This window comes from Mobula hypostoma, chromosome 20 (assembly GCF_963921235.1).
Source record: "Mobula hypostoma chromosome 20, sMobHyp1.1, whole genome shotgun sequence".
NCBI lineage: Eukaryota > Metazoa > Chordata > Chondrichthyes > Myliobatiformes > Myliobatidae > Mobula > Mobula hypostoma.
This window is the reverse complement of record NC_086116.1, coordinates 21162931-21304922: the sequence shown is the minus strand read 5'-3', so window position 1 is coordinate 21304922 and position 141992 is coordinate 21162931. Positions and strand designations below refer to the sequence as shown.

The following is a 141992-nucleotide window of genomic DNA, read 5'->3' as shown; positions in this document are numbered from 1 at the left end:
AGGAAGCAACTAAGGGACCCTTCTCTGAACTTTCTGCAAAGCAAGTATATGTCTTTAAATGGGACCAAAGGAATGCGCAGTATTCCAAGCAATGGTGTGTACAGTTCCAGGCCCATTATATACTCCGGAGCATGGGCACCACGATAGTATAGCGGCCAGTGCAAAGCTATTACAACTCAGAGCGTTCAGGAGTTTGGAGTTCAATTCCAGTGTCATTCTGTAAGGAGTTGGTGTTCCGGTTTCCCCACATAGTCCAAAGATCCACTGGACAGGTTAATTGGTCTTTGTAAATTGTCCCGTGATTAGGTGAGGGGTTAATCAGGGCTGTAGAGTTGCTGGGGCCGCATGGCTCAAAAGGCCATAAGGGCCTACTGTGCACTGTATTGCCAAATAAAATAAAATAGAATAAATAGTTCAACGGTTCCGCTTAATATCCGAGAAATGCATTAAATATTCAACCTGAAATTCGTGTTCTTCACAGACATCCACGAAAACAGAGGAGTGCCCCAAAGAATGAGTGACAGTAAAAAAGTTGGAAACCCCATGCCCCCCTGTTCCCCTCCCGCACATAAGCAGCAGTGAAGCATCAACCCTCCCCCTCCCCTACTTGCTTCAGCAAAAAGCATCAGCATCCTCCACCCAACAAGCTCTCCAAGAATCCATCTCTCTCTCTCTCTCTCTCTCTCTCTCCCTCCCTCTCTAATAAAGGTGCAGAGAGGTCTGTTTCACCCATGAGAAGACCCAAATCCTTTTGTACAGCACCACTCTGGTTATCGCTCTTTGAAAGCATTTTGTTTTCCTGTTTCTATAGCCAGAGTGAATGGTTCATATCTCTCTCCATGATACACAGCACACCAACATTTTTCTTAATTTAGCTAAATCTATTTGCTATCTTAGTGTCCACCTTGCCACTTGCTTTTCCAGCTGAAATGAAGTACAGATGGTCAGATGCTCAAACCTGAAACAAAATCTCAATCTGTAGTGTGGTCTGTGGAATGAAAAGCCAAGTTAGGTTTTAAGCTCAATGACCATAACTGAGGTTGGAGAAGCTAGAAATGAGACAAGTTGTAGCGAAAGGGAGAACAAAGGGAAATCAGTGATTAGACAAGATTGATTGACAAATAGTAACAATGGCGCTGGAATTAGTTTTTTTAAAATCGGAGTGGGTTAATGAAATAAGAAATTCGAAGGGAAAAATGCTTAAAATTTGACATCACAAACAAAATGCCGTTGGAACTCAGAAGGTCAGGCAGCATCTATGAAGGGGAATAAACAGTCTGTGATTCAGGACTTTAAAACGTCAGGCTCTTGAACAAGAGAGGATAACTACACTCACTTGCCCATTCATTGAGATGTTCCCACAACCAATTATCTCAGTTTAAGGACTTTCTTTATCTTGTTATCTCATGGTCTCGTTATTTATTGCTATTTATTCATATATTTGCGTTTGCACAGTTTGTTGACTTCTGCACGCCGAGTGACCTTTTATTGATCCTGTTATAGTTACTATTCAATAGATTTGCTGAGTACGCCCGCAGGAAATTGAATCTCAGGGTTGTCTATGATGACCTATATGTACTTTGATAATCAAATTTACTTTGAACTTTGAAGTATCTCCGTGAAGAAGAGATGCTGGTCCTTGACCCTACATTTATCACGTCAAAGCTGCTCGTTTGTCTTCGCTCCAGCTTGTTTGACAGAACTTCCATCCCACCCCGTGATAGCGCTTCGGCTTTTTTGAGGGGAGGGGCGTGGCGTAGGGAGAACGTGCTCCGCGGCACACAGCTGGGAGTCAGGTGATTGGTCTGTGTCAGCTTTTCGTCACAGAGTACAGGGCGCTGATTGGGTAGGGTAGGGAGGCGAATGAGGACTGGGCGGGGGAGGGTGGTGGTTCTGCCGACGTGAAGAGCGACAGGGGACCGTTGTCAGTCGTTCCTCTTCCGCCGGGTCAGTAGCGATCATGGGCAGCTTGTGCATCTGAACTGACCCAGCTAAGGGTCTGGACACAGACTATTACAGGTGTTGTTACCTTCGGTGGGACTTTGCTGCGGCTGAGATTTGTGCGTGTATTTGTACAGTGCTTCAAATGAAAAACTTAAGTGCTCGAAATGTACCGCTTTACCGAAGCAGATGTTAGACGATCCAGACCAGGCTGCTAATATCCTCACCAGGGCTGCCAGTTATGCTATCCATTCTTGGGAAAGCGAGAACTGGCGTGCTCCCTGAAATATGCTTGGCGAGTTGTCTTCGTGCCTCTATGAAGAATAAAACGGGGAAATTGGTGATGTGACATGAAGCATAGACTGGTACAGGAATGTTTTTTGTTTGGACCGAAGGGGAGTGGACCGAAAAAAAACCCCACGGATTGAGATGAGGATCACTGCTTTTCTTAATATTTTGATGATTTTGGAGTGGGTGTCCAGGGACACAGTTTCTAATTTTGTGGATGACACAGTCGGAGGTGGAGTGGACTGCGAGGAAGATAGGCATAGACTTCAAGGAGACACAAATAAATTGATGGGATGTGTGGATATTTTGCAGATGCAATTTATTTCTGTGAAATGTACAGTTGTATAAGATTGGGGACACATTCTGAAAGTGATACAAGAACAGAAGGTTAACAGTGTAGATGTGCAGTTTTGTTTAAAGTGACTTGGTACTTTGAGAATGTATCAAAAGAAGCATAAGGGATCGTGAGGTCTATAAGAAGTGAAGTTAGAAACCTCGCATGTGGGACATCATTTGGCTAAGGTGTCTCAGCTTAGAGCAATGAATGTTGTATATTAAGAATTGGATTTTGCATCTTTCCACTTTTTTAAGGGTTGCATTTAACCAAAGTACTTATGACAATTGCTTAAAAGAATTGCTGTTTGGTATTGGGGGTTCATTATTACTGATTAATTAATAAACTTGTGTCTGTTTACATTAACAGAATATTCTGAAGAATTGAATCAATCTTGGATTGGATTTGATCATGGTGGAACATGGCAATGGTATCTGGCTAACACTGATCAAAGCAATTACTGCCGGACAGAGACTGAATTTCAAAGTAGTCAAGTTATATATTTTTGGCACGCTATTGACACTTCTGACAATCTTCTTGGGACTAATAGAGATGTTATTTTTGACTAAACGACCCACTAATGAGAATGGTGATTTGGAAGCAAAGAAAATGTTTGTCAAACCATCAAGATTCACAAGAAATCCCCTTTTAACTGCAAAGAAAAACCTATGTAGTTTGCGTGCTTCTTAAAGAGTTTCCTTGCTTCAACTCAAGTGTATATCATAATTTGGATTTGTATTTTTTAGCCACTATGGTGAAAACACTATGGTTTTAAATGAATCATGGCTAATGCCAGTGTTTATTTTTGAGTCAGCCACAAGTTATTCAAAATACTGAGATTAAATGAGTGCTTTGTACTTGTGTCTAAAGTCTTACTTTGCTTTACAAAGGAAAAGCATTATAGAGATTGTTTATTATATGTTATGGCTTACTTAATAATTCTTACAAATTTGATTTTCATATGAAGAATTGATGCTTTACAATTATTATTCACTAAAAATAAGTGAAATCAATCTTGGTATTCTCATTTTGATAAATTGTTTATTCCTGGTGTTGAAAGAATCTTGTTCAGTTCCATGATTGTAACAAGAGTGAATTATAGCACCTGGGTGCAATAAAAGATGCTGTTTCAATTTTGAAGTTAATTTTTGCTTCAGGTTGCTGCAACCAAGCTTTTTGTATGCTTGCCAAATATTTATTTATTTTGTTTTATTTACTCAGAGATACAGCATGGAATGGGCCCTTCTGGCACTTTGCACCACACTGCCCAGTGATCCCTGACCACTCCGCTTTAACCCTAACCCAATCATGGGACAAGTTACAATGACCGATTAACCTAGCAGATTCTAGGAAGATTGAAAAATAGCTGATAGAATAGCTAAAAGTAACATAAGACCTTAAGATATAGGAGCAGAATTAGTCCATATTCCATATTATTGTGAAACTTTGGACCAAAATGAGGTATGAATTGACCTCGCCTACCAATGTTAAATGGAAAACTGGCAGAAATATTCCCTGAAATATTTATGACAGCAAACCTTTGAGCATCATTTATCAATTGACTGTTCCCTAACCAAGATGGTCATCTTTGGTTAATTCAGTAACTTTTTCATTTCTTTTATTAACTTTAACTTTTGTGTGACATCGCATTTCACCACAGTCCAGTTCCAGTCAAATCTTCCAGAAAAATTGCCCCCATGTAGTTTCTCAGTAGCCTTCCCCAATTGTAAATACAGATGGGTGCCAAATCAGTTTACCCATCAACTTGTATTTTAATTTAAAAGGCAGCACTAGGAGAGGAGGGCGTAAATGGAAAATTAATTGTAACGTTCAGGTTCACAGGTCATGAAAATGAGGAAAATGGTACATGAGAGTCCACTTTCAATGAATGTACTTAACAATTTCAGATATAGACCATAAGACCAAAAGACAAGGGAGCAGAAGTCGGCCATTTGGCCCATCGAGTCTGCTCTGCCATTTTATCATGAGCTGATCCATTCTCCCATTTAGTCCCACTCCCCCGCCTTCTCACCATAACCTTTGATGCCCTGGCTACTCAGATACCTATCAATCTCTTCCTTAAATACACCCAGTGACTTGGCCTCCACTGCTGCCCATGGCAACAAATTCCATAGATTCACCACCCTCTGACTAAAAAAATTTCTTTGCATTTCTGTTCTGAATGGGCGCCCTTCAATCCTTAAGTTATGCCCTCTCGTACTAGACTTCCCCATCATGGGAATCAACTTTGCCACATCCACTCTGTCCATGCCTTTCAACATTCAAAATGTTTCTATGAGGTCTCCCCTCATTCTTCTAAACCCCAAGGAATACAGTCCAAGAGCAGAGAAACGTCCCTCATATGTTAACCCTCTCATTCCGGGAATCATTCTAGTGAATCTTCTCTGTACCCTCTCCAACATCAGCACATCCTTTCTTAAATAAGGAGACCAAAACTGCCCACAGTACTCCAAGTGAGGTCTCACCAGCGCCTTATAGAGCCTCAACATCACATCCCTGCTGCTATCCTCTATTCCTGTAGAAATGAATGCCAACATTGCATTCGCCTTCTTCACTACCGACTCAACCTGGAGGTTAACCTTAAGGGTATCCTGTACGAGGACTCCCAAGTCCTGTTGCATCTCAGAATTTTGAATTCTTTCCCCATTTAAATAATAGTCTGCCTGTTTATTTCTTCTGCCAAAGTGCATAGCCATACAGTTTCCAACATTGTATTTCATTTGCCACTTCTCTGCCTATTCTTCCAATCTATCCAAGTCTCTCTGCAGACTCTCCGTTTCCTCAGCACTACTGGCCCCTCCACCTATCTTCGTATCGTCAGCAAACTTAGCCACAAAGCCACCTATTCCATAATCCAAATCGTTGATGTACAATGTAAAAAGAAGTGGCCCCAACACGGGCCCCTGTGGAACATCACTGGTAACCGGCAGCCAACCAGAATAGGATCCCTTTATTCCCACTCTCTGTTTCCTGCCAATCAGCCAATGCTTTATCCACGTATGTAACTTTCCCATAATTTCATAGGCTCTTATCTTGTTAAGTAGCCTCATGTGTGGCACCTTGTCAAAGGCCTTCTGAAAATCCAAATATACAGCATCTACTGCATCTCCCTTGTCTAGCCTACTGGTAATTTCCTCAAAAAATTGTAATAGATTTGTCAGGCAGGATTTTCCTTTAAGGAATCCATGCTGAGTTCTGCCTATCTTGTCATAAGCCTCCAGGTACTCTATAACTTCATCCTTGACAATCGACTCCAACAAATTCCCAACCACGGATGTCAAGCTAACAGGTCTATAATTTCCTTTTTGCTTCCTTGCCCCCTTCTTAAATAGCGGAGTGACATTTGCAATCTTCCAGTCCTCCGGAACCATGCCAGAATCTATCAACTTTTGAAAGATCATCGCTAATGCCTCCGCAATCTCCACAGCTACTTCCTTCAGAACACGAGGGTGCATTCCATCTGGTCCAGGAGGATTATCGACCTTTAGTCTATTCAGCTTCCTGAGTACTTTCTCTGTTGTAATTGTGACTGCGCACACTTCTCTTCCCTGCCACCCTTGAGTGTCCGGTATACTGCTGATGTCTTCCTCAGTGAAGACTGATGCAAAGTACTCGTTCAGTTCCTCTGCAATCTCCTTATCTCCCATTACAATTTCTCCAGCATCATTTTCTATTGGTCCTATATCTACTCTCACCTGTCCGTTACTCTTTATATACTTGAAAAAGCTTTTAGTATCCTCTTTGATATTATTTGCTGGCTTCCTTTCATAGTTAATCTTTTCCCTCTTAATGACCTTCTTAGTTTCCTTTTGTAAGGTTTTAAAAACTTCCCAATCCTCTGTCTTCCCACTAATTTTTGCTTCCTTGTATGCCCTCTCCTTTGCTTTAACTTTAACTTTGGCTTTGGCTTCTCTTGTCAACCACGGTTGCATCCTTTTTCCATTTGAAAATTTAATCTTTTTTGGAATATACCTGTCTTGCACCTTCCTCACTTCTCGCATAAACTCCAGCCACTGCTGCTCTGCCGTCTTTCCCGCCAGTGTCCCTTTCTCAGTCAACTTTGGCCAGTTCCTCTCTCATGCCACTGTAATTTCCTTTACTCCACTGAAATACTGACACATCAGATTTCGGCTTCTCTTTTTCAAATTTCACAGTGAACTCAATCATGTTATGATCACTGCCTCCTAAGTGTTCCTTCACCTCAATCTCTCTAATCACCTCCGGTTCATTACACAATACCCAATCCAGTACAGCCGATCCCCTAGTGGGCTCAACAAGCTGTTCTAAAAAGCCATCTCGCAGACATTCTACAAATTCTCTCCCTTGAGATCCGGTGCCGACCTGATTTTCCCAATCCACTCGCATGTTAAAATCCCCCACAATTATAACACTGCCCTTCTGACAAGCTTTTTCTATTTCCTGTTGTAATTTGTAGTCCACATCACTGCAGCTGTTTGGAGGCCTATAAATAACTGCCATCAGGGTCCTTTTACTCCTGCGATTTCTTAGCTCAACACATAAAGATTCTGCACCTTCCGATCCTATATCACCTCTTTCTAATGATTTAATATCATTTCTTACCAATAAAGCCACGCCTCCCCCTCTGTCTACCTTCCTTTCCTTCTGATACACCATGTATCCTTGGACGTTCAGCTCCCAGAGACATGTATCCTTTAGCCACGTCTCAGTGATGGCCACAATATCATACCTGCCAATCTGTAGCTGTATGACAAGATCATCCACCTTATTCCTTATGCTGCGTGCATTTAAGTATAACACCTTAAGACCAGTATTTGGTACTTTTCGCTTTGATTTCACTGCAACTCATCCCAATGGCTACAAATTTGCCCCATCACCTGCCTGTCTTTCCTGACATCTTTACTGCTCACTATCTTAGATTTATTTCTGTTTTCCCCTTCCTCCGCTCTGTCATTCCAGTTCCCATCCCCCTGCCAAATTAGTTTAAACCCTCCCTAACAGCTCTATTAAACTTTCCCGCCAGGATATTGGTCCCCTTCGGGTTCAGGCGTAACCTGTCCTTTTTGAACAGGTCATACTTCCCCCAAAAGAGATCCAAATTATCCAAGAATCTGAAGCCCTACCCCCTGCACCAGTCTCTCAGCCAGGCATTCATCTGCCTGATCCGACTATTCTTGCCCTCACTAGCACGTGGCACAGGTAGCAATCCCGAGGTTACTACCCTGGAGGTCCTGCTTCTCAGCTTCCTTCCTAACTCCTGGAAATCTCTCTTCAGGACCTCCTCCTTTGTCCTATCTATGTCATTGGAACCAACATGTACCAAGACAACTGGCTGCTCACCCTCCCCCTTCAGAATATTCAGGACCCGATCCGAGACATCCCGTACCCTGGCACCGGGGAGGCAACATACTATCAGGCTCACAGAATCTCCTGTCCATTCCCCTGACTATGGAATCCTCTGTGACTACCGCATTCCTCTATATAGGGAAGCAAACCAAGATAGTTCTACTTTGGAGATAAAATGAATGATATTGAGCCTGTTACTTTCCAAGAGGGTCCTTCATTCATTCACTCTCTTTGCAGGTTGCCTAATCCTAAAAGAAAATAGGCCCCCTTTATTCATGATGAGGCTCAAGGACAAAATGATGTGATACAGATTTTATCATGGTCATGTTTGCTTAAAAAAAACTCGCTGTTGAATGAGTTTTTTTTTGTATCGTTTGCAAAATTAAAGTGTCTTTCTTTTCTTACCTGCCCATCATTTCATTGTTATGATTCCTCTGCTGTAATCTAGATTTTGGTATGTATCATTTTAAAATAAAATGTGAGCCAAGTGGAGCAATATAATTTCTACAACCTCAATCTCTTCCTGAATGTTATATACTTAAATATCATTGAAGGGAGAGAAGTGTTCACAATTATCATAAAGATAATTTTAATTTTGCTTTAAGACAGCCGACGATGTAGTGTAGTGGTCACAAACCTCTTTAGGCCCAAGATCCCCTACCTCGACCTCAGTGAGAGGCAAGATCTACCTACTAAATCGTTTAGAGAAAAAACATCTCAGATTGTACTTCCAATGTGAGGCCTTTTATTTGGGCGAATTGTATTTGAATTACACAAAATACTTTTGTCAAACTTTCAAATTAATTCAAACAAGAAAACACTGTAACTAGCATATCAAGCAGGCTATAGCTGTCTTTCTTTAAGAATATTACAATACTTCACACCTTTAATTCTAAGTTTCACTATTTAATTTTATTTCAACACGAAAAATAAATGGATAAAAATTGACTGTTGCACAGTGTGATGACTGGGGCTGAATACTTTCTGCTAGTTCCCTGAAATTTGGCTCATAACTACAGACAGCCAGTCTGAGACAATCTGTGAGGTGTAGGGTTGCCAACTGTCCCATATTCCCCCTGCTAAGGTAAAGCGTTCCTATGAAACCTTTCGTGCCGAAATTCTTTATGCCGAAGAAGCGATTACCATTAATTTATATGAAAAAAAAATTTTGAGCGTTCCCAGACCCAAAAAAATAACCTACCAAATCATACCAAATAACACATAAACCTAAAATAACACTAACGTATAGTAAAAGCAGGAATGAGATGATAAATACACAGCCTATATAAAGTAGAAATAATGAAGATTAAGCCAAAACCGATTCGTAGGTAAAAAAAGTCGACACGTATGCGCATGCGCATACAGGTGCCCGCACAAGGATTAATGGTCCTGGCAGACTTTCTCGGGGTAAACACAAATGTCCTGGGATTTGACTGCTACTTTTGTCCCTTATTTGGGAGTGAGAAAGTTGGCAAACCTAGTGAGGTGTCTGTCAGTAAGTCAGCTCCTGTACTTAGATTTAATAATTTTCATCTGTGAAAATGCAATTTCTCATAGTTAAGTTGACCTGAAGTAGGCACTGACCTTTAGTGCTATAAAACCAGAGCTTACACTGCGCATTGCTCGACCCCATCAGTAGTAATTGCCACCAGTTTATGAATGGGGATGTCATTTTCACGGTCATATTTTTTTAAACTCATTGTAAGTATCCTCACCGCTCGTTCTTTCCTTTAATTGCAAAAGAGTGAGGGAGTCCTCCTTTGTTGTAAAATCCCGGAAAGCCATTCTGACAAATACAACATGCTGAGCTGTTTGCATTACATCCAGGGATTCAGCGAACTGTAGTGAAAAATATTCACGTCCTCTGACGGTGACTCTACCCTCCTTGTCACTGTTGCAGGGCCAAGAGGTATATTATGTATGGCGGTTGTGATGCTATTTTTGTTTTTAAAGTCATTAAAAACAGTCTCTGCGGTAATGACCATTGCTTCCTTGAATAAATCACCATCTGTAAAAGGCTTCTTGTGTTTAGCCAAACGGTGACTTGCACGAAATGATACTTCAACAGCAGCCTTATTTTGAGCAGCATGTTTTGTGGAAAACGATTGCTGGGCCTTCAACCCCATTGTAGTGTAACCATTGCCACAGGACCATGGAAGAGTAACAGCACAGAACAGTGACATTCAGCCTATGCAGTCTATTTGAAGTCAATGGAAGAGCAATCCAGCTAGTCCCTCTCCCCATAGCCCTGTACATTCTTCGGTTTTAGGTACTTATCTAACTTCTTTGTTAAGTTCTACAAATGGTCCTGTATTCACTACTACCATTCTGCAGAATTTTAACAAAATCTCTTGTTGTTTTTATTTTGCCAATCACCTTCATTCAGTTGGCTGGTTTTTAACCCTTTGTCAATGGGAATAGTTTCTTCTTACTTTTCTCTTGCCCTTCATGATTTCAGAGACGTCTGTGAGATCTCCTTGCCACCTGCTCTGAAGAACAATGCTAGCTTCTTCAATCCGCCCTGATAACTAAAGTCCCTTCTTCCCAGAATCACCTTGGCAATTATCTCCACTAAAGCTTCCACATCCTTTGTGGCATTCAGAACTCCAGCTGTGCCCAAATGAGTGTTTTAACATCATCACTGATTTACTCTTGTATTATGAATCGATTTTTAAAGGCAAGGATCCTGTAAGTTGTATTTCCCACTTTTACCCCCAGTTCTCATTATTCCTGCCCCTCTTCAGAATTGTGCCCTCAATATTGTCTTATGCTCGGCGTTAAACTTAATCTATTACCCAGTCCTGCAGCCTTTTGACACTGTCTATTCCCCTCAATTAGCTATTCCTCATAATGTTATCAATTTGTACATTTTGCCCTGTAAATTCACTTCAAATCATTAAAATGTTTAACAAAGTGGTAGCCATACTGCCAACCCCCAGGGAACTGTACCTAGTAGCACAGTAGTTAATGCTGCAGTTGAACAGCTTTAGAGTGTTGTGTTCAGTCCTGATCTTGGGTGTTGCCTATGTGGCATTGGTACATTTTCCCTATGACCATGTAGGGGTTCCTGTTTCTATCCTTATCACAAATTTGTACTGGTTGCAAGGTTAGTTGGCAACAATAATCCCATTTTCTTTTCATGCACCCTCATCAACTATCCTATAATTCTACAGGCACCCCCCTATTCTTTGGCCAGTTAACCTGCCATCCAACACATCATTGTGATGAAGAAAGAAACCAGAATGATCACATTATTGGAAAGTGTATTTGCAACTACAATATGATCCTTTCTTCCAGTCCTAAAAACATCACCAGTTTCTTGTTAGGGGGCCAGTTTTCCAGTTGTTTTTCTTATTTTGTGAACTTCACCTTTGATGAAATTCCTGTTGGAGTCATAAAGTTATACCATATGGACACATGCCATTTAGCCCAACTTGTCCACACTAGCCAAGGTGCTTGCCTGAGCTAGTCCCATTTGGTCCATATCCTTCTAAACTTTTCCTATCCATGTCCAAAAGTCTCTTGAACATTGTAATTGTATTTGCCCCTACCACTTCCTCCTGTGGCTCCTTCTATATTGCCATTGCACTCTCAATGATAAAATTTGTCCCTCACGTCATCAGTAAATCTTTTCCCTCTTACCATAAACTTCTACCTTCTAGCTTTATACTCCCCACCCAGGAAAAAAGACAGTGAACATTCATCTTGTCTATTCCCCTCATGATTTTATCTACATCTAAGGTCACTACTCAGCCTCCTACACTGCAGTTAAAGCAGCCCCAGCCCCAGTGTTTTGTTATAACTTAAGCTGTCCAATCCTGGCAACATCCTTGTGAATCTTTTCTGCACCTCCCCAGCAGCAAGGACACCTTCAAAAGATGATATCTCAAAAAGGCGGTATCCATTATCAAGGATCTCTATCATCTAGGACATGCCCTCTTCTCATTGCTACCGTCAAGGAAAGGGTACAGGAGCTTAAAGAAATACTCACCATTTCAGAAACGGCTTCTTCCCCTCTGCCATCAGATTTCTGAATGGACAATGAACTCATGTACACTAAGCAACACACACAAAAAGGTGGAGGAATTCAGCAGGCCAGGCAGTGTCTACGAAAAAGTGTACAGTCGATGTTTTGGGCCGAGACCCTTCAGCAGCACTGAACACTACCTCGTTTTCTTTTTGCTCTCTTTTTGCACTACTTATTTACTTTAATTTGTAAGTTTTTTATCATTATGTTCGCAATTTACTGCTTACACCAAACAACAAATTTCACGACATATAGCAGTAATAATAAATCTGATTTTGATTCTGATTCTGATCGTGCCCCTAGGTTTTGTTTTACCACACTGCCCAGGGCTCTGCCATTTACAGTGTGATTCCTGCCCTGGTTATCTTCCTAAATGTAATATTTGCATTTGTCCAAGTTAAGTTCCATCTTCCAATTTCTAGACACGTTCCCAGTTGAACTAGATCATATTGTGATGTCAGACTACCTTCTTCATTGCCCACTCTACCTTCAAATTTGTTGCCACTCATGAACTTATTAACAACACAACCGACATTCTCATCCAAGTTGTTTATATTGATGACAAACAATAAGGGACCCTGAACAGATTTCTGCCACAAACCACAGGCTTCCAATCTGAAAAGCAATCATCCACTGTCACCCTCTAAATTCTTTAAAAAAAAATGTTTTGTGTCTAATTGGCTAGCTTGCCCTGGATCTCATGGATGTAGTGTAATCTTTCAGACCAGCCTGCCATGTGGGATCTTAAGAAAGATTTTGCTGAAGTCCATGTAGACAACATCTACTACTATGCCTCATCAATCCTCTTGATCACCTTTTAAACAAAACTCCATCAGATTTGTGATTCACAATTTCCCATTGACAAAACCAAGTTGACTACTTATGTAGTGTAAACCCTGCAAGTAACATCTACGCTCTGTCCGCCGGAGAAAGCGGGATCTCCCAGTGGCCACACATTTTAATTCCACATCCCATTCCCATTCTGACGTGTCTATCCACGGCCTCCTCTACTGTAAAGATGAAGCCACACTCAGGTTGGAGGAACAACACCTTATATTCCGTCTGGGTAGCCTCCAACCTGATGGCATGAACATCGACTTCTCTAACTTCCGCTAAGGCCCCACCTCCCCCTCGCACCCCATCTGTTACTCATTTTTATGCACACATTCTTTCTCTCACTCTCCTTTTTCTCCCTCTGTCCCTCTGAATATACCTCTTGCCCATCCTCTGGGTCACCCCCCCCCCTTGTCTTTCTTCCCGGACCTCCTGTCCCATGATCCTCTCGTATCCCCTTTTGCCTATCACCTGTCCAGCTCTCAGCTCTATCCCTCCCCCTCCTGTCTTCTCCTATCATTTTGCATCTCCCCCTCCCCCTCCAGCTTTCAAATCCCTTACTAACTCTTCCTTCAGTTAGTCCTGACGAAGGGTCTCGGCCTGAAACGTCGACTGCGCCTCTTCCTATAGATGCTGCTTGGCCTGCTGCGTTCACCAGCAACTTTGATGTATGTTGCTTGAATTTCCAGCATCTGCAGAATTCCTGTTGTTTGCAAGTAAATAGAATGACGTGGTTTGTATTGACTCTCGAAATGCAGGTTGATCCTGTCGCTCATAAAATAAAATCTTGTATAGTACACTACAGGCCCTTCGGCTCACAATGTTGTGCTGACCTTTAAATCTCCTCTAAGATCATTCTAACCCTTCCCTTCCATATAGCCCTCCTTTTTCTTTCATCCATGTGCCTATCTAAGAGTCTCTTAAATGTCCCTAATGTATCAGCCTCTACCATCACCCCTTGACAGAGCATTCCATACAACCATAACACTCCCAGTGTAAAAAAAACTACCTTTGATATTCCCCCCATATTTTTCTCCAATCATAGAATACGTCCTATGTTCATATATTTTTCTCAATACAAACCACCTCATTCTATTTACTTACAAGGTTTACATTATATCAGCATGGTTGAGTCTAGAATATTGGCTTTAGACATTCCTGCTGTAGTGTTTTGGGTTTGGGATGATTGATTGCAACAACTAGAACTAATTTTGTGCTCTGTGATTCTAGTAAACCTTGGATTTTTATTACTATTTAATTCCAGTTCTATAAGGTCTTCTTGCTGCATGGATATAAAGACCAGTTCCCTTCTCCTTCCCAACTGTTAAATATGCATGCCTTCTACAAAATACAGTATGTGTTTGTTTCCCATCATACTGCAGTTGCTCATTTGCAGTTCAGGTGTCAAAAACTGAGCAATACAAATAACTGATGTTCTGTAAAGGAGTAAATTCATATGCCTAATGGGAAATGCATTTAAAACTCTAGCACCAAATTTGCTGAGTTTACCACCCATGCAACAGACGTGTATAGTAGACATTATGAGCTCTGGGCATTTTTTTTGGAAGAATCACACACCTATAATTTCTTTTGCAATAAAATAATACATTTTTAAAGCCTCTCTGGTAAATAAGTGCACTCATGAGTGCAGTGTTGTAGATAATTCATGATATCAGCACACCTGGATTGGAAAGAATATAGTAACACAAAATTTATTGCTGCTTTTAGTGTGGTGAAGAGCTTTAAAACCTTAACATACCCAAACTTGATCACTATAGTTATTTGTTAAAAGTTAGGCCTTGCTGTTTACAATTTTACAAGCTAGTGATCTAACATAAAAACAAGGATATTATTGGGGAAAAATATTTTCAGACGGATAGGATTTTACGCACACAGAAATGCAGGGACCCATCAGGGTTGGTCTGGTGTGGCAATTCAAAAATGCAGGAATGCAATAAGCAGCAGTGAGTAGTGTCGGCTGCCTAATACATCACAGACACATCCTTCCCCACCATTGGTAGGTTCTACAAGAGGCAGTACCTCAAGAAAGCAACATCTCTTAACAAAGATCCCCATCATTCAGGCCATGGCATTTTCTCGCTAGTTTCCACTAGGGAGGGGGTGCAGAAACCTGAAGACTCACACTAGGTTCAGCAATGGTTACTTACTTTCAATCCTTCTGTTCTTGAACCATTCGGTGACACCCCAATCACTACTGTTTAGCACAATGATAAAACTTTGATCACTTTACACTAAAACAAATTTCTCTTCGTTCTAATCGTAGTTTCTTGGAAAAAAGTATAATTTTATGCTTTTTCTTGTGAATGCTGCTTGTATGATGCTATGTGTCTGTGATATGGCTACAAGTAAGTTTTTTATTGCACGTGTGCATCCACGAACTTGTGCATATGACAATAAATTTGACTTTTACATTGATTTTGAGATAGTCTGCATGGATTGTAAAGGGGATGTTCAGCACATGAGCGATTTGAAGCTTTCAAAGGTATGTTGCTGGGAGAAGTCAAAAGAGAAAAAAACAGTGGAATTCAGACCAATTTGGTAAAATAGGTCTGAAATTTACTTAGTGAAAGGAGGCAGGGAGTGATAATTAAGAGCAACACACACACCATGTGGAGGAACTCAGCAATTCTAAGAAGAGTCTCAGCCTGAAACATCAATTATCTATGCATTTCCATAGATGCTGCCTGACCTGCTGAGTTCCGTCAGCATTTTATATTTTGGCTTTGGATTTCCAGCACCTGCAGACTTTCTCATATTTGTGATAAGAGTGGTTCTTGTTATCACAAGCTCTTGAACAGTTGTGTGCAACAATGTTCAATGTGTGGGCATTTCCTTCTGTTTTTTGCATTAACAATCAAGATGGAAATTTAGGAGATATAAGTTGGTTCACAGATGACAGAAAGATTGGTGGTATCGCTGATAGTGAGAATGGTAGTTGTTGCTGATGAGCCATTTTGTTGGGTTGTTAAGATTGTGACGGGGTCCTGAATTACCCCTATGAACTGTGCTTTTGAAAAGAGAGAGAGTTATTTAACACCAACAACTTGTTTTTAAAAGAGAGAGAGAGAGAGATGAAGACTGCTGACAGGTTGTTTATACTTTCTTCAAGGACATTGCCTGCTTGCATTTCTTACACAGAAAGAGGAAAGAGGAGTTATTAGAATGACAGCTGGTGTCCAGTATGGTGAGATAAATAGGAGGTCAGATGATAGACCTCAGGCACAGGTTTTGGACACTGAATAAGCTTTGTTGTGCCCGCAGAAAAAGTGGGTTTCTGGATGATCGATCAGGCAGATTGATCAGTGGCTCTTGCAGTGAAAAGGAAAGGGGTTGACTGGTGGGGAGTTGTTCATGTGTCCACCCTTGCCTGGGTGATAGCTCCACCACAGAAAACCGGTCCCCTTCTATTGTGGTCACAGTCGGTGACTTTTAAAGGATTTCGAAGGACAACGAGAAGATCGATGGCGTCAGCTCAACTGAAGACTCAAATCTCTCCCTCTCACTCTCTCCATCACTACTCAACTCAATACCACGAACTGAAATGAACTTTATTCATCATCGTAAGACTATATCTTTTTACCCCCAGACTTGAAGAAGCTTGATTTTCATATATATTCCACACTTACTTTTATATAATCATTGCTAACCTGTTTGATTTATCTACATTTATATTACTGTATTGCATAGTTACTAATAAATATTATTAGTTAATAGCAATACTGGACTCCAAAGTGTTGTCTATTTCTGCTGGTTCTTTATTCCCATCACAGGATATGTGACATGATGAACAGAGAAATAGCAGATGATAAATCTGATGTATTTTAGGAGAACCAATGAGGCTAGGATACACACATTGGATGGTGGATCACTTGAGAAAACAGAGAAATAGGGGGATCTCGCAGAATACATCCAAGGAAGACAGCAGTGCAGGAGGTTAAAGTGATTAGGAAGGCAAATGGAATTCTTGCCCTCATTAGCCAGGACACGGAATATATGTGTTGGGAGGTTAAGGTATAACTATATTCATTGTTGGATCTTAGGTGGAATACTGTGTGCAAACCCAGTTGCCATACTAGAGGAAACATGTGATAGCTGTGGAGAGAGAACAGAAGAGATTGACTGGAATGGAATATTTCATCTGTTGGAGAAATTGGATAAACTATGTTGGTTTTCATTGGAGCAAAGAAAGCAGAGGGGTGACGTCATTGAGAAGATAATGAAAAGCTTGTCCATTAAGACCATAAGACCACTAAGGCATAGAGGAAGAATTAGGCCATTTGGCCAGTCAAGCCTGCTCTACTATTCGATCATAGCTGACTTAAGAATAGGTATTTATGACCAAAAGTCATTGGTTTAGAGAAAGAGGTAGGAGATATAAACTTCACCTTGGATCATCCCAAGCCTGGCTGTGAAAGGAGAAGGGTGTGTCATGGGTCTAGTAAGCCTATTCCTTAAAAACACAGAGCTACAAAGACACCAACAGAAGTTCCAAAGACCTCATCCCTGGGAGAGGAAGGACCTTTGCTTTGAAGTTGTGTGGTGAAAGTGGAGCCACAGGTCAAGGGCAGAAGACTTTGGTGAGCCGCTTTCAGCAGCCTACATCCCAGTAGGGATGATGGGCTTAAGAAGAAGAATAATTAAGAGATTTAGCAGAGATCTGAGGAACAGAGGGTGTTTAAGATACAGAATTCATTGCGTCAGGGCATGGATTAGGGAGTTGCTCTCCCAATATTTAACTGTTCAGAAGAGTATTTGAAATACTCTGTCATAGGAGGTCGTGACTCACTGCTATGGAATGTAATTAGCTTTTACTTGATTGTCTGTATGGACACAGTGGAATACCGTGCCTGCTTCCATGCTGTAAGACCACGACTAATTGTCCATGGTACAATTACTTGATTGAAGTTTGAACCACTTCTTCCCCTGGGGTGTGACTTTAGTACTCAATGTGTTGCCTAATGAGTACAGAGAAATGAAACAAAGGAATACTTCAGAAAACTAATTACAATCTAGCACATTATCTCATCGCTGATTCTAATATCAGCTCATTATATACTTATCGTTTTTTTACACCCTGCCAGGATTTCAGTTTTCATTGTCGTAAAAAATGGATACTATACTTAACATTAAAAGTATCAAGAGCTGCCTTGATATTTCTCCTGCTCCATGTGGAAGGATTTGCTGTTTTACAAGGAAATGGGGCATTGCATTGGGCAACATGCAGATCTATTTCCTGCTGATGGAGATAATCGTATGTATCTAATAGTTGTAAGCATTTTTGCGTCCATCCCAAAATTAAGCGGCTTTTTGTTATTTGTTGATTTGCACCTAAAATCAGTGCTGATGCTCAAGGCCAAAGACTACGCTGGGACTGATCAGCTTCCTTCTTAGAAAAGTTTAGAATTTGAATCAAAAACACAAGAAATTCTGCAGATGCTGGAAATCCAGAGTAACACGCACAAAAGGACAGTAGGACAGGTAGTATCTACGGAAGTGAATAAACAGTTGATGTTTCGGGCTGAGACCCTTATTACCTGTAATGTTGATGACACAAGCATATTTTCTGATGTTGTCTTGTCAAGAAAATGCATTGCATGATTGCTTGGTAAATGGCACCTTTCAAACTTTCTCCAATTTTCTCTGTGTTTGGGTCTATCTTTGCAAGAACATATTGGCTTACAGTTCTCAGGTTTATTATATCTGAGGTTTGAGACTAGATTGGCTTTTACTCCTGACGTTGGCTGGAAAAGTCAAACTTTGGTTTGGGACATAAAGCAAAGAGAATGGGGACAACACAGATGAGGGAATTGGGGCATCGATGGTCGTGATGCTGGCGGGGCAGCAGCACTTTTGGAGAAAGTAACTGTTTCATCAAATGGTAACTGAAAGGGCTCACAGAATTTACCTGTTGACACGATTCCAGAAACTCTGACATGTACGATGTATACTGTGGATCAACAATCACATGACAAGCAGGTACTGCTATCATTAGTCTGTTTAGAAGAATGCAGTGCAAAAGCTTTTTTTTAAAGCCTGAGTATAACATATCCCCAGCCCAGAATACATTTGAGCAGAAACCGGAAATAATATAAACATCTACATGAAAATATACACTCAGTGGCCACTTTATTAGGTACACCGGTACACCTGCTTGTTAATAAAAATATCTAATTAGCCAATTATGTGGCAGCAACTTAATGCACAAAAGGATGCAAACATAGTCAAGCATTTCAATTGTTCTTCAAACCAGACATGATTGTTGGTGCCAGACAGGCTGGTTTGAGTATCATAGAAACTGTTGTTCTCCTGGGGTCCTCACACACAACAATCTCTAGAGCAGGAGTTCTTAACATTTTTTATACCGTGGACCAATACCATTAAGCAAGGGGTCTGTGGACTTCACGTGGTGAACCCCTGCTCTGGAGTTCACTGAGAATCGTGTGAAAAACAAAAAAGTAACCTCTAGTGAGTGGCAGTTCAATGGGTGCAAATGACTTGTTAATGAGAGAGATCAGAGGAGAACAGCCAGACTGCTTCAGGCTAACATGAGGGGGTGTGAGGAACACCGACTCAGACCTTGAGAGGCCTGGGTCGGGCATTTTCAATCCTTACAAGGCTCAGATTGGAAGTCTGTGCAGGGCTGTACTCCTCGCACAGACACTAGAGCAATGTGTGGTTAAGTGCCTTGCTCAAGGACACAAACACGCTGCCACAGCTGAGGCTCGAACTCGCGATCTTCAGATCACTAGACAAACACCTTAACCACTTGGCCACGTGCCCAACACAAAGGCTAACATAAAGGCAACAGTAACTCAAGTACCCACAGTGGTGTGAAGCAGAGCACCTCTGCGTGCACAACATGTTGAACCCTGAAGTGGATGGGCTACAGTAGCAGAAGACCACGAACGTACTTCCTCCAGGTGATCCAGTTTTCTCCCACAACCAAGAGACGTGCGAGAAGGTAGGCTAATTAGCCACGGTAAATTTACCTCAAGTGAGTGGTAGAATCTGGGAGGAGTCGAATGCAGGATTAGTGTGAATGAGGGTTGATGATTATCATGGATTCAGGAGACTGAAGGGGCTGTTTCCAACTTGTGTCTCCCTATGACTCAGAGTTTCATCAATTGCAGCAGAAGCGTGCCTCATTCTTGGCGCTTGACTGGCCAAATTATTACAAATAATTCCTTGACAGATTAATGATAAATAAATTTAAGCAGCAATAAAATCAACTGATGATGTTATCTACATTAGATTGCCTACTAATTGTCAGTAAACAGCAGATGACAAAACACAATTTCCTTCTATTTATTTCTCTAAACTGCTATTAAATATTGATTCTTCCTCTCTTGAGTCAACATTGTCACTGAGATCAAATATTGCTTGTCAAAGTCTCGGAGGTCATAATTCCAGACAGACTATTGCAGAAAGGTAAATAGTCATATTTTCCCTTGTCTACTATCTTGGGTTCAGTAAAAGTGCGAGCAACTTTGCCATTTTGAACTGTGCTTCATGCATATCATTTTAATCCTGATCTAGGCTGTTTTTCTGCTTTTTTTTTCCATTCTATGTAGCTCTGCCCAGCCCCCATTGCCATTATCATGTTTGTTCAATGTTTTTTCTATTAATCCTCCATTCTCCATATGGTGCACACTTCAACTTGTCCATTGCTGAGATATAAAGTTCACGTAATGCTGTTTACCATTGCAACCTATTGAAATGTGACTTGTGGCACTGTCCCACCCAATGTTTAACAAGTGACAGCAGGATCTCAACCAAAACATCACCCAACCTTTATCCTTCACTGATCCCTCTCAATTCCTCCAACAGTTTGTTTTTTATCAGCAGAAAGTTTTTACTGGATTGCTGCTGAAAGTAACTCAAATAACTCATTATTAATTAATAAAGAGAGCATCTGTGCATAAAGAAACAATATTGATGTTTTATGTTGGCTTCTTTTCCCACAGCAGCTGCCTGACCCACTAAGTGCTTCCAGTTTTCCCAATAAGCTGAAAGTCTGAAAGAACAACATACATCAGATAAAATTTCTTTCTGTGCATTTATTAATTTTAGTAACTGTCAGTAATGTATCATCTTATTAAAATAATTGCATAGATCCCACAATTCTTTATAAAATCAGGTGAAAGTACCTTATTCTTTAAAGAGCCAAAGCCAAAGCTATATCAAGAAAATCATCAAAAGTTAACTGCAAATTGGTTGCAATTTTATATTTCAGGATCAACAGATGGTAGGAATTGAGCTCAATTAAGCTAGTGTATTTTTATCACAGTTGTTACTGTCGCACTTGCAAGCTGCTATGTACGTATAGTTGTAAGGCATGATGACTCCATTTCCACAATCGAGATTCACTGTCCTGTTCTCAGTCCTGGTAGCTTGGCAACAACTACACTCTTTTATCATGCTTTTTGTATCAGTGTCAAATCTGGAAAATAAGAGGGTGGCAAATTGTTTATCAGTTCAAATAAAATCAATCAATAGGAACCACAAGAATTTTAGCATAGGTTGGATGTCAGCTGAAAATTAAATACCTTAAAATACAACCAGCACAGCAGAATAATTAAAGTATGAGACTAAAGAACTGTGATTTGTAGCAGCTCCTTTCTTGTCTCAACCTGCATATCAGAAATCTGATACAGATTTCACATGACCTTTTGCAGTGATTTCATTTTTGGCGTATATAATTTCAAATTTTGCATTGAACAGCAAGAAGTTTTGATAGTTCAATAAAAGGGAATTATCTTTCCTGTGTTTGGAATGAGGAATCTAACTCAACAGAGTCACCTTGCCCCTCTGGATAGTGAATGAAGGCTAAGATAAATCATTGTGATTTATGAGGAACAAAAAGGAAAGTGCAGCAGAAATTAACATCAAATCAGAGGCAGAGCAAACTCAATGACCTACATGGTCTACTTCTCCTTCTTATGCTCTTTCCTTTGGCTGGAGAGGGCTCTAAAAATGTCAGAAAGGTAACTGGCAAACTAAGTTGAAATACTGCTCTAATCCTGGAAGTTCTATTTGACATCCTTGGCTTGTGTGAAGTTTGATCTTCACTATGACCCCTAGCCTCTGATTATGGTTGCCCATTCAGTTTCACATTACATTATACCCTCTACCCAGACTTTTATATTGTGTGATTTGCCCCTCTTTCTATGCCTGTTCCATGTTGAACAATTTTGTGCTATGCCATCTTCTGCAACTCCACTTGACATCTTCCCAAGCAGTTTTCTCTTTGCAATATCTATCCTCCTACAATTATTCTAAAAAGTACTTACTCAACCTTTCCAGGGCAGCTACCTTGACATTTTGCCAACTGAATTTCTGCTGTGCAGCTTGAATTTGCCTGTGCGACACTTTTGGAATAAACCAACATCTGACAAGCATCTATGAAAAGATAATTAAAATCAAGTCAACATTAAAAATAGGGAACACACAAACAAAATGTTTCTACTTGCAGCAAAACAACTGCTATTATAGACAAACAACAGGAATTCTGCAGATGCTGGAAATTCAAGCAACATACATCAAAGTTGCTGGTGAACGCAGCAGGCCAAGCAGCATCTATAGGAAGCTTTAGGAAGACTAGTCCTGACGAAGGGTCTCGGCCTGAAACGTCGACTGCGCCTCTTCCTATAGATGCTGCTTGGCCTGCTGCGTTCACCAGCAACTTTGATGTATGTTGCTATTATAGAACTTATATAAATATCATCCCTAGCAGAACATATCTAGTAGAAGGTGGAAGTGAAAGGAAATTAATTTGGTTAGGTAGATTCCCAAGGAGCAACGAACTAAAACATAAAATACAATATTATCCTTCAACAAATGTTATGGATGACAACCATGATGGAGGATAATGACGAATAGAATTGGAAGACTAATATGAAGCCTTATAATTCTTGCAGACATTTCAAAGTGGGGAGAAGGGAAAATCAAATTAAAAGGGATTTGGTAAATTGGTTTATTATCACTACATGTATAAGATAAAGTGAAAAAGTTTGATTTGTGTTGTACTATCATACAGGTTATTTTATCAGATCAGTGCATTGAGATATCACCAGGGAAATGCAATGACAGAATGTAAAATAAAGTGTTCATTTAAAGAGAAAGTTCAATACAGGCAGATAATAAGGTGTAAGGCCATAACAAGGTAGATTGTGAGGTCAAGAGTCTATCTTTTCATTCTAGGATAACATTCAATAGTTTTTTAAGCTGTCCTTAAGCATGATTGTACATGCATTCACGCTTTTTTATCCTCTGCCCAGTGGCGGGGAGGGGTGCGGGGAGAAAGAAAATGTCCGAGGTTGAAGGGAACTTTGATTATGCTGATTGCTTTAGAGTCAGTGAGGTGCAAACAGAGTCTATGGAGGAGAGGGTGGTTTCCGTGATGTGCTGAGCTGTGTCCACAACTCTCTGCAGTTTCTGCTGGTCTTGGGCAGAGCACTTGCCATACCAAGCCACGATAATTTAGAGAGTAGGCTTTCTATGGTGCATCTATAAAAATTTGTGATGATCAAAGGGTATTATGCCAAATTCCTTCAGCCTCTTCATGAAATAGAGGTACTGGTATGTTGTTTTAATTGTGGTGGATCAGGACAAGCTTTTGGGTGATATTCACTTCTAGGAATCTTTCAACCCTTTTGACCTCTGTGGCATTGATGTAAACAAGAAAATGCGCACTGCCCTTTCCTGAAGTCAATGACCAGCTCTTTATTTTGCTGAACTGAGGGTAAGGTTGTTGGTATGACACAATGTCACTGGGCTTTCTTTCACTTTTCTTTACTCTGATTCATGACTATTTGAGATTTGGCCCTCTATGGCATTCACCAGCAAACTTGTAGATGGAATTGGAGAAGAATCTGGCCACACAGACATGAGGGTATGGGGAGTAAGTAGAAGACTAAGGACACAGATTTGTGAGGTACCAGTGTTAAGGAGAATCATGGCAGAGGGGTTGTTGTCTATTCCTACAGACGACGGTGAGTTGGTCAGGAAGTCAAGGATCCAGTTGCAAAAGGAGGTTTTGAATCTTAGGTCTAGCAGTTCGGAGATGAGTTTACTTGGAATTATAGTTTTAAAGTTATGTCATTTTTTTAAACCCACTTACACCCTCAGATGAATAAATGAACCTTGCTCAATACGGTACTGTCCTTTACAGAACAGAAAGACCCCAGGTGGGGATTACCAATTCAGCTTAGTGGCACTACAGGTAAGTATATGGGTACTGAGAGGAAAATTTTAGCTGGATGTTCAAATTATAAACATTAAGTAAATCAAACAGGATATATTGTACTGAACTTTTACTTGTTTATATCAAAGTACTATTTGAATCAACTGGATACATTTGGTTACTGTTTTCATGATTAACCTAATCAGATATATTTGACATGTGTGTACACTAAAATTCCAGTCTGACACTGAAAGACCCAGAGCATTGTTGGCTCATTTCAGTGACAGCTAATTTTCATTTTATATTTCATACTTTTCTCTATTTCTCACATGTAAAAGGAAGCCTTTTGGCCCATTGCTACCCTGGCTTTCAGAGCATTCTCAGCAGACTCATTCCATTCCACCAAGGTATTTCTGGACATTTGTGTCCCATCTCTATCAAGGGGATGAGTGGGGGAGCTCCCGCAGGTGCCCAAATTATTAGAATGAGAGTATAATTGAAAACAACTCAACATTTAAACAAAGGACCAACACCTACATCATATATCTACTTGCAACTGTTGTAAAATTTGTATAATTTGTCATCCCCGGCAGGATTTATTGAGGGTGGAGAAGGAAGAAGAAGGAATTAGGTCGACTTGGCCTTGGGCATGTTCACCAGATAACAATTGCTGTATAGCTAGCCAGATCATTTTACATAGGCTGGAGGGAAAGTAATCTGTGATTAGTTAAGATTTGCATTGAGTATTTTAGCTGGGTTTTCAGGATTTCCTTTCTGTCACTAGAGAGGTATCACAGAGGTTGCTAAGTGGTTCAATTGAAATGTTTTTAATTAGCTTGCATGCTGTACCCACTTACTTTAAGTGACTTGTGATTGGGGTGCCGATGAGTTGTTTCCTCGAGTGAAATTGAGGAACTCCCCTCCCTAAATACAAAAAAGGAATTCCTTGGCTTTAAAGTGTGAATTTGGGTTAATAGTTCCAAAAGCCAGATGTTGAAATCTGCAGTGTGTGTGAAAAATAGTGTCAGAAGAAATGGGAACAAATGCAATCAGATGTACAAGGATTCATATCTGAGAGATTACTAATGATCGTTGTACTGGATGTAATTTTGTTAGTGATTTTGTTTGCCACAATGACGGAACCTTTTGAGACACTCCTCTGCCTCACACAAGAATCCAGCTGAAACACACAAGCCTGTCAAAGTTTGCAATTCCTTTAAACCGTAACTGGGAATAAAGATGGCACATGAATACCTTCTTTCAATAAACATGAGTTGCAACAGCGACCTTTATCCCAAATTGTTCTTGTCTAAACACAGAGAAAATTTATAATTAGTAAACACTATAAGTATTATCAGAATATGAATAGCACTGGAATCAGAGAAATCTTAAGAATACTTGCAAATTAAGTAGTTTGTCATTTTCCATTAAAATATGATTTCATAGTCATAATCTTTGTCCTTGAAAACTTCAAGCGGGCTTATCATTCACAGCTTCACCACACCCCCAACTCCAACAAACAAAACCTCATAACCTTGATAATCTTAATCAAATCCCCCTGTCACTTTGTCTCAGTCTAAAAATGTAAGCTTCAATATATCTGGGTGCATGATATTCTTGTTTTACTACCTGACAATCATGTAGTCCTGTACTGCAGCTTCACTTGGGATGGCACTTCATTTTAGATATACTGCTGCTGCCGGCAGCATGCCCTTCTGAACCCGAGTTGATTCCATGGTTTTATAGTTACGATACAGTGAGGGATATGCCTGGCCATAAGTTTACTAATTCTGGCCATATACGTCGCTACTGATAGTCCACCGCACCCAATGTGTAGGAGCCACGTATCTATTGACTGTCTGTCTGTATTGTATTTGTGTTGTGCATCCTCATGTGGGTTTGGGCAGCAATCAGTGGGCGGCACACGCTGTTATGTGGCGGTAGAAATAAATGAAGTTAGTCATCTGTTCACCTGCATGGCGGCATAGACAGGAGGTGAGTAGGGAGTGCAGTTTTTTTGTTGACTACTCATCTTTGCTTGAATTTGATTCAATTATGCTTGTCTCACTCAGTTTTGTTTTACATGAATTAAGGAAGAGTCAAATGATTTTCATGTCGGTTTGTAATAAAGGATTAAACGTATTTATTTGACTTGGAATTCAGTTAGTTGGAAGCACGTCATACAGTGTGATACTCTCTCACTTAGCCTTTCCATGACTTTTCGTTTGTTTTCAAGTAGTCCCAACATTATTTTTGGCCAGTTCTGAGCTGCTCCTGAATCTACCCCATTTAGCGATGCTGGGCATCTTCTGTGTGAGAAAGGACTGCATGCTGCTCACTTCTACCGTGCTGTAATGAACAGACACATTTTCCCACAGGCAGATGGTGGGGCTGATTTCTCCCTCCTCTTTGCTCGGTAACTGCCACAGAACCAGTCTGGTATGTTGTTCTGTACTTTGCCAGTTTGGTCTGTGATCAGGCTACGAGGCGACTGTTGATGATGGACATTGAAATGCATGACATCTTGACATTCATTTTCTTGCAGGCATTCACAATAGAACAAATAAATACAATAGAATCGATGTTGGAGTGGACCAGTGTTCGAGAGGTCAGGCTTTGGTGAGTAAAGGTGAAGAGAGCGCAAAACTCAAAGGTTTCAAGGAAAATACACAATAAAGAACAGGTAAGCTCTCTTTATGCCTATAAATCCTTAAACCTTAGTTCAGTGTAAGCCGGATGGTTAATGTGGTGGAATGCCCCTCCTGTGAGATGTCGGATTTCAGCGTACCTGACAGGCTCCCTGATGATTACATCTGCTGGAAGTGCACCCAATTTCAGCTCCTGAGCACCTTACACATAAGGTGCTGTAGGTCAAGGACTAGAGCTGGATGTACTAAGGGCCATCTGGGAGGATGAAAAACTAACAGATGTAACTGTGGTGTACTCTGATGGGATTGTACTACAGACTCCCCAGTAGCCACTGGGACATTGAGGAACAGAAATGCAGGCAGATTAAGGAAAGTTGCAAAAACAATAGGGTTGTTTTAACCCTAATGAAGGTCCTGACGAAGGGTCTCGGCCTGAAACGTCGACTGTACCTCTTCCTAGAGATGCTGCCAGGCCTGCTGCGTTCACCAACAACTTTGATGAGGGTTGTTTTAAGGTTCTTCCAGTTCCCTCATATAAATTGGGACCTTCGTAGTGCAACTGGTTTAGATGGAACAGATGTGCATTCAGGAGGGTTTCTTAAATCAATATGTAGGTAGTCCAAGATGAGGAGGGGTTGTACTGGATCTGGTGTTGAGTAATGAGTCTGGACAGGTGACCAACATTTCAGTGAGTAAGTAGTTAGGGAACGGTGACTACAGCTCCTTTAGTTTTAAGATAGCTATAGGTAAGGATAAGTGTGGACCTTGTGGGAGAGCATTAAATTGAGGCAGGGCAAATTATGAGAGCATGAGGCAGGAACTAGGAAGAGTTCATTGCGAACAGCTGTTTTTGGGCAAGTCCACGTCTGGCATGTGAAGAGTGTTTAAAGACCAACTGTACAGAGTACAGGACAAGTATGTTCCAGTCAGAACCTTGGATGCAGAAGGAGGTGAAGAAACAGGAAAAGTACATAAATCTTAGGAAGCTAGAATCAAACAGAGCTCTTGAGCATTATAAAGAAGCCAGGAAAGAACTCAAGAAGGGAATTAGGAAAGCCAGGAGGGGTCATGAAAATCCTTGACCAGTAGGACTAAAGAGAAATACATCAGGAGCAAGAGGATAACTATGGAGATGATAGGATCACTCAAAGATAAAGGAGGAACCATTTGCTTGGTTGCAAAAGATGTGGGTGAAGTTGCCAATGAGTACTTTACATCAGTATTTACCAAGGAGAAGAGTGTAGGGAGGCAGGGTGATCAGTGCTGAGAGAATTAACAGGTAAATGAAGAGATTTCTGGGGTCTTGAGCAATATCTCTGTGCTCTCTCTAGCTGCAGGCAAAGTCCAGGAGGACTGGTGAGTAGCCAATGTTGTTCCATTATTCAAGAAGAAAAGCAGGGATAATCCTGGAAACTATAAAGTGGTGACTCTCATGTCAGTGGTAGGGAGGTTACTGGGGAGAATTCTTATGGATAGGATTTATGAATAATTGGAAAACCATGGCCTAATTAGGGGTGTCAGCATGGCTTTGTGCAGGGCAAGTCATATCTTACTAACTTGAACAAATTTTATGACATATGCCAGTGATATTACACCTGATTCTGATTCCGATTAAGTTATTTTTGATGAGGTGACGAGCGTGATTGATTGATGAAGGCAGAGTTGTGGATGTTGTCTACGTGGATTTTAATAAGGGGTATGACAAGGTTTTGCATGGGAGTCTCATCCATTGCATGTGATCAATGGTGAAATAGCTGGTTTGGATTCAGAACTGGCTTGTCCATGGAAGACAGAGGGTAGTGGTTGAAGAGACTTATTCTACCTGGAGGTCCGTAATTAGTGGTGTTCGGCAGGGATCTATACTGGGATCTCTGCTGTTTGTGATGTATATAAGTAACCTGGATGAAAATGTAGATGGATGAGTTAGTAATTTTGCAGATGATAGGAAGATCGATGGCGTATTCTTTGCATAGATGACTGGCAAAGAATACAGCAGGATATAGATCAGTTGGTATGGGTGGAGAAATGACAGATAGAGTTTAACCTGGCCAAATGTGAAGTGTTGCCCCTTGGTAGGTCAAATTCAAAGAGAGAGTACAGAGGTAAGACCCTTAACAGTGTTGAGGAGCAGAGGGATCTTGGGGTCCATGTTGTTAGCTCTATGAAATTGGCTACACAGGTCAATAGGTGGTTAAGAAGGTGAATGGCATACTTGCCTTTATTAGTTGAGGCACTGAATTTAAAAGTCAGCAAGTTATGTTGCAGCTTTATAAAATTCTAGTTAGGCAGCATCCAGAGTATTGCATACTGTTCACCCCATTACAGGAAGGGTGTCGAGGCTTTGGAGAAGGTGCACATCCCCATCTACATCAACGGAACTGTAGTGGAGCATGTATCAAGCTTCAACTTCCTTGCTGTCCACATTTCTGAGGATCTCACCTGGTCCCTGAACTCCTCCATCCTGATCAAAAAGGCGCAACAGTGCCTTTATTTCCTGCGGAGCATCAAGAAAGCTCACCTCTGTCCCAGGATACTGATGGACTTTTACCGCTGTACCATTGAGAGCATACTCACCAACTGCATCTCAGTGTGGTATGGCAATTGTTCTGTATTGGACCGCAAAGCACTCCAGCGTGTGGTGAAAACTGCCCAGCAGATTATCAGCACCCAATTGCCCACCATTGAGAACATCTACCATAAATGCTGCCTGGGCAGGGCGAAAAGCATTATCAGGGATGCATCTCACCCTAACCATGGACTTTTTACTCTCCTCCCATCCATTAGTTGCTACAGGAACCTCTGCTCCCACACCAGCAGGCACAGGAAGAGCTTCTTCCCTGAGGCTGTGACCCTGCTGAACCTCACATCACAGCGCTAAGCAGTACTGCATCCGTATTGTACTGTCTCAGTACTTTTATATTTGTATGTTGTAGGACTTTTTTTATTCACAGTTATTTTGTAACTAACACGATTCTTTGCATTTCTGGTCAGTTGCTAACTGCATTTCATTGGCTTTGTATCTGTACTTGGCACAATGACAATAAAGTTGAATCTAATCTAATCTAATCTAAAGAGGTTTACCAGGACGCTGCCTGAATTGGAGAGCATGTGCTATAACAAGAGGATGGACAAACTTGGGTTGTTTTCTATGGAGTGACAGAAGCTGAGGGGAGATCTTCTAGAGGTTTATAAGATTATGAGAAGTTTAGGCAATATCTTTTCCCCAGGGCTGAAATGTATAATACTAGAGGACATGTATATAAGGTGAGAAGGTGTAAGTTTTTATACAGAGAGTGTTTGGTGTTTGAAATGTGCTGCCTTGGGTGGTGGTAGAGGCAGATACATTAGAGACTTTTAAAGAGACATTTAGGTGGGTAAATGGATGTGTGGAAAAGGGAAGGATATGGACATTGTATAGGCAAAGGGGATTAATTTAGTTGGCTACTTGATTGCTAATTTAATTGGTTTGGCTCAACATTGTTGTCTGAAGGGCCTATTTCTGTGTTGTACTGGAACATAGAACAGTCCAGCACAGGAACAAGCCATTCAGCCCACAACGTCATGTCAAACCAGCTAAAAATGTAAATCAAAAACACCCAAACACTAATCCCTCCTACCTACTTTATGTACATATCCCCCATCTTCCACACATCCGTGTGCCTATCCGAACTTCTCTTAAAAGCCTCAGATGTACTTTCCTCTAACACCATACCAGGCAGCGCATTCCAGACATCCACCTCTCTCTGAGTAAAAAACATACCCCTCACATCCCTCTTGATCCTACTCCCTCTCACCTTCAATGCATGTCCCCTGGTGTTAGACATTTCAACCCTGGGAAACAGCTACTCTCTCTCCACTCTATCTATGCCTCTCATAATCTTATAAACCTCTGTCAGACCTCCCCTCAGCATCTGATGCCCCAGAGAAAACAGCCCAAGTTTCTCCAGCCTTTCTTTGTAGCACATTTCCTCTAAATCAGACAGCATCTTGGTAAGCCTCTTCTGCACCCTCTCCAAAGCCTCAACAGCCCTCCAATAGTGGGGTGACCAGAACTATATGCAATAATCCAGATGAGGCCTAACCAGAGTTTTATAAAGTTGCAACATTACCTCCTGACTTTTGAACTCAATGCCTCAACTAATAAAAACAAGAATTCCATAAGCTTTTTAACCACCCTATTGATCTGTGTATCCATTTTCAAGGAGCTATGAACTTGGATTCCAAGATCCCTCTGCTTGGCAAAGGTGTGCTTGGTAAGTAGGAGACCTTCAAAAATGAAATTTTGAGAGTTTGTACGTTCTGTCAGAAAAAAGGCAAGGATAACAGTTTAGGGAACCTTGATTTACAAGAGATATTGAAGCCCTGTTTAAAAAAAAGAGGTACATTGGGCAGGTATAGACAAGAAGGAGCACATGAGGTACCTGAGGCATATAAGAAATGCAAGAGAACACAAAGTAGGAAATGAGAAGGGCTAAAAGAAGGCATGAGGTTGCTCTAGCAGACAAGGAGAAGGAGAATCCCAAGAGCTTCTACAGACATGTTGAGCACAAGGATTGCAAGGGACAAAATTGGTCCTCTTGAAGATCAGGGTTGTCACCTATGCATGAAGGTGAAAGAGACGGGGAGATGGATTTTTTTTGCATCTGTATTTACTTGGGAGATGGGCAAAGAACCTACAGAAGTGAGGCAAACAGCAGTGAGGTCATGGGTCCCAGAGAGATTACAGAAGAGGAGACGTTTGCTGTCTTGAGGCAAATTAGGGTAGATAAATCCCCAGGGACTGATAAGGTGTTCGCTCAGACTGTGTGGGAGTCTAGTGCAGAAATTACAGGGACCTCGCAGAGATGTTTAAAATGTCCTTAGCAATGGGTGAGGTGCCAGAGGATTGGAAGATAGCTAAAACTGTTCCATTGTTTAAGAAAGGCTCCACAAATAAGCCAGGAAATTATGGGCCAGTGAGCCTGACATCAGTAGTGAGTAAGTTATTGGAAGGTATTCTAAGGGACCAGATTTGCACTTTAAGTATTCGGATAGACAGGGACTGATTAGGGATAGTCAATATGCCTTTGTGTGTGGTAGATCATGTCTAACCAACCTTATAGAGTTTTTTGAGGAAGTTACCAGGAAAGTTGATTACGGCAAGGCAGTGGATGTTGTCGTCATGGACTTTAGCAAGACCTTTGACGGTCCCACGTGGGAGGCTTGTCAAGAAACTACAATTGCTTGGCATTCAGGATGAAGTAGTAAATTGAATTAGACATTGGCATTGCAGGAGAAGCTAGAGATTAATAGTAGACGGTTCCCTCTCTGACTGGAGGCCTGTGACTACTGTGTGTACAGCAGGAATCAATGCTGAGCCTGCTGTTGTTTTTCATCTATATCAATGATCTGGCCTATAATGTGGATAACTGGATCAACAAATTTGTGATGACACGAAGACTGGGGGCATAGTAGACAGCGAGGAAGGTGATCAAAGCTTGCAGTGGATCTGGACCAGCTGAAAAAGTGGGATGAAAAATGGAGAATGGAATTGAATGTAACAAGTCTGCGGTGTTACACTTTGGGAGGACAAAACGGGGTAGGGATTATAGTACATGGTGAGTGGTAGGACAATGACGAGTGCACTGGAACAGAGTGATTTGGGAATACAGATTCATAATTCCGTGAAATTGATGTTACAAGTATACAGGGTTGTAAACAAAGCTTTTGGCACATTGGCCTTCATAAGTTAAAGTATTGAACACAAGAGATGAGATGTAATGTTGAAGTTGTATAAGACTTTGGTTTGGCCTAATTTGTAGTATTGTGTGCAATTCTGCTCACTTACTTAAAGGAAAGATATCAATACATTTGAAAAATACAGAGAAAATTTACAAGGATATTTTTAGGTATTGAAGAGCTGAGTTATAGGGAAAAGTTGAACAGATTAGGACTTCATTCCCTCGAGCGTATAAAAGTGAGGGGAGATTTGATGGAGGTATACCAAATTATGAAGGGTATAGGAGAGAGTAAATGCAAGCAGGCTTTTTCCGCTGAGGATGGTGAGATTGTGGAATGAGCTGCCAGTGGAAATGATGGATTTGGGTTCAATTTCAACATTTAAGAAAAAATTGGATAGTTACATGGATGGAGGGGAATGGAGGGCTATGGTCCTGGTGCAGGTGAATGGGACCAGGCAGATTAATAGTTCAACATGGACTAGATGGGCGGAAGGGCCAGTTTCTGTACTCTAGCGTCCTATGCCTCTCTGACCAATGTGCAAAAGAAGACATACTATGCAAATGAGCATGAGTTGTAGAGTCCATGAGTAAGTCCCCTTTCTTCAAGTTTTGTTACTTTTTAAATAGATTAGTCAACCCACTGATATGCACTAAGCAGAACACATTTAAATAAAATATGATACCAACTTGAGAGTTAATGCATTTCTGGAAGATACATTCATCAGGGGACTCTCTCCATACTTCTCCTTCCTAGGAATGAAACATACAGAAAAAGGTGTCATATAGTTCCCAAATGAAAATGAAGTCAAATGTATGCCACTGAGAAATTTCATTGGACTATACATGGAAATATCCTGAATGTAAGGAAAATTGGAAAATCAGCAGCTTTCTTCACAAGCAATTTCTAGATATCCCAGTATTCATCATATCCTGGTGCTCCAGGGCTTATTTGCAGAAAAAAAGTCTTGGCAGCATGTCTTAGGATAAAAATGTGTTAAATCTAAAAAAAACATCTTAATTATGAGTAACTGTTTTAGTATTTATTAGTACATTAATCTAAAGAATGGGCTTTAAATCATGACTAGAACTCAAATGGAAAATCACTCGATTCACTCTTCCTCTACCAGTTGGATTAGACAGCCTATATAGTTATAGAATAGAACAGAACCTTACTGTTATTGTTCAAGACAATGAGATCGCTGTGTTACTCCAGTCCATGCAAAATAGGTATTGACATGTGGTACAGCTTAATAAAAGAAATCCCATATTTACATGCAACAAGTGACTTTGATAGACCATAACACTCAAAGGCTATTGGCAAGCTGGGGTGTAGCATTATTCATCCACACAACAGCCCTCGAAAAGAAGTTGTTTTTCAGTCTTACTGTGTTCACTAAGATGGTTCTATATCTCCTTCCAGATGACAGGAGATTGAACAGACAGTATCCGGAATGGGATGGGTCTTCAATGATGTTATGAGTGTGCTGTAGGCATGGAGAGTTGTAGATTCAGGTCCAGTTGTTAAGTGTTTGTTGACTATAAATCTGTCCAAAAATAGGAGGTTTTCTGAGAAAAATTCATTTGAACCCATTAACCTTCATTCTTACAATTCTACGAGTTTTGATTCTCTCCCAGAACTCTTCTGTTCCCACATCCGCAGATCCTAATCTTCCCTTTGATCAAGCCTTCGTGTCTCAAATTTCCCATGGATACACCTATCCCTTGAGTACTCTCAACCGTATCTTTGATTCATTTTCCTACCCTAATTTAGATCCCAGTTTATTCCTGATATCTCATTCCTTTCTTTTCTCTTCAATTTCTCACGGCCATGAAGGCTTTGTCATCTTTCTCAGCTCTCTCTCCTCTCATAACTCTATCTCTAGGTACAAATCTTTATTCATTTCCACAATTCCCCATGAGGTTGCAATTCTCTCTCTGCATTTCTTCCAAGTCTCCTTCCCAGCCTTCCTCAATTGTCCCTCCTGTCCATCATCTGCACTGCATTCCTCCCAGGCCTCAAGTCTGATTCATTTGTTCACCATACTCATAGAACTCAAGATAAATGTGTCTAAAAAAGAGAGGGGGTTGTTTCCAGAGTGGTTTACAATAAATAAGATTTATTTGTTGCCTCTACCTTGCTGAGGCCTGGTAGCAACTCTCACACACCTCCTCTTACTTACCCCTTGAAAAGGACCCCGCTAAGGAGGATCAGACCATTGTCCCACACCATCGCCAAGCTCTGATTCTGGAGATGTTCCAACCACTGCCATCAACTTCACAGTTCTCCTACCCTGAACTGCTCGCTTATACTTCCTACCCAAGATCCACAAAGCTGACCATCCTATTAGACCCATTGTTTCTTTCTGCTCCTGCACCTTGACTCCACTTTGTCCCCCTTGGTCCTGTCCCTTCCTACCTACATCCATGACACTTCACTCGCTCTCTATCACTTCAATTTCTTTAAGTTCACTAGCCCTGATCACCTCATTACACACTATGGACATCCTGTCTCAATATATCTCCATTACCCATCAGGAAAGCCTTAAAGTACTCCACTTCTTTCTGGACAATTGATCTTACCAGTTCCCCAACACCACTAGCCTCCCTTGTCTGGCGAAAATGGTTCTCGCCCTCAATAACTTCTCTTTTAGCTCCACTTCCTTTCTTCAAACCCACGGTGCACCTGCATGGGCCTAAGCTATGCCTTTCTCTTCAACAGCTACACGGAACAGTCCATGTTCCAAGCCTACACTGGTAATGCTGCCAACTCTTTCTAAACTACAATGCATTGGTACTGCTTCCTGTAACCCATGCTGAGCTTGGCAATTTTATCAACTTTACCCTGCACTCAGATTTACTTGGTCCATCTGACACCTCTCTCCCCTTTCTCAATCTGTATCCATCTCTGCTGATATCTTTCATAAACCTACTGACTCTCACAGCTGTCTTGAATATACCTCTTACCACTCTGTCAGTTGTGAAAATGCTATTTCCTTTTCTCAGTTCCCCTCTCTCTGCTGCATCTGTTCTCAGGATGAGGTTTTCCACTCCAGAGCATCTGAGATGTCCTCCTTTTTCAAAGAACAGTTGTCCCTTCTTCCACCATCGATGCACGTCTGCCCTCATCTGCATTCCCTCCATGTGCCCTTACCCCATCCTCCTGCTGCCCTTTACAGGGATGGGATTCCCTTTGACACCTCACCAGCCTCTACACCCAGCATAACATTTTCCATCTGCCATAGAATCCTACCACTAAGCACCTTCCCCCCACCACCCCCAACTCTCTGCTTTCCATAGGGATTGCTTTCTGCATGACTCCCTTATCCTGGAACTTATCTCTGCAAGCAGGACATGTGCCATGGCAGGTGATAGGTGAGATGGGTCAAGGGGGGAAATGGATGGGTAGAGAAGGGGGGATGAAGTGAGAAGCTGGGAGGTGATCGGTGGGAGAGGTAATGTGAAGTTGATGAAGTTGACGAACTCAGCATGGGTCACAGGAAGCTGTACCAATGCATTGTAGCTTAGAACCAGATTGGGAGCATTACCAGTGTTAGACTTGGAACATGGACTGTTCCATGTAGTTGATGAAAAGGCAGGCAAAGCTTTGGCCCAAAATGTCGGCTGTTGCTCGTTTCCATAGATGCTGCCAGGCCTGATAAGTTCCTCCAGCATTTTGTGTGCGATGTGCTACACATGCACCTCTCCTCCCTCACCACCTATCAAGTCCCTAAACAGTCCTCCTGGGCGAGGCGACACTTCACCTGTATGTTTGTCGGAGTCTTCTACAGGTCCTCTACAGCGATGAGACCAGATATAGATTGGGCAACAGTTTTATCAAGCACCTTTGCTCTATCCATAACAAAAGGCTAGACGTCTTGGTGGCAACCCATTTCATTTAACCCCATTCTCATTCTGACATGTTTGTTAATGGCCTCTTCTACTTCCACAATGAGGCCACTCTCAGGTTGGAAAAGCAACACTTCATATTCCATTTGGGTAGCCTTCAACCTGATGGTATAACATCGGTTTCTCTACCTTCTAGTAATTTCTGCCATTCCCTCCTTTCCCTTTTCATTCCCCTCTCACCTCTTCTTTTCTCCTCAACTATCCATCATCTTCCTCTGGAACTCTCCTCCTTCCCTTTCTCCAAAGGCCCACTGTCATCTCCTTTCAGATTCCTTCTTAAACCCTTAACTTTTCCACCAATCACCTCTCAGCTTCTCACTTCATCCCCCCCTCTTCTCCCAATCTACCTTTCCTCCTTAACTCGTCTTACCTATCATCTGCCAGCTTGTACTCCATCTTCTCCCCCACTTTCTTATTCTGGCTTCTTCACCCTTCCTGTCCAATCCTGATAAAATTTTTGCATCGGTGCTGCCTAACTTGTGGAGTTCCTCCACGATTTTGTATTGCTCAAGTTTTCCAGCATCTGCAAAATCTCTTGTGAATAAGATTTCCTTTTTAGTTATGTAGTGGGAATGGTTTGAAAAAAAAGCACTTACATATTTTCTATTTCCTGAACTGTCTGTGCAACCTGTAAAATAGAGTATAGCCTTACTGCCAGCATTATATTTCCACAAATAACAAATAGAATTGATCATTAATTTTAAATATCAATTTACTTAAAGTTTACTGTTGATCAAGTGGTTTGTGCTTTTTTTTTAAACTAAAAATGAAGCAACTCACTCGAATTAATGCATGCAGTCCCGTTTTCAGAAAGAATCATTCCTTTTGGACAAACGCAGCCTTCTGACAGGGGGGATAATTTCATGCTACGTGTCAGCTTGCTGAAAAACAGGTTTGTTTGAAAGAAATGAAAACAGCTCTTCTATTAAACTGGTGAATGTAAAAGTGGCTGCAAAGTTAATACTTGCGAGCAGAACAAGTGCCACACTTGTCCCTACACCTCCTACCTCGCTACCATTCAGAGCCCCAAACAGTCCTTCCAGATGAGGCAACACTTCATCTGTAGGTCTGTTGGGGTCATATACGGTGTTCGATGCTCCTGGTGTGCCCTCCTGTATATCGGTGAGACCCGATGTAGATTGGGAGACCGCTTTGCCGAGCATCTACACTCTGTCCACCAGAACAAGTGAGATCTCCCAGTGGCCACTCATTTCAATTCCACTTCCCATTCCCATTCCAATATGTCCATCCATGGCCTCCTCCACTGTCATGGTGAGGCCACACTTAGGTTGGAGGAACAATACCTTATATTCCATTTGGGTAGCCTCCAACCTGATGGCATGAATATCGATTTCTCAAACTTCCAGTATTGCCTCTCCCCACCTTCACCATTTCCCATCCCTGTTTCCCCCTCTCATGTTATCTCCTTGCCTGCCCATCGCCTCCCACTGGTGCTCCTCCCTCCCTTTTTCTTTTGTCCATGGCCTTCTGTCTCTTTCACCAATCAACTTCCTAGCCTTGCTTCATCCCTCCCCCTCCAAGTTTCACCTATTGCCTGGTATTTCTCTCGCCCCTCCCCCACCTCTCAAATCTACTCCTCAGCCTTTTTTTCCCAGTCCTGCCAAAGGGTTATGGCCCGAAACATCGACAATGCTTTTTTCCATAGATGTTGCCTGGCCTGCAGAGTTCCTCCAGCATTTTGTGTGTGTTGCTCGGATTTCCAGCATCTGCAGATTTTCTCTTGTCTGCAATGTAATGCTAGTGGGTTATGGTCAAAGGGGATGTACAGTACTTCATCATGAAAGTACTGGTGAGATGTTGGTTTATTGGAATAGTAATGTGGATCGCTGGGAAGGTAGGGAGACATTTTCCCTTAATTATTGTAGGAGTATCTGGCCCAGAATTTGCTCAGTAGGACTACTACTGCACTCACCACAGTAATTAGCCACCGCCCCACCTTTTGTAGTTCAATCCAAGGAATTTATTGAGTGTCCTGATAAGTGATGCCACACATAGACCCACAGTTTTAGATAAAATAGTTGGGCTTTGTGACATGGTACATAGCAACCGGCACAGGGACCCAGACTGAATTTGGAGTCAGGTCTATTATCACTGACATATGTCATCAAATTTCTTTTGCTGCAGTGGATATAATGGAATATCTAAAATATACTATAAATTATAATAACAATATATATATAAATAATGCAAAAAGAGAACAAAAGAATAGTGTGGAAACCTTTAACATAAACCAAGGTTCCCCCCCCACCCCCACCCACATCGCACACAAACCTTTCCCCCATCAACTTACAGACAGCTGAAGCTGCTTAAATTTGGATTCTTTGAGAAGCATTTAACAATGATTAAAAATGAATTAAAACAAGTAAAATTATTCAAGTAGAATTAAATCTATTAAAAATGTTGTCATGATGTTTTAATTAAGTTAAACAAGTGTTTTTTTTAATGTACAGTAACTCATTCTTATCATTCTGACTCAAACTGCAACACCTCCATGGAAGTGAATGGGTTTCAGAATGCGTGCCAGGTCAGAAGATGCTAGACTGTCTCTTTGCCCTGCTACAAGAGCAATATATGGATTCCCTAGTGTAAATATTTGCATGTGGCAGCAAGTCTGTGCTTCACCATTGGACTTCACGCAGAGTCCAGTTACATAACAGTTGTCAAATCTGTCAGCATGTTATCAGATTCAGGTTTTAAGTAATTTGTTATATGCACATCAAATTGCTGAAATTAATTGTACCTTGTTGGGGTGAATTCTGACAGTTTGCTAATGAAATGCTTGCATTGATCAACATGATTCTGCCCAATGTATTCTCCTCCAATGCTATAAAAAAAAATCTATGCAGCTATCACAATGCTAAATCCAGTGCATCATACCGTTTAACCAGACTAAGAATTAAAAGATTGCAGGTGCTAGAAAATTTGAAACAAAACAAAGTGTTCTGAAGATATTCAGAGGTCAGGCACGATCTATGGAATGAGAAGCGATGCTTAAGTATTGGGTTGATCACCCTTCATCTTAACTAGAAATTGGTTCTGTAATTTACTGTATTACAGGTATTCCCCATTTTCTCCACTCCATGTTTAAGCACACTGATTTTACCATTTTTCCAGTTCTGACAAAGAATTATTGGCATGAAATATAATTTTTTTCTCTGTCTACAGACTTCCTGACTGTTTCCAGACTTTTCTCTATTTGGGCAGATTGTTCAAACAAGCCATTTGAATTCATTGCCTCTAAAATACTTCTGAAGGTGTACCACTTGTTCACCATGAATGAACTCCTCACTAGTGAACAAAATGTGGAATATTCTATTGGATATAAAAACGTAAACATGAGGAATTCTGCAGATGCTGGAAATTCAAGCAACACACATCAAAGTTGCTGGTGAACGCAGCAGGCCAGGCAGCATCTCTAGGAAGAGGTACAGTCGACGTTTTGGGCCGAGACCCTTCATCAGGACTAACTGAAGGAAAAGCTAGTAAGAGATTTGAAAGTGGGAGGGGGAGGGGGAGATCCAAAATGATAGGAGAAGACGGGGGTGGGGGGGGGGAATGGAGCCAAGAGCTGGACAGGTGATTGGCAAAAGGGATATGAGAGGATCATGGGACAGGAGGCCCAGGGAGAAGGAAAAGGGGGAGGGGGGGGAAAACATGGAGGATGGGCAAGGAACACAAACAACAGGAATTCTGCAGATTCTGGAAATTCAAGCAACACACATCAAAGTTGCTGGTGAACGCAGCAGGCCAGGCAGCATCTGTAGGAAGAGGTGCAGTCGACGTTTCAGGCCAAGACCCTTCGTCAGGACTAACTGAAGGAAGCCACCTTCAGTTAGTCCTGACGAAGGGTCTCGGCCTGAAACGTCGACTGCACCTCTTCCTACAGATGCAGGGTGGGCAAGGGGTATAGTCAGAGGGACAGAGGGAGAAAAAGGAGAGAGAGAGAGAAAGCATGTGTGTATATAAATAAATAACGGATGGGGTACGAGGGGGAGGTGGGGCATTAGTGGAAGTTAGAGAAGTCAATGTTCATGCCATCAGGTTGGAGGCTACTCAGACGGAATAAAAGGTGTTGTTCCTCCAACCTGGTACTCCAGCCGTTATTTTTTTATATACACACATTCTTTCTCTCTCTGTCCTTTTTCTCCCTCTGTCCCTCTGACTATACCCCTTGCCCATCCTCTGGGTTTTTCCCCCCCTCCCCCTTTTCCTTCTCCCTGGGCCTCCTGTCCCATGATCCTCTCATATCCCTTTTGCCAATCACCTGTCCAGCTCTTGGCACCATCCCTTCCCCTCCTGTCTTCTCCTATCATTTTGGATCCCCCCTCTCCCTCCCACTTTCAAATCTCTTACTAGCTCTTCCTTCAGTTAGTCCTGACGAAGGGTCTTGGCCCGAAACATCGACTGTACCTCTTCCTAGAGATGCTGCCTGGCCTGCTGCGTTCACCAGCAACTTTGATGTGTGTTGCTTGAATATTCCATTGGAGTTTGTTTATTATGAGATGAAGAGGAATTCATTTAGCCAGAGAGTGTGAATCAGTGGAATTTGTGGAGGGCAAGTCATTGGTATATTTAAGACAGAGATTGATAGATTCTTGATTAGTCAGGGCATGAAGGGATATGGGGAGAAGGTAGGAGATTGGGGCTGAGAGGGAAATGGATCAGCCATGATGAAGTGGTGGAGCAGAATTGATGGGCCAAATGGTCTCATTTTGCTCCTATATCTAATGGTCTCATTATGTTAAAAATGAAAATTTGTTTTGTGAGTTTTTTTTCTGAGAAATAGTTTTGTGCTAAATTCCTTGTCTGTAGTAACAGAGATATGTACGGTTATATGTACCTTTGTTCAACATAGCTTAGAAACCATTTTTCAATAAAGAAAATCAGCAGACAGTTCCTTCAGTGCATTGCTGACAATTTATACTTACTTGTTTTCAAAGTCATTATTGTCCTGACTTGCACAAGGCTCGTAAACCAACCAATCTGGGCAGCTGTATTCTTGAAAAGCAAATAAAAATGTGACACATTTAGTATTTAAGTACTCTGATAAATATCAACAATCAATTAAGATTTGAGTGCCAATAATGAACTGGTGATACAGCAGCTGCTACTGCCTCACAGATTCATGCATCTGGTTTTGAGCCAGACCCTGTGTACTGTCTGTAAGGAGTTTCCTTGCAACTATCTGCATTCCTGTCTGGTACTGTGGTTCAAAGTCCAAAATAATTTTATTATTGACGTGCATATATATTACCATATACTACCATTGGATTCATTTTTTGCAGACATTTACATGAAAAAAATACAACAGAACTTTACCAAACATAAACAAAAGCTGATAAATATCAATGCGCAAAAGAAAACAAAATGTGCAAATCAAAATAATACTGAGAACATGAGTTGTTAAGAATCATTGAATGTGAGTCTTTAGATCATAGAATCAGTTCATAAAAGTGGTGAATGAAGTTATTCACGGTGGTTATGAAACTTGTGGTTGCAGGGTTGTTTCTGAAGCTGGTGCTGTGGGACCTAAGATGTCTGTACTTCCTAGCTGATGATAGTAGTGAGGAGAGAGCATGGCCTGGATAGCGAGGGCCTCTGAGGATGAATGCTGCTTTCTTCTGACAGTGCTCCATGTAAATATACTAAATGGTGGGGAGGGTTTCACCTGTGAATGAACGGCTGAATCCACCACTTTCTGTAGTCTTGTTTCCACCCATATCCCAGATATTTGCTGATATATTCCTTAACACAGGTAGGAGGCAAAGAAAGTGGGGGAGTTAATGGGCATGTGTGAGAATAAGTTGCAAGACTACAGAGGAAAAGAGGAATGGAACGGGACTGATGAGATTGCTCTCCACAAGCTAGTGTGAACTTGATTGGCTGAATGGTTTCCATTTGTGTTGTACTAGTTTAAAATAAATAAACCTGTATTACGGTTGTGGTAATTATAAACTTCAGTTAGTATCTGAATGGTAGTAAATCATAAAATATCTGATCTTGCCACTTGACCTTTTTTTTAATCAAGTAATTGTCACTGACATATCCTCAATGACTTTCTTTGGCAACTTATTTTGTACACCAACATCCTCAAGTTTCCAACCTTTAACCATGAGCTGTAGCTGAGGTGCAGAACTTTGCACATCAAAGTCTGGATATTTATGCCACACATTGTATCCTCACTGACAAAATTAACTAAATCAAACCAAATGATTCACATCTCATTCTGTATTCCTGCTGCACAAAATCTTGCATTGGCTATGCAGGACGATACAAGCTGAACTCTAAGAAATGTTGCCAGGAATAATAAACTCTAAGTACAAATTCTGAGTTCATCTCCCAACTGCCACAATGCAGTAATTCATAGAGGATGGCAAGTTTACAAAATTCAGATCATCAGTTTCAGTGTAAACATTGCGACTATTAGAATAATGTTCTACAGTTTAAAGAACATTGGGAGTCTATACTTCTGAAGCTTCATCTTACATGAAAACATTCCCTCTATCAACTTATTAACTCCTTCTGGATAAAAAAGCTTGTGATTCTTTCTTAATAAACATGTCACATTTGGAATATTGACGACAATTATTTAATACTTACCACAATAGCCATTTGTTAATGTTCTCCAATCAACACATATGCCTATGCTTTTACAAGCCAGGGCACAAGCTTGTAAGCTGGAACAGGCAATTTTTGTAACATTTGTGCGGCACTGGTCAAAGATGCAAGAGTTGTAATACTGGTAAACTTCCTGGGGAATAAGATTTCTGCATTCTTCAAATGGACTATGATGTAAACAGAAAAGAGACAATGTAAAGGTAATTGTTCTTTGTCCTCAGAATGAATTTAAAGTGCTTAACCTAACAAGGCTAAATTTCCTTGTGTTCACTGAAAAACATAATTGTCAGTTGTATGACCCACTAACCATTGTATTACTCCCAGTTTTGACTACTGGATGAGTTTCATAGCACCTATCCCACCTTTTATAATAAAGGAGAAAGTGGCTTCTTGCCTAATGAACGGGAATGACACTTAAACAAAGTTAAGTATATTTTGTACAAGTTTCAAATGGTATTTAGATATATAGAGACTCAAGACATAATTTATCGTTAGCAGTTCTTCACCCGGTGCACTCAGGAATGCACCATCAGCTGCTCATCCACTGGCAGGAAGTGTGATTGAGAGATATAAAATCCTAAAGCGTCTTTACCGGGTAATGGTGGAAAAAGGCTTTTATCTTAAGGGAGATTTTGAATTAAATGTCACTATTTAAAAAGAAAGGGTTAACTGGACTGCTCTCTAGATCACTTTGAGTGTTGAAACCCTTTTCCTCAGAGGGCAATGAAGTGGCACCTTTGATTATTTTGTAGATAGATACTCGGCTGTTTGAGAGCAAATAGGAATTTGGAGTTGAAATTACAAAAGACTATTTATTTTATTAAATGTCAGAGCAGCCTTGATGGGCGAGTGGTCTACTCAGACTCATCATTCATACACTTGCTTGTAAATTATCTGGCCCTATATATTGTGCAGGCAACATGCAATTGGTGGGCTGGTTCAAGAACAGTCAGATCCAAGTGGGCACATCTCAGCAAATCGCAATTCTAACTTGCACTCGTGTGGTTTATTGTAATGGTCAGTCCCTGATTTAAAGAGGACATGATCCATTGATGGACTTGCCTCCTAGTATGCGGAATCAGTGGATAAATAATGGAACTTAGTAACAGCCCAATACAGTGAACAGTAGGGCTCTCGGAAATACGGACAAAGGTAGCATAGGATACAAGTCCAGGTATCCCTGAAAGTGGCAACACAGGTGAATAAAAATATGAAGAAGACATTGGATGCACGCCTTCATTGGAAGTTGCATAGATGAGCTGAGAAGTCATATTCCAACTTTATAAACAAGGCACGCACGGAGTATTAAGCAGTTCTCCGGTCACCATGCTATAGGAAGGATGTGACTGTGCTGGAGAAGGTGCAGAACAGATGACGCCTGATTGGTGAATTACAGTGATTAGGAGATTGAATAGGCTGGGTATACCTGGAGTGAAGGTGACTGAGGGAGTGATCTGATAGATACGAAGACAGGTGGAGGGGTAGGTAGTGTTGAAGGAGGAGAGAGGCTACAGAAGAACGTCGATGAGGAAGATGGGCAAAGAAGTGGCAGATGGAATACAGTGTCGGGAAGTGTATGGTCATGCACTTTGGTAGAAGAAATAAAAGTATAGTTTATCTTCTAAATTGAGAGAAAATTTAAAAATCCGAGGTGCTAAGGGACTTGGGAGACCTTGTGCTGGGTTCCCTAAAGGTTAATTTGCACGATGAATTGGTGGTGAGAAAGGCAATCTTAGCGTTTATTTCAAGAGGACTAAAATATAAAAGAAGTGTGTAATGTTGAGGCTTTATTAGACACTGGTAAGGACTCACTTGGAGTATTGTGAGTTGTTTCGGGCCCCTTAGTTAAGAAAGGATGTGCTGTCATTGGAGAGGGTTCAAAGGAGGTTCATGAAAATGACTCTGGGATTGAAAGGCTTGTCATATGAGGAGTGTTTGTAGGCTCTGGGCCTGTACTCATTGAAATTCAGAAGAGTGAGAGGGAACCTCATTGACACCTATTCAATGTTGAAAAGCCTTGATAGAGTCGATATGGAGAGGAATTTTCCTGTGCTGGGAGAGTCTAAAACCAGAGGGCACAGCCTCAGAATAGAGGGATATCCATTTAGAATACAGTTGAGGAGCAATTTCTTCAGCCAGAGAGTAGTGAATGTGTGGAATTCATTGCCACAGGTGGTTGTGGAGGCCAAGTCATTGGGTATATTTAAGGCTGAGGATTTATTCTTGATTAGTCAAGGCATGAAGGGATATGGGGAAAGGGCAGGAGACTGGCACTGAGGGGGAAATAGATCAGCCGTGATGAAATGGTGCAGCAGATTCATGGGCCAAATGGCCTAATTCTGCTCCTATATCTTATGATCTTATAAAATTATGAAAGGGATAGATAGTAAGAATCTTGTATCCATGGTGGGGGTGTCAACATCATGAGGGCATAGGTTTAATGTGAGAGTAAGAGGTTTAAAGGGACCCAAGAGGTAATTTTTTAAATATCCACAGAGCAGTTTCAGTGTGCTGCCAGAAGTAATAACACAGGTGGATGCTCTCATAGCACATACGAAGCATTCTGTCAAGTACAGTACTTGAATTCCCAAAGGTTAGAAAGCTACAAACCTGCAGGTGAATGGGATTAGTGTAGATAGGGATAATGGGCAACTAGAAAAACCCACTTTGTGCTGAATTACACCATGATTCTAGAGGTCAGCTGTATTAACAAAGAGAGCAAATCATATTCTTATAGGTTTTATGATTTGTCAAAATACTATCTTTATCAGCTGGGCATTTAGCAGAGCAAGAATTGGTCCAAAGATTAGCTTTTTCAAATCATTGCTGACAGTTTAAAAATAAAGGTATTCAACAAATATTTTCTGCCCCTTAAATAAAACCACTCATTGGCTGAAAAACACTTTTACCAATTGTCATAATATTATAATTTTGTAAAAATAAGATCTAGAAACTGCAATTATCAAATGGATTCTTGAACGTTTGTTAAAAACAATGTAATTGGTAATTTTCAAGTTTATGCTAATCTAAAATTATTTTCAACTGTTTATTAATCAGTGCAGGAAATTTAAAATGAACTTTTTCTGTGACGTTTCCATGAACTTGAAGGCTGGAAGTTCCAGATGTAACTTAGAAGCTTCATTTAATAAACTTAGAAAAGTCTATTAAATTTAAGAAATTTCTCATATGCGGAGTGTTTGATGGCTTTCGGCCTCTACTTGCTGGAATTCAGAAGAATGAGGGGTAACTTCACTGAAATTATTGAATGTTGCAAGGCCATGATAGAGTGGATGTGGAGATGATATTTCCAGTGGTGGGGGAGTCTAAGACCAGAGGACACAGCTTCAGAACAGAGGGGCATCCTTTGAGATGAGGAGGAATTTCTTTAGCCAGAGAGTGGTGAATTTGAGAAATTTATTGCCACAGGTGGCTGTGGAGGCCAAGTCATTAAGTATATTTCAGGCAGAGGTTGATAGATTCTTGATTCGTGGGCATGAAGGGATTTAGGGAGAAAGCAGAAGACTGGGGCTAAGAGGAAAAATGGATCAGCCATGATGAAATGGCAGAGCAGACTGAATGGACCAAATAGTCTAATTCTGCTCCTATATCCTACGGTCGTTTTGGAAACAACTAAGCAAAATAAGCAGTAGAGGCTCCATTGCCAGATGTTCCCTATAGCATGTGGACATTTGGCTGTGGTATTCAGTCCGGTGTATGGTGATATCCAAAAAGAAGGAGAATCCTATCTGCAGGCTGATAGAAGACATAAAACAAGTACAGAACTTTTGCTACTTAGGAAGCTGGGTGACATCAGACGGCAAGTGCTGCATGGACATCAAAGGAAGAATAGGAATGGCAAAAGACACCTTTATGAGAATGAAGAGTATATTGACCAACACTTAACTAGGCATGACAACCCGCCTCAGAGTACTGAAATGTTACATTTATCCAGTTATGTTAAGTGGCTCAGAATGTTGGACAATATCTAGTAACATGAGGAAACGAATTGAAGCAGCAGAGATGTGGTTTTTGAGGAAGATGCAAAGAATATCATGGACGAAATGAGTATCTAATGAGGGTGTCATGAACAGAGCAAACACAAAAAGAGAAATAATGTATGAGATCATGAAAAGGCAACGTAACTTCATTGGACATGTGATTAGGAAAGAGGAGTTAGGATGCATGGTAATTATGGAAAAGAGTGAAGAGAAGAAAGCAAGAGGAAGACAAAGACAAATGATGTTGGAGACAGCAGCCATAGAACTGGAAATGAATACCAATGAATTGATCCACTTGACACGAAACAGGAGTGTGTCGGCCATGGCAGTCAAAGCTCAAACTGGGTACGGCACCTGATGATGATGATGATACAGTCCAGAATCCTGGTGCAGTTCAATTGAGATTTATTAGAAGCTCCAGCAAAGAAAACTGAAAATTGCCACCAGGTAATTTCTAATATCTGTTTAAATTGAAGCATCAAGTGCTCTATAAAGGTCAAACATTGGGATTTAACATTCCACCAATTGTTCTTTTGAGATAAGTAAAATATCAAGCCACACAAATGGAAGTAATCTTTGTTATGTCACTTGGCAATTTTTAGTATTGGCTTGGAAGTAGTGTTCTGCTTTAATAGATGCATTCATAAGTTGTTAGATATACGACAGTTGCTGCAACCACCTTAACTTTATCTGTACATTAGCATTTAGCAGATAAAGTCATTGACATTTTCTTATTTCCATTGAATAAAAAAGAGGAAGTAGTTCACATACTTTTCTAAAAGTTTGTTGCAAAGTGTGAATTTTAGTTTGCAAGGTGGAGAGGAAGGTGGAGGAGAGCAAGGCAAGCCCATAGGAGCAGATTCACAGTATGGCTTATTCGGATCAGAAACCTTCCAGTCATTTGCAGTAACGTGGCAGCAGTCTGTGGGCATTATTTTCCCGCTCCTTCTCCTGCATTCGTCGACTGCATTATCCAAGCAAGAGCCTTTGGGGAAGAAGGTGTGCTTTTGTCAGTCTGAGAGAAACTACATGGCATCAGCAACCTTGCTAATAAATGTTCTAACAGGCACAGATCTCATTTAGTCTTCCATTACATCAATAGGATTCAAAATCAAAATCAGACTTACCACACTGTCCTTGAGTATTATTCAGAAAATATTTTTGTGATAATCTAATTTGAAAGGTATCTCCAGAGGACATTATGTTCACGAGGATGTCAGGAATAGTGATATATACTCTTTCATTTTCTGACTGTATGTTAATTCCATTTGAACTGTAGGGAGCAGTCACAATTTTATCATCAAAAGTTATCTGTAAAGATAAACGACATCAAAAAATCCTTAAACAACTGATATATTTCACCCTGAACTATATGTAATGTCTTCTGGTACTTGAATGGCTGAATAGGTGCTAGCTTGTTCTAAGTTCTGCTTTCTCTTTGTTCTTTATATGGATTTCCAAATTAAAATATTTGACATTTTCTTTAATGACTTCCGTGGCTTGTCTCACCTCTACACTCCCTCACCTCACCCAAAATCTCCAATGGTAGCATCCCTCAAGAAAGTGATGCTCCTACATCTCTGTATTTGTGCATCACCCTTTTGTAACATAGCCTAAAACAGCACTGTGTTTGGATCTCCCATTATTATGTATTTGATATTTAATAATATTTGAGTAATATCGTAAATATATTGTTTGACTAAGCATTTTTTGTTGCACTGTGGGATATACTGTATGTTAAAGCATATGGATGGCATATGTCCTGTCCTGTCCTTTCCTGTCCATACTGCATCAATCGCTGCCGCTGGGCTACAAACGAGTAGGAGCAATGTGTGGTTAAGTGCCTTGCTCAAAGATACAACACACTACCTCAGCTGAGGCTCGAACTCGCAACCTTCAGGTCACTATGTCATAAGTGCGTGCCTCACTTGAAGTAAAAATGAAACTAAGATGTATTATTCCTGGCTCCATGCTTTTGCTTTCAATTAGTTTTATATTTAGGAGTTACAAAACAAAACACCCATGGATGCTCTGTTAACATTTTCCAGATCTCTATATTTCATCCTTAAAACCTATCTCGTTTAGCAGACTTCTGATCTTCAACTGTTTTCAGGTTCATCACTGTTTTGTGATGAGTCATGAACCAATTCAACAACAAACAATGTATAAGCATTTGTTGTTCAGTAGTAATTCACTTACACGCCTCTTGTCATTAGTCCGGATAATTACAGAACTTGCATTATAAAGGATGATCAGCCCTCTTGCACAAGATAAGTCGATGCCAGGAAAACAAAAATAATTATCGACTAGTATGGAAAAATTGTATCTTGGCACCCGTTCTTCCACAAGGGTATAAGTACAGTTCTCAAAGAAATCATACTGTGTGCCACCAAATGTGAGGTAATGAGGATCTCCCCAAATTAAACATTCGCCTGAAAGCATAAAAATTGTTTAGGTACAGACAGGCAAGTCAATGATTCAATAAATATTTTAATTTAAAGAATTTATGTAATATATAAAATGTACTTACAATAACAATCCCACTTCTCACAGCCGTTTTCATTGAGAATTATTGAAGACTTCTGACATGTAGGTGTAGAATCTGCTGCACATGTTTGTGGGGTGGAGGTGGTCCGTGTAGTTGGGAGGGTGTTACTTACTGTAGTCAAGATGGAGGCGGTTACTGTGGAGGTAGCTTGTGTTGACAGGAGGGTGGTAGTGTTGGTGGTTGGGATCAAGGTGATGGAGCTTGGTTCAATTGTTTGGAGGGAGGTGGTGTTTGGTATTGGTGGGACTGTGTTGTTCGTGGTCATGACTGTTGTGGGTGCTGCACTGCTGGGACTTGATGTATAAAGGCCACAGCAAACTCTAATCCTGTAGTCCAAACACATCAAATCTTCAGATGTCTCTGGATTATAAGTACAAACAAGACCTATCTCTTTATCACATGTCACATTATCCTTCATCTCACTTATTGGACGCTGAGGAAATTTGACAGCTTCACATTGAATACCAGTAATATTATAATCAGGGTACGGACATAATGGCTTAGGCATTTGATTCAATAATTCAGTGTCTGATCTCATTTGAAGAGTAGGCGTATTTTCATTATACCATGTCGACCATGTTAAACATCCTCCTGTAGTAAGATATGAAAGAAGGAAAACATAATTAAAGGAAATATTTACAAAATGACTTTCTCAGATTTAGCTGAGTATTTCAAGTTTTCTATCAACTTATTATGTGTAGATTTGATTTCACCAAATGGTAACATGATAGTAATTGAAAATTGTTTTGAGCGATGAAAGATCTGTTGCTTTCTGTAATGTATGGATCTGTTTCTTTTGGAGCACTGACACCACCCCCTAAACCCCCTTAACACTATGTATTGATCTGTTGTCCACGCATGTGCTGTTGTTTACATACTGAATTCAAAGTGAAAATAATGTGGCGATGGCTTCAGTCGGGAAAGTTGACAAAACACGAGCAACGTGGAGGAGCAGAAGAGAGCCCCTACACTTCTTAGCTTAATGGGCCCAAGAATGTACAGCCTCTTATGCAACCTAGTTACCCCTGAAAAGCCAGCAAGTAAGACGTTCAATGACATTGTTACAAATTTACAGAATAATTTGAGTCCTAAACAGCTGGCAATATCTGAGAGATTTAGATTTTACAAAAGGAACCAAAGGATGAAAGCATTACTGAATACACTGCAGAACTGTGCAAACTTTCCCAGTACTGTAACTTTAGAGATGGACTTTCTGACGCATTAAGGGATAGGCTTGTATGTCGCATCCATTGTCAAAGCACTCAAAAGAAGCTACTGTCTGAAAGAGACCTAACCTTAAAACCGGCATTCACCATTGCAATATTGTTAGAGACTGCAGCAAAAGATGCAGCAGAACTACAGAAAAGGAGATTAGAATGCAAAATGCATAACATGTCTCTGCTTGGTGCAAAAAGCCAAAGATGTTATTGATGTGGCAAATCCTCCAATGATGCAAATGATTGTTGGTTCAAAGAAAAAGTCTGCTGAGTGTCACAGACAAGGTTGCATAGAGAGAATGTGCAAGGCAGGCAAAAAGCACAACCAAGTGAAAAGTCTCAAGCACAAAAAATGCATAAAGTTACCAAATGTAAAACAGAATCAGACATAATAAGAGTCTTATAACGGTGAACTGTCATGCCTAGAACTGCATAGTATTACTGAAGCAGATCACAAAATCATCTGGATCACAATAAGTGTGTCCAATGTAAAACTGAAAATGGAACTGGATAAAGGGTCAGCTTTGTCCATAATTCCAGAGGCTGACTACAACAGACTGTTTTCCAAGATACCATTAGAGAAGACCTCAGTGATGCTAATGACTTAGATAGGTGAACAAGTGTCTCCCAAAGGAAACTATAAGTAAATGTGAAGTATGGAGGCCAAACACAACAGTTGGAGCTTTACATATTGAAAAGTGGAGGGCCAGCACTTTTCAGATGTGAATGGTTGAGAAAAATCCAATTAGACTGGCACTCAATCAAAGCACTCAGTGTGGCATCAACAAACAATGGCCGCTCAGATGGTAGTGTTAACCAGAGATTGGCACAGATGCTTAATGTTAATGAGAAGGTGTTTGAGAAGGATATTGGTAAACTCAAAGGCATGAGGGCCAGAATTGAACTTGATGAAGTAGCAACAAGAAGATTCCACAAAGTGCATTCAGTGCCTTACACACTACGTCCTAAAGTCGAAGCTGAACTGCAGAGCTTGGAGGCATCTGGAATTCCCTCCAAGGTTGAGTGGAGTGATTGAGCCAAACGCATTTTCCCGGAGATCAAGAAAGTGAAGGCCGCAGCTGTTTGCATATGTGGGGATTTTTGAGGTGAGCATTAACCTGGTGCTGCGCACTGTGCAGTATTGCCTGTCACGAATAGAAGACACTTTTGAATCTTTGGCAAGTGGGAAGAGGTTTTCAAAGATTGACTTGTCACAAGCCTATCTACAAATGGAGAATGAGGAGTCAAGCAGGAAGTTCCTCACAAATAACACTCACAAGGAACTGTTCCAGTATAGTCATCTCGTCTTTGGCATCGCATCAGCTCCAGCAATTTGACGAAGAGCAATGCACCAAGTGCTGCAAGATATCCCAATATTATTTTGATGACATCATTGTGACTGGAAAATGATGATGAGCACTTTCAGACCTTGGAAAGTGCTTACAAGTCTGAGTGAGTATGGTCTGCGTGCAAAAAGGGAGAAATGTGAGTTTTTCACAATGCACTCTCATGGTGCTCGGTGGTCAGTGTCGGAGGGCTGGTCGGAGGCTCGAAGTTTTCGGATGGACTCAAGAGTCACCTGTGGTCGGGTGCTTCCAGGGTGTTGCATCAGCAAGTTTGCGGCGCTGGAAGCTCATGGCAGAGAGTTTTTCTTCCTTCTACCATCTGCGTGAGATGTTGGGACTTTCGAGAGACTTTGAGACTTTTTTTTTACCGTGTCCATGGTCTGTTCTTTATCAAATTACGGTACTGCTTTGTACTGTTGTAACTATATGTTATAGTTATGTGGTTTTTGTCAGTTTTTTTAGTCTTGGTTTGTCTTGTGTTTCTGTGATATCATTCTGGAGGAACATTGTATCATTTCTTAATGCATGCATTACTAAATGACAATAAAAGAGGACTGCGTGTCCTCATAATCTAATCTAATAACATTGTGGACATGTTATTTACATAAATCAAAAAACTTTACCTCTGACATCCCTCCTATACTTTCCTCCAATCACCTTAAATTTATGCCCCCTGGTATTAGCCACTTTTGCCTTGAGAAAACTTCACTAGCTATCTACTTGATCTATGCCTTTTATCAATTTGTACACCTCTATCAAGTCACCTCTCAACTTCTTTCACTCCAAAGAGAAAAGCCATCGTTCACTCAGTCTTTCCTAATAAATTATACTCTGTAATCCAGACAGCACCCTGGTAAATTTCTGCACCCTCTCTAGTGTCTCCACATCTTTCTTATAATGAAGTATCTAGACTGAACACATTCTTTCAATCAACACTTTATAGTGTGTGGTCCAATCAACATTTTATTGAGCTGTAACATTGCCTTGGGGCTTTTGAGATCAATCCCAGACTAATGAGGTCCAAACACAGTATACGCTTTCTTAGCTACCCTATCAACTGCACGGCATCTTGAGGCTTCTGGTGTTGTAAAATGAAAGCCCATCCCAAAAATGGTCTTTGACAACTTGTCAGCTCTCTAACAGTCTGGGATGCACAACTGTTGGCCATTAGCCAACATGATTCATCTTCAAATTTCATCTGAAGGACTCTAAAGTTTTCCTGTGCACTGCTATCTACTTCAGTCAAGTAACACTCAGTCTTACAAAGTGTTGTCCCAAAATGAGGCTCCTTGTCCAACCTGGACTAAGGTTACTTGTCCAGCCCCATGGCTGATTGTGATTACCTGACCTCTCAGGCATTTTAAAATCATCTTTTGGTCTAAGGATACACTAGCAAAACCAAGTCTTAAATGCCTTTGAGAAAGAAGAGACCTTTTGTTGTGAGCACTCCCTTAAGGTTTTGAGATGGGAAGTTAAAAAATTCAAATCTAGCAAAAGTGAAGGAACTGTGAGATATTTCCAAGTTAGTGTGCTGTGTGAACTGGAGGGGAACTGCAAATAGATGTGCTCGCTGCATACCAGGCATTGTTCTTTTGTTTTCTTAGGTTACAGAATCTGGCATGGTCATTGCCCAGGTCTTAGAGTGGACAACCTTTGCCCAGACCCTGCTGTGGATGGCCACTGCTCAGTCTCTGAAGCTGACTGTAATTTTTGCCCCCAAATTGGGACAACTGCAGATGTGGGAAATCTGAAATATAAAAAAACAATATATGCTGCTAACACTCAGCAGGGCAGGCAACATCTGTGTAAAGTGCAGATTCTATAACCTGAAGAGTTAGCTGTATCTGTTTATGCACTGCTTGGGGGTTGACTGAGACTATGTGGCCCCTGGAGTTGACTAAATTGCCTGGTGTCTTGAGCGAATAGACCATTAGGTTGCAAACTGGACAGTTGTATTTCACAAGAGAAATGAAGCTTCACAGTGGAACCCTGCTAGGTTTTGAGTCAATGCTCCCTCCAATTTGTAATAACCAGTGTGTGCAAGAATCTTATGCTGTGCAATTTTTTTGCCCAGTGACAACAAGAAGTGCTCAATAAATAATTTCTTCAATAAAATGGCATAAATAAACCAATTCTAAACTCTGCAAACAAATCATTGCAAGCTCCATGTTTTCAACTTTGTCCACATCAGAAACTGGAAAAGGAAATGTGATTGTGTACAACTGTGAAGTATACTTAAAATGCCAATGAGGTAGAGGGTGACAATGTTTTGTGCACAGTTTAAATTCCTTTGAGTGCTAGTAACAAAAGATGTGTGTGCACATATGCACATCTTAGAGGGAATATTGGTTTTGAGTCACTTTTATTCTCAAGTTTGAAGGCCATGCATTGAAACCACATTTGTGGCAAAGATGTAAGATGAAGTTGCCATCTTTACAAGATCATAAAATGTGACTTTACTTCTCAAGCGTATGTGAATGATTCCATACCTTTTCTTTAAGAAAAACAGATCAGTTAGTGGCCTGATAAATATTTATCCCTCTGCTAACATCTGAAAACACATGACTTATTCATATACCTTGCTGTCATTCATGGGATCCTGCTTCATTTTCCTACATGGATGACAGCATAGTATTTAATTGTCTCTAAAGAACATATTGTTTTCTCAGGTACTACTTTTAGGGACATCAGTTGATTTAACCATGCAGTTTATAAATTTGTTGGCACTTTTGACATTTAAATGGCATATAAGGTTAAACCACCCAAAGACATTTAGCTGTATGGATTCCTTACATACTGTTTGTGCTAGAGAGGTAAACATAAGTTAGAATGGACAAAGGAGGCTGTGAATATCATACTCTGTATCCATACCTGAAAGCATTAAAATGATTGGGAGAAACACCTGTGCCTTTCTGGATAGGCTTTGGAATCTTATCATTAAGTTTTCAAACAATATTATTTATCTACTTACCTGTGAATGTCGACATTTTGGTTGTTATGGTAGGAGGACTTGTGGCTGTTGACTCTTCAGTTGTTGTGGGAAGACTTGTGGCTGTTGACATCTTGGTTGTTGTGGTAGGAGGACTTGTGCCTGTTGACACTTCAGTTGTTGTGGGAAGACTTGTGGCTGTTGACGCTTCAGTTATTGTGGGAAGACTTATGGTTGTTGACATCTTGGTTGTTGTGGTAGGAGGACTTGTGGCTGTTGACGTCTTGGTTGTTGTGGTAGGAGGACTTGTGCCTGTTGACACTTCAGTTGTTGTGGGAAGACTTGTGGCTGTTGACGCTTCAGTTATTGTGGGAAGACTTATGGTTGTTGACATCTTGGTTGTTGTGGTAGGAGGACTTGTGGCTGTTGACGTCTTGGTTGTTTTGGTAGGAGGACTTGTGCCTGTTGACACTTCAGTTGTTGTGGGAAGACTTGTGGCTGTTGACGCTTCAGTTATTGTGGGAAGACTTATGGCTGTTGACATCTTGGTTGTTGTGGTAGGAGGACTTGTGGCTGTTGACGTCTTGGTTGTTGTGGTAGGAGGGCTTGTGGCTGTTGACGTCTTGGTTGTTGTGGTAGGAGGGCTTGTGCCTGTTGACACTTCAGTCGGTGTGGGAAGACTTGCGGCTATTGACTCTTCAGTTGTTGTGGGAAGACTTGTGACTGCTGACATCTTGGTTGTTGTAATAGGAGGACTTGTGGCTGTTGATGTCTTGGTTGTTGTGGTAGGAGGACTTGTGCCTGTTGACACTTCAGTTGTTGTGGGAAGACTTGCGGCTGTTGACGACTTGGTTGTTGTGGTAGGAGGACTTGTGGCTGTTGACGTCTTGGTTGTTGTGGTAGGAGGACTTGTGGCTGTTGACGTCTTGGTTGTTGTGGTAGGAGGACTTGTGGCTGTTGACGTCTTGGTTGTTGTGGTAGGAGGACTTGTGGCTGTTGACGTCTTGGTTGTTGTGGTAGGAGGACTTGTGGCTGTTGACGTCTTGGTTGTTGTGGTAGGAGGACTTGTGGCTGTTGATGTCTTGGTTGTTGTGGTAGGAGGACTTGTGCCTGTTGACACTTCAGTTGTTGTGGGAAGACTTGCGGCTGTTGACGTCTTGGTTGTTGTGGTAGGAGGACTTGTGGCTGTTGACGTCTTGGTTGTTGTGGTAGGAGGACTTGTGGCTGTTGATGTCTTGGTTGTTGTGGTAGGAGGACTTGTGGCTGTTGACGTCTTGGTTGTTGTGGTAGGAGGACTTGCGGCTGTTGACGACTTGGTTGTTGTGGTAGGAGGACTTGTGGCTGTTGACGTCTTGGTTGTTGTGGTAGGAGGACTTGTGGCTGTTGACGTCTTGGTTGTTGTGGTAGGAGGACTTGTGGCTGTTGATGTCTTGGTTGTTGTGGTAGGAGGACTTGTGGCTGTTGACTGTCAGTTGGTTGTTGTGGTAGGAGACTTGTGGCTGTTGACTCTTCAGTTGTTGTGGTGGAAGACTTGTGACTGTTGACGACTTGGTTGTTGTGGTAGGAGGACTTGTGGCTGTTGAGGGCTTGGTTGTTGTGGTAGGAGGACTTGTGTCTGTTGACACTTCAGTTGTTGTGGAAGGAAGACTCATGGCTGTTGACGTCTTGGTTGTTGTGGTAGGAGGACTTGTGGCTGTTGACGTCTTGGTTGTTGTGGTAGGAGGACTTGTGGCTGTTGATGTCTTGGTTGTTGTGGTAGGAGGACTTGTGGCTGTTGACACGTCTTGGTTGTTGTGGTAGGAGGACTTGTGGCTGTTGACGTCTTGGTTGTTGTGGTAGGAGGACTTGTGGCTGTTGATGTCTTGGTTGTTGTGGTAGGAGGACTTGTGCCTGTTGACACTTCAGTTGGTGTGGGAAGACTTGTGGCTGTTGACTCTTCAGTTGTTGTGGGAAGACTTGTGACTGTTGACGACTTGGTTGTTGTGGTAGGAGGACTTGTGGCTGTTGACACTTCCGTTGTTGTAGTAGGAATGTCTAAACAGCAACATGACAGTGATTTATAAGTAAAAGGAAACATCCTGAGTTTAATCTGTTACATTCTGCCATTCTCCGGCCAGTATCACCACCACCTATCTTGTTCAGTTTCTCTCAGTCATTAGTCTACATGAGACATTGTTCTATCCATCCATTACTTAAAAATTGTTTGTTTCTAACTCTACCTGGTCCTTATGCAAGTTTAGTAGATCAAGTAGCATCTTATTCTCTTTCCACAGATGCTATCTGATCAATGAGTATTTTCAACATTTCCTGTTGTTAACCTGCATTTAGAAACTTGGATTGAATTACTGAAATTTTGAAAATGTTAAGGGTGAGTATTAAAGAACACCAGCAACAATATTGTGGATAAGACTGAACGCTACCTAAAATAGGATTACATAAGGGACAAATATTGATCTTAAATTATTTGACATTCTAATAGGACAAGGGCAGGCTATGTTTCATCAGAATCTTGAGATATAAAATAGCATTTGTTAATTAAAGCTATAGTGTTAGATTTTGATTGAGAATGAGTGTTTTATTTAGTTCTTTATATTTATTTTCATGTACTTATTTAGAGATACAGCACAGTAACAGGCCCTTCTGGACTAATGAGACTGTGCTGCCCTATTAGCCTTATAATGTGACCAATTAGCCTACTAACCCGAACGCCTTTGGAATGTGGGAGGAAACCCATGCAGTCATGGGGTTATGTCATTAAGCAATTTAAGACCATCAACTCTGTATCTCTTTTGCAAATGCTCTGTCATGCTGAGCAGCTGTAGTGGATTGCCAGATGATAATGATGAAGTTGGTAAACATACTGGACAATGGCTAATGCAGGTATTTATGAACTCCTGGGCTTAATCAATGCGACAGGTTCACCCAAACAGCTTAAGTGCTGAAACTGTTGCCACACCTAATTTCATCCATATTTATAGTATGAACATTCTTGACTTTTGTTCTGAATGATGCTGCTTGTTTTTATCGTTTGCACGATTTGCGTATTTCCTTTCTCTTTCCGTGCTTTGGGCATAGTTTTTGTTTTCAAGTTAGGTTCTTTTGAGTTTCTTGTTTTGTGGCTGCTTGGAAGTGGATGAATCTCAAGGTTGTATTATTTATACGTACATAATAATAAATGTACTTAGAACTTTGACTTTTCCTACTTTTTGATACCAAGGCAAATCTACACAATTCATCTGAGAAAACTGAAATTGTCTCACTAATAATCCCAATCAAAATTGAGGATTCTTGGTATAAGCACATGCAAGCAGGTCCAGCAATATTTTCTTTCCCATAGTTGGAGCATGCCATGATGTTTCAATTTGAGTAATCTAACGTGGCTGCTTTTGTGACCAATTAGTTGTTTATTCTTTGTGTAAATCTATTGAATCAGCAACGGTTACACCTTACAGTCTGTGTTGATTGACAGATTGCCATTTATCTTAACCATACACAGATTGTTAACATTGCAGAGGGATTAAGTACATAAAAGGCTTATACTAAATTAACGGCTCAAAAGAGAATACTATCATTCAATCACTCATTCATATTTTTCTATAATTACCTGTACAGATCATCTTTCCTTCAATGCAGGTACTGGAACTGAAAAAAATAAGTGTCATGACTTCAGCCTCAACAAATAATCAGAATAATTACTTAGATGCTAAAATATTTCCTTAGTGATGAGTTTGTTTTGATTGTTTCCAATTGAGAAAGTCTCTTGGAGGAAAGTACAAGGTCTCACAACTGAGTTTTATTCGAGAAGATAAGTACTTTCAGACAAATCTAAGTAACAATAAAAAAAAACTTGACTATTCCTTGACTGGAACTTCTTCTTCTGTCCAATATATATTTTATATACATATTAGATGAAAGCCTGAAAAGCTCCAAGTAACACTTTAACTCTTTGTGAGCTGGCAGTATGTAAGGTGTCAAGGTGTCTGTACAAGTTAAACACTGTATGATTGCTTATGTCTAACATTTGCTCTTAGCACTTGGAGTCTTCTTTGGCATCAGGCACAGTGGCATCAAAATGTCTGTCAATGTACAGGAGTTGTTTGAATGAAAGAAACCATTCTCATGAGAACAAAAGATCAAATAATTTGTCTGTCTCTGCGTGTCTTGCTATGCTTGTGATTGAACCCCTACATACTGAGGCACTTTTCGCTCAGTTCTTGGGACTTCACCCAAACCGAGCGATCGTAATTGGTGCCTAGGACGTACTCAGGGTGATTTCACAACTTGGAATTCAGACAACAGTGGCAATCAGCAGTCGAGTGGAGACTAAGAATCGTGAGCCCTGAAACCTTTGTGGAAATCTTTCTGCCTTGCTATGCAGTATCTTGTTCGATTTATTTGTGCTTTCTGTTTCATGACAATAAATTAGGCTTGTTAATTTGTTGTGCTTGCATGCTTTTAACCACATCTCTTGGACACTCAAATTAGTTTGGGTCTTTTGGATCAACCAGGCCTATATACCTTTGGCACTGCGAGCAGGGTCCAGCAAAATGTGGTGGTAACAAGCAAGTCGAGCTATAGTGTAGCCTAGACTTATCAGGACCCCAGATGGACAGATAACTCTGAAGGTTTTGGGTCACTTTCTAATGATCTGTGTAAAGAGTTCCTCCCTGGTGTTGGGAGAAGGCATTTGCTGAATTGTCTGATGTTAAGTTTCCGCCTGCAATGCTTTTAAGCATTTAGCTTTTCCCTTTAAGAGGGATTCTCTACCTCAAGTGTGGTGGTTTTTTATAACTGCGATGCGACAGTCAAATACTGAGAGAGCCCAACAGTCTGAGGAAATTTCGCCACTGCAGCGCAAGTTCGACTCTTTGAGTCCTCAGAACACTATTTTAAACGAAATGGCACCTGCAGCGCAAGAACGCGCTGAGCATTAGACAAGTTGCTATGGCGAATGTGATGCAGATACTGCATGTGGCGCAGTTGTATGAAAGTGGATCCCGCAAAGGTCCGATCTATGCTCCTGCAGGATCCGGATACCTGGGATGAGGATATCTGGAATGAGGATGATTTGGGTGGGGACAAGAACAATGTAATTGAAGCCGCGCTCCATCAAATGTATAAGAGTTAGAGGAACACCGGAATGCTGATGAACAAACTCAAAGCTGCTGCGGCTGCCTCTACTGCCACTGAGAACACTATCCGTAACTACATCACCACCAAATTGCAGGCTGAACAAAGCTGATTCGCCCACCTCTCTACTGTTCTTTATCAATTCGATTTATTAATGATGGACCCATTGGTCTTGACTGAATTGTGGGTTGGTCAGGTTGACAGAGCTGAACGCTCTCTGTGGACAATGGTAATATGGGCTGATCCTGCTCGCTATCTTGCTGCTTTGGATTAGGACGCGTCTCCTTGTTCCTGGACCCCCCCCCCCCACCACCCCGAGGCTATTGCAGACTGTTGCAGACACTAGCAGACTATTGGCCCCATTTGAAGGGTCAGATATAGATCAGGAACTGGTGAAGGTTAAGTTTGCTTTTATATCCCGGAATGGCTGTGTCTCAGCAGTGGGTATCAATGGTTCCTCTTCCCGTTTTAGTAGGAAGGAAATGGTTCTGTCTCTGCTAAAGGGAAAAAAATGACGGTGTACCTACTGCCGTTCTTTATGTGTTATTCTGTGAGCATTGTGGGTTGCATTTGATAGCCCAGACAAAGGGACTGATCACCCTTCGGTGGCCCCTACATCGGATTGGGACTGATAGTTATGCTGTTATTGATTTGGCTAAGGCTGCCTTCTCCATCTCTATTGCCGAGCCATATCAGTTTGCTTTTAGATGGAATGTCCTTCAGTTCACCTATACATGGCTTCCACAGGGACATGTCCATAGTCCGACTACTTCCCATAGTGTGGTGGTACAGGATCTGTGTGTAGCTCGCTATATCGATGATGTGCTATTGCGGGGATCCTCTGAAGAGGAGGTTTCCAAAACCTTTAACACTTTGATCGCAACCCACTTGCTTGGTGGATCCATGAATCTTCTGGTTATTTGGGGGTACAGGATGCTATGGAGTGGTCTAGGCCATAAGGATTATTCTTCCCACTGATATAGCTTGTACTGTGGTCGGGAATTGTGGACTATGTTTAGAAACTAAGGACTAACTGCTTTTAAAATGGCCCTTGGCTGCTATTTGCTGTGGGCGTGCTCCTGTTCAGATTCGACAGATAGATTACATTGGTCCCCTGCCTTTACTGAAGCGATGCTAGTACATTCTCACTATGGTGGAGTCTTACTCTGATTTTTTTTATGGCAATCCCTACTGTTAAAGCTAATCAGTGTGGTACCCTTCAGGGATTAGAACATCTCATTTCTGTACCCTTGAAATAATGGTTCACTCTTTAGGCCTTCCAGGGTGCAAGATAGGGCTGTTTCTAATGGTGTATCTGGATCCTCCATGTCCCCTACTATCCTCAGGCCAATGGTCTGATTGAATGAATGAATGAATGGCCTATTAAAAATAGCAAGTTTGTTTACTTACTCCTGCCCATACCTGGTCTGGATGGTTACCTGTCCTTCCCCCGTGCTTTGTATAATTTGAACAATCACCCCTTGAAGGTACTCCCCTTTTGTTAATGACAGGACAATTTATTCCTTTTGTTCCTGATGGCACAACTGAACGAGCTGATAAAAGAGCTGATTCAGTTCTCCCGGAGGGAGTACAGTGTTTGTGACATACTCGTCATCCGCTCCAGTGGAGGGTGAAATTATTGCTGACAGACAAGGAAATGCTTAGTGGATGATGGTACGAGGACAGACCCAACCAGTGTGTGTGGATAAGGTCAAATTGACTCAGAGGGAATGAAAACATTTTTAACTATCCCTCGGCTTCTGTTTTTAAAGGTTCCTGCTGGAATGTTGCTTTGTTCTGTTTTAATGCTTGTCTTGTGTTTTGTTGGATATTAGGCTTCTGTTGAGGGGAGTTGACAAGCCACTGATAACCTTGTGATTTGTGAAAACAGTATTATTGTTTCATGAAAAATGTATATTATGTGATTATGCACTAATTGTGTTAATTGAGGGCCTACAGTTGTAATCTAACTCTTGCATCCCTGATCACAATGTGGTGTTTGTAAATCTTATTCATTCTGTTTTAATTGTCAACAGGAAGTTGTTAACGCCCCTTGAGGATGAGGACATATATTTTAATGTGAATATTACAGTTATTAATTGGATCTACATAATTGATAATTATGATAATATTAGTTTTCAATCATCCAAGGGATATTAGTATGTATTCTTCGTTTTAAGCAGAATGTCTATTCAGACATTCAAAGGGGCGGAATGTATTGTGGCGTTGTAAATTTGATCAAATATTGGATAAAGTCTGAAAAGCTCCAACTGACACTTTGATTCTTTGTGAACTGGCAGTATGTAAGGTGTCAAGGTGTCTGTACAAGTTAAACACAGTAGGATGGTTTATGTCTAACGTTTGCTGATAGCTCTTGGAGTCTTCTCTGGCATCAGGTACAGTGGCATAAAAATGTCTGTTGATGAGCACATGGGTTGTTTGAATGAAAGAAACCATGCTGAGTTAGTGGCATGAGGACAAAAGACCAAATAGTTTGCCTGTATCAGTGTGTCTTGCTATGCTTGTGGATTGAACCCCTGTTTATTGAGGAACCTTTCATTCAGTTCTTGGGGCTTCACCTAGACTGAGGGATTGTGAACAGTGTCTAAGATGGACCCAGAATCTGGAGTTCCCCTGATAAATGCGACAATCAATGACAAATGATGACCAAGAATAATGAGCCCTTAAATCTTTGTATGGCTTATTTGTGCTCTCTATATTTTTAAGTTACTTTGTTGTGCTTGTAAACTTATTCTCACAACTCCTAGACACAGAAATTAGTTTAGGTCTTTTGGGTCTGATCAACTCAGACCACTGTATACTGCCATTTTAACTTCAAGTTGAAGTCTATTGTGATTCAACCATACACATGAATACAGCTGAAAGAAACAACGTTCTTCAGGGAGCAAGCTGCAAAACACAGTACATATATCAATACAAATGAGACTTCTGTATGAAGCCTCATTTTAAAGGTGCCTCATGTAATCATGTTAGTACATAAAAAGCACATGATAAATTATTTCTCTTAGCAAGAGCAATTGGTAGATTACTTCCCTGACTTTTCACTTCATGAAGTTTGGCATCTTAATGTATCAAACATCATCTTCCTATTTAGTTAAGTCTCTATTACAGTTCCAAAATTGTATTATGCTACAAATAAATACTAACTTATTCCTGAAAAATATCATGAAGTGAATTCTTACCAATTTCTGCAGTCATTTCTTTCTTCACCAGGTTCCAATATTTCCCCATTATAATAACAAGTACAATCAGACAACTTCACACACTTCATTTTGTTTTCATCCAGGTAAGGACGAGCCTCAGGGCATTGTGCATAACACCCTATATTTAATAGAAAGTAACAAGATCTATATGATCCGCTAATTCCCATGTTACATTCTCCCAAATGAATTCTATTAGAAAGCAAATGAAAACTTGCAAATCCAAGAAGCTTGAAACAAATTTAAGAATAATGTGGGAAATGAGCGGTGAGGCCTTTTCTCTGTCAGATTCAGCTTGCTTGGGTGTACCAGGGGTTCCTAACTTAGGATCCACGGACCCCTTGCTTAATTGTATTAGTTTATGGCATAAAAAATGGTTGGGAACCCCTGCCTGTACCTTTTTTGCTTTATATTTTTATGTTTTAATTATAACTATCAATTACATGGAAAATAGTGTTAAATTATATTAAATACAAACATTTAAATAAATCAAATAAGTCTGGAGGGAGGAGAAGATGGTGGCGAAACACAGCGCGTGCAGCCGTTCTGAATGATATCGTATGTGTTAACTAGGATGCCGTGCACAATCCTGATTTGATGGAGACAGCTGTGAGAAGCACGGAGGAACACCTGGAGAAACTTCTGAAATGCCCGCTTCACTGCTGCTGCTACTGTGCGATCGAGAATCTCTGGAGGAGAAGGCCCCAGATCCTCAGCTTTGCCTATTGCCTGTTGCCGGGGCCGGGGTCGAAGCGCTCGGCAGAGATGGTGCTCAGTGCTTGGCGTTGGAGAGCTGGTCGGAGGCTCAGAGTTTTTGGATGGACTTGGAGTCGGACTGTGGTCGGATGCTTCCAGGATGCTGCATCGGCAAGTTTGCGGCGCTGGAGGTTCACCATCTGCGTGAGATGATGGGACTTTCGAGAGACTCTGAGACTTTTTCCCATGCCCATGGTCTGTTCTTAATCAAATTACGGTATTGCTTTGCACAGTTGTAACTATATGTTATAATCATGTGGCTTTTGTCAGTTTTTCAGTCGGTTTGTCATGTGTTTCTGTGATATCATTCTGGAGAAACATTGTATCATTTCTTAATGCATGCATTACTAAATGACAATAAAAGAGGACTGTGTGTCCTCATAATCTAATTTAATCTAATCTAAATCAATTCTCTGCCTGTTATCTCTGCTGTCTATGGGAGCCTGCCGTCTAAATAGACTGCTGTTCCTATGCTACATAAATAACTCTTGCTTAGAAGTATCTTCTTGGCTGTGACCGTACATATACACATCCTGAGAGTGTGAAACATGTAAGTTAAATGCTCCTACTGGATGCCATAAATGATATTTTTAAAGTTTGATTCTTTCAGAAATATTTTCATACTTTGTTTTTGTAGCACCATTACAATACAGTATTTAGACAGTGTTTCATACTATGCACAATGATGTGAACTGTTTAATCTGTGCCATTGACAGGTATTAAATATGACTAACCCCCTTTGAAAAGATCACAGTTGATTACAGTACTGTGCAAAATTTCTTAGGCACTCTAGCTATATTTAGGTGCTTAAGATTTTTACACATTACGTTGTATTTACATTTACACATTTATCACATTGTAATTTAAAAACCACTACTTCTAACCAAGTAAGTTGCTCAAAGATCAGATCTGTACATCCTGCTGTTTAGCTATGTACTCGGCTGCTTTTAATTTAGTTCACTGTCACTGATCTTTAGGTAGCTACAATTGTTTGTTGAGTGGTTGTTTTAATATTCAGCTGTCTATGTGCTGGAACGATTCTATTCTGCAAGGTAGTTAATTGCACCAAGCAAGATGCACTGCTCCGCAGACAAGCCAAGATTTGTCTTAGTATTCAGGAGTGTACGCAGCCTGATGGTCCCTTGAATGTGTCACACCATTCAAAAAGTTGGTTTGATCTTGGCTTCAACTCTGCATTCTTTCCTGAATCTCTCATATCCTCTGTGTTTTAAGAAATGCATCCTCTCAGCTGGAATACAGTTACGATTCAACAATGAACAACAAATAAATTAGAATTTATATACAACCTTCAAGAACTGCTGAAAACTTCTTTCTAATTTCATGGTCGGAGCACGTTCTTGCCGTTAAATTTCCACATGGTCTATAGTGCCAGCTGCATTCACCAGGAGTGTTATAATAGTCGCAGTACACAGCTGCAATATAAGGTACTGTCTGGTTAATGTTTTATTACTAGTAATTAATTCAAGTATAAAAGTAACCATCTAATCAAGTCGTATAATAAAACCATTCAGCTTTTTAAAACTGAATCAGATGACAATTATAATTGATTACTTTAAGATAATCTATTTTATAAAAAACTCGTCTGATGCATTCACTTGCTGTTAATATTGTTATTAAGAAATGTGAAAAGATGTCCCTTCTATTATTGAAGCGCTTTTGACTTACGGCATCGATCAGGCGTTCTCCAGTCAACACACACACCCGCCTTATTACAAGCCTCTGCATATACTGCGACAGCAGTACAGAATCCCAGGTATTTTCCTTCCAAATCACAAGCACAAGCCTCCTCAACACAAGCTTCGTAATATGGAGCTGGGTCAACCTGAACAGGTAAATAAACATAAGAATTGTAAAGTTGAACACAACTGTGAGATAAAATTCAAAGGAATGCTTTTTAAAATCTTTTTTGTTAGAGGACGATACAAGTAAACATGGCTAATATTATTTGTGTAGTGCCAGTTTGATTTCATTGGTAGTTGCCTTGACTCTAAATGAGTTAAAGTTAGAAATTAATCCAGTCTCTTGGGTGCATAGTTAGGCAGAAGTTCCAGTGCAGTGTGGTGGGAAGGTATGGGGATTATGTATTGGGGCATGGGAGGGAGGAGATGTTTGCTTGCATTGGGTAGTGGGTAGATATGCATGTGTGGTGAAGTGGTGCTGCTATACTGCTGCAAAACTAGCCCTCTAACTAGTCCGAGCTGATGCTCAGACTCTTTCTTCTGTTTTGAGAGAAGATAAACCACCCACTGACATTATTTGGGAAAAATGAAGATTGTCTTGTAATGCCAGCTAATAATTATCTTTCGAGCAACATCATTAAAGAAAATGGAATTCTTCGCAGTTCCTGTTTAATCATAAGCATATATAACAAAATTATTTCCCTATATTCAAACATGATCTATAGTACAAGAGTACTTCACGATATTACAATACTTTAAAGATGTTCTGAGACTGTGAAATGATTTATAGTGATGCTTCTTTTCTTCCCCTTCTTAAGTTCCAGCTTTCAAGCTTTGTGAGCATATTTGAATTAATGTTTGAGATCATTTCGAATCCCCATCTCAAATAAAGCAAATTTTTTCAGCAGACGTACCTTGCTGTGGCATGATTGAAACATGTCGTATTTAATTATGTCACACTTCCTTAATGACCATGCTAAACAATATGGATTTCTCTCACATGGCGATGTTTGAATGACTGTATCTGAGCATGTCATGGACTTCCAACTGTTTCCAAAAACCACCGCGTTAGACACCAAGGAATTCCCCTTTGTTGTCATATCATCTGAGACATCATCGTTGAAGTTCCCACATAGACCACACACTCTATTCTTTAATAGAAATATGAAGTTAAGAAAATAAATGCTGTGAATTATCATTTTCACATTTATATCTGTTTAATAATACAGATGATCCATTGTAGGCATTTATTTATGGTTTGTACCTAGTGTTCATTTGGCAAGTGTAATTGAGAAAGTTTGTACCAACAATGACTTGGCAAGTATATTGTTGGAAGTTCTTGATCATTGTAGCTGTGTTAAATATCCTGAGTGAAATACAGTCTTTTGAGGATCTTGAAGATCAGAGCATTATAGCATTTTTATTTCAGAATCAAATTATTGGAATTTCCTGCCTCTCACGGTGCTGCATATAAAATGTATTTCATAATTCTCAAAGACATTTTTTGATTGTTTCTATTAATTAATTAATTGATTGATTCATCCATTTAGAAACGGGGTGGAGTAGGCCCTCCTGGCCTTTCAAGCCATGCTGCCCTGATTTAATCCTAGCCTAATCACGGGACAATTTACAATGACCAAATTAACCTATTAACCAGTAGTCTTTGGACTGTGGGAGGAAACCAGAACACCTGGAGTAAACCCTTGTGGTCACGAGGAGAATGTATGAACTCTTTTAGACAGCAGTGGGAATTGATCCTGGGTTGCTGGTACTATAAAGCATTGTGCTAACCACTACACTACCCATGCTGTTTTGAAGTATAATCCCGAGCAAGAAACTTATAATAAAACCCTTTGGTAGCTTAGCAACTCTTTTTTTTTTAAGTGTGTTTCTTGTTACGATACTCAAGAATAAAGAAGAATATTTTAGTTTTCAATTCATACTTACTTTCCATCTCGAGTCCAGTGTGATTGAAAGTCTTGTGCTTTTATCCCATATCACTGTGATCCCATTAGAAAAGGCAAGGATCAAATAGAGTCCAACAGTATGAAGTGAATAAGAATTCGCTGTGCACTGGGTTTGATTCATAAATTTCTCAGTTGTCGCCACTCGGTTATCAGTTAGAATAATTTCCTTACCCTGTACAAACAGAATAAAATATTGGAGTCCAGGGATATATGTTTCTTGCCAAAATATTGTAAGAACATTCCAATGCAGAAAATATATGATGGAAGTTAAAAAGAAATAACACCTCAAGTAAGATTCTGATGTTTCTCGAGCATGTCATTCCTCTTTCACAGCAGGGAATAGTCTCTGTGAGAATTTGGAGAGTGCCTTCTTGACGATTACATTGGTCCTAAGAGTAAAGTAATAAATCCAGAACAGGAATTATAAACCTTCAAGAGGACTACAACCTTGTTGTGGTTTGGTGGCTTGTCTTCCTCGATGACCCAAAGAGTTATGCTGGCTGGAGTCAGGGCTTCATGCTTTGGCTCTTGGTAGGGCTACCCATGCCAAGCAGGTCAAAGAATAGAGTTCAGATTAAGAGCTGTCCACCGGTCCTCCAGGTTCGAGGGTTCAGCTCAGGGCTAACAACGCCAATTGGATAACAAAACTGTTACACAAACAGCAATGAAGAATCCTTCTACATCTGGGCGCAACAGTATTCTGAGTCTCCACACAGGACTTGCATGACTGACAGTAGCGAAAATATTGAAGGAAGCCCTGAACAATGCCAGAGGTGGAGGAACTTCATTTCTGCCTTAAACACCAGCAGCGTCACAGGCAATAAGTAGGTAGGTAGGAATTATAAAGCAAGGCTTTGATTGCACTAAGACAAATAATGTTTGCATTTGGATCTCCAGCATAAAGTCCTGTGACACACAGCATCTTGTGAAACTATGTTCATGGGTCATAAGAGCCTATTAACTGCCTCTAAGTGCAGCCATCAGAAGTGGATATAGCATAAGTTACTTATCACCAATAATAATTATTTTTTTTGTATAAATATTCAGTTCAAAGTTTATACTAGCAACGAATCAACCTTAGCACAGCTATTGCTTTACTTTCCCCAGGAAACTTGTCTCTTAATTTCTTTTTCATGTTTCCTTATACAACAGGAATATTGCTTTGCCACTGTGAGTTTACATTTTCTACTTTGTACCTTGGCTTGTATGGTAATTTTAGTGAAGGATAAATAAATGAAGTGCACATGTCATATGCAGTGTGACCTCATTAGAGTAGGTCACAGATCACCAGGAGTATTTTCTGCTCTCTGAGCTCCAAAAGTTTTAACTTATTCTGCATCCCCATTATTAGTCCATCAAGGAAATCATAGAAACTGAACTGAGTTTGATGATGTTCTCTCATTTGGTACTGATGTGTATTAAGCCATACCTGTTATGAATTATGGAAATAGCATATGAAGCTTATGTACCTCAACAAAAATATATTCACAATTTCCATCGTAGACATATCTTTTCCCATCGAAGGTTATATAGTGGCCATCACCATAAACTTCGCAAGTCTTTGGGCATATTTTATTGGTACAGCTCCACAAGCCTCCCTGGCATGTGCTGCAATATGAAGAGTGCAGAGCCATGGTGAGTGCATTCAGAAGATCACATGGTTTTCAGTATTTCTGCTGATGTTTATGTAATCTTACCATTTATTGCAGTCCTTTTGAATAATTTTTCCGGTAGTATAAGGTTCACCATGATAAAAACAAGGGCAATTTTCAGGTGGAATGCAGTTTTCATTGTCATCCTCTACAAGACCATGGGGGCAGGCACACTCAGGGACACATGAACTCTTCTGTTATAACAGATTAAAATGAGTGATTGGTTGGAGGTATTTTCATCGAGACAGTGGCTAATAGAATTTTACTACATTGATGTACCGCATCATGTTTGGCTCACAGAGCTTCTAGCTATAAGCTTCTCTGAATCAAGAAGCTGCAAGGCATCAGGACAATAATTTTGCTTTAAAATAGTAATTTATGTAATTGTGATAACGAATGTGAAACATTCTGCATAATCATTCATTTCACTGTTCCATACACTTAGTAGGTTCAGTTCTGTTCAAGCTCACAGGACTATCCCTTTGATAAACAGATCTTAACTCGCGTCATAGCATAGAGATCTTGAGGTGCGGCTTGGTGGGTGGCAGATGCTTCCCAGGGGTCATCGGGTGGGCACCCCCCTTCTTAGATGTTTCGTCAATTTAAGCTCACTACATCTCCTTGGGGCTCAACAGTGCGACCCAGCATCCCAGGTGCACCCTCCCTTCATATCTGGCCACCCGTGGGTCATTTTAGGACCCGGCTGCCATCACTCCTCTTCATCCATAACCAGTGGCTGCTTCGCTTGGCTGTCTCCGAGAGTTCTCTTAACTACAAATGTGAAAGTCACTTACGCATGGAATGCTTAGAGTTCGACATGTCTTTTTACACAAGCTTTCAGATGAAGGAGCTGTTCCATTTGTACAGTCAAACATTACTTTGCCACCCTGGCATCCTAAAGAAAATATTGGTCAAAAAGAACCCGATAAATGGTTTTCCACTAATTTAGTATTTTATACAATTTGTGCACCAGTGGAGTAGATAGATGATGTAACATTAGTTACCTGGAGGTTCTGGGTCAGGCATCTTCAAGCAATGAAGACGTCCATTTTGGCAAATGCTACATATAAAATGAAAGTTGAATTATGGTTCAGCTGTATTTAATAGTTCTTTTCCATAATGTTAAATAATTAGAAGATACTTACCAGAGGATCCCATTCTTCCTAACACTCTGACCCCTTTCTATAAGCCGTCCTTCATAATAGCACAAGCAGTTCGACTGGTCCACACAGAATCCATGTTCATCCAAATACTTCTTTTCAGAACAACCACATCCAAAAACTGGAACATCTTTAATTTTGCAGGTATAATCATTCTCTGATAGTGACCTGCAGGTCCGGTTACAAGCTCTCATGTCATCCTGGTAGACCTGAGAGTTACTGCATGATATATCTAGAACCAGAAAATAATTAAGTAAACATCAAGCTAAATATCATTCAAAAGAGCAATGGTATTTGCATGTTGTATGCTTTGACTTCAAAACGTTATGACCTTTGATGCCAAATTATCCCATTGCACTCGAATTCTCCACTATGTTGTTTTTTACAGTTGTAATAAGACATTTATGAAGCTTTACAAGTATAGTTGAATTTGACAATTTGCGTAAACACAGTTGTAGATGCAATGAAGGTTGATGGTGCTGTCAATAGTGTAGCAGGTTGTCATAGGTTACAATGGATCATTGACAGGATGCAGAGCTGGGCTGAGAAGTGGCAGATGGAGTTCAATCCAGAACAGATTGAAGTGATTCATTTTGGAAGCCAAACATGAAGGCAGAATAGAGGGTCCTTAGCAGGCTTCTTAGCAGTGGGTAGGACAGAGGGATCTTTGGGTCCACATCCATGATAGGGTGGCATGTGGCGTGTTGGCCTTCATTAGTTGGTGGATTGAGTTCAGGAGCTGTGAGGTAATATTGCAGTTCTATAAAACCGTGGCTGAACCTCACTTGGAGTTTGTGTTCAGTTCTGGTTGCTTCATTATAGGAGGGATATGGAAGCTTTAGAGAGGGTACAAAGGAGATTTACCAGGATGCAGACAGGATAAGAGAGCATGTCTTATGAGGATGGGTTGACTGAGCTAGGGCTTTTCTCTTTGCAGTGAAGGAGGATGAGACTTGACTTGATAGAAGTGCACAAGATTATAAGAGGCATGTATCCCAGGGCAGATACGGTTAATATGAGAGGGTATAATTTTAAGGTAACTGGAGAAAAATATAGTGGGTATGTCAGAGTCATGTTTTTAAAAAATCTTTTTATTGATTTAAAAAAAACATAAATACAGTCAAGAGGAGAATTAGTTCAAAGATATATATCAGTAACAATAAAAACCAAGATTAAGACAAACATTGTCAAAATCATAGACATTGTTAAACTAGTATAAAATATATAATAATAAAAAAATGAAAATAACAACTGTCCTCTTACCAGTTTATGAAGGGAAAGGGAAAAAAATGGGTTTTGAATGAAAACAAAGAAAAAAAGCCTCACTACACTATAATAAAACAAAAAAAAAGGGACTGGGCAGTCCATTTTGAGGATATGACCAAAAAAAGAAAGAAAGAAAGACTTTCTGATCAAATCTGAAACTTCGAAAAAAAGATTGAAAGAAAAAAAACGACTTTCACCTTGTTTACGAATATGTGTCTCCTGCGCAAAAATAATATCTGCATGAAGTGTTTTTAATTTCTTAAAAATTTTTCTACATTTAATATGTTGGTTCATACCATTTAAATTCCAAGATATATTGATTTTATTGAGATCCATATTTAAAATTTAACTTAAAAATTCTATGAAGTAATCTAATGCACAGGCGCAACCTAAATCGGAAGAAAGGTCGAAGCTTGACTCGATCAGAAAGAACAGCAAGATGATTGACAAAGAAAAACCCCTCAGGACTGCCCAGTCGAAGAAAAACTAACCTATTTGCCCCACCCACCTCCCCCAAAAGCCCAGAAATTGTCCAATAGGCAAACAACATGCTAAAGTACTGACCTTTAACCCCTGTCTCCAGATGGCAGCTCCATTTACAGAGTAAAAAAAATTACCACCACCAAAAGGACATAACAAAGAATACATAAAGAAGTAAGCAAATTCCAAATATTTTTATATTATGTCTAATAGTAATTAAGACTGCGTTAATGACGGCCATGTCATGTTCTTACACAGAGAGGGGTGGGTGCATGGAACGCACTGCCTGGGGTGGTGGCAGAGGCAGATGCATTATCGACATTTAAGTGACTCTTAGATAGACACATGGATGGAAGAAAAATGGTGGGCTGTGTGGGAGGGAAGGGTTAGATTGATCATGGTGCAGGTTGAAAGGTTGGCACAACATCATGAGTCAAAGGGTTTGTACTGTGGCGTAATGTTCTATATTCTATTTTCTAGATGGTGTATGATGGCTGTGGTGTCTACATCACATGGAAGCACTAGACCAAGCCAAGGTGCTTGAAAGGCAAGCACCAAGCACGGACATGAAAGTAAATGGTGCCTGAGTGCCTGTAAAGCTTCTTACAGCTCAGGCTAATAAATACATTTGTGAAAGGCTGATAAATACATTTCAGTTGAGCCAGTTTAGGGTTAGGGACATTAAGACTAGTGAAAACTTTACAAAACTCAATCTTCTCAACATACTGCAAATGTCTCTTCTCCAGTTTCTCACAATGACACCATTTGCAGCACATTCATGGGCATAGGCTCCCAATGCTGCACACAGGCAGTCGTTGATATTCTCACAGGCACAGGTAGTAGCCACGCACATCTGGAAAAAAGGAAATTAGCCTAATTAATCTCATTGTTCTCATTGTTGTACCAACAGATTATCTTAATGGGGCATGATGGCAGTGGTGTCTAATCACATAACAGCACTGGAACATGCCTAGGTGCTCGAGTCCTATCAAATGTTGAAAGGTCTTGATAGAGTAGCTGTAGAGAGGATGAGTCCTATGGTGGGGAACCTAAGACCAGAGGACACAGCCCCAGAATAGAAGGATGTACATTTAGAACAGAGAGGAGGAGGAATTTCTTTAGACAGTTGTGAATCTGTGAAATTTGTTGCCACAGACGGCTGTGGAGGCAAAGTCATTGGGTATGTTTAAGGCAGAGGTTGATAGATTCTTGATTAGTCAGGACATGGAGGGATATGGGGAAAAGGCAGGAGATTGAGGCTGAGAGGGAGATGGATCAACCATGAAGAAATGGGACAGACTCAATAGGACAAATGGCCTAATTCTGCTCCTATATCTTGTGGTCTTGTGGTCTAATCCACATATAAACATGTCAAAAACTGTGCTTAGTAAATAATAGATGATAATATCATATAAGAACACAAGGACAAGCCAAGGTGCATGAAAGGCAAGCACCAAGCACAGACATACAGTCATTGACTTTTGTCATGTTTTAAATTGTAAGTTGTTTTGAAATCTTTCTTTATTGATAGATTTCATTTTTCCTTTGTGATAGTGATGCTCAGTGATAGATGGTGGATGAGTATGGGATTGCTGGTAAATAAGGTGTTGAAGTCTGATTACTGGCTTCACAACCAAATGCTTTGTATTGTTTTCCCAATATTAACTCCTCCACGGGATCCTTACCTGGTAGTAATTCATGTAATCCACTGTGGAGTGACATACTGAGAAAGCACCTGCTGGACTTTTGAGAAGGGAACAGTGCTGTTTGGCATAGTTTTCTGCAAATCAAGTTTAGTAACAGATGTTTTAAATCACCATATTTTAAGAATTAATTCAAATATAATAACTAAAACAAATTAATTTTATTCTAATAAAATCTCAACATTCATGCACATCTCCACTGCATCATTTGACTTCCTGGTTTTGTGCCTTTGGTACAATTCTGAATTAATTACTTTGCCCTCTAAATGTACATGTTAATAGTTACTATAGAAGTAAGCCTATAAACATAATGGACAGTAGTTTCCTTTCAAAGGATCTGTTTAGTTCCAACTCCCATTCACAATGCAAGTTATAATATTGTGAATTTTTTTCTTTCCATAGAAAAACCTCAGAGATGTGGAGAGGAAAGATCTGCTTGCATATCATAAATTCTGTGATTATTAACTGAAGTTTGTGATGGGATAGATTTTGATTTAAATGGACTTTTCAAAATCATAACCCAAAGAATGGAGAGTTTGGGGATATATCAGTTTACCCCCTGCTACCCACACATCTTAAGACCATCTCAAGTATTCGATTCCATGTACTACTATTTTCCACGTGTTGATACTGGTCCCATATCAAAGCTTCTCGAGCTCTCCTTTTTTTCTCCTTGTTCATAATAGTACCTTCTTTCCACTCAATTTGCTCTTCCCTTCTGAAGTCTAATGCTTATTTTCTCTTCCCATTAATAACTGCCACTAGAGTTTCATTTCATTTCCAGGACCTTTCATCATTCACTTCCGTAATGTCCCACGATGATCTTCTTTCTATTACCTCCAATTAACTTCTTGTTTCTTTTGCCCTGAATACCCAGAGTATTTTCTTCCCCATTCTATATGCTGTTGCAGGCAAAAGGTACATAAAAGAACAGCAACTTACCAATCTAAACCAACAATATTTCTTCCAGGATAACTGTATTGTTAAGTGGCAAATTCTACCAAATTCAGCCCTTGTTCACAAACCTATTGCACGATTGAGGGTACCCAGCAAAAACAGAGATGAGGACAAATTTTTTTAGCCAGAGGGTCGTGGATTTGTGGAATTCGTTGCCACATATGGCTGTGGAGGCCCGATCATTGAGGGTGTTTAAGGAGGAGGTCGACAGGTATCTAATTAGTCAGGGTATCTAGGGATATGGGGAAAAAGCCGGAAATTGGAACTAGGTGGGTGAATAGTTTAGCTCATGGGGGAGCTGCGGAGCAGACTCGATGGGCCGAATGGCCCACTTCTGCTCCTTTGTCTTGTGATCTTGTGATTGCAGAAATACCCCAAGACCCGAGGTCACTGTACCACGTCTGCCCTTGGCAATTTTTTTCTATTTTCTTTTTGTTTTGAACAACATCATGAACAGCAGCTCAGAGTCTAAAATTTTAATGAGGTCATTCCAGCAGCAGAAGAAATGGAAAAACTTGGGCTGTCACTTGCAGAACACTGAGATGAAATCGCTCAGGCCTTGTACTGCCCAGAAGACAGGGACGCCAGAATATTTCCATGCTGTTTTAATAGATGGCGAGACCATCAAAATTACCCTCATGGGTCGAATGCAGATGGTGAGACTTTTAATGAGTCCTGATGAATGGTCTGGGCCTGAAATGTCAGCTCTTCATTCATGTCCATAGATGCTGCCTGACCTGCCGAGTTCCTCCAGCATTTTGTGTGTGTTGCTCTGGATTTCCATCACCTGCAAAATCTCTTGCGTTTATGGTGAGGCTTTTGCTGAAATTAGTATGTCTTCTTTGGGTTCAATTATTTTTGAAACTGAAATACTTTCATGAGTCGAAGGAAATTCAATCAATATTTGAATCTATCTTTCCTGGTACTGTCTTTTTACTTAGTTCCTTGTGTACTATAACACGTTAGTGAACAATAAAACTGCCTTCAGACTACTACACACATCAAAGTTGCTGGTGAACGCAGCAGGCCAGGCAGCATCTGTAGGAAGAGGTGCAGTCGACGTTTCAGGCCGAGACCCTTCGTCAGGACTAACTGATAGCGAGTCTGAGTCAAAGTATGGTCGAAAAGTTGAAGAGCCGAAGAAATTACAGATGGGGAGCAGTGAGAGATGGTTTCACTGAACTCCCGTCGAAGAGAGGATCTAAACTTCTTCGGTGTAGGCATCACCGGAAGAGGCTTCGCAGTAGTGAATTTAAACGCAAACAACAGGAATTCTGCAGATGCTGGAAATTCAAGCAACACACATCAAAGTTGCTGGTGAACGCAGCAGGCCAGGCAGCATCTGTAGGAAGAGGTGCAGTCGACGTTTCAGGCCGAGACCCTTCGTCAGGACTAACTTTTTTTTTCAGACTACTACACTGGGACTGGCTTAAGAAAAACAGGGAAACCTCTTGAGCAAAGGAAGAGTGTTGATGCTGTAAGATGCTTGTTTGACCAGCTAACTTGTATGTTACATATTGGTTGAGAAAAACTAGAAAACTGGGATATAACTAATCTCATGTTTTGAAGCAAATTATTCACACAGAAAATAATGTGACTGTAAGGTATTATACAAAAGGGGCAGTGTGAGAGAGAATTTTATGAACTGAATATTGAAGGGTGACCTAAATTTAAGGTTACACATCAGGCTTGTCACTACCCCTTGAGACTGCAAGGTATCAGTCGGATGCTTTAACTTCAGTGCAGGAGAGAAATTGGCCAGGAATTTTTTAAACAATGCAGCTGAATAAAACTATTTTTCTATTATTAAAAAGCACAATTGTTTTCTGTATTACCGTTTTCTGAACTAATGCATGGCTCAGGTGGGCTCGACAGAGGGCAGTTGTTTTCAGTGGCCCAAGAATTAGCAAAAGTAAGAGGGGCATCTTCCACAATGTTATATGCAGATAAGAAGTCGTCATTTGCATTGTCATTAAAGGTGCCACATAGACCTGTGAAACAGAAAATATATATCATTAGAATAATACATTAACATGTCGTTTAATCTGATTCATTGCTAAAGTGATTACAACAGTAATTTTTACCACCCGCAGTGGCTCTGCTTTCAACAAAACCTTAGTTGGTGGGACACTTGCTCTTGGGTTGAAAGGTTATGTATTCTAATGCCACTTTTGAAATATATTCCAGTGTGTTACCATATCATTACAGGACCATTCAGTCAACTATAATGTTTTTAACTGAGACATTAAAACCAGCGTTCTGGGGTAAAAGCATGCAATTTCAAGGTGCTTTTCCCAAGAGGAGAAGAACAAACTTTTAGGCATCCTATGCAATATTTATCCTTCAGCTAACAACTTAATAAAGTAAAAGAAGTAACCTGGTAATTATCTATGAGATGGTTGCGCAATTCTACAAATATTTTAATTTTCCACCTGCTTTATTACATATGTGAAAGGTACTGAGGCTATGTCCACACTAGACTGGATAATTTTGAAAACGCTGGTTTCATGTAAAACCAATAGGCGTCCACACCAGGTGTTTTTGAAAATACCTCCATCCCCATTAAAACGGATATTTGGGTGAATCTCCTCCCACTGGGCACGCGCAGGATACACAGAAAACAAGTGAAGTGGAAACGGTGGACTTGGTGCGCGTTTGTCCAGTTACAGACTAGAAAAACTTAAAGGAAATTGCCAAACGAAAGACTTGGTGCGCGTTTGTCCAGAAACACTTCCTACAGCCATAGTCTCTTCACCGATGAAAGAGACGACAGCTAAAAGTAAATGCAATAAGGCTTGTTACTGGGCAAAAGTGAAATTTGCTGTTACCTCATTTGTTTGCCTTTACCTTTGCCATGTCTTTGTGTATTATTTTGTTGTATTTAACATGCAATAAAATGAGTTACTGGGCAAAAGTGACAATTGCATCTATTGAATATTTGCACAAGCAATACATTAATAAAACACCTTGTTAAATGTATAAAATATGTCTGCATCAGTGTTATCTTGTATTTCCATACAACGTTACATTAGGCTGTTACACATCTATTTTCAGACATTGTTGTGGTGTTGGAGGTTGCGTTCAAGAAAACAATGAAATGTCGCTCTGCCACCACCATTTGTTCTGGCACGTCATGACAGTGTTTTTAAAATTAGCCGGTTACCCTATACACACTACAACGGCCAACCGGCGTTTTCAGATTTAAACCCTCTGAAGAGTGTTTTAGAAAAGCTCCATTTCTGGGGGAGGAAAACGCTGTTTCAGTGTGGACGGAAGGTCAAAATGAAAAGAAAAGGCTTTGGTTACGGATTTAACCGGTCTAGTGTGGACGTAGCCTGTGATTATGCATATATATTTGCTAGCCTTCTGGTACCATCTGGTTTTTGCCAGATCTTTGATAATTAAAATTTATGTGGAATTGGAACATGCAATGCATGAAAACATAGCAATTTACTGTTTATACAGAATGCATAAAGAAATCATTACATTATTGGGCATCATGGTAGCATATCAGCTAGTGCAACACTATCACAGCTTGGGGAGTCGGAGTCTGGAGCTCAGACCCAGTGCCCCCTGTAAGGAGTTTGTACACCCTCCTCGTGGAATGTGTGGCTTTTCGCCGGTGCTCCGGTTTCCTCCCACAGTCCGAGTTTGTCACTTGGACATTGTAAATTGCCCCGCGATTGGGTTAGGGTTAAATCGGGGTGGTCGGGGGTTGCTGGGGGTTGCTGGGGGTTGCTAGGTGGCAGGGCTTGAAGGGCCGGAAGGGCCTATTCTGCAAGGTATCTCTAAATAAATAAATTGTATTCCCAAAATAAAGGCCAATAATTCATGTTTCAGACAGTTCACAAATTAATCTAAATGATAAGAAAATTAACAGGCGCCTGATTGTATTGGGGAGGGGAAAGCTAGGGTGAGAGAATGTGACAGAACTGATACATGCACAGTCAAAAGGGAAACATGAATAGCATTATTCTAGAGCACAGTCCAGTGCTCTTTCCATGTGTTCGATGGGATTTAATTTTATGCATTGAGATAGCAGTCAAGTACAGTTTAGAAGAATTAAATACTTCACCTCTTGTGCGACCTTGTAAAACTTCAGGCAGTGAGATGTAAAGCTGCATGATGAGAGATGTCTGCACTTGCATTTTCAGTCCAAATGCAGTTGCCACTTGAAGGAACATGGAAGACTGTTGAAATATTATTATATCAGCTGTAAAAAGAGAAAGAAACAAAAGTTTTGTTAGTTTTGTTGCTATTTATTTAGTAAGTAAAACAGGATTATTTTCTTTTACCTGTTCTAAGGGGAAGACCAACTTTGTTCCCATCAGAATAAACACTACCATCACTAGTAAAAGTATAACGGCTCTATACAAAAGAGAGAGAAAAAACGGAATATTTGTTTTGTAATTTCTGAAACACACCACTAACAGAAATGATATGATTAATATATTCTCACCTGCTGGTTGGAGAGTACCACACGGTGTAAACACGCCTCTTTAAGTGCAGTTTGACATGGCCTCACTTCAATCACTACATTCCATGCATTTGTCTCTGCGTAAAACTATAAAACACAAAAATATATATTCTGACAAATTGATATGTGAGTTAATATATTACTGACTCCAAACTCTGAACTAATCCAAATTCCAGCATCTTATTTGAATTTGTATGAATTTTAAAGCTTATAAATTATTTTTACTGCACATTTATAAAATGCATTTTAATGCAATTGTCTATGTGGAAATAATTAAGAATTTTGAATTTAGTGAAATTGTTAGTTATTTTAAAAGAGACAATTCAATGGTAATACTTAATTCAAACATTTCTCACCCTAATTCATTCATTCCCATCAATGCGGCTTATACTTTCCATTAGTACATTCATGCCTCTCACCACAACCACTCAAGGTGACATAACTTGTTACAGTTTAACTTCCTCGAGTTAAAGAAGTTTCTCCTCAATTTCCCTGGTTTTATTAATTATTCCTCGTAGTTATGAATTAGTCATGGATTTTCTGTCAGGATTACTTTTCTAAGGTTTGACCTGTTTGTTTATACACAAATGTGCATGCACAACAATATGCATACATGAAAGCATACTATATGTTGCTTGCATCCTTGAAGCATGCCAGAATTATACACATTATTAAAACTATTTAATATATATTTTAAGTTTTTAGTTGTTAAATATGCATCTACTGGACATGTGATTTTCATTCCCCATAGGCACTGGAAATTCAGAAATAACAAAGGTAACCCCCTTTGTTCTTTAAAGGTATGCCCCGCTGCTAAGTAATCAAAATTGAGCAAATATAGATGGAAGTTTGACTAATTTTGCACACATCTTGATTTATTTTACTCCCTCCCTAGTAGCATGGGAAATGAGATCTTACGTACAACAACAGCATAGTAAGAGCAATCTCCTTTCATTGTGTAATATTTATTGTCAAATGTTGTTATGTGAGATCCTTCTTCAATTTTGCATCTTCCAGGGCAGCTGATGTCTGAACAGTTCCACATTCCACTATGACAAAAACTAACAAAGAAAAATGCAACCATTAGAAAGTTAGCAAAATAGTTCAGTGTTTTATATGAAAAATCTGTTGCAATTACCATGTATGACAAGAAGTGTTTCTTATTTCTCCAGGTTCATAGATCTTTCCACCATATTCACAAGGACAAGTATTTTTGCTGATGCACCGACCCTCTCCTCTTATGTCATCGAGGACAGTGCCTGAGTTGGATAAAATAAGTAATTAATGGCATCTTGGTCCAACAAAGAGTGTGGCTTTCACTTCAATTGAGAATAATTGTGACCGTTGTTATTGCAACAGAGAGTAGGGTTTGCATTTTATCAAAGCTTCTAGACTATTTTAGAGTAAATTCAGTAATAATTTTCTTGATAAGTTACAAACAAGAGAAAATCCGCCCTGCCGAAGAGTCTTGGCCCAAAACATCAACAGTGCTTTTTTCCATAGATGCTGCCTGGCTGGTTGAGTTCCTCCAGCATTTTGTGAATGCTGATAAGTTACAACACAACACAACACTGTTTTTGTGTAGAACTTAAACCTTATTGTGAGTGGGGACTGATCTTTTTGAAGCCATGGTCTCTGCTCGTTCTGACTTTACTCACCATATTAGTGGATTTATGGCCAAGTTTGCTGATGATACAAAGATAGGTGGAGGAGCGGGTAGCGTTGAGGAAGCAGAGAGCCTGCAGGGAGACTTAGATAATTTAGAGGAATGGTCAAAGAAATGGCAAATGAAATACAATGTTGGAAAGTATATGGTCATGCACTTTTGTTGAAGAAATAAATAGGCAGACTATTATTCAAGCAACACACATCAAAGTTGCTGGTGAACGCAGCAGGCCAGGCAGCATCTCTAGGAAGAGGTACATTCGACGTTTCAGGCCGAGACCCTTCGTCAGGACTAACTGAAGGAAGAGTTAGTAAGATTCAGATGGGGAGAGAATCCAAAATGCAGAGATGCAAAGGAACTCGGGAGTCCTTATGCAGGATACCCTAAAGATTAACCTCCAGGTTGAGTCAGTGGTGAAGAAGGCAAATGCAATGTTGGCATTCATTTCTAGAGGTATAGAATATAAGAACAGGGATGTGATGTTGAGGTTCTATAAGGCACTCGTGAGACCACACATGGAGAATTGTGTGCAGTTTTGTGCTCTTTATTTTAGAAAGGATATACTGATTTTGGAGGGGGTTCAGAGAAGATTCACGAAAATGATTCCAGGAATGAAAGGGTTACCGTATGAGGAATGTCCGGCAGCTCTTGGGCTGTATTCCCTGGACTTCAGGAGAATAAGAGGGGAGTCTCATAGAAACATTCCGAATGTTAAAAGGCCTGAACAGATTAGATATGGCAAAGTAATTTCTCATGGTAGGGGAGGCCAGGACAAGAGGGCTCGACTTCAGGATTGAAGGATGTCCATTTATTAGAGAAATGCGGAGAAATTACTTTAGTCAGAGGGTGGTAAATCTGTGGAATTTGTTGTCATGAGTGGCTGTGGAGGCCAAGTCTTTGGGTACATTTAAGGCAGAGATAGATAGGTTCTTGATTAGGCAGGGCATCAAAGGGTATGGGGAGAAGGCAGGGGAGTGGGGATGACTGGAAGAATTGGATCAGCCCATGATTGAATGGTGGAGCAGACTCGATGGGCTGAATGGCCTACTTCTGCTGCTATATCTTATGGTCTTATATCAACTTTCAGGTATGTTCCCAGTTGGATTGTTTGCTATCTTTAAAGAGAATGTGGCAATGATACCAATTGGCCCACTATAAGTGGTATGGACTGTACATCAATTACATGCAGTGTATATTTATCTATAGCAACAGTGTAATCTATCTTGAGTGATAATGTCTGTCAGTCTTTACTAACCATCAAAACAGACAAATGGAATATAATTTAACCAAAGGTCTACATCTCTAAAAGCAAAGTATTTCCTCAACAGGATGCCTGATTTGTGTATTATCATGAATGACTGAACATTTATTATTTTTTTAGCAACACACACAAAATGCTGGAGGAACTCAGCAGGCCAGACAGCATCAATAGAAAGGAGTACAGTTGATATTTCAGGCCAAGACACTTCATCAGAACTGGAGAAAAAATATGAGGAGTCAGGTTAGGAGGTGGGGGAAGGGAGGAAGAATCACAAGCTGATAGGTGAAACCGGGAGGGGGGAGGGGTGAAGTAAAGAGCTGGGAAGCTGATTGATAAAAGAGATACAGGGCTGGAGAAGGGGGAATCTGATGGGAGAGGACTGAAGGCCATGGAAGAAAGAAAAGGGGGAGGAGCACCAGAGGAAGGTGATGGGCAGGTGAGGCGATGAGGTGATAGAGGGAAAAGGAAATGGGGGAATGGTGAGGAGCGAGTTGCAATTACTGGAAGCTTGAGAAATTGATGTTCATGCCATCAGGTTGGAGGCTAACCAGCCAGAATGCAAGATGTTGCTCCCCAACCTGAGTGTGGCCTCATCGTGACAGTACAGGAGGTCATGGACTGACATGTCAGAATGGTAATGGGAAGTGGAATTAAAATGGCTGGCCACTGGGAGAACCCGTTTTTTCTGACGGATGGAGTAGGTGTTGAATTTTTTGGAATAGTTACCTTCAGGGCATTCGCAAGTATTCACACATGTGTCACATTGTTGCTGCGTTTCTGGGTCGGAGCAAGAGGGTACACACAGAGCACCACATTCCTTGTAGAGTTGGTTTCCAGGACAACCAGGGCTTACTGGTTAAACAAGTTATACATTTGTGTAAATCTCAGAATGCTTCGAGAATAGAGTTATATATTTCAGCATTAATATTAAATATTTATTGATTTAACTCTTACCACATGCAACCTTTGATCTCCATTGTTGCCAAATTTTCTGCAAGGTGATATCATGATCACTATAAACAATAAAGACTTTTAATAAGTGAGTCACATTACTGAAGTATTTTTTAATCTGAAATTTGTTATTTCTATCATTTATACTGTATATAATTTCATTGTTTCTCAATGGTTTTAATGAAGTGATCCTTCCACAGGATTCAGGACCAGTCCCACCATTTGCAAGGTTTCATCATGTTATTCCATCAAATTGATGGCACCTTCTATCTATCTATCTATCCATCTAGATACAGCATGGAACAGGCCCTTCTTGCCCTTCATAAGAACATATGAAATAGGAGCTGGAGTTAGCCATCTGGCCCATTGAGCCTGCTCCATCATTCAATAAAATCATGGCTGATCTAACCATGGACTCATCTTACCACAGAACTCAGCGTGCCCCAATTTAACCTGAGTCAAATCAATGACCAATTAATATACAGGTACCAACTCTTGGGTCTTTGAACTGTGGGAGAAAACTGGAGGAACAGAAGAAACCAACACAATCACGGGGAGAATGTACAAACTCCTAACAGATAGTGGCCAGAATTGAACATGGGTCACAGGTACTGTAAAATGTTGTGCTAACCACTTCTCTACCATGCTGCCCCAGTTACTTATTATGCTGGACTCAGGGTAGGGTGGCTCTTTTAAGCTTTAATTCCCAATGTTTGGGGGAATCATCAGATAGTCTGTAAGATATTGTCTGAAGAGAGAGCTGTTTTTCACAAGCACTTCCATTGTTTTGAGGCCAGGCTGATAGAGATAGCAAAGTGGATTAGGCAGTCCATCCAAGTTATTGATACCTGACTCAGTTTGAGTGTTGCAGGCATTCTTGTATTCTATCACATAGGAAATCTACAGCACAATACAGGACATGCTGAACATGTCCTTACCTTAGAAATTACCCAGAGTTACCAGTAGCCCTCTATTTTTCTGAGCTCCATGTAGCCATCCAGGATTCTCTTAAAAGACCCAACGTACCCGCCTCCACTGGCAGCCCATTCCATGTACTCACCACTCACTGCTTAAAAACACTTACCCCTAACATCTCCTCTGTACTTACTTCCAAGCACCTGAAAACTGTGCCCTCTCATGCTAGCCATTTCAGCTCTGGGAAAAAGCCTCTGACTTTCCACATGATCATTGCCTCTCATCAACTTATACACCTCTATCAGGTCACCTCTCATCAACTGTCGCTCCAAGGAAAAAAGGCTGAGTTCACTCGACCTATTCTCATAAGACATGCTCCCCAATCCAGGCAACATCCCTGTAAATCTCCTCTGCACCCTTTCTATGGTTTCCACATCCTTCCTATAGTGAGGTGACCAGAACTGAACACAGTATTCCAAGTGGGGTCTGACCAGGATGCTATATAGCTGCAACCTCTCAGCTTCTAAACTCAACCCACGATTGACGAAGGCCAATGTACCGCATGCTTTCTTAACCACAGAGTCAACCTGTGTAGCAGCTTTCAGTCTCTTATGGACCCGGACCCCAAGATCCCTCTGATCCTCCACACTGCCAAGAGTCTTGCCATTAATACTATATTCTGTCATCATATTTGACCTACCAAAATGATCCACCACAGACTTATCTCGGTTGAACTCCATCTGCCTCTTCTCAGCCCAGTTTTGCATCCTATCAATGTCCCGTTGTAACCTCTGACAGCCCTCCACACTATCCACAACACCTCCAACCTTTGTGTCATCAGCAAATTTACTAAGCCATCCCTCCACTTCCACATCCAGGTCACTTATAAAAATCATGATGAGTAGGCGTCCCAGAACAGATCCCTGAGGCACACCACTGGTGACTGATCTCCATGCAGAATATGACCCATCTACAAGCACTCTTTGCCTTCTGTGGGCAAGCCACTTCTGGATGCACAAAGCAATTTCCCTTGGATCCCATGCCTCCTTACATTCTCAATAAGCCTTGCATGAGGTACCTTGTCAAATGCCTTGCTGAAATCCATATACACTACATCTAGTGCTCTACCTTCGTCAATGTGTTTAGTCACATCCTCAAAAAGTTCAATCAGGCTCATAAGACACGAATGACCTGCCCTTGACAAAGCCATGCTGATTATTCCTAATCTTATTATGTCTCTCCAAATGTTCATAAATCCTGCCTCTCAGGATCTTCTCCATCAACTTACCAACCACTGAAGTAAGACTCACTGTCTATGATTTACTGGGCTATCTCTACTCTCTTTCTTGAATAATGGAACAACATCCGCAAGCCTCTAATCCTCCAGAACCTCTCCCATCCCCATTGATGATAAAAATATCATTGCCAGAGGCTCAGCAATCTCCTCCTTTGCCTCCCACAGTAGTCTGGGGTACATCTCATCCGGTCCCAGTGACATATCCAACTTGATGCTTTCCAAAAGCTCCAGCATATCCTCCTCCTTAATATCTACATGCTTAAGCTTTTCAGTCCACTGTAAGTCATCTCTACAATCACCAAGATGCTTTTCCATAGTGAATACTGAAGTAAAGTATTCATTAAGTACCTCTGCTATCTCCTTCAGTTCCATACACACTTTCCCACTGTCATACTTGATTGCTCATATTCTCTCGTCTTATCCTTTTACTCTTCACGTACCTGTTGAATGCTTTGGGGTTTTCCTCAATCCTGTCCACCAAGGCCTTCTCATGGCCCCTTCTGGCTCTACTAATTTCTTTCTTAAGCTCTTTACTGCTAGCCTTGTAATCTTCTAGATCTCTATCATCACCTAGTTTTTTTGAAACTTTTGTAAGCTCTTCTTTTCTTCTTGATTAGATTTACAACAGCCTTTGTACACCTTGGTTCCTGCATCCCTACCTCATTGGAACGTACCTATGCAAAACTCCATGCAAATATCCCCTGAACATTTGCCACATTTCTTCTGTACATTTCCCTCAGAACATCTGTTCCCAATTTATGCTTCCAAGTTACTGCCTGATAGCCTCATATTTCCTCTTATTCCAATTAAACACTTTCCTAACTTATCTGTTCCTATCCCTCTCCAATGCTATGGTAAAGGAGATAGAATTGTGATCACTATCTCCAAAATGCTCTCCCACTGAGAGATCTGACACCTGACCAGGTTCATTTCCCAATACTAGATCAAGTACAGCCTCTCCACTTGTAGGCTTATCTACACATTGTGTCAAGAATCCTTCTTGAACATACCTAACAAACTCCACCCCATCTAAACCCCTTGCTCTAGGAAGATGCCAATGGATATTTGAGAAATTAAAATCTCCCACCACGACAATCCTGTTATTATTACACCTTTCCAGAATCTGTCTCCCTATCAGCTCCTCAAAGTCAATGTTAGTATTGAGTGGTCTATAAAAAACACCCAGTAGAGTTATTGACCCCTTCCTCTTCCTAACATCCACCCACAGAGACTCCGTAGAAAATCCCTTGACGTCTTCCTCCTTTTCTGCAGCTGTGACACTATCTCTGATCAACAGTGTCATGCCCCTGCCTCTTTTGCCTGCCTCCCTGTCCCTTCTGAAACATCTAAAACCTGACACTCGAAATAACCTTTCCTGCCCGTGAGCCATCCAAGTCTCTGTAATGGCCACAACATCACAGCTCCAAGTACTGATCCACGCTCTAAACTCATCTGCTTTGTTCAATATACTCCTTGCATTAAAATAGACACATCTCTAACCATCGGTCTGAGTGCGTCCCTTCTCTATCACCTGCCTATCCTCCCTCTCACACTGTCTCCAAGCTTTCTCTATTTGTGAGCCAACCTCCCTCTCCTCAATCACATCAGTTCGGTTCCCACCCGCCAGCAATCCTAGTTTAAACTCTCGCCAACAGCCTTAGCAAACCTCCCCGCCAGGATATTGGTCCCCCTGGGATTCAAGTTCTTTTTGTACAGGTCACTCCTGCCCCAAAAGAGGTCCCAATGATCCAGAAATCTGAATCCCTGCCCCATGCTCCATCCCTCAGCCATGCATTTATCCTCCACCTCACTTTATTGCTGTACACACTGTCACGTGGCACAGGCAGTAATCTCTAATTGACTACCTTTATGGTTCTGCTTTTCAACTTCATTCCTACCTCCCTATATTCTGCTTTCAGGACCTCCTCCCATTTCCTGCCTATGTCATTGGTACCAATATGTACCACGACCTCTGGCTGTTCTTCCCACTTCACGATATCGTGGATGCAGTCCCTGACCCTGGCACCTGGGAGGCAAACTACCATCCGTGCTTCTCTCCTGTATCCACAGAATTGCCTGTCTGACCCCCTGACTATAGAGTACCTGCTGCCAACCTCTTCCTTTCCCTACCCTTCTGAGCCACATGGCCAGACTCTGTGCCAGAGGCATGACCACCATTGCTTCCCCCAGGTAGGCGTCCCTCCCCCCGAGAGTACTCAAGCAGGAGAACTTATTGTCAAGGGGTACAGCCACAGGGGTACTTTCTAGCCTCTGACTCCTGACTGTTTCCCACTTCTCTGTTTCCCCAGGCCCCGGTGTGACTACCTGCACATAGCTCCTATCTATCATCTCCTCACTTTCCCTCACCAGATGAAGGTGTCATGGTCCCAATTGTTAATTTCCTATCTTGATCCTAATTTCCTTTGATTATGCCTTGATTCTGACCGTTAATTTCCCATTTACTGCTAATTCTCTTTGATGACGGCACACCTGGTCTACCAAGACCTGCAGCATAAGGACCCTGGCATTACAACCATTAGTTCCCAGATCGTTGGTCTTTTTCCTGTGAGATAACTATGTTTCCTGACTGCTTAGAACCGTTTGTTCTAAGTTTAGCTCCAGTTTCAAGGTTTACCTGTGAGACTCCGTTTCTCTGAGTCAAGACTCCGTGTCAGGGCTCTATGTCACGATCCCTCCTGTTTGCTGTTCGGCGTTTATGCCAGTGTAAGCATCCAAACTCAGTCTCTGTGCCTGTGTCCTGCACTTGGGTTTACTTCCTTCGCTCCTTGCAACCAAAGGTCATCGAGCTGCATCTCCAGTTCCCTAACACGGTCCCTAAGGAGTTGTAGCTTGCTTTTCTACTCCCTCTTTAATACTTACACCTTTCTAGAGCTTTGTGTCCTTTCTGACTTTCGCTAGGAAGTTATCTGGGATAATTTTATCTCATTTTGGGATAAGGGCCAGGGAATCTCTCTCCTCACCAGCATTGGTGTAGAGGTTCTCTTGTCACATGCAGCATATACACTGATGAACCCAATGTGCCAATTCCATCCTAAAATGAACCAGAGCACAAGAAAAGTTCACCTATCCTTCAAGGATAGTTGTTGAATCCTAGTCTAGGTAATTTTCATTAGTAAAAATCAGTGCCTCTTTTCAGATCTGACCCTCCAAAAGAAAGCATACTGACCACCTAGTCCTTTATACTGGATACCATGGCCCTTCACGTTTCATTCAAAGCAGCAAGATCTATATCAATATAAGCTCCTGACTATTCCGTGTCCCAAATATCATGATGCAAAGTGCAGGATGCTTACATAGCTTCAAAGGTTTCAAAGGTACATTTAATGTCAGAGAAATGTATACAATCTATATCCTGAAATACTTTTTCTTCGCAACCATCCACAAAAACAGAGGAGTGCCCCAAAGAATGAATGACAATTAAAAGTTAGAACCCCAAAGCCCCCTCCCCAGCTCCCCTCCTTCCCACTGGTAAGCAGCAGCAAAGCAACAATTCCCCCTCCCCCACCAGCAAAAATAAAGCATTGGTGTTCCCCACCAAGCACTCAAACGTGAGCAAGGCAACAGCAAAGACACAGACTTGCAGTACCCCGAAGATTACTTGTTCACCAGGTGCTCAACATACCATAGGCTCTCTCTCTCTCTCCCTAATAAGGGAAAAAGAGGTGTCTCCGTTTCACAGCGAGAGGGGAGACATAACAAACAACTCACTGATTTATGATGTTAAAAGCCTGTTGCGTCGCTTTTTCCGAGCTCTGTGCCCAAAGAACTGAGGTCTCTGGGCAGACAGCCAGCACCAGCTTGCTGCTTTCGATTTTCTGTTTCCCATGACACCCTGAATTCCTGAGAGGCACTGACTTTCGGTTCACCTGTCTCCAGAGCCACGGAATCCCAGAACTCAGAAGATGAGCTAATCTCCTAGGCTGCATCCTTGGCATATCGAATAATGGCCAGTCGTGAAACCCCAAGAGCAAACGTTTGAAGGGTGTTATTCTGGCTGGAGCTTTGTGACCAGTGGTGTTCTGTAGGGATCCATGCAGGATTTGTGATATATATATATATATATATATATATATATATGACATGGATGAAAATGTCGATTGACACAATGGGTGGATTTACAAATCACACAATGATTGTGGAGTTGTGGGCATGAGAAAGGTTGTTAAAAGATACAGCAGGACACAGATATGACTTGGGACTAGCTTAGTTGGGCATCTTGGTTAACATGACATTGGGCCAAAAGTCCCGTTTCTGTGTTGTATTATTCTCTGACTCTATGACATCCTAAGCCTCTGAAGGTGGGGTTAACAGCGCAAAAGTCACCACCTTTAGATAGGAGAAGGGTAAAAATACTTTGGGACAGAATTATTAACTTTGCCATGACAATGCCATCAAAGTTTGTAATAATAGTAAAATTTCTCAATGCACAGTACATTGTAACAGGATTACATTCTCAACTTTGACATACTGTAATAACAATTGATAACTTAACAAAATAATTACCTTGTTACAGGTTGATTTGTACATTGCCTGGATAGCTCTTCGAAAGTGTCACATGCATACTCTTGCTTATTTCCACGAGCACAAACATCCTTTCCACATAATTCTAGGTATCCTTGAGTTAAGGAAATCTTCTCAAGACACGTGGAAAAGTACATTGATATGGGAGGTATGCAACTCTGAAAGTGGAAAAGCAGAAGGGAGAATGAGAAACCACGACCTTGTCCTTCATTCTGTGGTTTCTATTGACACTGAAGTGGTCCCTTTCAGTGAAGAATTCACCGATACATATCTTTAAAAGTAATATATAACGGATTATTATACCATGATGCAATGATTCCAGTATGCCTTTTATGCTCATTTTGACTGACAAAGTTCAAAATTCAAAGTACATTTATTATCAGAATATATATACATTATACATCCTTGAGATTCGCCTGCTTACAGAAAACCACAAAACAAGAAACCCAAAAGAACCTATTGTCACGTACCCTGTGACGGGTTAAAGAACCAACAGAAATGGAAAACACTTTGGAGTCCAGTATTGCTATTAACTAATAATATTTATTAGTAACTATGCAATACAGTAATATAAATGTAGATAAATCAAACAGGTTAGCAATGATTATATATATATATATATAAGTATATCAGTAAGTGTGGAAATATATATGAAAGTCAAGCTTCTTCTAGGGGTCTAGAGGTATAGTTACAGTCTTACGATGATGAGTAAAGTTCAGTTCAGTTCGTGGTGTTGAGTTGAGTAGTGATGGAGAGAGAGAGAGAGAGAGAGAGGGAGAGAGAGGGAGATTTGAGTCTTCAGTTGAGCTGACCCTGTCAATCTTCTTGTTGTCCTCCGAAATCCTTTAAAAGTCACCGACTGTGACCACAACAAAGGGGACCATTTTTCTGTGGTGGATCTATCAACCCAGGCAAAGGTGGACACATGGACAACTCCCCACTGGTCAATCCCTTTTCTCACTGCAAGAGCCACTGATTGATCCGTCCAATCGATCCTCCAAAAAAAACACTCTTTCTGTGGGCACAACAAAGCTCATTCAGTGTCCAAAACATGTGCCTGAGGTCTATATCATCTGACCTATTTATCTCACCATACTGAGTACCAACTGTCATTCAAATAACTCCTCCTTCCTTTGACTGTGTAAGAAATGTACAAGCAGGCAAATGTCCTTGGAAGTAGAAACACGCTGCCAAAAAATTATAACATCAATTGTCCATCAAATAACACTGCCCTCGGTCACCATAGTGACTTATGAGCTGCTCAGTGCCTTCTCTGTCTCTAACCCAACAGAAATCCAAAAGTTATTCCTTGTCCCTTAAAGTGACAGTCCAAAAGTTAGTCTTCGTCTCTTTCTCTCTCTTTTCAAAACAAGATATCAGTGTTAAGTAACTCTCTCTCTCTTTTTAAAAGCACAGTTCATAGGGGTAATTCAGGACCCCGTCACACTATTCAATACACATCTAACACCAAATGTGCAGAGAGAGATAAAAAGCAATGAACTGTGGAAACAATAGAAGCAAGCAAACACCATTCAGAAGGAAAGTGAGTCCACTGATATGAAGCCCAGAGCAGCCAGAACAGGCCCACAGCCTCAGCCTCAGTGCAGAAAAGAGCAGAGCAAACATTGCAGAGCAGCGTGCAGAACATGCCCAACCCTTGCCTCTGGTCCCGTCATCCCGCCTTTCTAATCCGTCCGGCCCGGCGTTTAAATCGTCCAACAACAGGTCGGTCCTTGCTATAAGATCTGGGCCTCGCCGCATCGATACGCTTCGGGCCTGGACCCCCGCTGCCATGTTCATGACCATACCCTATCTTTCGAAATCGGCTGGAACTTAGATCGATTAAACCTCGCTCTTGGTTTAGGTGGATGAGCTCCAAAGGTCCTCTGCTCTGACTTTTCTCCTCTCTGCTAACCTTGATTGCATCTTGACCATGCCCTGATCTCACTATGACTTTTCCTCGAACATGCATTGATTTTCCTCTGACTTTGCACCGCACTGCACGCTTCGACTCTCGAGTCAGCCATGCCTTTGCTCACCTCTTCATTATTTGCGGTGATCATTTACCATAATTTTTTTTACAGAAAAAGCATTATTAATAAAGTATGTAGTTGTATTTCTTGCTTTGTGAACCATCAGTCAATTGTCAGCCGTCTTCAGCAGCAACATCTTAAGCCGGAACATGGAGGCCCTTTCACGTTTCCAAAGCTAATGTGAGTGCATCCTTCAGGAGGGTGAATCCATGGAAAGCATCTGGCCCAGTCGGTGTACCTGGCTGAGAATTGAAGATATTTGCTAATCAACTGGCTGGACTGTTTATAGACATCTTCAACCTTTCGCTTTGGCGGCTGAGGTACTCAACCACTTTAAGCAGGCTTCAATCAGGCATTAAGGCAGGTGCCCAAAACAATGTGGTAACCGGCCTCAATGAGTATCATCCAGTAGCCCTTGTACCCACTATAAGGTTGGTCATGAGGCATATCAACTTCTACTTGAGGAATGACATGAATCTACTCCAATTTGCCTACTGTCTCAACAGGGCAACAGCAGTTGCTAGTTAACTGGCATTTCACTCAGCTCCAGAATATTTTGACAACAAAGATGTAGAATGACAAGATGCTGTTCATTGACAACAGCTCAGCATTCAATACTATCATGCTCTTGAAATTCATCACTAAGCTCCAAGCTCTTGGGCCTCAGTTAGTCCCAGCACAACTGTATCCTCAATTTCCTCATGTGCAGACTGCAATTAATACACTTTGGCAACAACATCTCCTCCACACTCACCATCAGCAAAAGTGTACCAAAGGGATGTGCACTTAGTCCCCGGCTCTACCACATTTATACTTATGCCGTTCTTACATAAGTTTGCTGGTAACACCACTGTTGGTGCCAACTCAGAAGAGGAGATGAATTGACAGATTGAAAATCTGGTTGGGTACTGTCACAATAACTACCTCTCCCTCAATGTTAGCAAAACCAAAGAGCTGATTATCAGCTACGGGTGGAAGATCTTTTCCACGGATAGGGCCTCTATCCCTTCCCTCTACAGTCCTGACGAAGGGTTCCAGCCTGAAACATCGACTGATCTTTTCCACGGATGCTGCCCGACCTGCTGAGTTCCTCCTCTAGCGTGTTGTGAGTGTTGCTTTGACCCCAGCACCTGCAGATTATTTTATGTTTAGGTGGAAGAAGTTGATGGTCCATCAGCCAGTCCTCATTAGGGGAACAGAGGTGGGGTGTGTCAGTAGCTTTAACTTGCTTGGCACAGAAGCTCCTCTACTTCCTTACAAGTTTGTGTAGATTCGGCATGTCACCAAGAACTTTGACAAACATCAGTAGATGTGAAGTGGAGAACATCCTATCTGATTGAATCATGATCTGGTATGGGAACACCAATGCCCAGGAATGGAAAAGGCAACACAAAGTGATTGATACAGACCAGTTCATCCCAGACAAAGCCTTCCCCACCATTGTGCACATTTACGTGGAACACGTAAATCGAAACGAGCATATATCATCAAAGGCCTTCATCATCCAGGCAATGCCCTCTTCTCCTTCTACATTGGGCAGGAGGTACAGAGGCCCTAGTTCCCATACCACCAGGTTCAGGAACAGTTATAACCCTACAACCATGCTAAACTGGTGTGGATGACTTCAATCTTCTATAGATGACTGAATAATTTCTATGAGCTGAACTGACTCTACAAGCTGCAGACTCACTTTCATGGACTCTTTAGAATTCATGTTCACAATATTATTTATTTAATTTGCACAGTGTGTCTTTTTTTACATGTTGGTCGTCTGTCAGTCTTTGTTCATGTATAGTGTGTAGTAAGTTCTATTGTATTTCCTTTTTCCCTGTAAACACCTGCAAGTAAATGAATTTCAGGGTGGTTTATGGTGACATGTACGTACTTTGATAACAAATTTACTATGAACTTTGAATAGCAACTCTTTTTGTGCACTGTGTAATTCAGTTTCAGTAAAAATATGACGTATTAGAGAACTGAAGACTTGCATATGAATCATGATGTGTGCCTTTTCTTACACTAGGTCCGTGTATGTGCGACATCTAGCACACAAGAGCCTGGTTTTGAGCAGTGGTAAACCAACAATATGTAATGTTTGTCTGACACTCACTGTTTTTCAACAGCAGATTCATGGCCTGTGCTGTCCATGGTCCATGCATGCAGATGGTAGTTTTAACTGCGCCTGTTTTGCCCACTTCTCTGTCTCTTTGAAGCAGGTCCAAAGCTGATGCTGGAAATCCAGCTCAGTTAGTTCCCTTAAAGAAGTTTATTTATCTAACTACCCAGGAAAGCAGCCATTTCCCACCTCAGCCCAAAGCTAGCAGTCCTTACATAATGACCCTGAGTCAGCAATCTGCTGTTCGATTGACCCCAACACCGTACAGCCTTCTTGCTTCCTGCTCCCCACACAACCTACCCAAAGGTCACGGACCCCACATTTTCATCACTACCAACTGCAAACTCTATGTAGTGATCTTTAACTCCACACCCCACCCTGGGCTACAAAGGCCATGACACGCAATTCCCCGGTGCATTGATTTGCTCTAATCCCTGACTCTGATTACATGTATAAAGGAAAGCTTGTGAGTTTGCAAGGAACACCATTTCCAGAGGACACATTGCAGGTGGCCACCCATTTCAATCCTACTTCCCATTCCCATTCTGACATTTCAGTCCACGGCCCTCTTACTGCCACGATAAGGCCATATTCAGGTTGGAGGAACAACATCTTATTTTCTGTCTGGGTAGCCACCAACCTAAGGGCTTGAACATTGACTTCTTGAACTTCCGCTAATTTCCCCCCACCCTCCTTCACCATTCCCCATTCTTGTTTCCCTCTCACACCTTTATTCCCTACCTGCCCATCACCTCCCTCTGGTGCTCCTGTTACGTACCCCGTAACTGGGTTGCCAAACCAGCAGAAATGGATCACTCAGTTGGAGTCTGGAGTACTAGAACTAAGAAAGTTTTATTAAAGAAACAAGCAACACAGTAATCGAAAGGATAATAAATGCAACAGTTCAGCAATGATAACCACACATGTGCACAGAATTAAGATAACAGCATCAATCAAGCTCGATCGTAGTCTAGGGGTAAATGACCAAATTTCAGAGTGACTCAAAGTTCAGTCCAGTTTAGTAGTTCAGTTCGCAGTAATCGTTGCCATGGCGATGGACAACGTGGGGGGAGAGAGAGAGGGAACAGGAACAACTGATCATTCAGACACGGCTTCACTCACAGACCGGCAATTTTGGGCGGGTCCTTGGTGATGTCACCTGAGGTCACCGACTGTGACCCCTCCTCCAGATGCGGTCGATCCTCTGCAGTGAACCCGGCACCCAGGCAAGGGCGGACACACACCGGGTTCCCGCTGATCGTACCTTTCCACCCTGGCCGTGGTCTGGAACTTCTCACCGACTCGTGAGAGGCGCACCGCTTCCAGGGTCTCGTTACCTCGGGTGTCGTGTGTCCTGCCTTAGCAAACCGGTCCCTTTTTATCCCCCTGCTGGGGTATCGCCTGTCCATCACTTCAAACAGTTCAAGGTTCAAAGGGGGGGAGCCGCTCCAGACAGCTCTCTCTCCCACGTCCCTTCATTACACATCTCCAGACGCTGCTCCATTGTTCCTTATCTCTCCTTCCCCTGAGGGCAGGTGGCAGACCACTTGCTGATGTCACTGATGCTAACCCAGGCCAGCAAACATCTTAATTTTATGTGTATTCTCGTCACACTTCCCCCCTTTAAGGATTTTTACCGGGAGGTAAAAATTACAAACATGAATACATTATTTGATACATACACAAATATACATCTTTATCAGCTATTTGGCTAACACAGCGAGTTTGAAGCTGTCAACACCTTGACAGACAGTCATCACAATTTCTGTTCCTTTTACACGTGTTATTAATAATCCCTTAGACCAGGCTCCAACTCAGCAAACTTCATAGTGGCCAAAAACACTGATGAATTGCGACCAATGTAACCTCTCATTTGGTTTTGTCCCGGACCACAATAACAAGGGTCGTCCCATTCCGACTCAGTTTTCTCTCGCAAGGGCTTAGTAGGAGGGGGACGGGTATTGACCGCAGAGTTATTGCAAAACTTCCTGCAGTACCCCACCATCTCCAAGAGCCTTCTGAGGGCCCTCTTGTCTGTCGGGGTTGGGAGGTCAGCGATAACCTGCACTGTAGCTTGCATCGCTGCCAGCTGCCCCTGTGTCACCACAATTCCCAGGTAAGTGACCCTCGTGTGGCCGAATTCATTTTTTTCAAGGTTCACTATCAAGCTGGCTTCAGACAGCCGTATTAAATTGCCAATACACACCTCTGTGTTCATCAGCCCTTTAGTCACTGAATTACTCATTATATATGCGTGTTCTTTACTAGGCTGCCCTATTGTAACAGACATCACCCAACGTCCCAGTTCTTTGCATTTCCTCGGGACAATCAAACACACGGGCGCGAGTCGTTTAATTACTTCTTCTAAAGATTCGCTCTGTTCGGGGATTAAGGGAGAGACCTTATCAGTAGACCTGGCCAAAACAATAGCCTTCTCCCATCTGATCGATCCCATACTAATCTTTTCAAAATGTTTTTTTCCTCTTATCAGGGGGCCCCTAGCTTCATTGATTTCCACGCTAACACTGACAAGGTTTGTTAGCATATCAAAAGCCGGTGACCGTCTCAGTTCGCGTCGGTCATGATCAATAACATTTTTCCCCCTGGGCAGCCGGTAAATCTCTTTCATGATTCCACCAACTGTTTCCTCCAGCACCGCAAAATGTCCACCGGGGGGTATCTCGTGGGCCAGGTTAAAAACCTCATCCCCATAACTCTTTTGCATCACCCCCCATTCCTCATCTGCGGGTACTGTACTTGATTTCCCTTTTTTCCTTAGCACTTCCTCCTTCGCACAATAGCCTACTAGTTCCCTTGTCAAGGCTGTGTCAGAGAGAGCGGTCTCTGCCAAAACCATCAGCCCCTCGTCTCGCTCCTGCTTCTGCACAAATTCTTTCCTGGCTACTGCTACGTCCGTCCCAGCTCCCTCACTGCCTCTTGTCTCACTACCCTCTTTCTTTCCATTTTCTACCCCCTTCTCGTACAAGGTTGGCAGAAACGTTTCAGCTAAATTTACCACCACAGCTAAATTCACTACCGCAGCCCCATGATGAACCTGTGAGTCCATGGGCGGGGCCTCAATGCTGGCAGGCTGACCTGTCAATCTCACGACTGGGAACACGATTCCCCCGGCGATGTCATTACCGAGCAAGACTTCCACGTCTTTCATCGGTAATTCGGACCTCACCCCGATCGTGACTAGTCCAGAGACCAGGTTGCTCTGTAAGTGTATCTGGTGCAAAGGGACTGACTCTGTCCCTTCCCCAACACCTTTGACCTCTACCTCCCCAGTCTGGGTCTCTGAGCTAAACTCTAATACACTCCTCAGTATTAGTGACTGACACGCTCCCGTGTCTCTCCAGATCCGCACTGGAACTGGTTTTAACTCCTCCTTCACTGACACCAATCCGGCCGAGATAAACCTCTCGCGCCCTTCCTGGACTTTTTCAGACCTGTCCTTCCCTAGCGGTTCGCTTAACAGCTCGATACAGCCATTCAAAATTTCCGCTTTTCCTTTCCCCGTCTCCTTCCTTGGGGCAAAGCACCTGGACGCAAAGTGTCCAGCTTTCCCACAATTATAACAGACGACCCCAGGAGACTTCCTACCAGACTGCTCCCGGTCTACCTTATCCTTTTCACTAGTCCCCGGCTTACTTTCTGACTTTTCCGGCGGACTCTCCCCGCCGTCCTGACTACCCTTCTGGTAGCCTTTACTCGGGGCAAACTTCATTTTATGCGTCAACGCATACTCATCCGCTAACTTAGCAGTTGCGGCTAACGTGGCTGCCTCTTTCTCATCGAGGTAGGGTCTCATACCCTCAGGGACACAACCTTTAAACTGCTCAATCAGGATCAGTTGTAGCAGTCTGTCATAATCCCCCTCTACCCCCTTCGAGGCGCACCAACGCTCACAATATGTCTGCATCTCACGGGCAAACTCCAAATACGTGCGGTCCCACTGTTTCCTCGCATTCTGGAACCTCTGCCAGTATGCCTCCGGGACCAACTCATAAATCCTGAGGATAGCCTCTTTCACCACCTCATACCTCTGGGCATCTTCCGCGGACAAAGCTGAGTAAGCTTGTTGGGCTTTCCCTTTCAGTACACTCTGAAGTAAGACAACCCACTTATCCATCGGCCAGTCCTGACTTATAGCCACTTTTTCGAAGTGGAGAAAGTACCGATCCACGTCGGTATCGTCAAATGGGGGAACCAGCCTAACCTCCTGGGTCGCCCGGAACCCTCCACCTTGGTTCGGCACGAGCCCCTGCTCGGCCCTTATCTTTAACTTCTCCAGCTCAAATTCCCTTTCCCTCTGTTTCTCCTCTCTCTCCAACTGTCTGTCCCTCTCTTTCTCCTCTCTCTCCATCTGTCTGTCCCTCTCTTTCTCTTCGTGTTCTAACTGCCGTACCCGGAACTCGTGCTCGAGTCTCAGTTTTTCAAGCTGTACCTGTACCGCGTCTCCAGCAGGTTTTTCAATAGACACCACCCCCAGCTCACCTTGGGGAAACACACCTTTAGATACATAGTGCTCTACAATAGCTCTGTGTATCTCCTCTCTCCTCATTGTCGACTTCACCTTAGCAAGATTCAACCGTTTGGCCACAGCTATCAATTCCGATTTCCTGGCATCCTCTAATGCCTCCAAGGTCGGCGCCTTTATAAATTCCTCAGCCTCCATTTCTGCTGTTTGTCTTTTCTTTCTTTCGGGAATTTTAACCCAATCAATTTACTCCGTCCCAAATTTAGCGTTCAAAATCGTGGACGAGAACCCCACTTATGTTACGTACCCCGTGACTGGGTTGCCAAACCAGCAGAAATGGATCACTCAGTTGGAGTCTGGAGTACTAGAACTAAGAAAGTTTTATTAAAGAAACAAGCAACACAGTAATCGAAAGGATAATAAATGCAACAGTTCAGATATGATAACCACACATGTGCACAGAATTAAGATAACAGCATCAATCAAGCTCTATCGTTGTCTAGGGGTAAATGACCAAATTTCAGAGTGACTCAAAGTTCAGTCCAGTTTAGTAGTTCAGTTCGCAGTAATCGTTGCCATGGCGATGGACAACGTGGGGGGAGAGAGAGAGGGAACAGGAACAACTGATCATTCAGACACGGCTTCACTCACAGACCGGCAATTTTGGGCGGGTCCTTGGTGATGTCACCTGAGGTCACCGACTGTGACCCCTCCTCCAGATGCGGTCGATCCTCTGCAGTGAACCCGGCACCCAGGCAAGGGCGGACACACACCGGGTTCCCGCTGATCGTACCTTTCCACCCTGGCCGTGGTCTGGAACTTCTCACCGACTCGTGAGAGGCGCACCGCTTCCAGGGTCTCGTTACCTCGGGTGTCGTGTGTCCTGCCTTAGCAAACCGGTCCCTTTTTATCCCCCTGCTGGGGTATCGCCTGTCCAACACTTCAAACAGTTCAGGGTTCAAAGGGGGGGAGCCGCTCCAGACAGCTCTCTCTCTCACGTCCCTTCATTACACATCTCCAGACGCTGCTCCATTGTTCCTTATCTCTCCTTCCCCTGAGGGCAGGTGGCAGACCACTTGCTGATGTCACTGACGCTAACCCAGGCCAGCAAACATCTTAATTTTATGTGTATTCTCGTCACACTCCTCACCATTCTCTCTCTTCCATGGTGCTCACCAGTCAGATTCCCCCTTCATCAGCCCTTTATCTCCGTCAGTTATCAGCTTCCCAGATCATTACTTCACCCCATTCCCTTCTCCCGGTTTACATATCACCTACCAACTTGTAATTCTTCCTTCCCTCTCCCCACCTTCTTAACCTGATTTGTCATCTTTTTTCCCCAGTCCTGATGAAGGGTCTCAGCCTGAAACGTTCTGTCACAATGGGGGGGGGGGGGGCGTTGAACGGACCCAAATGTGAGACACAGACACTGAAGTACAAGGAACAGGACTTGACTGGAGTAGGGATGTGACAGGATCACAGGCAAGGAGCAGGGACAAGAACGCAGACTTGGGCTAGAGAAAGCGGGACCAGGACTAGAAACCATGGACTAGGAGACAAGGCTTCGACTCCGAGCCTGAGACTGGACAAGGACCCAGGACCAGGGTTTTGCCTCGGGCTTGGACCCCAGAACCAGGCAAGGACATGATATGGCTTCTGGACAGGATGTGGCTGGGGTCTTGAGGCCTGAGCTTGGAGACAGGCTGGGGTCTTGGTTTTGAGGCTTGAGCTTGGAGACAGGCTGGGGTCTTGGTCTTGAGGCCTGCAGGCTGGGGTCTTGGTCTTTAGGCTTGAGCTTGGAGACAGGCTTGGGGTCTTGGTCTTGAGGCTTGTGCTTGGAGATAGGCTTGGGGTCTTGGTCCTGAGGCCTGCAGGATGGGGTCTTGGGTCTTGGGTCTAGGGTACTTCGAGGCTTGGGTATGGACTGGGCTAGGACCCAGAACCTGGGACTTGACTCGGGCTCGGACTCCAGAACTAAGAGAGGACAAGACGAGGATTGGGTGCTTGGAGCTTGGCTTGGGATCTTCGGGGCTTGGGTGTTTGGAGCTTGGCTTGGGATCTTCGGGGCTTGGGTGTTTGGAGCTTGGCTTGGGATCTTTGGAGCTTGGGTGCTTGGAGCTTGGCTTGGGATCTTCGGGGCTTGGGTGTTTGGAGCTTGGCTTGGGTTCTTGGAACTTCTCCTGGGCAGGACAGGGAGGAATGGACCCAACCACAGGGTATCAGCAAACGGCCTGCTTACCTGGCAGAGGCAAGGGACAGGAAGGGACAGAACCAACTGCAGGGTAACGGCAATTGGCCTGGCTTACCTGACGGAGGCAAGGGACAGGAAGGGACAGAACCAACTGCAGGGTAACAGTAATTACAGCCTGGCTTACCCAACAGAGGCAAGGCCAGGAAAAGAGCTCAATCCAGGGTGGCTCTGAGTCTCAGGGCAGCCAGCAACCTTGGCTGGCTACAGAAATGGCCAAATCCATACCACGATGACTGCTCCGACAAGTGGCAACAAGGCTCCATGAAGCAATGGTCCTCCAACCAGGCCTAGAGATCACAAATGGTTTCACCAGCTTTCCATCAGCAGGTTGCTCCAAGGGGGACTGACAAGACAAACCAGCAGCCCACACGCAACCCCAAGGCTACTTATATTCCAAGCCCCAAGATAGGAATCAAGTGCCTATGCTTAACTCAATCAAAACAAGGGACAGCTGGAAGACCCGGAGTCCTGAGTCCACGGACCAGATCGTGAACCGGAATGCGGACTTCACGGACTGGACCATGACACGTTGTCTGTTTATTCCCATCCACAGTTGCTGCCTGACCTGCTGAGCTCCTCCACCACATTGTGTGTATTGCCCATTCAAAGCATAATGCCTTAGTCCTTGTGAACTATTGAATATTACAGCAATAGCCTCTCCTATAAAATATTCATTGGCTCTTTAAAGGCTAACAGGCATCAGGCAGAATTTCTGTGAAAGTTGCCAGATTGTTATTTACTTCCATTTGAATCATTCATGTCCAGACATCTCTTATCTGCCTTAAAAATGCACTGACCAGTCAATCTACCACATTCATAATTAGAAACAGAGTCAGAAATGAAGAGAGTGTTTATCATTTCAGTAAGCAATTGTTAAGCAGCATTTAGTTGATTATCAAACCTTACCTTAGCTGCTGAGCATGTTGAAGGTGTTGGCTCATCACTAACACAGACTTGGCCTAGAACATCCAGCTGATTGGCATTGATAGTGTTATATAAGGCATCAGTAGAATCTGCACAGAGCGAAAAGGGAAATACACTATGAGATTTCCAGGTGACCACCTGCTTCAATTCTACTTCCCATTCCAACGCATCAGTCCATGGCCTCCTCTATTGCCGCAATGAGTTCACACTCAGGTTGGAGGAGCAATAGCTTGTATTACATCTGGGTAACCTACAACCTAATTGCATGAACATTGATTTCTCAAACTTCTAGTAATTGCCCCCTCTTCATCAAAACCCATTCCTGTTTCCCTCTCTCACCTTATCTCCTTACTTGCCCATCGTCTCCCTCTGGTGCTCCATCTCCTTCCCTTTCTTCCATGGTCTTCTACCCTCTCCTATCAGATTCCCCCTTCTCCAGCCCAGTATCTCTTTCACCAATCAACTTCCCAGCTCTTTACTTTATTCCCTCCCCATCTCTTGGTTTCACCCATCACCTGCCAAATTGTACTTCTTCCTCCCCTCCCCCCACCTTCTTACTCTGAATTCTCATCCTTTTTCCCAGTCCTGATGAAGGGTCTCAGCCTAAAATGTCAACTGTATACTCTTTTCCACACATGCTACCTGGTCTACTGAGTTCCTCCACCATTTTGTATGTGTTGCTTTGGATTTCCAGCATCTGCAGATTTTCTCATATTTTAATATACTATGAGATGCTAGGCTCTGGAAACCTCTAAAATGCCAACAGCACTTTTTTTATTAGGAAATTTTAACCAGTTCCTTCAGTCATTTATAATATATGAAACATTCAGATATGAGTTAGGTATTGCATTTTGGGAAACCGAACAAGGGTAGGACTTGTACGGTGAACGGGCGGGCCTGCAGAGTTTATCGAATGCAGTCCCATAGGTAGACAGGGTGATAAAGAAGGGATTCACCATGCTGGCCTTTATCACTGAATACAGGAGCTGTTCAGGATGTTGATGAGACTGCATGGACTATGTGTACAATTTTGGTTGCTTTATTATAGGACAAGGCATCATTAAACTAGAAAGAGTGCATGGAGGATTTACAAGGATGCTGCCAGGACTTGAAGGTTTGAGTTATAGGGAGAGTTTGGGCAGGCTTGGACTTCAACCCTTGGAGTGTAGGAGATTGAGGATGACTCTAAAGATGTGTATAAAATCATGAGGGTCATAAGTGAGGTGAATGAGGTGAATGATCATAATCTTTGTCCTGAGGGAAGGGAAACTAAAAGCTAGAGGACATACCATAGGATTAAGGTGATAGGTGGAAAATAGAAACTGAGGGGGCAGTTTCTTCTTGCAGTGGGTGGTGTGCATATGGAATGAGTTTTCCAGAGAAAGTGTTTGGGGCAGGTACATGTACGACATTCAAAAAGCATTTTGATGAGTACGTGGATTGGAAGGGTTGACGGGCTATGGGCCAAATGTGGGCAAATGGGATTTATTTGGCGGCATCATAGTCAGCATGGATGGAGATGGGCAAAGGGGCTTATTTCTGTGCTGTATGACCACACATTTCCCATTGGAGCATTGTGTCAGTATGTTAAATTGCATTATTGACTTGTGGCCCTTATCAGTTCTATATCCAAGCTCATACAGGGTTCTGTCCAGGATAATAATTCACATTGTAATTGTACTGAAAATCTCATGCATGTTTTTTCAAAGTGCAAAAGTAAGTTCTACTCCTGAAAGTTTTCAATGCTGCCTTGTTTTATTTTATTGTGTTCTTAAGGCAAATGTTAGTTACACTAACTTAAAACAGTGCAGAGAAAATTTATGTCAATGTTATTGGGACATAAGGACCAGAGTTATAAGGAAAGGTTAGGACTGCATTTACTGCAGAGAGTAGAAGAGGGGTAGAGAGATAGTATGAATGCTTGCAGACTCTTTCCCCTCAAGCTGAGTGAGACTCGAACTAGGGGTCATAGATTTAGGGTGGAAGGTGAAATATCTGACGGGGAGCTTCTTCATTCATAGGGTAATGTGAGTGTAGAAAGAGCTCCCAGTAGAAATGGTAGATGTGAGTTCAATTGTAACATTAAAACAAATTGGATAAATGCATGGATGGGAGGGATATGGACCAGATGCAGACAGGTGGGAGTAGGCAGAAGACCAGGCTAGCATGGACTAGATGGACTGAAGTTCTATGTTGTGGTGCTCTATGGCTCTTTAAATTGTCTATTTCTTCCCCCCCCCAACAATTTAATTAATTGCTTATAATTATTTAGCACCTATAATACTTTATCAGAATATCAAATTCTGCATTACATTCTGTAATAGCTTTGTCCTTGAGTAAGCTTATTCCACTGCCCATCATGATACTATCACAAGAGGTTTGAGTGTTGTGCCAAAGTATGCTTTAACTCTTTAATATCTTAGTAGCTTTAATTACCAGAATAGATTCCCATTTGTTCTTGAAAATTTCCACATAGGCCACATGTTTTGTTTTTATACTTGGTATCCAGGATTACCTGTAGATAAAAGTTGAACTTCTTAACATATCATGAATATGTTATGGTAATTGATAGCCTTCTAGGAATATGCTAATAAGCTATTATCAGTATTCACTAAAATAAGCCACTGGTGGTTTGTTTAAATTTGAATAATTTCTTGATGATAAATTTAATGATAAAACTAGATAATTATGGGACTCAAATGAAAAATGACAGCTATCCTTCAGCAATAGTATTTTATATTGAATCATCAGATTGTGAGTTCCATTCATACTCTAATGGTGTGTTAGATTAGGGTACAGATTGTTGTTACTTTTTGTTTTGAGTTTTAGCTTTCTGCATACTAGCTAACAAGTTTGTACAATCATTTGCTGTCTGTAAACTTTTAGCTGTTTGTGGTATATATGGCTGTGTGTTACTGCAGTACATTTGTCTGTAAAACTGAAGTGTAACTCAGATAGTCCTTTTCCCAGGTTGCTATCAGAAGATGCCCTTATTAGGGCAGTTTAAAAATGCAAACAACAGGAATTCTGCAGATGCTGGAAATTCAAGCAACACACATCAAAGTTGCTGGTGAACACAGCAGGCCAGGCAGCATCCCTAGGAAGAGGTACAGTCGACGTTTCAGGCCGAGACCCTTCGTCAGGACTAACTGAAGGAAGAGTTAGTAAGAGATTTGAAAGTGGGAGGGGGAGGGGGAGATCCAAAATGATAGGAGAAGACAGGAGGGGGAGGGATGGAGCCAAGAGCTGGACAGGTGATAGGCAAAAGGGATATGAGAGGATCATGGGACAGGAGGTCCGGGGAGAAAGACGGGGGGGGGGGGGACCAGCAGATGGGCAAGGGGTATATTCAGAGGGGCGGAGGGAGAAAAAGGAGAGTGAGAGAAAGAATGTGTGTATAAAAATAAATAACGGATGGGGTACGAGGGGGAGGTGGGGCATTAGCGGAAGTTAGAGAAGTCGATGTTCACTTCACCTGTGAGTTGGCTGGGGTGATATACTGTGTCCGGTGCTCCCGATGTGGCCTTCTATATAATGGCGAAACCCGACGCAGACTGGGAGACCACTTTGCTGAACACCTACGTTCTGTCCGCCAGAGAAAGCAGTGGCCACACATTTTAATTCCATATCCCATTCCCATTCTGACATGTCTGTCCACGGCCTCCTCTACTGTAAAGACGAAGCCACACTCAGGTTGGAGGAACAACACCTTATATTCCGTCTGGGTGGCCTCCAACCTGATGGCATGGACATCAACTTCTCTAACTTCCGCTAATGCCCCACCTCCCCTTCATACCCCATCTGTTATTTATTTTTATACACACATTCTTTCTCTCTCTCTCTCTCCTTTTTCTCCCTCTGTCCCTTTGACTATACCCCTTGCCCATCCTCTGGTTCCACCCCCCCCCCCGCTTGTCTTGTCTTTCTCCCCGGACCTCCTGTCTCATGATCCTCTCGTATCCCCTTTGCCAATCACCTGTCCAGCTCTTGGCTCCATCCCGCCCCCTCCTGTCTTCTATCATTTTGGATCTCCCCCTCCCCCTCCCACTTTCAAATCTCTTACTAACTCTTCCTTCAGTTAGTCCTGACGAAGGGTCTCGGCCTGAAACGTCGACTGTACCTCTTCCTAGAGATGCTGCCTGACCTGCTGCGTTCACCAGCAACTTTGATGTGTGTTGTTAGAGCAGTTTAGACTGATTTGCAGTACAGTATAAAGGGAGAGGACAAGAGCACGTTTTTTGCCTTGTTTGCTGACATGGTCTGATCTTTACTTTGATGAATATCAAATAAAATGGACATTACCATAAGACTTTCATCTCATTCTTGACATCTGAAGAACCTTTGGGACAAGGTCATCTCCAGATCTGACAGACATAAGCTCAGATTCCAAGCTGATACTCCAATAAGCTACCTAGCTATACCTGCACTCTTAGTGGTTCGTTCAATAACACAGTAAACCTCTTTTCTCTCTCATGTAATGTCAAATATGTGACTGCACTTCTTTTAAGAAGAGCAAATACATTTTCCGTGGGGAATATCTTTCCCTCAGAAAAGACAATTAACTGCTTACCATATGCAAAAGCTGGCAGAGCACAAATTGACATTCTCATTTCTTGTATGACAACATTTCAAAAACATTTCATGTAAAGCAACTGTAAGATGCTTTGGGATGTCCTGAGGGCATGAATAATGATTTGAAAATTAAAGACTTTACTTAAATAATTGAATATCCCACCAGTAACGTGAGACATGATCACCAGCTACCTAGGAGGATTCAAGCTACGCCTCACGTCAGCCCACTTTACAACCAGGTGGCAAGACTTCCAAAAAGAAATTCCAACTGCTTATACCATCTCCCCAATCTTGTTTGCCATGGGTATGAACCTCCTCATATCAGCAGCAGCAGACGTAACCTGAGGCCCAGCGTTGGAGCCTGGGATCTGACAACCTGTAATATGGGGGTTCATGGTCACTGTAACCTGTGTCCAAGCAAGATGGGTCATCCTAGCCCTGGACAATGTAGCTTCATGGGCTAGGATGACCTTCAAGGCCAGGAAGTCCTGATGCATGGTGATCAAAAAGGGCAAGGTTACTAGCAATTGCAGTCTTGAAGTACAGGGAGCAGTCATTCCATCCACAGAGGACAACCCAGTAAAGTGTCCTGGAAGGTGGTTCAATGTAGCAATGACGGACAGCACCAACATCACTGACACTGTAAAGCAGACTGAAGAGTGGCTGAAGAAGATTGACAAAACTGGACTCGCTGGTAAATTTAAGACATGGTTGTACCAACATGATCTTCTACCAAAGGTGCTCTGGATTTTCACGGTGTACAAGTTCCCCATGACTGCTGTAGAAAGCATCAAGAGGAAAGTCAACAAGACCTATGGAAGTGGCTGGGGATCCCGAATTTTTCCTCTGTGGGGCTCTACATAAAATCAAGCCAGCTACAACTCCCATTGTCATCGGTAGTGGGGGAGTTCAAGGTGGTTAACACCGAAGAGCTAATAAATCAAGTAGGAGTCACAACAAGATGGGATCGAGAGTGGGCCACCAACTCTGCCATAGACCAGGCAGTGAGCTCCCTGCAGCTGAGAGACATCTTCGGCAACCCATGTCAGGGACGGCAAAGCCTCAGCTCTGCGACCTTCCAACGATGGGGGAGTGCAAGTGCAAGGGATAGGTGTGACATGGCCCAGGTAGAGATACAGAACCGGGAGGATGAAAGGCGGTTATTGAAGGCAGTGGAGTTGGGGTCACAGGGTGCCTAGACAAAATGGGATCTTCCCAAGCGCAAGATCACTTGGGCAGAGTTTTGGAGACTGGAGCCCTTCTGCATTTCTTTCCTCCTGCGGTTCATCTATGACTCTCTCCCTACACCATCACAGCAGCACACAAGGGGGCTGAGAGGGGACCCCAACTGCAAGCTTTGTGGTCAGTGGAGTTCCCTGGCACACCTACTGTCAGGATGCAAAACAGCTTTAACACAAGGACAGTATAGGTGGTGTCATGACAAGGTCCTGCTGTCCCTTGCTGACACACTGGAATGGGAGAGGTGTACAAAGAAACCAGTTGCCAGAGAGGCAAAAGGCCAGTCATTTTCATCAAGGAGAGGACCATGCCAGTCATATCAGCGAGGCCTCAATCCAATCTGCTCCAAGTTGCCACGGGAGATGAGGGTTGATGTGGGGAGGAAGCTGCAACTCCTGAAGGTGGTGCAAACCACACCGACCAGCCATCAGACTGTGGCCTACCGAAGAAAAGAAAGCATCCTGGTGGAGCTCACAGTACCATGGGTGGAAGGTTTTAGACCAGTTCTTCGTCCAGGAGTGCAGGGACAAAGGAAGGCAGATGTGGCTGCTCCCCTTTGGTTGTAGAGGGTTCCCAGCTAGGTCAGCTTAGAGGTTGTTGTCTGAACTGGGTCTTGATGAAAAGAGCAAGCAAGAACCAAGCAGCTCGCAGGATGGGGGAGGAAGCCGAAAGAGCCTCTTGCTGGATGTGGAGCAGGCAAGAGGAGTTGAGTTGGAAGTCAGGAGCAGATGGGCAGTGACTTGACCACCACTGCTGACCCACCAACTGGACAGTGTACTGGTTAAGGGCTGAAATGCTCTATGAAGTTTGGGTACCACCTGACATCTACTTCTGGCCAAAAGCTATAGTTACTTCATCAAGTAACTGAGGAGAGCACCCTGGAGTATGACGCAAGCGAACCCGAGCAAAATTAACTATCATTCGGTTAAAAGGTACACTGTATTAATTGTACCATTATAATAATGACAGACACTGGAATTATTGAAACAAAGGACATGAATTCCTTATTTTAATTACTTTAATTGGTAATTTTCATTACCAATTCCAAATGCTTCACCTGCAAAGTCCCTCTTTTCTGGAATTTCCTTTATAAACCATCTTCCTCTGTACCTTTACCTGCTCCTCTACAAGTCGCCTATAAAACCTACTTCTTTGAAAACTAAAGTTATTAATTCATAATAATTCCTTCTGAAGCTTGGTGTCAAATGTTACTGTGTTAGTGATGCTGCATAATATAGGCTGTTGATGCATTATTGTGAGATTCTTTGGAAGTTAATACTCCACCAAGACTGCATCAACTCATGACATGGGGATGAAGATGGGGATGTGACTCAGAAAATATCTATCATATTGTAAATAAAATCAACTTTTTTATACAAAAGCATCACTCGAATTGAGAATAGAAATTGGTGCTATTTTTCCTAATAAAATAATAATTTCTTCAGGTGAAATGTAGTCATCAAAGTCATCAAAGGATAGTTACATGAAGGTTATTTGCCTGAAATCAATCTTAGTTGCTTAGTTGCTGAACATCTACGCTCTGTCCGCCAGAGAAAGCAGGATCTCCCAGTGGCCACACATTTTAATTCCACATCCCATTCCCATTCTGACATGTCTATGCACGGCCTCCTCTACTGTAAAGATGAAGCCACACTCAGGTTGGAGGAACAACACCTTATATTCCGTCTGGGTAGCCTCCAACCTGATGGCATGAACATCGATTTCTCTAACTTCCGCTAATGCCCCACCTCCCCCTCGTACCCCATCTGTTACTCATTTTTATGCACACATTCTTTCTCTCACTCTCCTTTTTCTCCCTCTGTCCCTCTGAATATACCTCTTGCCCATCCTCTGGGTCACCCCCCCCCGTCTTTCTCCCTAGGCCTCCTGTCCCATGATCCTCTCGTATCCCCTTTTGCCTATCACCTGTCCAGCTCTTGGCTCCATCCCTCCCCCTCCTGTCTTCTCCTATCATTTTGCATCTCCCCCTCCCCCTCCAGCTTTCAAATCCCTTACTCACTCTTCCTTCAGTTAGTCCTGACGAAGGGTCTCGGCCTGAAACGTCGACTGCGCCTCTTCCTATAGATGCTGCTTGGCCTGCTGCGTTCACCAGCAACTTTGATGTATGTTAGTTGCTTAATGTTGTGTGGTCATTGATACTGATTGACAGTGGATCACCCAATAACCACCTCCTCTGCGGTTTGCTAGTGTTGTCTCTGCAATACAGCTATTCTGTATTGAAAATAAACCCCGAACTTTCATTCTCAAATAAATTAGAACTCAACCTGTGTATTTTTAGTGTGAAGAATAGACAATTGGATGCTATAATGTACACAATTCTTGTTGAATGTTGCAGGTTAATACTTCAGAAGTAGAAAAAAATAGAGATATAATATTATCCACAGTGAAAATTCCAATTTTTGTCTTACCGACAATGAATCACGCTGATTCCAGATCAGAGCAATTGTATGCTTTCTGTTTGAAAAGCGGGTGTAAACTCCATGTTTCTGCACAATGATGATTTTGTCATCATAGGGCAATTGTATTCTACAAAGCAATAGTGTGCAGTTATTTTCTAATCTGGATCTGCAAGAGAATCTGAGAAACAGTAAATATATTTCTTGGCATTCTCAACAATAACCATGGATGACTGGGTATGCTTTTTATGTTTCTGGCTTAGCGTCATTCGAATAGCTTTCAAGTAATTCAATGGCAAATTAGATCTCACCCAACTTTGATGACAGGAATTCTGAAGACATTGTTGTTCATGTGAAATTCTAGCATGACCCATTAAAGAATCAAGGTATTTGAATTAAAATTTGGTAAATAGATCTACAGAGGGTGATCTGAATATAACTTACATCATGTCTTTCACTGTAATTGTTTTATTTTTTATAATAACAGAAACACCTTCAATTTTCATGTGTACATCTTCCAGATTGCCATTAGAGCCTCTGCGAATCTGAATGTTAAAGTCCTCTCCAGGGCCCTTGCACTGACGACTCAGAACAAAGTTGCACTTTGATGTGAAGTAGAAAAAATCATTTTGAAAAGTCCGGAATGCTCCTTTCCCCCAGGTGTAACATGTCCCTGATGGTAAAGGGGAAGAAACAATATTTGATGATACAGTGGTAGCAATTCTTCAAAGATGCTTCAAAGAAAAAAAATGCAGAAAATTTAACCAGAAGAGTAAGAGCTACTTACCAATGCTTTTGTGTGATGTGTCCTCCAAACTGCCGGAGGTCAGTAAATGTACAGAGTCATCTGGACCTGATTTAAAATGAGACATTGAGATTTGAGGATATACAATACATAAATGCATTTTATTAGAAGTGCCACAAATATTAACCCATGAAATCTCAGTGCTTGTATTTCAATACAAATTTTCTTGCAGTCAAATTTTTAGAATCTCTTGATATGAAAAACACAGGATGGGTTTCTCTATACTAAATCATCTTTACAAAGATCCATTTTATTATCTAAGTATGCTTTACAATACAACTCTGATATTCGACTTCTCCAGATCGCCATTAAGTACAGAAAAACCACAGAAGTTGTTGAAAGAAAAGATGTCAAATCCCCCTTTCCACGCAAAAAGGAAAAAGAAACAGAACTCGCAAACTCAAACCCCAAACCCCCTACCTCATACAAAAAAACTACAGATCACCCACAGAAAATCATCAGCAATTACAGAGTTAATGTGACAGCAAAGTCAAATCTAGCAATGTGCATGATTCTGCAGAAGTGAATGGATTGGAGTTGTAAATTTTTTTATATACTGTTTAAAGTTACATGTAGCGATTGCCTGACTGGACCTAAATTACTTTACTATTATCATTATCTTAATGCTCCATTTTTAGCTTAGATTCTTGTTTGATCATTCTCATCAAGCTATAGAGACATGTATCACCACAGCACAGAAACAGACCTTGAGGACTGCCTCGTCCATGCTGAACTATTATTCTGTCTAGGCCCATAGACCTGCACCTGGCCCTTAGCCATCCATGCCCCTCCCATCCATATACCTATCCAAATTTCTCTTGAATGTTGAAATCAAACACTCATCCACCATTTCTGCTGGCAGCACATTCCACATTCTCACCATACTCTAAGTGAAGAAGTTCCCCTTAAACATTTCACCTTTCACCCTTCACCCATTCTAGTCTCACCCAATCTCAATAGAAAACGCCTGCTTGCTTTTACCCTATCTATACCCTTTACAATTTTGTTTCAGAGCTAGAAATAGAATTCACCATTATCCAGTCTCAATGAACGTCTCCACCTTTGACCCTGTGAAGGACGAGAGAACTTTAAAGAAGCAACTGAAGATGATGGGGCCTCGAACATCGCCCTGAGGTATTACAGCAGTGATATCTTGGGGTTGGATAATTGACAGGAATTTCAGTCATCTTCCTTTGTTCCAGATATCACTTCAGCGATTGGCGTATTTTCCCATGATACCCATCGAATACTACCTGGTTGCCAATGGCAGTCACACTTACTTCATTTAACCCACAGATAGTTCTCTTCCAGATTCCTTAAGGTTGTTGTAGCCAGGAGTGGTACTGGGGACAAGCTCCTGCTACCTATTAAATGCTCCCAATGACATGTGAATCAAATAACCTCTGACAACCAAGTTCAGCTCCTGGACTTTGAATTGAATTGACTTTACTTCTTACATCCTTCACATATATGAGGAGTAAAAATCTTCACATTATGTCTCCATCTAAATGTGCAATATGCAATCATAGTAATTTATAATGATTTATAATAAATAGAACACAGAAATACACTCAAATCAGCGTGAGTAAATCAGTCTGATGGCCTGGTGGAAGAAGCTGTCCTGGAGCCTGTTGGTCCTGGCTTTTATGCTGCAGTGCCATTTCCCGAATGGTAACAGCTGGAACAATTTGTGATTGGGGTGATTCAGGTCCCCAAAGATCCTTCAGGCCCTTTTTACACACATTCTTTGTAAGTGTCCCGAATAGTGGGAAGTTCACATTTACAGATGCACTGGGCTGTCTGCACCACTCTCTGCAGAGTCCTGCAGTTGAGAGAAGTACAGTTCCCATACCAGGCAGTAATGCAGCCAGTCAGGATGCTCTCAATTGTGCCCCTGTAGAAAATTCTTAGGATTTGGGGGCCCATACCAAACTTCTTCAACCGTCTGAGGTGAAAGAGGTGTTGTTGTGCCTTTTTCACCACACAGCTGGTGTGTACAGACCATATGAGGTCCTCGGTGATGTGGATGCTGAGAAATTTAAAGCTGCTTACCCTCTCAACCCCTGATCCATTGATGTCAATAGGAGTTAGCCCATCTCCATTCCTCCTGTAATCCACAACCAGCTCCTTTGTTTTTGCAACATTGAGAGAGAGGTTGTTTTCTTGACACCACTGTGTCAGAGAGATGACTTCTTCCCAGTAGGCCACCTCGTTATTGTTTGAGATTAGGCCAATCAATGTAGTGTTGTTGGCAAATTTAATTAGCAGTTTGGAATGTGGGTGGCGACACAGTCATGGGTATCCAGGGAGTAAAGGAGGGGACTTAGAACGCAACCCTGAGGGGCTCCTGTGTTGAGAGTCAGAGGGTTGGAGGTGAGGGTGCCCACTCTTACCACCTGCTGGCGATCTGACAGGAAGTCCAGTATCCAGCTGCACAAGGCAGGGTCAAGGCCGAGGTCTCTGATCTTCCTGTTGAGACTGGATGAAATTATGGTGTTTAATGCTGAACTGTAGTGCAAGATCAGCATTCTCACATAAGCATCCTTCTTCTCCAGATGTGTAAGGACGGTATGTACAGCAGTGGCTATTGCGTCATCTGTCGATCGGTTGTGTTGGTAAGTGAATTGTAGGGGTCCAGTTTGGGTGGTAGCAAGCTGCAGATGTAATCCTTGACCAGCCTCTCAAAACATTTGCTTATTATTGAGGTGAGTGTGACAGGACACCAGTTGTTCATGTATGTTACATTGGTCTTTTTTGGTACAGGGACAATGGTGGATAATTTGAAGCAGGAGGGTACTCTACACTGGGAGAGGGAGAGATTAAAATGTTTGTAAACATACCTGCCAGTTGTACTGTGCACATTCTGAGTACTCACCCTGGGACGCCGTCTGGTCCCGCAGCCTTGCGACTGTCCACTCGTTGGAAACATCTGCCTACCTCAGCCTCAGAGATGACCAGGTTGCAGGTTGTTGTGGTGACTTTCCTCAGAGGCTCAGAGCTAGCGGCATCGAACCAAGCGTAAAAGCGATTGAGCTCAACTGGGAGAGAGGCTACGATGTTGGCGGCACCACTATGTTTGGCTTTGAAATCTGCGATGGTATGCAGCCCTCGCCACAAGTCACAAGTGACGTTGTGAATCTTGACTCAGTCTTGTCCCTGTATTGTTGTTTCGCAGACTTGATAGCTTTGTGCAGATCGTAGATGGTTTTCTTGAGTTCCAGCTGATTGCTGGCAATGTAAGCTCTATGTTGCATGGTAAGTGCTGTTCACACGGAACTATTGATCCAGGGTTTCTGGTTCCGGAAGACCCTGACCGACTTCTGGGGGACAACACCGTCGCTGCACTTCCATATGAAACATGTGACGCTGTCCGTGAATTTGCAGACATCATCATCATGGAGGACATACCAGTCGACGTCATTGAAGCAGTCCTGCAGCATGGAGGCCGATTGGTGGGACCAACAGGGGATGGTTTTAACTATGGCCTCCTCTTATTTCAGGTTCTGCCTGTACGTCAGCAAAAGCAGGATCGAAGAGTGATCTGATTTTTCAAAAGCTGGGCGAAGGAGAGCTTTGTAAGCATTGCGGAAGGCAGTGTAGCAGTAGTCAAGTGACTTACCTCTACGAATGCTCACCTGGATGTGCTGACAAAACTTCAGAGCGACTTTTGTCAGCAATGCTCCATTCAAGTCACCAGTGACGGTGAAGGCAGCCTCTGGGTGTGCAGTCTCCAGCGTGTTGATGGTCTCATACAGTTCCTTGAGAGCTAGGTCAGTATCAGCCTGTGGTGGAATGTACACCACTGTGATGATAACAGCCGTGAACTCCCTAGGCAGCCAGTAGGGTCTGCAGAGCAGGTCTGGGGAACACAGGGATTTGAGTGCATGCACATTCTGGGGGTCACTCCAAGCATTGTTGACCATGAAGCATACCCCTCCTCTGTTACTCTTCTCAGAGAGGTTTTTTAACCTGTCCGCCAGGAGCAGGGAGAACCCAAAGGGTTCGATAGCATGGTCCAGTCTCTTCTCTGTCAGCCAGGTTTCCACGAAGCATGGTAGAAGACTCTGGCTCTCAGTTCACACAGCTTGTTGTCCACGGACTGAATATTAGCCAGGGGTATGCAAGGGAGCAGCGGCCGATTTGCAGGCTCTCTCAGTCTCACCAGGACGCCAGCCCTTCTCCTTCACCTCCAGTGCTTCTTCTGAGGTAGTGGCGATGTAAGAGATAAGTCTCCCATGGATCACGCAAGCAGGGGTGCCCAGGATAGGAAAGGTGGAACATGTTGGGTAAATGTCATCTTACTGATCTTCAGGAGGGTCAGTCTATTGTATTTGATGTGACTGTCAGCTGCTTGAATGGAAAATGCTAAGAAAATTGTAGAAATTAGTAGTATACTGTAGATTTGGAATAGAGCAGGCAACACGGCCGCTGTATGCAGTGCCATCTTAAAAAGATGGTTTAGCTACCAAGCCTGGCAGAACCATTTCTACTGACAGGAAAATTGGGCTCCTGGCACCTTAAAACCAGTCACTTCGGGCAGATGGGGCTCAACGGCAGTGATTGGCAGCTCATCTCGGAGAAGGAAAGCTGCCTTGTGGCTATACCCACTTACGGAGAAGGCTTCGGGAGTAAATACCGAGGGAAAAATCCAGAGCTGGAGTCCCTAAGGCAGTCCTGCATTGAGTTCAGCACTGACTGGCAACTCTTGCGATGCTGCTTGTGTGAAACTGTACCAGTCTTTGTTGTTCCTTTGGATTCATCTGATGCGTGTAGAGGAGGAGCTTGCTTCATGTGTAACAGCTTGCTGTTCATATTGTACTGCCCTGGCTTGCATATCTAGGTATCTACACCACTGTGATGCAATATCCATGGCTGACCCTGACTGACGGAGGCCTCATCCGTTCTCCTCCAAGATGGCGGTGCTGAACCACTGTGACATTGTACAGGCTACATACAATACTTCTAAATATATCTCTTTTGAATTACTCCCACTGAAATCTGCAGCATGTAGTTTCTCTTCAAACAATGTACTTTTAAATCAACTTAACAGTCTACAGACTTCACAATCTTCTGAAGGACTCAGTAGACCAAACAGCTACGGCACTTTATCATCATGGCCAGAAGTGTTTCAACTCATAGTTGTGGACTTCAACTAGCTTTGTTTGAAGAAAAGCCTGCCCAAATACTATCAGCACATTACCTATAGCACCAGAGGTCCCAACACACTAGACCACTGTTATACAAAGATATGGAGTGCCTATCATTCCATGCCCAGATTGCATTTTGAGAAACCTGAACACTTGGCTACCCTTCTCCTACCTGCATACAGGCATTGGCAAAAGAGCAAAGCTCCAGAGATAAAGACAACAAAGAGGAGGTCGTGGGAGGCAGAGGAGCAGCTATGGGATTGCTTCAAGTCAGTGAACTGGGCCGTGTTCAAGGACTCATCTGTGGATTTGAATGAATACTCCAGACTTTATGAAAATGTGTGTCCCACAAAATCATTCAGTCATCCCGAAACAGAAGCCCTGGATAAACCACAAGATCACAATCTGCTGAGGGCCAGATTGGAGATATTCAAGTCTGGTGACGAAGAAAGGTACAAGAGGTCCAGGTACGACCTCTGGAACTTCAGATAAAGTGGCAATTCTGGACAAAATGAATCAATGAAGGATGGTCAACAGTGTGGCAGGACTTGAATACTACCATCTTTTATTAAGTTAAATTAAGCGGCATATGTGACAACTGGGCTTCATTTACAGCTGAGCTCAATGTCTTCTCTGCTGACTTTCACCGTCAAAACGTGGAGGAACCATCATGAACTCCCACAGCCTCCAATGATCTGAGATTTCAATCTCTAAGGATGTCATGCCTTCAGGTGGGATTACACATGAAAAGCATTTGGCCCAGATGAGGTATCGAGCCAAGTACTGGCCCAGACGAAGTAGCCAAGTACTGCGGTCTTGTGCTAATCAACTGGCTGGAATATTTATTGAGATCTTTAACATCTTGCTTTGGCAGTCTGAGGTACCCATCTACTTCAAGAAGGCTTCAATTGTACTGGTGCCTGTGAAGAATATGGTAATCTACCTCAATGACTATCGTCCAGAAGCACTTATATCCACTGTGATGAAGTGTTTTGAGAGGTTGGTGATGAAACATATCAACTTTTGCCTGAGGATCGACTTGGATCTATTCCAATTTGCCTACCAGCACAACAGGTCCACAGCAGATGCCATTTCATTGGTTCTTTGCTCAACACTGGAACATCTGGACAGCAAAGATGCATACATCTGGGTGCTCTTTATTGACGACAGCTTGGCATTCAATACGATTCTCCCCTCAAAACTAATCAAAAGCTTCGAGACCTTGATCCTAATATCTTCTTGTGCAACTGGATCCTTGATCTTCTCAACTGCAGACACCAGTCAGTTTGGATTGGCAATACCATCTCCTCCTTAATCTCTGTCAGCACAGGTGCACTGCAAGGCTGTGTGCCTAGCCCCTGCTCTATTACTGTGTGGCTAAGCACAGCTCCAATGCCACATTCAAGTTTGCTGGTGGCACTACTGTCATAGGCCGAATCAACATATAGGAGGCAGGTTGAAAGTCTGGCTGAGTGGTGCCATAAAAACAACCTCTTACTCAATGTCTGCAAGACCAAGGAGCTGATTGTTGACTTCAGGAGGAGGAAGCCAGAGGTCCATGATTCTCATTGGAGGATCAGAGGTGGAAAGGGTCAGCAGCTTTAAATTCCTTGGTGTTGTTATTTCAAAGGACCTGTCCTTGGCCCAGCACGTAAGTGCAATTACAGAGAAAGCATGGCAGCAGCTCAACTCCCTTAGCAGTTTGCGAAGATTCGGCATGACATCTAAAACTTTGACAAACCTCTATAAAGTGAAGGAGAGTATATTGACTGTCTGCATCACAACCTAGTATGGAAGCACCAATACTGTAAATGAAAAATCCTACAATAAGTAGAGGATATGGTCTAGTTCATCATGGGTAAAGCCTTCCCCACCATTGAGCACATCTACATGAAGCATTGTCACAAGAAAGCAGCATCCATTGTCAGGGACCCCCACCCCTTCACCACCACCCAGGACATGTTCTAATCTCACTGCTGCCATCAGGAAGAAGGTACAGAAGCCTCAAGGCTCATGCCATTAAGTTCAGGAACAGTTATCACCCCTCAACCATCAGGCTCTTGAACCAAAGGGGATAATTTCACTGAACTTCACTTGTCCCATCATTGAAATGTTCTCTCAACCTATGGACTTACTTTCAAGGACTCTTCATCTCATGTTCTCAATGTTAATTAATTAATTAATCAATTAATCTATTTCTTTCTTTCTTTCTTTCTTTCTTTATTATTCCTTTCATTTTGTACTTGCAATTTGTTGTCTTTTGCAAACTGGTTGAAAACTCAGGTTGGTGTGGTCTTTCATTGATTCTATAATGGTTATTATTCTATTATGGATTTAATGTGCATGCCTATAATAAAATGAATCTCAGGGTTGTATATGCTGACACATATATGTACTTTGATAATAAATTTACTTTAAAATTCTATGAGACCAAGGTTGTGATAAGACCTGGAACTGAGTGCATCTGACAATACTTCCATCATCTCGCTAAAGTAGGCTTATTGGATGCTGGTTAGCTAGTTTGGATTTGCTTTGCTTTTTGTGAATATGACTTGCCTGGATAACTTTGAACACTGATGGGTGAACACAGAGTTTTAACTGTACTGGAACAACTTGTCTGGAGGTGTAGCTATTTTGTAGCACAGGCCTTCAGCTCTACTGCTGTGATGTTGATTTGACTTTTTTCTCAATATCACATGAATCAAATTGGTTTGTAACAGACTGTGTGTTGCTCTTAAGGCATTTATTTGACTTTGTTGGGTCTATGCTTTAAATAATTTACTTGTAACTATGCTCTAGTTAAAGTTAAAGGTTGATAACTAAGTTACAGTTTAACAAAGGTAAATTCATTGTCTATGGTATATCGCGGCATGTGATGACATCACCTCCGGTTTCGCCATGTCTTGTGTGTAACTTCCGGTTCGGAGAAGGTGAGAAGGTGGGTGCCATGCGTGCAGCATGATTGTGAAGAGCTCCGTTTCCACCCACAAAGGAACATTATAGAAGCAATGCCGTAAGTTCCTATGGAAGTATTTGAAGTAAAAATATTAACACGGTTTCTGTTAAAGGAAGCAGCGTGCGTGTCGGCTTTTCAATTTCAAACGCGGGGTGGGCTTGGGCCCGGCGGCGGTTTGACGCGACCCCCCTCGCTCCCTACTCAGGGCGGCTGGAGACACTCGCTAAGAGAAGAGAGTGTGTGTGGTCTCCAGAACGAAACAGACGCTGTATATGTTTGTATTTTTTTATCAACAGTTTTCACCATATGATGTTAATGCGGAGGAGTGAACAGTAAATGGTTAACCTTACTACGACTATGTCTTCATTGGCTCCGGTTTAACTTGGTGTTTAGTCAGAGTTTCAACACACTGCACGAGAACACTACAGACTGCTATAATGGTGGATGTTCTGTTCACATGACACGGTGGCTGAAGAAGATTTCAAGCGCTTCAGTCTTGATCTTAGCACTTATCTGCTGGATTCTGATATTGTTGAGGATAATAACAGATTCATTTGCCATATGACTGTCCACCACTCAACTAGATGCAGAGGACTGCAGATCTTGCATCTTTTCTGTTGTTTGTGTGATCACTTAGCTCTGTTGATGGCAGCGCATATCTGTGCTGCCGATTCACAGGGCTAGCACTTCACTATTTTTATGTATCCGGTCTGTAGCTAAGGCTATGAAGAAGTTTTTTAGTTCTCCAAACCTTCTTTCCACTGGTTGTGCTCACTATGCAAATCTGCTTAAATTTTTCTTGCATTAATACTTAACTCTTTTGGTGTGGGAGGTTTGGGTGAATAGTGAGAGAATGGTGCATAGTGGGGGATTACACTGAGCTGGCTCTAGATCAACAGGTAAAGCAACTGGTGCTTCAGAGACCTGTAAAAGCATTCCGCCTTGGAGCTCTGACACTTAATGATAATGCCTAGTCTCTTCGTTATCTAAACTGTAACATTAATTTAACCCCACCTCGGCATGAAATATATGAATCAGTGCATTTAACTGTGAGCATTCTTTACAAGCACATTGGAAATATTTTCTAGTGCTGATATCAGGAAACAAGAGCTATAAATCTGCTCTGGTGGTGGACATTCTGATTTACTTTATTTGAACCTCACAGCTTAAAGAGATATAAATTGTGTGCCGACCTGTCCATGAATAACGTAGGGTGTAGAGTTATTTATTTCAGCGAAAATCTTGGAATGATCCCACACTTGAGTATGTGAAAATCCAAGAGCGAATTCATCGATGACCCAATTTTTGGTATAAATAGATAATTAAAATATTATTGGACTGCGGTTGGAAATAAGGATGTAGGTTGGAAACATAACAGGCAGTGGATGGTGGTTCTAAAGGAAACCTTCAGCATTCAGCTGCTCCCGGTCACCAGCTGTAAGTTCAGGATGTACTGAGTCTCTAACCCCAATCTTTCTGGAATTCTCTGGCATTATACTGAGGACACAGCCTCCCTAATGCCACACTGGTCAGAGTTGCCCCAAAATTGGAGATCCCGTTCAAATGAAGGAGAAATGCTGCCATGGAAAGGTGGAGGGAAAATATGAAGTATTTCTTTTCATGTACTTTATTTCAAAGGGCTTGATGAGTTGAGTCAAACTTTGAATTTACATGCACTTTACTGGGCTTTGTATTGTGACAACAGACCAAATTATCAGAAGATTGATGCCGATAAGAGGACAATGGGGGAACATTCAGAAATGTTAATGGGGGACGAGAGAGATTAACGAAAAGGATACACAGTTCCGAGTATTGTCAAGATCGGTTGCTTTGAACCTGAACTGTTTGAAGTTTGATGGAGAGGCGATACCCCAGCAGGGGGATAAAAGGGACAGGTTCGCTAAGGCAACAGACACCACGACACCACGAGGTAACGAGACCCTGGAAGCGGTGTGGCCCCACAAGGTGGTGGGAGTTTTGGAGGTCTGGTCGCGGGACCAGCCATAGACGCATAGGGTGGAAAGATATGGTCGGCGGGAACCTGGTGTGTGTGTCCTCCCTTGCCTGGGTGCCGGGTTCACCGCAGAAGGACGATCGTATCTGGAACGGAGGGGTCACAGTTGGTGACCTCAGAAGACATTACAAAGGGCTCACCCGAAAGCTAACTGCGAGGAATATCAAAGGTCTGTTTGGAATCCGATTTGCATATTCATTCGCTCTCTCTCCCTCCCCAACGGCACAACAGTGATTACTGCGAACTGAACTAAATTGAACTGAACTCTGTGTCACTTGAGACTGATCATTTTACCCCTAGACTGCCATAGAGCTTGATTGATCCTATTATCCTAGTTCTGTGTATGATTAGAGTACTGTGTTGCTTATTTCTTTAATAAAACTTTCTTAGTTCCAGTAATCCAGACTCCAACTAAGTGGTCAATTTCTGCTGGTTTGGCAACCCAGTTACGGGGTACGTAACAGTATGTTTTAAAATTCATACATCTGGAGCTTCCCTGATCAAATAAAATCAATCAGCACACCTCACAGAATCTCTTTTTCATTCAAGCTTTTGCATCCTAATTTACAAAATGCTTATTATATTTCTGCAACATATATGGAGAATAAGAAACTTCATTACAACTTATTTGCTGAAATTTTGCATACTATTAACTGCATTTAAAGTCTTTTGGAAACATAAATATTCTTAAAAATGAAATATATATCAAGCTTTACATTTTATTATATGGAACCAGCATGAAAATAATAATCTGATTACTAATCCATAATGAAAAATTCCCTATAATAGAATATGAAAGTATCTTCAATTAAAATATCCCAATTACTCTGCAAAGGTCTTGTGTAATGTCTTGATGCACACTTTAACCAGGTTTGGCAATATGCAAACTCCTTTAGTCTCACTATACACAGGCAAATATTTCACAATATAATTAGCACAGGCTGCTGAATATATCAGACAGGGAAAGATAAGCACAATAGGCAAATTAGGCAAAATAAACAAGGCAAAATACTATTATTAAGTTTTTTCAGCTTTTGAGTGCAACTCAGTTCAAGATCAGCATTGCTTGAATAATTTAATGTTTAAACAAGATATCTGCACTTTAACAAGAATATCATACACTTCAAAAATTATTTCTATATTTCATAAAAAATCACAAGCATAATTTTTTTCTGACAGTATTTGTTTCTTAATTGCAATCCAATGACTTGCATGGAAAGCATTTCTTACCCATGAACAGGAGAAGAGTCAGAACAGCAAGGAAGTAAAAGTATTTCATTGTGGTAACGTTCCTATGTTCTCACTGAGGGTTTCCTTATTGCTGTGATTTATATTCCTACATGTATTCATCTGATTTGAATAGAATGAGGAAGTTTTAAAACTGGGCAACTTTAATGATATTTTAACTGTAGGTCAATTAATCATATACCTATATCAACACTTTCCTTCATAAGTATACCAAAAGAATTAAGGAAACATTTTAATGAATAAAGACACAGGCTTGATTTTGGCTCAATGCTGTCATGAATGCATATAAAAATTACTATCCTCGATGGAAATTTCAGCTATTGATCTGGAGACAATTCATATCATTACAGTTCAGTCACTGATTACATTTTCTGATAAAATTGGCATTTTTTTCCCAATCAATTAAAGTTGAAAGGAACAAGGTAATATCCTATGTTACAAAAGAAAGAATCTGCAGATGCTGGAAATCCAAGCTGCACACACAAAATGCTGGAGGAAATCAGCAGGCAAGGCAGCATCTATGGAAAAGAGTACAGTCAACGTTTTGAGCTGAGACCTTTCATCAGGACTGAAAAATTTAATCACTGTGCTTTGTGTTTAGTGAGTTTACAGGTATTGAATAATACGGCACGAATTGCTGCTGAGTAATGAGGATCTGTGAAAGGGTTTAATATCTGGATGTCTGGTGAGTGGACTTCTGGAGCTTGAGTGAACTTTGCAATACATGGGTTATTACAACATTAGAACATACAAATTAGGAATAAGATTACATATTTGAGTTAAGATGCATTCTAAATTGGATGTATAGATAAGCTGGGAGGAGTAGAAAATATTTAATATTTCACTAGTATTTGAGTTAAACATCCTTTGATTGTTTGCATAATTTATTACAGGTTATACAGTGCCTTGAAAAAATATTCAGCTCCACATCAACTTTCACATTTTCCTGTCTCATTTACTAAATTTATAATATATTGAAGTAAGATTTTTCAAGCTAATCTATAAAGCATTGTGCATCATGTCAAGTCAAAAGAACAATGGCAAAACCTGTCAATAATTTACTAAATATTAAAAAAAACAGAATTGTGAGGCTTAAAAAGCATTCGTCCTCTTTGTGCCAACTTTTCTCAGGTGCAATATATTGTAGTACTTTAACAAATCACCCAATTTGCTGATGTAGAAATTTGGAGGATCACCTGTTTTCAATGAATTCCTAAGGATAAATACCCCCTCCCTCTGTAAGGTCCAATAGTGCCTGTTTAGGGGGTGTTGCAGGAGTGCTAGGAAAATGGGAGGTTTCAGAGGGATCCCTTTAGTTGGGCAGGGAATGATACTGCTAAAGAATGTGAAGTGTTTGGTCTAAGGATAAGTCCTTCAGTAGTGTATCAGGTTGTAGCTCCATGGAAGCTTGTATGGCCTGACATGGACTGGCATTTGTTAGAGGTAAAAAGGAAAGGAAGATATAAAACTGATTTAGTAAATGCATTTAACTATCACGTGATGGAAAAGTATAGTGATTATACTCACATTTATATGGATGGTGTGAAGGAACCTGAAACAGGAGTGACAGGGTTTGGGGTGGTTATACCACCAAAAGAAATTGGAATCAGCGGAAGAACTCTAATAAGTTAGGGGTGTTTATGGTGGAGATGCTGGCAGTGTTGGTTGCGTTGCAATGGGTACAGAAAGCCAGACAAATCAAAGCATTGATATGCTCAGATTCATCCTCAGTTCTAGCAAGTTTAAGGTCTTTTCACACAAACAGTTGGCAAGATGTACTTTATGAAGTATTTCAGTTAGTTGCAAGAATTGCAAATCAGGGAGGTCAGGTAACATTTCTATGGGTTCCAGCACATGTAGGGGTGAAGGGGAATGAGAGGGTGGATGAGCGGGCAAAGAGGGCGTTAAAGATAGAAAACATAGAAATGCTGCAATTGTGGCGAGGAACACAGTGCAGCTTATCGAGGGTGCATTTATAGCAAGAAGGCGGCTGAGATACAATATGTAAAAGTAACTCAAGGAATCAGTCATGCAGAGGCAGTGAAAGAATTTGATGAAAAAAAGGATGTCAAGCAAACATACAGGGAATAATAAACTGGTGAATTGTGAGAGCTGTAATATGAAAAATAAGGATACTTATTCACGAGGAATTGAGTGATGCTCATAGAGAACTGCAGGCTGAACTAGATTGTATAAAGTAGAGAACTACAGGACATATTTGGTTGGAACGCAAGTCTAGCAGGTGGCGGTAATGCACTGAAAGCTGGTTGCCAACCGCCATAAAGCGAAGAAGAAGAAGGTCCAATGGTGAAGGGCTGGGACTTGAGTCTGACTAAAGGATCAGGAGGTTGGAAGTATCTTACCCAGATCCAGCCTAGTAGTTTGGAAAGGGTTAGTTTGTAGCCTATGGCTGCAAAAGCCGGGGGTGGGGGGATTGCGATTGAAGGAGGAGGGTGGGAGACTGTGGAATACTCCAGAAGTAAGGGTAGCCAAAAAAGGGGTGCATCAAGTGAAAGACCTGAAGTAATGGGGGACAACAAATTGAGGAAAATGGGTGAATTGGAGGAATTTATAGTTCTGTATAAAATTAAAGGTCAAAACGAAGGGGAAGGAGGATTTAGAGCCCTTAATCTTTTGAAAGTGACAGCAGCATTAGAGAGCCAAATAGGTAAAGAATTCCAGGTCAAGATTTTGTCTAATGGATTGCTGAAAATTCGTTGCAAAGATATTGACCAATATAACAGTGCTAAAATGGTGGGAAAATTGGTTCTGAAAGTGGGGTGTATCACTCTGAAAGAAAGGAAGGGAATTAGGGGAGTAGTGTATGGTATTTGGTCTGGCATGACTGAAAGGGAAATTTTGGACAATATTAAAGGTGGTCGAGTGATTGAAGCCAAACGATTAAAATTGAGAGAAGGTGGTGATTGGGATTCTCCTGTTCTTCTCGTTTTTGCAGATGATGTTCTTCCAACTATAGTCCATCTTGGGTGCATGTCATATCAAGTTAGAGAATACATTAGACCTCCCTTGTGCTGTTATAATTGCCAGAGATTTGGACATGTTGCTGGTTCATGTCGAGGTAAAAGAAGATATATGAAATGTGGAGAGGATCATGATATAAAAGCATGTAAGGCAGCGGTGCCTAAATGCAGTGACTGAGGAGGGGACCATATAGTGGCATTCAGAAGATGTGAGTGTTTTATTAAGGCAAAGCAGATTCAGGATGTTAGCATCCAACAAAAAATATCATGTGCTGAGGCAGTAAAGAAAGTTGATAGAGAGAAAAGGATAAGTAAAGAAAAGATTGGAACGATGGGGAGTCAGCACATTCTGCGTTCTCAGACTATGGTTCCTTCAGGCATGTTGTTGATGGCTAAAGAGTATTTTTTGGCGTCTGTTGTTGATGTGCTGGTCGGGGCTAAAACTACAGCCAAGAGGTCGGATATGATAAAAGTAGTTGTTGGAGCTGCAGAGAGATTCTTTGATATAAAACAGATTTCGCTGGAAAAATTACACACGTATATGACAGACAAACAATCACTGAATACTTCCCAGTTCTCGGGATCAGAGAGTACGGAGGAGCTTTATGTGGATGAAGAGGCCAATAATTAGTATCTGGATGTTTTTAATTTTGCAATGGAATGCAAGAAGTTTATCTGCAAATAGTCAAGAATTAAAAAGATTTGTTGGAACTTTCAAAGACAAGCCTGATTTGATCTGTATGCAGGAGACATGGTTAAAGCCTCATTTAGATTTTGTGATCCCTGGATATGATAGTTTGAGAGCTGACAGAATGGGTAAATCTGGTGTAGGGCATGCAACTTTCATAAAAACAGGATTCCAGTTTCGAAGACTAAATTTTAAATCTAACCTTGAAATTGTGGCTGTGGAGGTTTGGCGCTCTTGTGGTCAAATAACTTTGATTATTCGTTTGTGTGGATGCTGTGTGAGGTACCCCACGCCGCCCAAATAACAGACAATACACCAGATGCAATTAAATGATTTACAGTTTATAGATATTACTGAAACTATATATTTAAGAGAGAATAAAATATAAAAGGAAAATAAAAGGCGCCACACTTATCAAAGTTCAATCTCTTCGTGCACAAAAACCGTTGGAGCTCAAGGACCTTCTTCTTCACCCTGCGACCCCCTCAGACCACCTCGACCGGCTGCCTGGGACCAACAACGGTGGTCAACCAGACGCTCCACGCAGTCCGTCTCCGTCTCCTCGCCGAACACCCTCATCGGGGTCCGACCCCGTTAGTGGATATCACAGCACATCGTCCATCCTCTGTCTTGCTCTCCCGCCTTCTGCCCCAAAACCCCGCGCATACAGTACCTTCAAATACACCAAAACCATAACAACTATCCCAATTGGTTAATAGCACTTTCTCATCACACTCTAAAGCAAAAACAAGCTACTAGCGCAAACTTTCTCAGTGTTTAACACAACAAAGCCGCATTCCCCAGATTAACATAACAAAGACGCCATTTTAATTAGCCTCTGCAGTAACATAAAAGTCGAAACCCCCTTGCATGATGTTATCAGATTTGGATGAAATTATGAATAAGGTAAGATCCCCAGTAATCTGGGTTGGAGATTTCAATGCCCATAATCCTATATGGGGTTGTGAAAGTAAAGATAGTAATGGAGTAGTAGTAGAGGAGTTTCTAGATAAATACAGCATGGTACTGCTAAATGATGGAAGGCCTACAAGATTTAATATTGTAAAGAATACTTGTAGTCACTTAGACTTATCTACCACTTCCTCAAACTTAGCTAGGGTTGGGGAACGGGATGTGATCACTACCCTATATTTAGATTTGGTCGAAATTTGGTAGTAGAAGTTGAGGAGAGGTCTGCTAGGTATAATTGTTCTTTGGCCCATTGGGATGAGTACCAGGAGAAAGCTGTGGATATAATAGAAGAGATTAATAGTGAGGGCTCCATAGACAATTAGAATGAACCCCTCTGTTCTATAATTCATAAAGTTGCTCAGTTGACTATTCCACTACAGAATGTTCCTAAGCCTTGAGCATTAGTTCCGTGGTGGAATAAGATTGTGATATAGCAGTCAGAAACAGAAATAGAGCTTACAGGAAATTAAGAAAGTACCCAGTGTTAGATAATGTTATGGAATATAAGAAGGAAAGAACAGTAGCAAGGAGAGTAATTAAAATGCAAAGAGGGATAGTTGGAGAAGATTTTGTGGAACCCTGAGCCCTGAGACACCTATAAAGCAGCTATGGCCGATCATTCACAGAATGTCAGGGATATATAGGAAACCACCTATCCCAGCTTTGCTGGAAGGAGATATTGAAGCTGTAACCAATAAGGGAAAGGCTAATTTTTTTTTATAGAGTTTTTCCAAGCGTTACACAGGACTTATCCATCTTAATGCTTTTCAGAAGACCCTGCACTACCTCCTTCCTAATCTCAAAATGTGCTGGGACATTAGCACAGTGCACTCTGTTTTCACTATCCTCCAAATCCTCTAAATACAGACACAAAGTACTCATTCAGCACCTCAGCCACTTGCTCTGACTCAAAGCACAAATTCTCTCATTTGTAATTGAGTGGATCTACCTCTCCTTAATTATTCACTTCGGCTTAATATAAGTTTGATATGCCTTAGGATTCTTCTCTGAAGGTGTTTCATAGCCCATTTTTGTCTTCCTAAGCTTCTCACTACGTCTACTTTCCTCTTCTTAATGCTGATGTTGGGGACTGGAGCATTTCAAAGACTGAAATTCACCATTAAAAGCTTACATTTCAAAGTTTGAGAGCATTTACTTGATGAGCATGTGATCAACTGGTAAGTTTAGCTTTCCTGGCAGCTGTAAGCTGCTTGGGAAACTTTACCATTTTATTCTCATTTAAAAAAATCTTAGAGGAGGAGGAGATGGTGGTGCGACCCAGCGCGCACGGCCACTTCGGTGGTGATGCCTGTTATTTGTCAAGTAGGGGACTGTGCACAATTCTGATTTGATGGAGACAGATGTGAGAGTATGGAGGAACATCTGAAGAAACTTCTGAAATGCCCGCTTCGCTGCCGCTGGTACTGTGTGGTCCGGAATCTCCGGAGGAGAAGGCCCCGAATTCTCGGCTTTGCTTGTTTTGGCGGCCAGATGAGGTCGATGGCGCTCGGGAGGCTGTATCGGAGGGGCTGGTCGGAGGCTCGAAGTTCTCGGACGGATGGACTCAGTGTCGGCTGTGGTCGGGTGCTTCCAATGCATCGGCAGTTGTCGGTGCCTGGAGGTTTGTGGCAGGGAGTTTCTCCCTTTGCTGCCTGCTATCGGGGACTCGGGAGTTGATCGACTCGGGACTTTGAGACTTTTTTTTGACTGTGCCCATGGTCTGTTCTTTATCAAATTATGGTATTGTTTTGCACTGCTATAACTATGTTATAATTATGTGGTTCTGTCAGTGTTAGTCTTTGGTTTGTCCTGTTTTTTTGTGATATCACTCTGGAGGAACATTATGTCATTTCTTAATGCATGTATGCATTTCTAAATGACAATGAACAAGGACTGAGTGTTCTCATAATCTAAAAAAATCCTCATTGGGTCACACAGCAACAAGTGATAGAGTTACACAACATGGAAATAACACCTTTGATCTCTGGGCCTTCCATCAGCCACTATACGTCCCAAGCCTATGCTGATCTTTATTTTATACGCCCCGCATTCCCCCCAACTCTGATTCTATCACTCACCTACTTACATGTACTTTGAACCTTTGAAGTAAGTATTATCGAAGAATGAACAAATTACACAACCTTGAGACTTGTTTGCTTATAGGTAGCCACAAAGCAAGAAACCTGAAAGAACCCAATAAAAAAAATACCCTATCCCTCTCTGCACACAGAGGAAGAGAATAAAAACACAAATCATCTAAACAACAGAAGCGAGCAACAACAACATTCCAAACCAAAATGGGTTTATAGATCCACAATCCCCAGATCAGCCCAGTGTACGCCCAAAGCCTCACTAATCATATTAGTGGGGCAATTCATCACAAAGTTCACAGACATAAAGCACAGCAGCCGAGGGTAGAATCACAGCCTTAATGTCGCAGAGAGAGGACACCACCGCCCCGCCCCCCCCCCACCCCCAGTCTATGTGGGCCAGCATTTAAATTGACTGAACAGTGGACAGTAGATTGCATTAGGACCCGGGTTCCACTGCAGCAAATCTCTCCAGGCCTAGATTTCTGTGCCGAAGAAGCCTATTATGCCACTGTGCTTAGTGATACAATGGAAGTTTGTTTCATTACTGTTGCCATTACAATTTGTTTTGAACAGTCAGGGTTGTTAACCCAGAGCTGAACACCTGAACCTGGAGGGATGGTGGGCCACTCTTAGTCTGGTCTCTCCCCTTTGATATGTTTGGCTTGGGTGACACTACCAAGAGCCAAAGCACAAGGCCCTGACTCAAGCCAACATAGCTCTTCAGGTCATTGAGGCAAGCAAGCCTTCAAACCATGACAAGGATAGGGTCCTTCTGGAGGATCATTCACCTAAAACTTAGCCTACCAACCTGCATCCATTTGGGAAGAAACTAGAACACAGAGAGGAAATCATGCCATTGCAGCGAGAATGTACAGTCTCTATATGACATCACTGGAGGTCAGAATGAAACTGGTGTCACTGCAGTTGTGAGACAGCCGTTTTACAGTACTACAATTGCACCCCTGCTGCAGAAAGGTATTGTTTTAAACCTTTGACATAGCAAAACATTGCTAGTTACCATATAAGAGGCAAGTGATGAAATAATAGAACAAGGGTCCAAAGATTTAGTCAATTCTTAGGTTTTTAAGGAGGGTCATAAAGCAGAAGAGAGAAAGTGGACTTTAGAGAGGGATTTCTGCGTTAAGGCAGCTGAAACGTGGAAAATGATCAAGACATTAGGATTGGAGAAGTACACAGAGCTTAAAGTTTAAAGATCTAGAAATGAATAGAATGTTAGAAAAGGGTAAATCAGAGGAACCATTTGAAAAACACATCTACATCTTAAACTAAAGGAATCAGCGGGCTTGGGACCAATCTAGTATAACGGCCACAATAGTAATAGCCGAGCAGGGTTTGGTGCATCCTTGAAAACTCACAGACCTTGAGTGAAGAAATTTCTTTATGGCTCACTCTTAAGTGGTAACCTTGATTGGGAGGCATTCACTCCCGGTTCCTTGTTTTCCAGTTTGTACATACAGTCTCACTTTCTCAAGCATTTTGCACATTTCAGTGGAGTTCCCCTTTACATTTTGAAACTTTAGGAAAGAATGCTCATAAGATTCAAATCTTTCTATAGCAGTGCCTTTCTCAGGAATAAGTTCACTGAAGCTTCACCTGAGCTCTCATACACTGAATATATTTATTTATATATATTTTTAAGGAAAAAAATGGCAGGATTTAAGAATAGTGGAGATGTAAACATTTAACTTTAAAACTAAAGAACAAACAGCTGGAAGAACTCAGTGGGTCAGAGCGCATGTGTCATTGATGCTTCAGGTCCATAAGACCATAAGATATAGGAGCCGAAGTAGGCCATTCGGCCTGTCGATTCTGCTCCACCATTCAATCATGGGCTGATCGAATTCTTCCAGTCATCCACACACTTGTGCCTTCACCCATCCCCTTTGATGCACTACCTAATCAAGAACCTGTCTATCTCTGCTTTAAATACAGCCAATGACTTGGCCTCTACAGCCATTTGTGGCAACAAATTCCACAGATTTACCACCCTCTGACTAAAGTAATTTCTCCACATATCAGTTCTAAAAGGACATCCTTCAATCCTGAAGTCGTGCCCTCTTAGAAACATAGAAAATAGGTGCAGGAGTAGGCCATTCAGCCCTACGAGCCTGCACCGCCATTTAGTATGATCATGGCTGATCATCCAACTCAGAACCCTGTACCAGCCTTCCCTCCATACCCCCAATCCCTTTAGCCACAAGCGCCATATCTAACTCCCTCTTAAATATAGCCAATGAACTGGCCTCAACTGTTTCCTGTGGCAGAGAGCTCCACAGATTCACCACTCTCTGTGTGAAGAAGTTTTTCCTAATCTCAGTCCTAAAAGGCTTCCCCTTTATCCTCAAACTGTGACCCCTCGTTCTGGACTTCCCCAACATCGGGAACAATCTTCCTGCATCTAGCCTGTCCAATCCCTACCATGGATTGCTACTAGATTGCTCTAGGATCCCCAACCATGGGAAATAACTTTGCCATATTTAATCTTTTCAGGCCTTTAAACATTTGGAATGTTTCTATGAGATACCCTCTCATTCTCCTGAACTCCAGGGAATACAGCCCAAGAGCTGCCAAACGTTCCTCATATGGTAACCCTTTCATTCCTGGAATCATTCTCCTGAATCTTCTCTGAAACTTCTCCAATGTCAGAATATCCTTTCTAAAAAAAGCCCAAAACTGCACACAATACTCCAAGTGTGGTCTCACGAGTGTCTTATAGAGCCTCAACATCACATCCCTGCTCTTATATTCTATATCTCTAGAAATGAATGCCAACATACATAGCATTCACCTCCATAACCGACTCAGCCTGGAGGTTAACCTTTAGGTTATCTTGTGCAAGGACTCCCAAGGCCCTTTGCATCTCTGCATTTTGAATTCTCTCCCCATCTAAATAATAGTCTACCTGTTTACTTCTTCCACCAAAGTGCATGACCATAAACTTTCCAACATTGTATTTCATTTGCCACTTCTCTGCCCATTCCCCTAAACTATCTAGGTCTCTCTGTAGGCTCTCTGTTTCCTCAACACTACCTGTTCCTCCACCTATCTTTGTATCGTCAGCAAATTTAGCCACAAATCCATTAATCCCATTGTCCAAATCATTGACATACATCGTATAAAGCAGCAGTCCCAACACTGACCCCTGTGGAACTCCACTGGTAACCGGCAGCCAGCCAGAATAGGATCCCTTTACTCCCACTCGTTGCTTTCTGCCGACCAGCCAATGCTCCACCCAAGCTAGTAACTTCTCTGTAATTCCATGGGCTGTTATCTTGTTAAGCAGCCTCATATGCGGCACCTTGTCAAAGGCCTTCTGAAAATCCAAGTACACCATGTCTACTGCATCTCCTTTGTCTACCCTGCTTGTAATTTCCTCAAAGAATTGCAGTAGGTTTGCCGGGCAGGATTTTCCTTTCAGGAAACCATGCTGGCTTTGGCCTATCTTGTCATGTGCCTTCCAGATACTCCATAATCTCAACCATAACAATTGATTCCAACAACTTCCCAAACACTGATGTCAGGCTAACAGGTCTATAATTTCCTATCTGCTGCCTCCCACCCCTCTTAAATAGCGGAGTAACATCTACATTATTCCAGTCATCCAGTACAATGCCAGAATCTATCGATTCTTGAAAGATCAATCGTTAACGCCGCCGCAATCTCTCCAGCTACTTCCTTCAGAACCTGAGGGTGCATTCCATCAGGTCCAGGACAGGTGCAGTGCCACAAACCTAAACATCAACCACTACTTTGGCCCCACAGATGCTGACTTTCAAAAGCGTTAGAATCAGAACAAGTTTATTATCACCGTTTTACATGGTGTGTATTTTGTCATTTTGCACAGCAGTAGTGGGCAAACATAAAATCACTGTAAATAAACAAAACTAATAACTAGTTTAATAAAGGAGATTGTGCTTATGGGTTCATGGACAGTGCAGAATTCTGATGGCAGAGGAGAGGAAGTTGATCCTGAATTGTTGTGTGTGGGTCTTCATGCTCCTATACCTCTGCCTCCCTGATGGTAGTTACGAGAAGAGGACATATTCCAGATGGCGAGGGTCTTTAGTGATGGATCTCGCCTTCTTGAAGAGGCCCTCAATGGTGGGGAGAATTGGTCGATGATGAAGCTGCATTTAAGAATAATATGAATTGAGATATGTTTTTGATCCATTTTGTGGTGTGTTTGGTATTATTTATACCTTTGCACCCATTAATCAGTGCTGACATTAAGTTTTTCAATAAAGGAAATCAAAGAGTTTATGCTATAACTAGTCATGCATTAAAAACCATTTTCAATTAAATTGGATTTCTGGAAATTATTAACCATAAAAGTAAGTTCATGTCCTCAACCAATGACAAATTTTGATTTTGTAATGTGGACACTGTGGGTTTAGAACAGGAACGTATAAGCAAGTATTTCCTTATTTTTTGTTTTCCCCACAGTGGAGTTTTCCTGCGCTATCACTTATATTAATGCCAACTGTTCAGATGTAGCGAAGGGTGACTGATTTGGAATGAAACAATCTTTGCTGTTACATTGAAGGAGAATGTAAGGATAGGAATTTACTTTTAAAGGTGGAACCTTTTAAATTATTAACTTTTTGAATTTACATTTAGTAACTCAAAACTGATTAGGAAATAGTGAATAGCATAGGCAGGAGTACATGCATTTTAAAATATTTCTTAAGCATCCTTGTGATATAAAAGCAGGGCATTCAGCCACTCAAGTCTTTGCTCTTAGAGCATTCCTATTAGTTACAACTTGCCACTTATTTCCTTGTAACCTAGTTTGTCATCTCACTCCCACCTACTGATCTCCAGTTCCCTTTTCACCCACCCTATACCGGGGCAATTTACTTATTAATACCTATTTGTGAAACTGGAGCACCAGGGAACAATGCACACAGGATAATGAGGAAAACTTCACTTTTAAGCACTCCAGGCATGACTGAAGCTGGGCTGCCTGAGTTGTGTGCCATCAGCCTAACCTTTAATAACTTGCAAATCCATTCTCACATTTTCACTAAACAGAGTGGCTACAGGGTCTTACGTTAGGGTATTTCTTAAGCAGAGTGCAAACTTGATAATTTAGTCAGGAGATGATGCTCATCTCTAATTCTTAATCTGCAAAATCATGAGACAGAAAGTATTTTTTAGATTAGATTAGATTAGATTCAACTTTATTGTCATTGTGAGGAGTACAGATGCAAAGCCAATGAAATGCATTTAGCATCTGACCAGAAATGCAAAGAATAGTGTTATTTACAAAATAACTGCGAATAAAAAAGTGCTACAGCACACAAATATAAAAGTACTGACGGTACAATATGGATGCAATACTGCTTAGCGCTGTGATGAGAGGTTCAGCAGTGTCACAGCCTCAGGGAAGAAGCTCTTCCTGTGCTTGCTGGTGTGGGAGCGGAGGCTCCTGTAGCGCCTACCAGATGGGAGGAGAGTAAAAAATCCATGGTTAGCGTGAGATGCATCCCTATTTCAACTTCTGTCCACCATTTCAGACATTAATGTAAATCTTGTGTAATTAAAAAGACAAATCACAAATTAAAAAGACATGCACAGCTTATACTGTATAGGCTAGGTTTTGACAACAGGTTATGCAGTTGGGAAAGCAAGGGTTTTTAAATAGTGAACCTGAACTGAATGAAATTACCTTTAATAGATGATCTACTCTTCTATCCTTCTGGCAAAGCTATCAATCGAAATGTGACCTATGCTCATTCTGAGGTGGGTTTTAGCAAGTGTTCCTAAATAATTTTATCTACAAGAGATGCAGGATCAGAATGGGATTTATATGACTGGTAACTTACAAACTGAGATGGAGACTAAGGACTCATGGAAACTGATGCAAGAAGTGTGGAGTATCTTCTAATTATGCTGATAAAGATATTGTTGCAAGGTCAGTCAGATTGAACAACAATCGGAGACATGGTGACAAGGAAATGGATTCTGGGGTCTGGGTGGAGGAGGTTATTGATCAGGAAGAACTACAGTCTACAAATCAGTGAATTTGAATGAATTATGGACAGTGAGAGCTGACAGTCCAATTGCCTTTGTTCTTGCCATGAGAGAGGAGATGGAAGTTGCCATTTTATGAACAGACTTTTGTTAGTTAAAGTCATTTGGCTTGATCAGTGCTTTAAAACAGACACAATGATGCCTCAGGTAATCTACTGAACTAGGGTTCATTTCCAAATAAGAAGTTATTTGGTTGGAAATAACATGCAGGTTTTTGACTGTTGGGGTCTATATCTGTTCTGCGTGATTGCTGGTTGCTGATTGAAAACGAGTCTTAAATTACTGATTCGATTGTCACTTGCTGGGAAGAGAGCAATAAATGGATGCTCGCCTGGATCGGAGGTGCCAATAAAGAGATGTTAAAGGTTAGGCGCGTGACCTATAGCCAGTGACACTGGAATGTAACGTATGATTTGTTAAGGAATGAATATAAAAGTAGATGCTTCAAGTAGGGGACTAACTATCGTGGATGTGAGGTGTCCCATGGATATGTGGAGATTTGAAACGTGACTACAAGGAACATGTGGCCAGCAGCATAAGCTCATTTTTAAAAGTTATTATATTTTCTGTTTTTTGACGGTTCATGGAAGGTTGGGGAAAACTTAGTAGGTGTGCACACAGGTATTTAGTTGTGTAAGTTCACGTGTTCTTCCATTGAGATAATAAAGGTACTTGTTGGTAATTGTAGATTCTCTCTGTGCCTCCCTGATCTTTATTATAAAGGATGATTCTTGTAACAAGGTGGATGGGGGTGGGGATTTAGGCTGATTGAAGGAACAAGAGATTGTTCCATCTGAACTATATTAGTGCATGGTCCCAGTGAAGAGAATAAATAGAATAATCTTAAAATGATAGGATGGGACAGGGCGCAGAGGAAAAGTAGGGATAAATTAAGGTTTAAAACATAAATAGTCTAAAGGCTAAGAGACAGAATTGAGGCAATATGGCAATACTAAGTAGTTAAAAGAAGACAAGCAAAACATCTGAGGAAAGATTTGAGAAAACTGTTGAAACAATCAATGAATACTAAAGCAGAACATTCTGGAAAAGCTCAGCAACTCTGGCAACATCCAAAGAAAGAGACCAGTAGTTAATTTTGGTCTGTGATCTGGCTTCTGGTAAAAAGTTGCAGATACAAGGTACCGACTTTTTCTTTTTTCACAGATGCCATTTGATTTGCTGAGATTTTCCAGTATTAGACTTTTGTTCTAGATTTCCAGCATTTTCAGTTTATTTTCATTTTCTAACACTTCTGTTGAGAAATTGTATTATGACTGAGGTGCATTAATTTGAAGTCCTGTTCGAGAGTTCACTATTTCAAAATGTTGTAGTTCATGAGATCCAAGCTGTTATGTTAGCCTTGTTTATTTTCCTCTACATGCAAAATAAAACAGTTAAGTAGCAGGTCCAGATTTGGGTCTGAGTTGGAGGATGGAGGGATGGTGAAACTGGATTAGGACAACAGTTCAAGGGTATTGGGACTGGCGGATGGAAACAGTTCACAGCATGATATCATTTCTATGCCATGAATTATAGGATAATAACAGTAGGCATGGCTGCAAGATGGTTAGGAATTGGAAACTAAGTTTTAACGTCCAAAGTAAAACAGAAGAGACAACGTAAAAATGGAGCTTTGGCAATTTGGTGAGAGATGAAAGCAGAATGTGTAGAATTAGGAAGTCCGAAGAAATGAAGAGCTAGTGGGTGTTGTATGGATGTTCCTAGCAGCTGTGAGATCATAAAGCATAAATCTAGAATGTAGACTATTGTGTTTTCTCATATATTCTCTGTAATATGGGAGGTAATTCTGCCCACTGAGTCTTTGCCAAGTCTGAGTGTAATTGCTGCAATCTGCAGACTGTAATTTTCTATTGAAGAACATACTTTGGAATCATCTAAATGGACTAAAGATCTTGTGATCTCTTGATGAGCTTGAAGAACTCAGTGAACTTGTCTCTTAGGAAAGCACGTGCAGCCCCTGGAAGCCTTTGGATGGCCACCATGGTTCCAGAAAACAAGGTCATTGGTCAGAGGGGGAAATTCAGGGCAGACTGGAGCAATGGAGAACATGACCACTCCTCCCTAGCATCCTCCTGGCCAATGCACAGTCATTGGAAAGTGATAGAGAACACTAAGGGCAAGATTCCTGTAATGCAGGAAAATGAGGTATTGCTATTTTCTCGGTTTCACTAAGATGTATCATCCACATAATCCAGACACCATGCTCCAGCCAGAGGGGTTCTCAATCCAAAGGATGCAAAGGGCAGAGGCGGCAGCATCTGCTCCATTATAAACCCATCGTGGTGCTCAGATATAGAAGTCTTGTCTCACTCCTGCTCTTCCGCCTGGAACATCTAATGATTAATTCTACTTGCCAAGAGAGCTCTCTACCGTGAGCCTGATTGCAGTTTACATACACCCAAAGAAAGATGTCAAGCAAGCATCCCATATGTTAAGTGTATGGTTAACAAACAAAAAATAGCATTCCCTTGATGCGTTTCACACCCTTGCTGAGGACTTCAGTCAAGCTGGCTTGAAGAAATTTCTACCATCTGTACTATCACCAGCAGCACCAGAGGACCCAGCATACTTGATCATTGCTAAACCACCATCAAGAATGCCTACTGTTCCAGCCCTTGACCACATTTTGTAAAATCTGACCTCCCATCTAAAGAGCAAGGCACTAGAGATAAGGACAACAAAGAAGTGGTTACAGGAAGCAGAGAAGTGGCTACAGTATTACCTTAAGATGGTGAACTGGGCCATGTTGAAAGTCTCATAGTTGTCGCAGACTTTGTAAAGGTACCCATGGATAACCGTGTCCACACAAGATCATTCAGGGTCTTCCCCAAATACTAGCCTTAGATGAACCAAGAGAGTCATAATCTGCTGAGAGCTATATTGGTAGTGTTCATGTTTGGCATCCCAGGAAAGTACAGGAGATCCAGGTATGATTTCTGGAAAGCCATCACACATGCAAAGAGGCAGTTTTAGACTTAATTTGAATCACACAGGGATGCTTGACAACTGTGGCAGGCTCGAATGCCATCACCTCCTACAAAGCAAAACCAAGCAACATAAACGTCAATAATTTTTCGCTCCTAGATGAACTCAGTGCCTTTTATGCTCACCTTGGCTGACAGAATGTGGAGTTACTTTCATGAACATCCACAGCCCCCGATGACCTTGTGATTTCAGGCCCTGAAGCCAATGTGACAGCGTCCTTCAGGAGGGTGAATCCATGGAAAGCATCTAGCCCAGACAGTGTACCTGGCTGAGTACTGAAGCCCTGTGCTATTCAATTGGCTGAAGTGTTGAGGGATATCTTCAACCTCTCGTGTCTGCAGTCTGAGGTATCCACCTAATACAAACAGACTTCAATAATACCAGTGATCAAGATGAATGTAGCACTAACATCCACTGTGATGAAGTGTTTTGAGAGGTTGGTCATGAATCATATCAACTTCTGCCTTGAGGAGTGACTGATCTGCACCAATTTTCCTACCGTCACAACAGATCAACAATAGATGCCATTTCATTCTCTTTTCTCTCAGCTCTGGAGCAGGTGGACAATGATGCATATTATACATTAAGATGCTCCTCATTGACTACAGCTCAGCATTCAACACTATCATCCCTTAGAAAGTCATCACTACGCTCCAAGACCTGGACAACTAGATCCTCCAGTTCCTCACTGGTGGACCTGAGTTAGTACGGATTGGCAACAATTACCATCAGCACAGGTGCACCACAAGGCTGTGTGCTTTTATTCTTGCTCTACCAATGATTGCGTAGCTAAGTACAGCTCCAATGCTGTATTTAAGTTTTGCCGATGACATCACTGTCGTTGGCTCAATCAAAGGTCGTGACAAGTCACGAGGGAGACTGAAAATCTGGTTCAGTGGTGAGACAACTACAAATTCTCATTCAATATCAGTAAAACCAAAGAGCTGATTATTGACTACAGGAGGAAGAAGACCATAAACCAGTCGTCAATAGGGTATCAGAGGTGGAAGGGGTCAGCAGCTTTAAATTTCTCACCATTATCATATCAGGACCTATCCTAGGATCAGCATGTAAATACCATCATAAAGAAAGCATGACAGTACCTCTACTTTCTTAGAAGTTTGCGTAGATTTGGCATGTCGCCAAAAACTTCGACAAACTTCTATTAATACAGTATGTGCATCTAACTGGTTGCATCGTGGCTTGGTATGGAAATATAAAATGCCCAGGAATGGAAGGATCAAGAGAAGGTGTGCGTGCGGCCACTTCAGTGATGATATCCGTTATCTGTCAAATAGGGGACCGTGCACAATTCTGATTTGATGGAGACAGACGTGAGAGCACAGAGAAACATCTGGAAAACTTCTGAAGTGCCTGCTTCGCTGCCACTGCTGCTGTGTGGTAACGGGAATCTCCGGAGCTGAAGGCCCTGAAATCCTCTGCTTTGCGTGTTTCAGTGGCCGGGGAGAGGTCGAAGGCGCTCGGCAGAGGATGGCGCTCGGGAGGCTGTATCGGAAAGGCTGGTCGGAAGCTCGAAATTTTCAGATGGATGGACTCAGTGTTGGCTGTGGTCAGCTGCTTCCAAGGCATCGGCAAGTTGACGGTGCCTGGAAGTTTATGGCAGTGAGTTTCTCCCTTTTGCCGCCTGCTATTGGGGACTTGGGAGTCGATCGACTTGGGACTTTTGAGACTTTTTTTTACTGCGCCCATGGTCTGTTCTTCATCAAATTACGGTATTGCTTTGCACTGTTGTAACTGTATGTTATAATTATGTGGTTCTGTCAGTGTTAGTCTTTGGTTTGTCCTGTTTTCTGTGATATCACTCCGGAGAAACATTGTATCATTTCTTAATGCATGTATGCATTTCTAAATAACAATAAAAGAGGACAGAGTGCTCTCATAATCTAAGGTGATGGAGGCAGCCTAGTTCATCATTGGTATAGCCTTCACCACCACTGAGCACATATACACAGAGCTCTACTACAGGAAAGCAGCATCGATCATCAAAGACCCCCACCATCCAGGTCATACTCTCTTCGTACTTCTTCCATCGGGCAAGAGGTACAGAAGCCTTAGGTCCCACACCACCAGATTCAGAAATTGTTATTACCCTACAACCATCAGGCTCCTGAACTCGACTGGATAACTTTACTCGCCACAACTCTGTACTGATTCTATGACCTACAGTTTCACTTACAAGGACTCTTGACAATTCCTTAGTGCAAAAGGTTTAGATGGGATGGAGTTTGTCCAGGAAGGATTCCTGACACTATATGTAGACAAGCTGACTAGAGGGGAGGCCTGTCTACATACTAGATCTGCAACTAGGCAACGAACCTGATTAGATGACAGATTTCTCAGTGGGTGAGTATTTCAGAAACAGTGACCACAACTCCCTGGCCTTTACCATAACCTTGGAGAGGAAGAGGAGCAGAAAGAAATGGAAAATATTTAATTGGGGTAGGGTGAATTATGATGGTATTGAGTAGTAACTTCAGTGATTAAATTGGGAATAGATATACTCAAGGAAATGCACAGCAGAGATGTGGAGGTAGCTTAGGGAGCACTTGCATGGAGTTCTGTTTGTCCCATTGAGGCAGGGAAAGGATCATAGTGGGAAGAATCCATGGTTAACAAGAGATGTGAAACATCTAGTCAAGAGGGAGAAAGAAGTAAACTTAAGGTTTAAGAAGTAGGGATCAGACAGGGCTCCAGAGAGTTCCACAGAGACTTGTTGTAGGAGACCTGAACTTTGTGATTTTTTGTGGAAATGGAAGGGTGGATTAGGAAGTTGCAGATGGCACAGAGGTTGGTGGTGTTGTGAATAATGAGAAGGTTGTCATACAGTAGGTTACAAAAGGACGTTGATGGGATGCAGAGCTAGGCTGAGAAGTGGCAGACTGAGTTCAACCTGGAAAAGTGTGAAGTGATTTACTTTGGAAGGTTGAACTTGATGGCAGCATAGAGGTTCATAGTAGGATTCTTAACAATGTGGAAGAACAGAGGGAACTTGGGGCTTTCATTCATAGATCCCTTAGGGTTGCAGTGAAATTGATACTGTGGTTAAGAAGGTGTATGTTGTGTTGGTTCTTCATGATTTAGGGGATTAAGTTCAAGAGCTAACGAGCAATGCTTTTGCTGCCTAAAAGTCTGGTTAGACCATTCTTGGAGTATTGTTTCCTTTTCTGGTTGTTTCCTTACAGGAAGAATGTGGAAGCTTTAGAAAGCATGCAGAGAGGAATTAGCAGAATAGAGCATGTCTTATGAGGAAAGGTTGAGCGAGCTTTGGGTTTTCTCTTTGGATGAGAGGTAATTTAATAGAGGTGTATAAAATGATAAGAGTCATAGTTAGAGTGGACAGCCACAGACTTTACTCAGGTCAAAAATGGCTAACACCAGAGGGCATAACTTCAAGGTGTTTGAAGGAAAATATCGGTGGGGGATGTCAAAGATAGGCTTTTTCCACAAAGAGAGTGATAGGTATGCGGAACGCACTGCTGGGTGATGGGAGAGGCAGATATATTAGGGAATTTATAATAGGTTCATGGTAGGCTATGCAGGAGGGAAGGGTTATATTGACAGTGGACTTGGTTAAAAAGTTGATACAACATCATGGATGAAGGGCCTATACTGTGCTGTCCTGTTCTATGTTCACATTTTCAATATGTTTTATAGCATAATTTGTCTTCTTTGGCTCTTTAGTTATTTGCCAGTATTTGTTTATGTGTACTTTTCATAAGTTCTATAGTATTTCTTTATTTTTCCTGTAAATGCCTGCAAGAAAATAAATCTCAAGGTAACATATGGTCACATATTCATACACTGATAATAAATTTACTTTGAACTTTGAATCCTACTTTCCAACTCACTCTCTCATCTTTTAGAAATTACCTGCTATATGCTGGTGATGCTCCTGCAAGTAAGATTGTTATTGCACTTATGCCCTACATGACAATAAACTTAGCTTT

The 141992-nt window shown here is 41.7% G+C and overlaps 2 protein-coding genes across 2 annotated transcripts; both read right to left on the bottom strand.

Annotated features, from left to right (window-relative positions):
- Nucleotides 1-20847: 20847 nt before the first annotated feature.
- Nucleotides 20848-56576, bottom strand: LOC134359596 (mucin-5AC-like). Its single transcript, XM_063073093.1, has 14 exons — nucleotides 56274-56576; nucleotides 54967-56236; nucleotides 49415-50023; nucleotides 49084-49316; nucleotides 48012-48195; nucleotides 47656-47869; nucleotides 42869-43053; nucleotides 41197-41266; nucleotides 37028-37128; nucleotides 36844-36875; nucleotides 33029-33091; nucleotides 25228-25282; nucleotides 22082-22190; nucleotides 20848-21231 (listed from the first exon to the last, which is right to left on the bottom strand). The coding sequence occupies exons 1-14, from the start codon at nucleotides 56574-56576 to the stop codon at nucleotides 21054-21056; spliced, it is 3606 nt and encodes a 1201-aa protein (XP_062929163.1). The 3' UTR covers nucleotides 20848-21053.
- Nucleotides 56573-122261, bottom strand: LOC134359595 (mucin-19-like). Its single transcript, XM_063073092.1, has 30 exons — nucleotides 122213-122261; nucleotides 110848-110913; nucleotides 110505-110733; nucleotides 110073-110190; nucleotides 104269-104347; nucleotides 101815-101921; nucleotides 90008-90183; nucleotides 83275-83333; nucleotides 83047-83172; nucleotides 80532-80652; nucleotides 80316-80454; nucleotides 79376-79480; nucleotides 79212-79284; nucleotides 78992-79129; nucleotides 76752-76907; nucleotides 73942-74036; nucleotides 72983-73109; nucleotides 70496-70742; nucleotides 70355-70410; nucleotides 70145-70245; nucleotides 69396-69544; nucleotides 69168-69306; nucleotides 67983-68087; nucleotides 67679-67870; nucleotides 66646-66882; nucleotides 65718-65874; nucleotides 65339-65464; nucleotides 63258-63396; nucleotides 58529-58566; nucleotides 56573-56958 (listed from the first exon to the last, which is right to left on the bottom strand). Exons 1-30 carry the CDS (start codon nucleotides 122259-122261, stop codon nucleotides 56573-56575), a joined length of 4035 nt encoding a protein of 1344 aa, XP_062929162.1.
- Nucleotides 122262-141992: the final 19731 nt, after the last annotated feature.

Excerpts from the sequence above, each read along its gene's own strand:
- LOC134359596 (XM_063073093.1), bottom strand. The coding sequence starts at position 56,576 with ATGAGTCTTCCTTCCACAACAACTGAAGTGTCAACAGACACAAGTCCT. Across the intron at positions 33,092-36,843 it reads GTTCAGGAAATAGAAAATAT|GAAGGAGAAGTATGGAGAGA; the intron begins GTAAGTGCTTTT and ends TTTCATTCCTAG. Across the intron at positions 22,191-25,227 it reads CTCATGTTTATTGAAAGAAG|ATGCTTGTCAGATGTTGGTT; the intron begins GTATTCATGTGC and ends ATCTTTTCATAG.
- LOC134359595 (XM_063073092.1), bottom strand. The coding sequence starts at position 122,261 with ATGAAATACTTTTACTTCCTTGCTGTTCTGACTCTTCTCCTGTTCATG. Across the intron at positions 83,334-90,007 it reads ACAAATCAACCTGTAACAAG|TGATCATGATATCACCTTGC; the intron begins GTAATTATTTTG and ends TATTGTTTATAG. Across the intron at positions 79,481-80,315 it reads GCTCTTACTATGCTGTTGTT|TTTTACGCAGAGACAAATGC; the intron begins GTACGTAAGATC and ends TGTGTTTTATAG.